The sequence below is a fragment of the Pelecanus crispus genome, chromosome 22, assembly GCF_030463565.1.
Source record: "Pelecanus crispus isolate bPelCri1 chromosome 22, bPelCri1.pri, whole genome shotgun sequence".
In the NCBI taxonomy this organism is placed as follows: domain Eukaryota; kingdom Metazoa; phylum Chordata; class Aves; order Pelecaniformes; family Pelecanidae; genus Pelecanus; species Pelecanus crispus.
In genome coordinates, this window is record NC_134664.1 from 1,927,136 (window position 1) to 2,042,798 (window position 115,663).

General features: G+C 53.0%; 5 protein-coding genes across 10 annotated transcripts; 4 read left to right on the plus strand and 1 right to left on the minus strand.

The window, feature by feature from the left end:
* The first annotated feature begins 797 nt into the window (after positions 1-797).
* Positions 798-37,861, plus strand: POGZ (pogo transposable element derived with ZNF domain). Of its 2 annotated transcripts, none has more exons than XM_009493819.2 (18): positions 798-944; positions 9,969-10,093; positions 22,289-22,464; positions 23,218-23,326; positions 24,858-25,151; positions 25,942-26,148; positions 26,953-27,062; positions 27,453-27,787; positions 28,488-28,642; positions 29,192-29,292; positions 30,184-30,330; positions 31,270-31,404; positions 31,925-32,097; positions 32,664-32,804; positions 33,442-33,501; positions 33,838-33,950; positions 34,725-34,749; positions 34,888-37,861. In XM_009493819.2, the coding sequence occupies exons 2-18, from the start codon at positions 9,970-9,972 to the stop codon at positions 36,464-36,466; spliced, it is 3,984 nt and encodes a 1,327-aa protein (XP_009492094.2). In that variant the 5' UTR covers positions 798-944; position 9,969; the 3' UTR covers positions 36,467-37,861. The 2 variants fall into 2 exon arrangements, with proteins under 2 accessions (XP_009492094.2, XP_075580368.1); XM_075724253.1 differs by having other exon boundaries at positions 24,858-25,037.
* A 1,815-nt stretch (positions 37,862-39,676) lies between these two features.
* Positions 39,677-43,223, minus strand: PSMB4 (proteasome 20S subunit beta 4). The gene is made up of 7 exons (XM_075724327.1): positions 43,093-43,223; positions 42,555-42,761; positions 41,351-41,497; positions 41,089-41,170; positions 40,872-40,988; positions 40,253-40,341; positions 39,677-39,815 (listed from the first exon to the last, which is right to left on the minus strand). Exons 1-7 carry the CDS (start codon positions 43,212-43,214, stop codon positions 39,803-39,805), a joined length of 777 nt encoding a protein of 258 aa, XP_075580442.1. The 5' UTR covers positions 43,215-43,223; the 3' UTR covers positions 39,677-39,802.
* A 6,961-nt stretch (positions 43,224-50,184) lies between these two features.
* CGN (cingulin) lies at positions 50,185-60,106 on the plus strand. The gene is made up of 21 exons (XM_075724591.1): positions 50,185-51,016; positions 51,089-51,186; positions 51,358-51,458; positions 51,695-51,764; positions 51,986-52,081; positions 52,388-52,539; positions 52,880-53,021; positions 53,104-53,316; positions 53,671-53,819; positions 54,098-54,239; positions 54,325-54,525; positions 54,773-54,979; positions 55,063-55,320; positions 55,825-55,995; positions 56,106-56,267; positions 56,805-56,894; positions 58,156-58,239; positions 59,150-59,268; positions 59,360-59,468; positions 59,593-59,756; positions 59,832-60,106. The coding sequence occupies exons 1-21, from the start codon at positions 50,185-50,187 to the stop codon at positions 59,971-59,973; spliced, it is 3,702 nt and encodes a 1,233-aa protein (XP_075580706.1). The 3' UTR covers positions 59,974-60,106.
* A 2,069-nt stretch (positions 60,107-62,175) lies between these two features.
* TUFT1 (tuftelin 1) lies at positions 62,176-76,668 on the plus strand. Its single transcript, XM_075724417.1, has 13 exons — positions 62,176-62,235; positions 66,668-66,742; positions 67,024-67,128; positions 67,562-67,648; positions 69,527-69,607; positions 69,965-70,036; positions 70,717-70,830; positions 72,646-72,774; positions 73,548-73,642; positions 74,282-74,387; positions 74,933-75,016; positions 75,828-75,928; positions 76,279-76,668. Exons 1-13 carry the CDS (start codon positions 62,176-62,178, stop codon positions 76,331-76,333), a joined length of 1,164 nt encoding a protein of 387 aa, XP_075580532.1. The 3' UTR covers positions 76,334-76,668.
* A 1,615-nt stretch (positions 76,669-78,283) lies between these two features.
* Positions 78,284-112,060, plus strand: SNX27 (sorting nexin 27). 5 transcript variants are annotated; one of them, XM_075724233.1, is made up of 14 exons: positions 87,949-88,073; positions 88,181-88,373; positions 91,278-91,509; positions 94,653-94,845; positions 96,158-96,222; positions 97,060-97,164; positions 98,284-98,362; positions 100,449-100,612; positions 101,964-102,053; positions 104,329-104,478; positions 104,963-105,091; positions 105,349-105,408; positions 107,327-107,389; positions 111,995-112,060. In XM_075724233.1, exons 2-14 carry the CDS (start codon positions 88,360-88,362, stop codon positions 112,040-112,042), a joined length of 1,392 nt encoding a protein of 463 aa, XP_075580348.1. In that variant the 5' UTR covers positions 87,949-88,073; positions 88,181-88,359; the 3' UTR covers positions 112,043-112,060. The 5 variants fall into 5 exon arrangements, with proteins under 5 accessions (XP_075580346.1, XP_075580347.1, XP_075580349.1 ...); XM_075724231.1 differs by lacking the exons at positions 87,949-88,073; positions 88,181-88,373 and adding an exon at positions 78,284-78,567; XM_075724232.1 differs by lacking the exons at positions 87,949-88,073; positions 88,181-88,373; positions 107,327-107,389 and adding an exon at positions 78,284-78,567.
* The last annotated feature ends 3,603 nt before the right edge of the window (positions 112,061-115,663 follow it).

Genomic DNA, 115,663 nt, shown 5'->3' on the forward strand with positions numbered 1-115,663 from the left:
CGCTGGGTCAGGAGTTCAGTTTAGCGGGTTCTTCTGGACAAGGACTGGGCTCGCTGAAAATCTTATGCAGAATACCCCATGGCTGATTCTTCTGGCTACAGATAGGGGAAAAATGAGATGTTTGGTATCATCAATATGTTTGCCCGGCCCTCACTGTGGTCCTGCTCTTCTGAGTATCTGGGGAACCCAGGCTGCTGCATTAGGGCATCCTCACTCTCTGCTTCTTCCCTTTGGCCGGGATGCGACATAAAGCATGTGTGGAGATGATGGAGAGGCATGAAGCCTGCTGCCCAACACCCTTGCAGAAAACACGCAACACATGACAACACACACAGCTTTATTTTTATTAACTTGGCAGCAGTTGCAGCTGTCACCAAGACGTACCAAATGGGGCAGGAGTGAGTGATCGGAAGTGGGGGTAGAGGATAGGGGGTATCTGTTGCTTCTTTTAGGAAATACTTTGCAAGGATATACAAATTACACATCATCCCTACTCTGGTTCTCCGCGTATATTGTCTCATAGCTTCAGGTTGCTGCAGTTGTTAATTTTTATCCTCAAACGTGAAGCCAAGCTTACTGCACGCACATCTCTTTTTTTTTTTTTTTTTTCAGTCATATAATTATTAGCATGCATAAGGCTGTCCTACAGGGCTGCCTGCCCAGAGAGCTTGCTTTCCGTTGCCGCTTTAAGCTCTCCCTGGGTGTGGGGTTCTGCAAATGTTACTTACAGTTGGCCTTGTGTTTGTGGATATATACAGTTACGTTGTTTGTGTGCACCATCCCCACAGCTGCTTAGATACTGTCGGAGAACTTCCAACGGTCTTCGTGCAAGTAGACCTGCATCCACATTGACATGAGTGGAGTGCTCCATACTGTCTCCTCACAAAAGAGCCCGTTGCAGAAACACAGCTACAGGCGCGCTCTTGGACTCTAGAAGCTTCAAGGTAGTCCCACACTCACAAAATACACCAAAAGTGTTAAGCCAGTCTGTCAAGACAACTAATCAGAAAGCGGTTTGTTTTCATCACTCTGCAGTTCACACTTTAAGGTAGATAACAATCATTATAATTGAGTGTGTAATAATAGATTTTAATTAGTAGGCATCATACACTTCAAAGCCTTTAATAAAACATATAGGACTTTAAATGATAGCATTCATAGGAAATGTAATAGGGCTTTTGAAATTATTACAGTACCCAGCAAAGTCAAGTTGGCCACATCAGTCAACAAAAAGTAAATTTACCTCGGCCTGAAGGATGTAACTGTTGAACTCTGGCATTCAACTTGCGCGGTGCCTTTCACCTCCCCTCTTCTTTCAGAGGTGTTGCTCATGATGAATAGCCACATAAACAGTAATGAAAACATGATCCGATATGCATTTTCATTGCTTAGATTGTATCAGTTTTAGGTTGTGCCAGTTAGTCATTAAAAGCCACTGAAGAGCATTATCTTTTTTTCAGGGCAGGAATTGCAGCATGTCTTGACAGCAGAAACCTTTATTGTAGGATTCATTTGCATTTAATGTAACCTCGTCAGGTTTCTAGGTTCTTAAAAAGTTAGGATACGTTCCTTGCTGTTAAGTGCACGTTATCGAAAGTAAGTGAGAAAATAAGTAACAAGACAGCAATTCTGTTGAGGCTGCATGTTCACCGAGGGAAGACGCAATGGAGAGAAGAAGTGGCCATTCAGAAGGAGAACTTGGACAAGAGAAGTTAATTTATGCATTAATTTCTGTCCTAAAGCGTCCATTGTATCATCTCCTCAAGCTTATTTGTAGGTCTCTTAAAGACAGACCCTCAATCTTATATTTTAGATTTTCTTTTAGGACTGATGGGGCGGGCGGAGGGTTTTTTTTAATAGTTGGGAGAAAGGTGTGGGGTATTGATGGCATTATAACCATGCTGCACTTAAATCTTCAGTGGCAAATCTAGACTGGCATGAAAGCTGATGAACCTTTGGCAAGAAGGATGAAGAAAGTTTATACACTCGGTGCTAAAAAAATGTAATCTTCTGCGATGTAGTTTGTGCACAGCCTGCCTCGACCTTTCGTTGCAGCGTAGAGCAGCTGCATTCCTCGTTTCGGTGGAGTCAGTAGGATGCAGTTTGCCCTGGGTGCGTTTCCTTCTTCCCCATAAGCCTGATTGCCAGCCCACAATGTCTTCTCTCTGGGAGCAGTTGCAGAAATTCCCTGTGCAGACACATTGCGGGGATGGACTCTTTGTTCTGAGGCCTCTTTGTGCCAGCTCTGTCCCAAACTGCTGTGCTGCTGGGTGTAGCATCGGTGAATAAGGTGGAAGCTCTGTGCAAGAACTTGCAGAAGTCACCTTTGTGCTAAAATTTGTTAGTCATAGACTTTTTGGAAGATGCAAGGCGCATCTTTAAAGTTCATAAACTATTTCCTCATCATTCCCTCAACTTTATTCAGTCCTTCATCACTAGTAGTCAACTGTGAGTGTGGGTTCACCACTGGAGTCAGTTGGGACTTTTTCTTTGAAAAAGAAAAAAAAAAAATACGGGTACCTTAATGCTATGTGCTAATACTTGGATTGATTCTCACTGCATATTCACTTGGGTTTTTTGCGTTGTAAATTCACATGAAGGTGCGTATTCTCGTTTGAAAATGTGAATAAAGCTTTAAATAGGATTTGTGCAGACTTGGTGATATCTTTTAAGATTAGGGTATCTTTTACTTGAAATTACTGAATTTGCTACCTGTTTTGTGCTGGTCGGAGCATAAATGTATTTGCTTCTGGAGTTCATTCCTGCCTAGAGAAAGGCAATGCAAGCAGCTGAGGTCCAGGCCGGGGAGTGAGAGGTAGGAGCAGAGGTTCCTGGGTTCTTCACTGCTCTGTCAAAACTTTCCGCATTTGAGCCATGCAAGGCTGATGAATTCTTCCTTGTTTTTCCGTCGGTGAAGTAGGTGGCTATATTCATACCTCTGTAGGTGACATCGTGTTGGAGGGAGGACATTGTGAAATTCTGGGTAATAGTCTCCATCCCTCTGGGATAATAGTCTCTGTCCCTCCTCTTTGTTCCATCTTCAAACAAAATTCGGCTTTTTGCTTTACCAAGTCACCTGTATCATGGAGTGTGTATTTATTTCTGACCTGCTAGTATGCCCTTAAGACTGAATGTGTTGCAGATGACTTCACCCAGTAGGCAGAAATTGGGCCACCAGCAGTGCCCTGACAAGTACTGATTTATTTATACTTTTTTTTTAATTAAAAGCCTTTGAAAGTGAAGCTTATATAGCAAGAGTAGCGCGTCCCATCATCTGAATTTTGCCGAACGCTGTGAACGAGTCATTAATTTGAAGCCCTTTTTTAAAAAGAAGAGTGTGTGTGTGTATATACACAACATATGTATGTCATAACTTGTTTGCTTTGTGTCAAATAATATCAAGCTGTGAATGAAACTGTAAATATATAACCACACATCTTTTAGAGATCACTTCAATGAGACACAGCTGCCTTATTCTGCAGCTGTCATGTAAAACCTGCTATCCACAGGTGCTTTAGATAATAGAAAACACTTGGGACCTGATTCTCTCCGCTTGCATCACTCTAAGGCAGTGAATTTACTGAGTTAAAACTTGCATTGTGGTAGCCGAGTCCTTTGTTTGTCACCTCATTTAGGTGGAGAAACTGGGCTAAGTGTTTATTTTGTTTATTGAGATGGTTTTGGAGACTGAAAGTGCCAGCGATCTTTTAAACCAGAGTACACTGTTTTGTCCTTTCTACCTGTTCGGTCATTTTTCTTTTGAGAAAATAATGACAGTCTGTAGGGATTATATCTGATATCTTTCTAACTATGTGAAAGTGGTTCATTGATAAATAAATGCAATTGGATCTTAGATTCCAAGTTTCAGCTGAAATTGCAAGGGAGAATATTTTTTTCTTTTTTTTCCAGTGAGGCATAGGAGAAAAGAAAAGGATTTCTGCTTTTCTCATAACAGGGTAATCTGTCTAGTTGTATGCAAATAAATCTTTATTGTTGGATTTCCCCTGGTAATGGTGATCATGTTGATCAGAGAATGTAATCAGGTGGCCTTTTAATACAAGAGTTTAATGGCTGTTGGCTTTTTTCCCCTGTATGGCAACAATGAGTATGAACCACATCAGCTGACAAAAAATGAAGGGTCTATGTCTTGCAGTCATGCCCGTTATTTGTGTAAGGCTAATATATATTGGCTCTTCCCCTGAAGGTCTTCTACCATTTTCCAGCTAAAGGCAAGAGAAAATACCTTTCAGTCTGAAAGGCTTTATTTCTTGCAGTGTGTCTAGAACACTCTTGTAATTTTTTTTTTTTGTAAATTTTTTTGGCATCCATATTTTTCAAGCAAGCATCTGCCAACTATGTGCTGAAAAGCTAAATGTAGAGTATTTATCATTGGGATTAATCATTTTATTGAGCAAAGGCTTCTTACATACAAAAATATTCAAGATCAAAGCTTTGAAAAACAAAGCTGTTACATTATAGATAGAGAGGAGACATTTTCTTAGTTCAGTTGATATGAACAGATGAAATACTATGCGCATAATGTAAGTTAGTGTCAAAAGAAGCTTGTAACTACAGTCTCTTTAGCATTTTGTCTTTGCATCTTTTGAATAATTATGAGGTGTTGAATAATTTTTTTTTATTTTTATTTTTTTTTTTACAATGTGTGCAAAGACTTCCTCTGTAGTTCTAACCTTCCTGGGTAGACATATGTGCATTCTTTAATTAATAGAGCAGGTTATTTATCCTGACTATTTATAGACTGCCCATCACTATAGCATTAAGGCACTGTTACTTGTCTGGCATGGAGTAATATGATTCCAGACAAATAGTTACTGTTGTAAGCGTCACCGGTTTTGCCAGCGAAGAGAAGCTTTGTCCTACAAGCCTCACAGAGGATTTTTTTCTAGATGTTTCTGTGAAGGATGAATATTGAAAATCATAAATATGTAGTTATTGATCAGTGGTAATGGCTATCCATTCAAGATCTTGGTGTATCTCTTGTATGAGATTTTGCTTGTTTTTACTAAGATCTTGTAATTATAAAAAAGTTTATGTTAACAGGCAGAGAAAATAATATTTAAGGCTCTCTGATTCTTGCTTTCCCCTGCTATGCAGATCTCTAGCATAAACCTGTACTTCAGAGCTTCATTTCTTGGAATCAATTTTCTTGCCAGAAATTATTTTTGTCTTTTTACAGAACAGGAGGAAGTTTGAGTTTGTGTTCAATGATGTGAACAAGGGCTGGGTGTCTTGAGTTTTATTTCTAAGCCACTCACTGCTAGTAGAATCTTTGGCAAGTCGCTTAATTTCACTGAACTCTGTTTCCCACCTTTGAGATAAGGTTAATAAAATTTTTTACACACTGCAGGTTTTATGTAAATGAAGAAGCTAGTAATGTCTTTGAAGCATGCAGGTAATGGGTGCTGTGGAGAATGTGAGCTTTTTCATGCTTAATGTAATACACTTGGTTAATTGTATATTAGGATGATTACAATGCTGTTTGATTTCTTTTTTTAAAATATACTAATGTAATTTTATTTGACAAGTAGGAGGCTTGATTTTTTTTTAATCAGTTGACTATTATCTCATTGATCACAAATATTTTACTAAGACTAGTTTTAGGCATATGTTTCTGTGAAAAGTTTAATGGACGCATTTGAAAAACTACTACTGCTTTATACAGTATTTATGAGCAGGAATTTGGATGTGTTAAGTTGGGTTAATTTGGTTTACGTGCTCTATTTATTAGTAATGTTTTGTGTATTTAGCAAGATGAAAAGAGTTAACTGTTACAGGAGTATTTAATTGCTTCCTGTAGCAAAAGCCGTGGCGTCAACAGCTAAGGTATACTTGCTGTTTTGTAGTAATGCAGAAATACCTGGTAATACATGTTTAGTTCCTGCATTACACAATACTGTAGAAAAATGGAGCCTCAAATGTCCCCAGCACGACATTTAATACACCTTGCCTCCCTTATAGTATATATACCTTTTCTTACAGATCTGTCTATTCCCAGGGGCATCCGGAACTGGAAATTTCACAAGTTCCCCAGGCAGCCTGTTGCAGTGCTTCATCTTTATTCCTAGAAGGTTTTTTGGTGTCTAAGTTGGAATCTTCTGTTCTTCAGTTTGAGCCCTTCGTTTCTTGTTTCCATCACGGACGTGGAGAACAGAGCTCTTCCTTCCACTTTGCAATAGCCTTGTACATATCTGAAGAGTATTGTGCTTCAGTAATCTCTATAGATGGAACAAGTCCAGGTCATTCCATTTTTCTCCTGAAGATCACATTTTATAGCTCTGTTCTGGACTCCCTAGTTGGTTTACGTGAATCTCGGCGTTGGGCTCCAGGCAGCCTTACAGCATGCAAAGCGCAGCCTCGTCGTTTTGCACGAGGAACAGTTAAACGTCCCTTTGCTTGCTGATAACTTGCTGGTGGAGCCGCTGGCCCACTTGGCAAGCCTGAGTTGTTACTCAACTCAAAGCGCATGCTGGGAAGGTGTGATAAGAGCAAGGAGAAAACGGCTGTGGAGATGTGCTTGCATCTCTGGACAGAATACTGGAGCAGAGCACTTGGGGGACAGCTGGAAGAGGCAAGGTCATTTAAAGTTCCTGAAAGTGTACTTTTTAGGCGAAAAGTTGACCGAGAAGGACACGAAACAGTGAGAAAATAAATTCTCTTGTTCTACCTGTGCTCAGAGAAACAGGATTCTTTATACTTCCCTTGTAAAATCCCAATACTAGATAATGTTTCTCTGCCAAGAGTTTTTCCTGATAGCTGAACGAGCCCGTGAACACCCTCAATTTGAGCAATCTATTTAAGTCCCCCCACCCCCCCCTTAAAAGACTAAAAGAGATAGTCTTGGTAGGAGTGAGTTATTTGTGAGGTGGGTTGGACTTGGGGGGCTCTTCATCTTTTAAAGGCCTTCATAAAGGAAGGGCAAATCCGATTTTATAGAGATCAGAAGTGAGATTACGCAGAAATGTTTCATTTAATGTATTATTTAAGATTCTGCGCTGTAAATACACAAAATTGTGAGGCATTGGGATAGCTATATTAACTAAATATTTCAAGTTGGCAGTATGTGTGCATAGGCATAGACCAGTTTAGTTAAAAGTGCTACTGCTCTGTATCCTCATAGGAGTAATGGCAGGACTAGCCCTTCGGAGTTGTGTGCAGGATAAGGGGAATGACTTCTGCTCCTTTATCAATACGAAGGTGGCGGAAGTGGGGAACAAAAGGAGATCAGCTACTGAACATGAGTGGTGCGATGGGCTTCCTTTAAATATCGTTCTTTATGTTATTCTTAAAATGAATGTTACTGTGCTTCAAAAGCATAATTGGGAAGTGAGAATTACATGTATTAGTATAACCAAGCGTAAAGCTAAAATGAGTATTTCTTAGTAAAACACCATCATGTGACTACAGCATCGCAGTATGAGCTCTGCAAATGCTTTTTAGACAAATACAAGACAGAAAAATTGGAGTCTGAGGGGCTGTCTGTATCTAGGGGAAAGCAGTGCTCTGCATTGCTTCAAAAAAAGTGCTGGCAATTTGAATTTGGCAAACAGTAAAAGTTTTTAGGATTTTTGTTTGTTTGTTTCTTTGTTTTTGTTGAGGCTTACCAGGTTAAGACAGTTACTTCAGATCAGTGTTTGTTGAAATTCTGTTTTGGCTTCATGTTGTACTGCAGGAAATTCCTGATGATCGTGCTTTTGTGTTTTACAGCTCGCGTGGCACCACACAAATAAAATTATAGACTGTGTTTGCACAAGGTGGTTGCAGCCACTCCTGTAAATCCTAGCTTTAGACCAGTTTACAAACTGAAGTTTATAGTAGATTGAGCATTGTTTGGCCAGAATTATGACTGTGTTAGGATAAGAAGGGTAGATGTAGCTTAATAATATAAGACTTGTAATTTAATTGCTCGTGGTTACTTAATCCAGCTTCTATTTTAAAGCTACGTCTCTTCTAGTTTTTCAACAGTGAGCTAATAAATCTTACTCTGTTTAAGCCTTCTGGTCATCACTGTTTTCTGTGGCTGTTGAAAACACAGATTGTCTGCAGATGAGTTGGATTATTTTCTTGCTTGTCCCCTATTATAAGCTGTTTATTTTGGCCAGTTTGTCTCGGAACATTTCTCATCAGATTTTTATGGCTGTCAAATGGTAGTAGAGATGACAAAATGCAATCATAACGGCCTTTTTTGCCACCAAAATGTAATCAAGAGCAGCAAAATCCCTTCTAGACATCTTGATTCCCATTCACTTACAGTACAGAACTGCCACTTGTTCTGCTCGCCAGCCTTTCTAGTGGTTGTCAGTAGAGGGAAAGAATCGATTCTTTTTTACTGTAACCCAGATGGGAAATAAGGAAATTCAGTTTTTTGTTGTGTCTTATTTCCTATAATAATCCCTATTTCCTTTAAAAATGTAATTGAGCTTCTGGAATTAGTCATATTGGTTAAAGACTCCTAAATGTATTATTAAGGAGAATTAAAATTTTGCATAAGCATCATTTATAAAAGTGAAGTTTAGAAACAGCCAAATCCGGAAACAATGCAAAACTAGGTCTGGGAGAAAGCTCCTTTCAGCAGCTTGGCTTAATGGCTTGTACGTTGTCAAAAGTGTGATTGCAAATGTGTGTCTATTGATTAGATCTCAGCTAATAGTAGTGGAAATCAGCTTTTTGGAGACCTTTGGTGGCAACTCTCCCACCTTCTGAGAAGAGCTCTCCTGTAGGACACTTGAGAATGTTGATAATTGTGAATCATCTTGGGTTTAATTCTGGCTTGATGGTCTGAATGTTTAATTGACCTCTTAACTTTAAACACATACAGATTTATACATCATTGAGGTCTAGATTAGATGCGGTCCCAGGAGAAAATACTTGACTTTCACTGTAGGCAGATCCATAAAAACTTGTGTTCTGTGTGCAGTGGCACTCAGAAAAGCGAACAAAGTGGGAAGATACGTAAATAGTGGAGTAAAAACTAACACTGCGAATTACAGTGTTACAGCGACATTATATTAGCAGTGATACACCCCCTGCTTATGTAATTGCCTTTGTTTCTGCTTCCCTATCTCACAAAGATGTAGCCAAAATAGAAGGTTTAGAGATTAGTGGCAAGAAGGAGAGAGACTTACTCATGAGGAGAGACAAAACAGGCTGGAATTGTCTGTTGTGCCTTTTCTCTAAATAAATACGGTAATGGTTATACCCAGTAATGAGTAGCGCAGAAAAGGTAAATTGGGTACTTTATTCCGGAGATCAGGAGAACTCTGGGATCGTTTGTTTGAGTTGAAAGACAGTAACTATAGATCTAATTGTAGAAAATCCCTTTTTCTTCTTTTTTTTTTTTTTTTTTTTTTTTTCTTTGAACTAGTTCATCATTGTCTGTCATATTCCCAGCTATGAGGAAGATTAGGAGCCGGGGCTGGGGGAGCGTGCAGCGGTTTGGGTACATGTGGGTTTGATTGCAGGGGTCGGCTGAGGTTAGCTGAGGACTGTTTGCACACTTGTGTATGCATTTTTTACTCATTTAAGCTTGGATATTCAATTTCTGTCACGTGTGTTGGCAGTAATCCTAGAATATTCAAAACCACAAACAGAACAAAAAATGTAAGTCTTCTTTAACTTCACAGTTATTAATTTATTTAAAGGTACTGGGGTTTTGGGGCAGTGACTTCTGATTTCAAAGCTGTTACTTTGGCTTGCTTATGCAGGAGAGGCAGAACCAGTGCAATTTAAGTCAAAACCAAGGGTTTTCAGCACCAGCTTCACAGACTTATCTGAAAAGGAAACACAGCCTATTAAAGTAGGATATAGAGTCAAATTTTTTTTCTTTGGAATACTAGGAAATAAAAACATTGTTCATATTTCTGGCCTTAGAATTTTTCTTATAATGAGACTTCTGCTGCCCAACAAAACACAGTTTTCCAATAAAGGTTTCTCTTCTTTTGCCTTTGCAGGATGGCGGACACGGACCTTTTTATGGAATGTGAGGAGGAGGAGCTGGAACCATGGCAGAAAATCAGTGATGTGATTGAAGATTCTGTTGTTGAGGATTATAATTCAGTTGATAAAACTGCTACGGGTAATTAACTATTTTAGTCTAGAATTATTCCTGTTATTGGTGTTAAAATTAAAGGGAAGTGGCAGTGATTGCTTACATCCTATCCAGTAAGTAGTCTTACTTGATAGCTAAAAAAACCTGCTAATGAGTCATGTAACCAATTTCAATTTCTCTATTTGTGAACAGAGCTTTGAGTGCTGGGTAGAGCTGACATGATGGCAGTGCAGCATGAGGCCAGGTGTCCTGTGAATGAGTAGTTCAGGAGGCAGGAAACAGCTTTTTTCTCTGTGCAAGAGAAGTAAGGTTTTTGCAGGTGTTGGAAAGGGTGGCCTGTTTAAAAAATGATAAGGGAACTTTGGTTAAGTTATTTGTGTTCCACAGCCAAAGTAGTAGTTTCTTAAAAGTGGAGAACTGATAATTTACATAGAAGATAATGCTTTTTCTTTTACAGAGTGCTTTAGTGTGTGTTATCATACAGTGGTGAGTAACTTTTGATCCTTCTAGCAGTCTTGAAAAGAGTAAGGAAGGCAGGTATTCGATTGGTGAATTGTATTTCCTGTGACATAACTTAGATAGTCAAACTAGTGAGATTAAAACTAGTTTATTCTTACTTATTTAACCCATGATTTGATACAATCCATTTCAGTTACGTTTTTTTTGGGGGGGGGGGGGGGGGGAGGTTGCCTGTTTTCTGCAAATGGAAAGATGCATAACTTTGTTCAGAGTTGGCATTTAATGTGTAGGTCAGAGTATGTCCTTATCCGCTAGTTGTCTCAAATCATGAGAAATTTGGACTCAGAAAGGGCATTAATTGCCAGATGGGAGGCTTTATGTTTTTCAGATGGTATATAATCATTCAGTTTGTAATGGAATGCTAACTAAGTAAAGATACAAGGATGGTACTTTCTGATTGTTGAGTTCTGTTGGTATCAACACAGTGAGTTGGGCCATTGTGCATATACCCATCTTATACAGATTAAACCTTGATGGTGAGCATTTCACAATTTGGGAGTAAATGAAACGTGACTGTAATAAGAAAAGACAAACTTCTATTCATTGCCCCTTTGGTTCTTGCCACACGCTTGAGTCTGGTGCGTGGAAAAAAGAATTCTTACCCCAGTTATGTGTGTGGGTGAAGTAGACTGGCATGTTTAATAAGTTAAGCTTTTGTTCAGCCATTTCAATTACCTTTTTCTTGGTCAAGATCAAGCAAAGCATCAGCTTAATGTCTGGAATAGAGGTGGGTCTGCATCTTCTCGTAGGCCAGGAATAACTAACAATGGTGATTCAATATCTCACGTTTCTGAGTGCTGCGATCCTAAACTCTGATCCTAGTGTAAAGTGCTGTGGGAGCATTCTTGGTAGTCAGTGCTGCTAACTCCTTGGCAGTAGCTGTTCCACTCTACTCGTGGCTGTACACAGGGTGTTTGTGGAAGTATTCAACACTCAGGGCTTTGGAAGGCTTGTTGCTAATTGGAGGCGAGTAGAATGAGGCTGTCTGCTTAGGGAAGGGTGTGCTTCTGCTGCTGACTGCTGTCACCTGCTTCCTCTGGCCTTCCTACCAGGGAAGGTTTAGAAGGAGCTTACTTTGAATAGTATCTAGAGATGTCAAGGTAGGAGGGTGTTTGGAAGGACAAAGTGATTCAGCCATAAATGGGTTAGAACAGACATAAAACTAACAGTGGTCTTGAGTAAGCTGAATTTCTCTTGCTTGTGCTGTTTGATAGAAAATACAGAACTAAAGAAGCTGGAAGTGGTATGGACTATTGTACAAAGCTAAAAATTTTACTTAGTGTGATAGTATGGCTGTACAGCCAAGGAGCGTGCTAGTATGGTGTCTCTACAGACACATTGTGCTTTCTGTATTTTTTCTAAATACAATTATGCCATTCCTTTCTAGCAGTTTCAGTGAGTCTGCAGCCTGTTTCTGCCCCTCTGCCAGCTGTTGCCCATACATCTGTAGGTGCTAATCTCTCTGCAGCCATGTCAGTCAGTAGCAGCGGGGCTCAGAATAGTGACAGTGCTAAGAAGATGCTAGTGACAATATTTGTGAACAGCAATGGTAAGCAGAAATGCCTTCAGGATTTAGAACGGTTTGGGGTGCAGAGGGGAAAGGTGAGGCTCGCTTGCAGTCACGCTGTCATGTGCTGTGAGCACGTGAGATTTCTCAGGCTGAATAGGGAGGTGCCAGGGCAGAGTTTGGATGGGAGTTGTTCTAAAACTTGCAGGGACTACAAGGACTAGCAGCGGGTTTTCCTCAGCTCAAGAGTGAATCCAGTGTCCTTGCACGTTAGTGGAAATTACCATTGGTAGTATTACCCTCCAGGTAAGATGTACAGTGAAGGTCCTGGACTACTCGGGCTCACCCTGGTGCATCATGATGTGTTTTGCAAGAGTAGATGTGTAAAACTGGTGTGTTGGCCAATTCCAGGGCGAATAATTCTAGGGTTTTTTTTGCTATTAAAGGCTTGTAGTGCTTCATTTCAGAGATAGCTTAAGCAATTTCTCTGTGTAACTGAATATACTGAAATATAAAGTGGGTTTAGGATTCTTTGGGATTAAGGAGCTGTAAAAATATGTTTGTCAAACTCACTTAAAAGTCGTTACATCGTTTTTAGTAAAATTTGATCAGACCCATAAGTAATGAGGAAGATTCTATACGTTATTTGAAACTGATACCTTTGGGAGTGTCTTAAAAGTGTCTTGAACTCCAAAGGTATTAGATATCACTACGTAATACAGTTGTGATGAATATTTCATAGCTTTACTAATAAAAGTAAATTGAGACAGATGTTTTGAATCAATTACAAGAAATTAATAAAGGCTTGGTGAGATTGGTGTGCTATAATTAGAGTAGTGGTAAAAAAAATTAGTGTGGCTACTGAAAAAAGTAATCTGCTAATAGCAGTATATTTATCAGTAAAATATTTGTTTATTCTTCTGGCAGGTTCAAATATGCCTCTGTAGAATCTGATATCCAAATGATTCCCAGATCCCATAAAACCAGTGGGATTTGTACAAGAATCTATTTTGGATAGGCCTTTGTCACATCTTAAGTTTGAAAGGATTGTGCAGAATCACAACAGTCTGAGAAACTTTCTTCTTTGTTCCTTTTATTTGTTTGTCTTTTTTTTTTCTCAAAAATAAGGGTCATGATAAGCTCTGGAAACTAACCCAGAGCTCCATCATCTGACTTGAAGATGTAGTGAGGAAGATTGAAAAAGAAAACAAATCATGATGGTTTTGTCTTCCTTTCTCAGTCCCTTATTGCGTAGTCTGATGATGGCCAGCATCCTCTCTGGGCTGCAAGAGCATTAGAGATTTAGGGGGATTGCTGTGTACTGCTGCCGTAGGCTAGCTAGAAATACTTTTTAGTGTGTGTGGTACAGTTCAGAGGTACACGGAGCGGTTTTCCTGATGGCTTAGCTCCTTGCAGGCTTTGGAGAAACCTTTCCCTGAAAAGCCGGTATTATGTTTCTAGATATGAAATCACTCTAATCTGTACTAGAGGAATGAAGTCATAGGCATAGCTACCTGTGATTGTCGTCTTTTATATGCTTATTCTTTTATTCTGGTTTGCAAACAGAATTAGTAGTAGCTATTGGGGAACTAACACCTTCAGGTTTTACTCCATACATTAAAAACTGAAGTCAGGTAGGGATGTTACTTGCTGTGACTCCATCTATCACTTTCCATAGTCCTTTTTCTGTTGTGTCTCTCTTGTGGTATGTCATCTGATCGCAAATTACCGCTGTGGAAGTGACTTGAGCGGTGAGCGCCGTTTCCTGGGCTGCCTGCTCACGCAGGAGTTGCCCTGCCAGATGTGCCACTGACATCTCGCACCACTGCAGGAACCGCGTTGGATTTGCCCTCTTCTCATGCTGTGGTATTACGTGTTGGGATCTCCTTCTGCCCCACAGTGCAAGCCTGCGTGTTAAGGAGGGCTTGTAGAATTTCTTAAGTAATGTTCTTGGACTGCTGAAAAAATCTGAAAATCTCCAAGGTGTGCATTGGTCTGCTTTGGAAGAGAGGAGGGAGGGAAATGACCTTCACAGCCGCAAGACACAGTTACTTTCCAAATAGGCAGAATTTATGACTTGGCAGCTGGGTCAGCTCTGTTAGCGTTGTTGAAACATCATCAAAGTATTGAACATAGCAGTTGGGGCTGTATGTTTCAGGGTAAGCTTGATGATGTGGGTTATATTTGTGTTTTTGTGATCTGCTGGGATGGAAATAAACTCTGTATGGGCGTGAGGAACATGCTGTTGGTAGTGCTGTGTGTTCCTGGTCACCATCACGTGGCCTTTCTCCTTCATTAAGTGGTAGACTTTTAAATGCTTTGGGACAGATGCTGTTCGGTGGGAAAAAAAAAAAAAAAAAATACGGAAACAGGCTTGGTGTTGCCTATCTCTGGAGCACTTCAGTTTTTATGGTGGAGTAAATTCTCCTCTTGATTGCATTGATGCAGCAGAGGATAGCTTGGCCTGTTAACTTCAGAGCCAATACAAACAAAATTCTTCAGCCTACAGCATGGCCTTTTCTTTCCTGAGTATTGTATTCGTTGAGTCACTACCAGCTCGTATGGCACGACTTTGACTTGCAGGGGAATCCTTTTTGGCTTGATGCCAGCGAGGATTTTGAGTGGCAAAGTGCCACAGGGACATCTGTCACCTCTTCAGTCCCTGCAGTCTCTGCTGGCCCAGTAACTAAGGGTCACATCCCAGTTAAAGTTGTGACTATGTGGAACGCTCACTAAATGAGCCATGTCTGGAGTCATCCCAGCTTTCAGCAATCTGGTTTTTACGCTCATGGCTGTCGTCTTACATTTTGTTTTACATTAATTAAAAAGACTTACAAGCTAGGGCTGAAAAAGATCCATTAAATCTATCCATTCTCCAGTGTAAGGTTTTGTTGGATTTTATTTTGGCTTTTTTTCCCCTCTAGGATGTAATTCACTTATGAGCAAGCCTGGAGACCTAAAATTTATTCTTTTTTTAAATAACAGCGTCCATGTTGGTAATATCTAACTTTCAAGATCATATGTTAACAAACATGTGCTTGAATTTCTTGTGAGGTGTATTGTACCTCTTCACACTGATGTGTACAAACCACAAGTTCTCCTTTGAATGAACAGAGCAGAAATGTGTGCTGGACTGGATAGAAATGACCCCATGTCCAAAAATCAAGAAACAGGATTTCCAAACTAAAGATGGAAATATCTTTTAGCTTCTAGTTTTCCATCTTTCTGCTGGATCCAGTTTTTTCCCTGCAGATTAGTTTTAAAATGTCTCAAATTATAGAGACATAAAAGGAAAAATTACTGAAAGCTAAATATATTTTAAGTGACGTTCGGCCTAATTTTTTCTTTCCTAAATTTCCTTTGATTGCTTTTAGCTATACCTGTATCCCACTCAAACCAGTTCTCTCTTATATTATGTGTGCATGCATAGCTAGCTGGTATAACATATAAGTCTGTCCGTTTCCACAAAGTCCTTGTATCCAAAAAAGCATTGTTGTTGTTGACAAGAAAATGAGATGGATGCCATGCGGCACATCAGCCTGACAGCTTGAGTTCTTTTTAATAATTCCACCATCAGATAAAAATCTAATTTACATTCCTATAATACTTTTCACAAGAATTGCAAAGTGCTTTTTGTCCTGAAAATATAAGTTCTATAGTTTCTATATTTTTATACACAGCAAATCTGTAACACTATAGGTTAAGTCAGGTTAGGATGGGAAGTGAGAAAACTTAGTCTAGTTTAAATTACTGTCTGCATCAGTGTGACAGGACGCTTGCAGTGCATGCTTACTCTGCATGCTGCCCTGTGATCCCTCTCTCCCCTAAATTGTATGTAGCGTTTAGTATAATTTTTCTCTCTTTTGACATAAATTATATGTTTGTTTACATCAAGCTCAGCTAGCCTGTCATCTAGGGAGTGGTGTTACGGCAGAAGCTTCTCTTAGCTTTGTTCCCTGTGCTTCCCATGTCTTGAAGAATATGTCTTGGAGCAGTGCTCGACCTGCTGTACTTTCTGGAAATGGATTCAGAGAGCACAGGAGCCACGTGAAGTTGCTTCTCCGAAGAATGATGGAAGGCTCCTCAAGTAGTTACAAGTGGCTGTCCCCAGGCCCCAGTAATCCCTTATTTCTCAGGGAGTGCCCTGGTGAGCTGACTCCACTCGATGCCCAAATCACCTGCCATTAAAGCCTTAATGGTGTGTCTCTGTGTTGCTCCTTTTTGCCCCTCAGCTGTCAGTGCTGGCTGCTGAGGGCCATTCATTGGAGAACAAAGTCATCAAGGAATTGAGTCATCCCAGGCTTATTAGTCTACCCTTCTGTCGTGGTTCAGCCCCAGCCAGCAGCTCAGCACCATGCAGCCGCTCGCTCACTGCCCCTGCCCCACTGGGATGGGGGAGAGAATTGGAGGAGTAAGAGTAAGAAACACCCCTGGGCTGAGATAAGAACAGTTTAATAATTGAAATAAAGTAAAATAGTAATGATAATAATAACAATATAATAATATCCAAAGCAAGTGATGCACAATGCAATTGCTCACCACCTGCCGACCGATGCCCAGCCAGTTCCCGAGCAGCGATCGCTGCTCCCCGGCCAACCCCCACAGTTTCTATACTGCCCATGACGCCGTATGGTATGAAACAGCCCTTTGGTCAGTTTGGATCAACTATTCTGGCTGTGCCCCCTCCCAGCTTCTTGTGCACTTGGCAGAGCATGGGAAGCTGAAAAGTCCTTGACTGGCATAAGCAGTACTGAGCAACAACTAAAAACATCAGCGTGTTATCAACATTCTTCTCCTACTAAATCCAAAACACAGCACTGTGCCTGCTACTAGGAAGAAAATTAACTCTATCCCAGCTGAAACCAGGACACCTTCATAAACCTGAGAGGACGTTTATTGATGCCCAGCTGTTGAATTGAAAGTCTGCATGTATGGTAACCTCTAAATCATGATGTACTGACACCGGTCCTAACCATTTATTATGATTTTGATGTGGATTGTGTCAGTGGTAGGAGCCTTGGCACTGATGGCCTCCTTAGCAATGGCGTGGTGTGCTCTACCTTTGAGGTCCCTATCTCTGCACTTCGCTTGTTCACAGTGCAGAGTAACTTATTGATGGGCTCAGCACTAGCATTCTTTTCTAGGAGGGTCGTGCTGTCGTGAAGTGCAGATCATCCGTATGGGGTTTCTGGAGCATCAGATTAAAGAGGCTTTGTCAGTCCAGCCTCTCCTGTGAACACACAGGGCACATCCGACAAGAGTGGCTTCTCCTTTAGAGGAGAGTGTCTCTGCTGTGCTTAGTTGAGAGAGAGGATAAAGAAACTCCTACATGTCTACATTCTGTCTTCTGGTAGCATACTGGAAGTCAAGGAGGGGTTCAAGAAGTGTAGGAAGAGGCCTAGGATTCGCAAGGATCACTGGACTAAATGGGCTGTTCAGGAGGCTGGCTTCATCAACTGGCATTTAGGTCTAAATCGCCCTCCTCCAAGAAGCCAATTAAGCCATTTCCAGCGAGCTACTTGGAAAACCATACACTTGAGAGACGGGAGGAGAAGAGAGAAGAACGTAGTTTGTTCTTTCCCAGCAGCTGATTTCTGCCATGGTCTCCTCATTCTCCCTAGATGAAGTAGTGAATCTGTGCACATCTGTCTTGGCTGGTGAGTTTAAAGTGCTCCAGGACCTGTGGAAACCTTACAAACCTCCTTGGAAACAATCTAAGAGAAGTACTGCACGCTCTTGGACATGCCGCTGCAGAAGGCTTGTTCTCACTTGTGAAAGTCTACCAAAGCGGGGGGGTGGGGGGGTGGGAATTGGACATACAACTGTGTCCATCCTGGCCACATTGAAAAGAACCTGCAGATTCCGGTAAGGAATTGGAGTATTTATATATGCTTCTGCTATTGTTTTGTGTAGTAATGATAGCATTTTAGGAGAGAGCGACGTGGCAGGGACCTGCCAAGTCCACAGTGAGAGAAAAGTCAAAATCATTAGACTGATTTGACCAGAAGATCTTTGTCAGCTGGTCTCTACTTTAAAATGGACTTAAACCCAAAGTCATCTTTTGTTTGTTAAACTAATACAAGTCTTCCCAGATAATTTGTAAACTCCAAAGGAGTTGCAGAAGGAGTTGGAAACCTGACTGTCACACTCTGCTTGAGGTTGTGCAGTGGCCTCTGTACTAACCACAAGGTCACCGTAGCTTCAGTCTTCAGGATTTCTTACGGAAGTTTGAGTGGACTTTCAGCATTTGGCAAGGTCTTCACTCCCTGAAAGATTTGGGGATGACTGTGTGCTCCTTGTCAGCCAAGTGAGATCCTTGAGATGCTGAGGAGGACAAAATGATCTGCTGATGTTCTGGATTTGGGCATTCATCAGATACTAGGTGGGATGTAAATGTTCAGAACCTGATAGAACTATCCAAAGAATCTTTTTTTTTTTCTTTTTTCCTCAACTGCTCTGTCACTTCTCTTTGATAATCACCTTATTTTCAGGAGTATTGTGAAGGGATTACCTCTCTGAATTTTTTTAAAGATTGAAAATCCAGTCTATTTGTCTCTAGTTTTCATTCACGCCTTCCATCTTTTTCCTATCCCTCTTCAGAGACCTTGCTTTATAAAACAGCAAAGGCTAGAAGCATGTCCTCTTTTTCATTTGGGACTGGAGACAGCATGCACAGAGTTCAGACGGTAGCAGGTTCATGCTCATTGGTTTTGATCCTAATGAAGAAAATGGTCAAAGATAGGCTGTCAACCTTCATGACACCTCAGCATCTCCATCCTCTGTCTCGGCTTGAGGTGATGTTTGCTGATTGATGCTGCTTTTTTTTTTTTTTTTTTTTTTTTTTTTTTAAATCTCTCCATGCTCTGGAAGTGGGAACTGGTGTCTCTTTTCCAGCAGTCCCCCCTGCTAGTTAAGGCGCTTGAAAAGGTGAGGCAAGACGCAATGTGGGCCGGGCAGTTGTGCGGATCTGAACCTTCTGATGTAGTCTTCCATTACGCTACTGTTTCTGCCTAGAATAATCTTCATGGAAAACATTTGGATCGTATACCCTGAGGACTGTCAGCCAGGCAGCATCCAGACTGTCAGTGTAAAGCATCTTCCATTAAAAGAAGCTGTTTTGGCTGTGGGTCAGAACATTTTGGCATGCAGCAGGTCTTTTCCTGGATTTGCACAGTTACATAGGAAACATTTGCTGTTTGGGTACAGCAACCCTTTCCTCTAACATCAGCAGCTTTGGTAATGTTGGACCATCTTGTAGCCCTGAAACAGTGTGGATAATCTGTCAGTCTCATGTCATACTGTGCTGCAAATCTACGGTGGGAAGATTCCTGTGGGGCTTCCTGTATCACACCTCCCTCTGCTGATCTGGAAGCCCTTTGTCCTCAAGACATGGATTATAGTAATAGCGGGATTGAGTAGTGCATAAACACAAATCCATGAATGAGCTAAACTTTGTGAGGAAGAATGGTGCAGAGGAAGAAGGAATTGAAGCCCAAATAAGTATCCTGCTCATTTTCTGGAGTTGAGTTTGAAATGTTTGCAGCCTGATACTTTTTTTAAAATTTTTTAATGTTTTCCCCTCCCCCATGATATTTAGAAAAGGTAATGCATTTCATACGTGCAGATCACTTGCTGTTGTAAGCTCCTTGCTGTCTTTAGACCTGGCCACATGTCACCTGTAATAGGCATTTGGGAGATGAAGGTGTAGTGATCACCAGAGTATAAAAAGTAAATTTTTTGCTAAACTGCTTAGTGGGGTAAGATTCAGTTTCTTCCAGATGATAGTCAACAGCCTTAGGTACCAAAACGCCCCTCTCTTCGATGGTCCCTTGCTCCCATCATATTTCCATCATTTACAGTGCAAGAATCAGGCAGAAACAGACGTCGCCTTGTTTCCTGCATAGCTTTGATTTGTTCCCTGACCATCATCCACGCTGCACGCAAAGTGAGGTGGATCTCTGTGGGAAAGACAATGTCTGGCCGTGAGTTAAAGTTGGTGTCGTCAGAGGGTGTATGAAAACTACAGTAGCTGACCTTTACGGTTCTTACTTAGCTTGATCCACAGCATGGGCTTGAGCTAATGCGGTGTGTGGGAGCAGAGAATTGTGTCCATCCTCCAGTAAACTGGCCACTGAAGGGGAACAACATCAAAAGTGTTCTGCTGAGCATCGTTTGTGTCTGTCGGTAGCGAAGGTTTGTTCTGGGTTCTCTGAACCAGTACCTTGGTGGTTGTAGACCATTTCATCCCATCTTTCACTAGCATGTTTCTTCACAGCCTCCTCCCTCATCCGTTCTTCTCTTCCTTTTAATTCCTTCTTTGTCTCTCGTGTGCTAGCAAACATTGGCAGTAGATGGGGACTCTTCTGATCTTTGTTTTGGTGCGACATCGGCCCCCCAGTTGCCAGAAGCAATTGGGCAATATTCCTGGGTTTGAATTTCCTCATTCTGTGCAAATATTGCAAGTCTGCTCTGGTTGGCAAGAGTGAGCTTGTGGAACTGAGAGCACATGTGGGACAAATGGGATCTTGCCTGAAGGACACAGCCAATTGCTAGGAAGTGTGTGCTGGGCTGGTGCAAGCTGAGATGGCCAGGAGCTGATTAATGTTACCTAGCCCTGTGGATTTTCTGGGGGTAGTCGAAGATCACAGATGGCCCTTGGGCAACTGTGCAGAGGAAAATGTTACAAGAAAAAGGCACCAGAAGAAGCAAAGTTTGCTGTTCTTTAATGACTGAAGAATTCTACTGGTTGCAGCCTACCACCAAAAAAAAAAATCATTAAGGCAGACCTCCATTGTAGAAACCTTGATCTGCGCGGTTAGCGGTTCACAAAGCAATAGGATACCTTTTTCATCTGCGGGTAATGGAAAGCATTAGGCAACTCTAACAGTGGTCAGGGGATGTTAGCAGTCAAAACTTCACATGGTGGTGTGCGTTTGAGGACAGAACCTCGTGGCGGAGTTATTAGGCAGCTGTATCTATAAGCAGCGAGTTCGTAGTAGACCTATACAGTGAAAATCCATGAGGGAAATCCCTCTGGGCTTGATGGTTGGTAGCACCGGTGTTAGAGCTCCCTGACAGGTACATCAGCACAATTGCAAGGAATCAAGTTACTGCTGCTTAATGTAAAGTGCAAGTTATTGTCAAACAAGCAAATACTAAATAAAATCCATTAGTATAAAACACTGTGAAGATGTTTTAAGCTGAGTGGTTTTACTTCCAAATGAAGCTGGCTAGGAGCACCTGCACAGTGGGCCTCAGCTGAGGTGTGGCATCTTGCTAAGCTGCGGTAACCTGGTTGGTTGTAATTATATGAATGTACTCTCATACTAAAGAACTTGTGTGAAATATTTCACGTATTGTGTGATATTAAGGATGTTGAGTTTAGCGGATAAAACTACTGTCTCTTCCCCATCTTAACTTTTTCTCAAGCAGGATGTTTCACTCTTGAATCAAGAGAATAAGCACTTTGAACCCTTATAAAATACTCTCATGACACAGACTGCATGCACATCATGACTTCATTGTGATCCAGATGTTTTCAATATCTTTTCTTTTTTTCCCCTTCTTTTGTTAAAGTTGAGGTTTGTCTGCCACTTTGTGAAGGTTCAGTCCCATAGTCCTCTTTCTACCTGAGGATGCTGAAGATAACTTTAGGTTACTTCAGAATTCTTGTGACCTCCTGGTCCTGGTTAATTGAAGCCCTCGGCAGACTACGGTGCCCCTGACAGCCTGTGATTGTCGATGCTGTTCAGAAACTTTCAGTGTAGCTTTACCTCTGGTACACGTCCTACGCCAGGGGTTGTAATGGTTCAGCATAAGTTTTCCCAGTATCTGCCAGCAGGTGAATTTTTACTTAATAGTTAATGAGACTTAGAAAAAATATTTTCTTTAGCTGCTGTGGCTGTGTTCAAAGGGCACGTAGGAGACGGAATAATCAGTCTCTGAGGTTGCTCAAGGCTAAGGGATTTGAACACCTAGTTCTTAGGCAGCTTGGAAAATCCTAGTCTAAATATAAATATTAAAACAACATATAGACACGTTGGATAGTTTCACAAGTTTACTTTTAAAGCATGCTCTGCTCACTTGAAGCTCATTCAAATTCTGAAGACTAAAATTGCCAACTGAGTGTGTGTGAGAAGCAGCAGCCTTTTTACCTGACAAATGTGACTTTTGCTATGTTTCTGGTTTTCTTCCAGCTGGCAATCCTCTTGTTCAGCAAAGTGGACAGCCATTAATACTTACCCAGAACCCGGCTTCGGGTCTGGGCACAATGGTAACTCAGCCAGTATTGCGACCTGTACAGATCATGCAGAATGCCAATCATGTCACAAATTCTCCTGTGACCAGTCAGCCCATCTTCATAACCACCCAGGTGAGTGCCCTTCCAGCCAGGATGGCTGAGTCAGGAGATCTGGTGCACTCATCTGTGGAAGCCTGTTCTCTCTTAAGAAATAATCAGATGCCTGCTTCAGTTTTTCTTGTGCACTTTAGTGGATGTTACACTTGAGCTGAAATCTGTTGGGTTTTTGGTTTTTAATTTATGTAGATTTAGAAATAGCTTGTTTGGAAATACCTTGTGTTCCTAGTCATTTTGCAGTTGAGGCTCACTTGAGAAAACTGGCCACGTTCCACACCTCAGCAGGTCCCAGTACAGGTCTGCTGGGACCTCATGCTGCTCTTGCTCGTAGCCTTAGCAGTAGGGCCTGACTCCCTGCTGTAGGTGGGTCTGTCCACCCTGTGTGAATTTGACCTTGCTGAATGCTTACCTACTTTGTTTTATTTTCCTGGGAAATGTGCAGGTAAATTTTTTTTTAAATGTCCATTGGCTTATTTGAGCATTTGCTAGGACCTGAGAGAAGATTTCTGTAGGTGCTTGGGGAAGGAGAGATTGAGAGTGGAGGCTGTATATCAGAACGTTGTAGAGTGTCGGGAAGGTGGCCCTACTGTTGGGTAAGGCGCTGGCTGAGAACAGTACGGCCTCATAGTTCAGTTGATGTATAGGTGATAGTACTGGGGGGTGGGGAGCGGGGTATTTGTTTATTTGATTTCTAGGGTAGAAAGCTCATATTGAAAGTGCTTCAAGTATGCTCGGTATGTTAATGGCAATGGTACTGTTTGACTGTAGGGATTTCCCGTGAGGAATGTGCGGCCTGTACAAAACACAATGAACCAAGTTGGAATTGTTCTGAATGTACAGCAAGGTCAAACAGTTAGACCCATTACCCTCGTCCCAGGTAAGGACTGAAACAAGCCAAAGCCACTGTCGTGTTCCTTTTTAGAGTACCAAGGGTTTAAAAAAAAAAAAAAAAAAAGAGTATTTGAAATCTGTATTTCACCTTGTGGTGGTTTGACCTGGCAGGTAGCTAAACACCACACAGCCCTTCTCTCACTCCCCCTGCAGTGGGATGGGGGAGGGAATCGGAAAAAAGGTAAAACCTGTCAGTTGAGATAAAGACAATTTAATAGGACAGAAAAGGAAGGGAAAATAATAATAATGATGATAAAAGAACATACAAAACAAGTGATGCACAGTGCACTTCTCACCACTCACTGACCAATGCCCAGCCAGTTCCTGAGCAGCAGCTGCACCCCCGCGGCCAATGCCCCCGGTTTTTGTTTGTTTGTTCAGTGCGACATGTGGTGTGGAATATCCCTCTGGATGGTTTGGGTCGGCTGTCCTGGTTGTGTCCCCTCCGAGCTTCTTTGTGCACCCCCAGCCTCCTTGCTGGCAGGGCAGTATGAGAAGCTGAGAAGTCCTTGACTTAGTGTAAGCACTGCTCAGCAACAACTAAAACATCCCTGTGTTATCAATGTTACTCTTATCCTAAATCCAAAACACAGCACTATACCAGCTACTAGGAAGAAAATGAACTCCTATCCCAGCCGAAACCAGGACACACCTGCATATCTAGTTGCTCTAAAGAGGGTGGGGTTCAGTTCTGTAGTAGGTGAGATTTGTCTGTATTTGTGGCTGTAATTCTGCTAGTCATTTTGCAACAGAGAGTAGACCCTTTGATCATAGTAACAAACTACTTTGTAGAGTAGGGGACTTCCAGCTGGAAGGAATGTCTGCCTCTCAGAGCTCCATATAATTCAGACTCTTCAAAAAAACCTCCTCAGTTAACTTAATTCCAAAGTTCCAGCCCATGAGCACCCCTCTTCCTTCCTTTCAAAATCTTCCCATGCCATACGAGTGCTGGGAGACTGCCTGGAAACCAAGCCTCACCCTGAGGATGATTTTTCTAACGCTAATTTCTGCTGCCAGATCCTGTCATGCACCATCGGAAAGACCAAGAACTCGTGTGTCACTGGACACCTGCCTTAGAACAAAGCAACCATGCTAGCGATGAGTCACTTTTCACTCTCCCCAGAACAAATCTACAAAGCCTTGTATCGCAAACTAATTTGCAACTGTAGGATCGCCCTTGTCCTGCCCTAAGAAGCCTTCCATGAGTTTCCATTGGGCCTATGACTAGGACTGCGAGCCCCGTGAAAGTCAGCAGGATTTATGGTTGTAAGCTACTTAGGCCTTTTGGAAAATTCCACCTAAAAGAAGTTGTAAACACAATTTTGACTCTGCATCCATGTTCAGTTTTAGTCTGCTTGGGAAGTGAAATTAGGGTGCTGAACTCTTAAAACTTCCACTGAAATTTTGGGAATTTTGGGAGCTCGGCAGTGTTGGAAAATAGGTTGCACTCAGTTATTACTGTGAAAGGAATGGAATCGGTTACTTGAGCTACCTTGTTTGTTCGTTTGTTTTTGAAGCCCCAGGTACCCAGTTTGTTAAACCAACAGTTGGAGTTCCTCAGGTGTTCTCTCAAATGGCCCAGGTGAGACCAGGTACAACCATGCCGGTCCGACCCACCACCAACACTTTCACTACGGTCATTCCGGCCACGCTTACCATCAGGAGCACTGTACCACAGTCCCAGGCACAACAGCAAAGTAAGTCCACTCCCAGCACCTCCACAACTCCTACTGCAACGCAGCCAACAACACTTGGACAGTTAACTGTGCAGCAGCCAGGGCAGTCCAGTCAAGCTACTAACCCCAAATTAGGTAAGACTTGCCATGGAAAAGCGAGGGGACTCAAGTGTATAACACTGTCTATAATTTGATCTTCAAACATACGGCTTAGCAGCTAAAAGACAGAAGTTGAGTCAGAACTCCTGGGTTCTATTTTTGCCTCTCACTGACTCATGCTTCATCTCTCTTACCAACCTGGAAAATGAGGGTAATCCTGCCATCATGTCCAGTTTGGTTTGAGAACCAGTTAAGTTTTGTTTTGTAGAATGTTCTGAGACCATCAATTAGAAGTCCCCAAAAGTGAAAAACAGCATTTGTTAATCACTTGTATTTTTTGAAAGGTGAAGTTAAATAGATGATGAACATAAGCAGAAACTAACCATGTTGCTTTTTTTTTTTTAATGTTGGCTGAACTCATGAGTGAAATGATTGCTCAAGAATAGTGACAAACAATTTGAAAAGGAAAAAAAGACTTCTTCACACAGCAAGTAGTCAGGTTATTTTTAGCTTTAAGTGGCCATAATCATATACAGCTTTATTTAGAAAAGAAATACAAATAATTTTTGTGACCATCAGTATCCTGTTTAGTTCATCGTGGGACTTGGCTCATATCTTGGAGTGTGATCTGGAGGGTTAGGGAAATTTACTTTCCCAGTCTTGCCAGCCTTCGCATTACTGGACAGGATAATTGATGGCTTAGTCATCTTGGGTGAAGACTCAAGGTAGAAGAGCAAGAGGCAAGGCATGCTAGATGGGGGCGGGATTCACACAGTGGATCAGATCTTACTGATTCCTTATTAGTGTTCTTGTATTCCCTTGGCAGTGAGTATTGCAAGCTTTGTGACTGTGAAGAGACCTGGAGTGACTGGTGAGAACAGCAATGAGGTTGCTAAACTGGTGAATACCCTGAACACCGTTCCTTCGTTAGGACAGAGCCCTGGTCCGCTGGTGGTTTCCAACAGCAGCCCTGTGCACGGTTCCCAGAGATCTAGTGTTTCAGAGTCGTCATCATCGTCGTCATCATTAAAAGGTATGGTCTATAGCAGCTATCTGAACTCGATTGATTCTGCTGAGAATTCAGAAGCTTATTTTCTGGAGTAAAAAAACATTAACATGTAACTACTGAGATTTCGTAATAGGGATAAACACTTGAAAAGCTTTGCTATTGATTTCTTCATCTTTATCTGTACATTTTTATCCAGTGATTATATTTTGTTTGTTAATATTTGCTTACATACATTATTTTGCATTCAAAATTATTGGTGTGCATGCTGCCGTCTTGAGAGTACACACACCTGAAATACTCTCCACAAGGAGGCAAAAGGATAAAATCTTTGCTTCTCTTCCAAAAAAGCACCTTCCAAAGGTGTTTGGGAGTCCAAAAGTTGATTTAAGGTACACTTGACGTTTTCTGTATTCTGAGTTTTTTACTACAGCTAGAGGTGAAGATGAGGCATTTTAATCTGATGGAAAACCAAAGCAATCAAATGATTATAGAAACCAAACAAATGATTAAAGAAAAAGGGGAGCTGAGTTGAGCTGATCTTTTTTCCTTCTTTCTTTCTCTCTCTTTTTATTTATTTACTTATTTATTTAGCCTAATTTTATGACACTCCTATTCTTACACTAGCTACTGGGGGGTATCTTTTGCAATACAGATTGTCAGAAGTTTGCATACTTTTGCCTTTTTCATGCCTCCTCCAGTCTAGTTAGTAGTTAAAAGTACAGCTCTTGAAACTAAAGTATTTTGGTATGCCAGAAAGATTGCCTAGATTTAAGATGAAGTGTAAGGATTCTGTTTTTCTCGTTTTGTTTTGTGTTTTTCCTGTTACAGTCAGTTCATCTCCTATTCCCACGTTTGATTTGCAAGATGGTGGCAGGAAGGTCTGCCCAAGATGTGATGCTCAGTTTCGAGTCACTGAAGCTTTAAGAGGACATATGTGTGTAAGTAACCATTCTAAGATGAGCAGTTAATGGGTAATTTGCTCATGACTGTGGAGTGCAAAGAACAGTTCTTCTCCCTAGATCAGGGACTTCTGTGAAAGGAAGTATATGACTAGGAGAAAGTGAGAGGCAAAGGAGAGGCCTCTGGAAGACCTTCCTTGGTGCTCAGAGATGCATTTATTTTCTAATCTTACATATCAGTAAATAATCAAATCAGAAAATCGGGTATTAACTCTGCATTACTCTTTCCTCAAGAGTTTCCTAGCGTTCCTCTGTCTTTTCTTAGTACTGGTTAGTCTTTGTCTGTTTAATAGCATATATAGTTCTTTCTAGATACAGTTTAACTTGTGGGTTTTTTTGTGGGTTGTGCGGTTTTTTTCTTCCTTTTAGTACTGCTGCCCTGAAATGGTTGAATTCCTCAAGAAAAGAAAATCTCTAGAATCTGAACCAAATATTCAATCTGCAAAGCCTCCATCTCCAGAAAAAACTACAGCTGTTGCTTCACCACCCTCTTCTACTCCTATCCCTGCACTATCCCCACCTGCTAAAGCTCCAGAGCCAAGTGAAAATGTAGTTGACTCATCCCAAAGTAAGCTCATTATGTTAGTAGACGATTTCTACTATGGCAGAGATGGTGGCAAAGTGAGCCAGCTACTGAACTTCCCCAAGGTTCCAACTTCCTTCAGGTGTCCACACTGCACCAAGAGGCTAAAGAACAACATACGGTAAGATGAATGCGATGTGCTACAAAAACAGTCTGTGGTGTTCTGAATACCTCTGATCTGCAGAAGTAAAAACGAGTTGTAAGCATCAGTCTCTCAGGCCCTACAGCTTTCCCATATTGTAGCTTAAGACCGGAACTGAAGTACAAAAGGGGGAGACTTGCCCATCGTCACACTGTTCAGTCAGGGCAAAAGTTGCAAGAAGATTGCGTGGCTAGAATAATTGCATTTATATTGTTCGGCAGAGAAGTCTTATTTGCTCGTCACTAGTCTTACTAGGTAATAGGAAATAATTACTCTTGAAGAACTGCTCATCTCATCTTTATTTCAATGCTTTTTCAACAGAGGGAGAAAATATTTTTATGGAGTAATGTATTCGTCTGAGCCAGCCACTATGTTCTATTGTGATAAGTTGAAGTGTTTTGTTATCATCAGTGGAATGCCAGGTTGGGGTCAGAAGTGCTCAAAAGCGAGTAGTACAGCCTCTGTACTGCAAAATCTGTTCTCTTGCTTCCCCTAGGCTTAGGGGGCAGGAGGTTGCTGGATAGAAGGGAGATTTTGCTTGCTTTTGATGGGAAGAGCAAGAAGGAAACATCTTAATGCTGCTAAAAAAACTCCTGGTGTAGTGTTCATAATGCTTTCAGGGTTACAGGTGCAAAACGTTTGGAGTTCTGTTCACACACTTTCCCTTCACCTCCATAAGGTTTATGAATCACATGAAGCACCATGTTGAACTGGATCAGCAGAATGGAGAGGTGGATGTCCACACCATCTGTCAGCATTGTTACAGACAGTTCTCCACTCCATTTCAGCTGCAGTGTCACTTAGAGAATGTCCACAGTCCCTATGAGTCAACAAGTAAGTTGATTTTGCTGTTGTCATTTGTTTAGGTTTAAGAAGGTTTCTGTCTTTTATTAACTGCAAATCTGTTGAGCAAGGAGTGTCTGTTCTGCCTTGCCCCTTGGTGCATTGGTTTTGTAGGCCAGCAGAAAAATCCATCTAAATTATGTTTCTGCACACTTAGTGTCAAGAGTATTTTAAAGATCAAGTTCAATAACAGTGTCATGGTAGAATTTAATTTTTACCAGTAGGTTGACATCTGATTTAAAATCACTTGCAGTTTCCTTGTTAGGACATCTTCCTACTTTTGTTGTACCCACCATTTCATTTAAGAGAATTTTTGCTGCCTTTTGGAAACCTCTCAGAATATATTTTGTCGTCTATACAATTTGGAGAGTTGAGAGCTAGGCTTTTGGGTGGGTTTTGGGTTTGTTTGGGTTTTTTTTGGTTGGTTGGTTTTCTTTTGGTTTAAGTTGTTACACTGCCAGTTACAAGTCTCTCTGGTACATTTTAACAGGGTTTTTTTTTTGTCCCCCAGTTGCTACCTGCTTTTCCTTTCTTTTGCAGCAAAGTGCAAGATTTGCGAATGGGCATTTGAGAGTGAGCCAATGTTCCTACAGCACATGAAGGACACTCACAAGCCTGGGGAGATGCCCTATGTTTGTCAGGTATTAAAAGTGGTTTAGGGGCTGGGCTTTATAAATGCGTACTAGAGAATAAGAGGAAATCTGGCACTTTTCAGCAAAGTGTATGGCTCGTAGGGGTCCAAAACAGACTTGGGCCATGGAACGGTGCTGTGGAGCCCATTGCATTCTTTTCCAGGTGTGGACTTACTCTAAGTCCATTGGCTATTAGGGCAGCACGAGTAGCTGAATGTTTGCCACCGGTTCCCAGCACTCTGAAGCTGGATCAGCTTGATAGACGCTTGTTTAGTCCCAGTGGCATTCAGAGCCTAATTTTTTTTTTCCTCCCAGGGCCTGCAGGCAAATTGCTGTGCCATAAAGAGAAGTTGTCACTCTGGAGCAGATGAGATTATGTTGCTTGTGTGATACCTTTTCTTGACACTCTGTTGCCATGAGATTTGTGCTTGCATCGATTCTGAACGTGTCATCTCCGCCCAGAGGTCCTAACACTGTCCCTCCAAAAAGAAAAAAACAGAGAAGAAACTTCTAAAATATGTTATGTTAAAACAGATTATGTTCCAAATTCTGCGTTTTACATAGACCCTGAAGAAACTGCTCTTTAATCTGTTCCAACTGCTTTGCATCGACTGTCTCTCCCTTTTTTTTTTCTTTTTTTCTTGGATCTGGAGCTTGAATTCTCAGTACTTTCTTTTTATACAAGTAGTTCAAATCTGTTTCTCCAAACTACTCTGAATATACACTGCTTGATTTAGTATCTTACAGTTGGAATAAGCTTTAGGACCTGGTTCCTAAACTCCACTGATAAGTATCTTTGGGGATCTGGGCATTGCTGTTAAGATCTCCATGTTGCAGTGGTGGATGTCAGATAGATTGCTCTGTTATTTCACTGTTAATTGTTTCCGTCCGCTCCTATAGGTCTGTCAGTATCGTTCCTCCCTCTATTCTGAAGTGGATAGCCATTTCCGAATGATCCACGAAGACACGCGGCACCTGCTCTGTCCGTACTGTCTCAAAGTCTTTAAGAATGGCAATGCTTTCCAACAGCACTTCATGAGGCATCAGGTACTGTCAGGGCTGTAGTCTCTCTTTGTTTAAGGCGGTTCCCTCTCCACAGAGATTCGGTGGATAGTAAGCATGTGATTAGTTGAGCATTTGCTTGGAATAAAAACAGAAAGAAAGAAAACTTGGTTGAAAGAGGGGTTTTAGTAGATGCTGTATTCTCTCCGTAACAAATGCGATTTGCATGCTGTCATTCCAGACCTTTCATAGGGATTGTGCTGAAGAGAAGAGGCATTGCTCCTTTGGGAGTAGCACAGATTGTTGTTACTTAGCAGAAAAAAGCATGTTTTGCTGGACTGTGTTTTGCTTCATGTGATGATTAACCAACAGTGGGCTCTATGTTCATTTGGCTTTTAATTTTTTTTTTTATCTCCAGGTAATAAATAAGTAAATAATACTGTATGCACACAAATGAATGTAATTTTTGTAGCTCAGTGTTCTGTTTCCATATATGTTGGCTGTATTGACAACATATTTTGTGTGGGTGTAGCTGAAGTGTACTTTCAGAATATAGAAATGTAGCACTCTTACCGAGTGCCTGAATTGATTTGCCCCTGAAGTCCTTTGCTGACTCCCGTAAGAGGCAGAGGCAAGGCAACTTTTGAAGGAATGTTGCCCCATGCACTGCTCTGCTAGTGTGCCTTATTTTGGCTTCAACAAGCTGGGTAAGACTTGTTCTATGGCACTTCCATCTGCAGAGCCTGATGATTTTAATTAAAAAAACAAAACAAAACAAACAAAAAAACCTTAAAACCGAAACACCCAAGATATGGGAGTTGGTGGGGAGGGACTTTCAGATGCTAAAGAAAAATAGGGCTGCCTTTGGTTTCAAAGAGGGTAAAAGTATGGGGGTTTTTTCTTCTTTTTTTAAACAAAAAACACTGCTGTGTTGTGACTTCTGTTTCTCTAAAATGAAATCTATTTCATTTGCATTTGCTTTAGAAGAAGAGTGTTTATCATTGCAACAAGTGTAGACTCCAGTTCCTATTTGCCAAGGATAAAATTGAACACAAGCTGCAGCACCACAAAACTTTCCGAAAGCCCAAACAATTAGAAGGATTGAAACCTGGAACCAAGGTAAGAAATCCAAGTTAACAGCAGGCGCCTGTCCTCTGTTTCCTCGGGAAACACCTGTAGCGTCTGTATCGGTGTGTATTTATTAAGTGCTGTAGAACTGACATTTGCTTCATCTGCATCACTTAAACCACACTCACTGGGACAGAAGAACACTTTGTATTCTGTCTGTGTCGTGTGTTTAGTTAATTAGACACTTTGTAGAAACAATAAGCAAGAGGGAGAGGAGGTGAAAGTGGCACACCAGAGGTTAAACTCTCCTAACTAAGGTATCTGCAAGTGAAGGTATCTGAGCTGTCTGGACGTCCTCTGTAGTCATTAGGAACACCAGGCACTTCTGGAGCGCAAGTCGTGTGTCCGCTTTTAGGCTACTGCTGCCCTGGGTGGGATGAGTTGTGTCCTAGGAGCACCTCTTTATTCTCTGCTAGGAGTCTGAAAGACTGCTCTAAATGAGGAGTCTGAATTTGGATAGATCGCTTCTGCCCTTGTGTTTAGGAGGTATGGGTGTGTCTGTTTTCTGCAGGTTACAATCAGGGCATCTAGAGGACAGCCACGGACAGTGCCAATATCTTCAAACGACATGCCGCAGGGCGCCGGACAGGAAACCACTCCGCTGTCATCTTCTACCGATCCCCAGCCCATCTTCCTGTACCCGCCTGTCCAGAGGAACGTCCAGAAGAGAGCGGTCAAAAAAATGTCAGAACGTTTTGCTGAATTTCAAATTTAAAAAAATATTTTCTTTAAAGGAAATGCAGTTAGCTTTTTAATACCACAGTGATGGGTAATATGATCCTCGGCACTGGACAGCTCTGTCTTAACTACTTGCCAAGGAAACTTTATGCCAGGAGAATCTAGCCTCCCACAAAACTAGGATTAAGTCACGTTATGAAAGCCTTTAAGGTGAAACTGCAAAATACAGAATCAGCTAGGCGCTTTTATAGAAACAGTGGAATTTCATCAGCATAAGGGCTTTCTGCCCATCCTGTGTCATGCTGCCTTGTTGTCTTTTTTTTTTTTTTTTTTTTTTTTTTTTTTTTTTAATTTATTATCCACTCTTAAATTGTATACTCCTGACTACAGTAAGCAGGAAACGTTTAGCCTGGCACCGAGGCATGCTAGGAAGCTAGGGTGCAAGATGAGACTAGTTTGACTACAGACTTCTGAAAGATTACATGTCATTAAATTCTTCTCTGTCCTGACGATTGTTGTAACTCCAGAGACACCTGTTCAGACACTAATGAAAGTATCCCTCCTCTCTTCAGGAGTGTCTTGGGGAGGCAGACTTGTCTGGAGTGCAGCTTCGAAATCCCCGACTTCCCAAACCACTTTCCCACCTACGTGCACTGTTCGCTATGTCGCTACAGCACTTGCTGCTCCAGAGCTTACGCCAACCACATGATCAAGTATGTGTGATTCCTTGAATGCTGGAGTAGAAATTCCTCCTGCCTGAATGCAGTAGTACCTCTGTGTCTGTCTGTCTGCACTGTGAGAAAGGGGTATCGTAAAATTGCAGTTCACTGCAGTGGTGACGCTGGACATGTATTCTGTATCGGCACAGACATGGCTGGTGGCTTTCAAATGGATGAGAAAACTCAGCGCAAGAGCTGAGACTCATTCCAGACTATCAGTTTTCTGCAGCAACATGCAGTACACATGTCATTAGCTACAAAACTGTTATTTTTCAGTGCTCCTAGGATTTCTTGCAAAATCCTCAGATTTAATAATTTAAAAAATTTTAAAAAGGAAAAAAAAAATTATGCCATGCTTCTACAAGCCTGTGGTCTGTACAGGACCGTGGATAGACCACAGAACAGGATGGCAGAACAGTTACTCCAAAATCTGGGCATTTTTAAATGTTATTGTACAGGGTTTTTTATTTAGACACAGGGTTTTCATTTCCTTGAATACAAGACTGGCAAACAATATTATTAAACCCAGCATTGGGTCTGTCTTTGTAAATGTGCTGTATGTTGTATGGTTTTATAGCTCTTTAAATACCTAGAATAATTCTGACACTTAATAAACTCTCTTGTCTTACAGCAACCACGTTCCTCGGAAGAGTCCAAAATACTTGGCTTTGTTTAAAAACTATACTGCCTGGTAATGGAAAACTTGTCATCTTATTTTAATCACCTGGGAATGTAATGAGCATTCACTTTCTGATCTTCCAGTTCTGTTCTTTCATGATCTGCTTCTGAAGAAGCTCTGTTTATTTTTTGCAAAACAGGAAAATACATTGAATTAAGGGCAATATGTTGAGACTCCCATTGCCTTCCAGTGGGAGTTAATGTTTTGGGGTGGGGACATTGCCTGTATGTACTGGAGGGTGACCATTTTTTTCCTAATTGTTAGTGAGGGAATGTACATATTTTCATATCTGATACTAAGCTCACTTCTCTTTTTTCCTTTTTTCTTTTTTTTTTTTTCCCCTTCCAGTGGTGTAAAGCTGTCCTGTTCCTCTTGTCTCTTTGTAACATCTGAGGGTGATGCAATGGCCAAACATCTGGTCTTCAATCCATCACATGAGTTTAGTAACATTATCTTCCGAGGTAAGAGTTTGAAAAGGAGCAGAAACGTTGCAAAAGATGAATGCAGGACATAATACATTAGTTCAGAGACTCCAGGTCAAATACTAAGTGCTCAGCCCAATGCTAAACAAAATGCGAGCCCTGAGTTCTAATGAAACCTAGTGTTGGGGACCTTCTGTAGCTGCCTGAATGAGTTGTCATTGTTATGGAGATTGGAGAGTTAAGCTTTAAGTGAGGCTGCTCTGCCTGGAGCTCAGCTGTGTCACTGGTAACGCTGTTCTCAGGAGATCTTCCCAGGGAGAGACAATGAGGGCTTCGGGAGTTCCTCTGAGACATCATTGTACCTCCATGACACCAGGAGGCCTTACGCAGCTGCTGATGCTGGGGTTTGAATAGAGCCTAAAAGTGGCATTCCAGCCTTTTGCTGTGAATTACCACAACTTGCAAAACTTGTGGCCATTGCCTGCAGGGATCTGGCCAAAGCTGAGCTTCCCTAACCAAACTCCTTTTGTTATTTCAAATGGACGTGGGGTTTTTGCTGCTTGTCTGTAACAACTGCTGATGAGCGCAGCCTTCACTTGTTAGTTTGGATGTGACTTACTTGGGTATGGGAGGAGGTTGGGGTTTGAACGGCTGGATGAGTATTAGCTGTTCCTACAGCATATTGGGATGCTTTGGAGTAACAGACAACAGAGGGACACTGATCCTCTTCTCTGTAAGAGAACTTGTTTGCACTGACTCTAGTGTTTGTTTGCTAAGCTACAAATGGTTTTGTTGTTTTGTTTTTCTTAACAGGGCCTACTTGGATATCACATTCCAGGTAAACTGTTTGTAAACTCTTATCTGCCATCATCTGTTTCAGTTTGTGGGGTTGGTTTTTGTTTGGTTGGTTTGTTTGTTTTCCCTCAACAGCTTTATTTTCTGGTTTTAAGAAGGTCCTGTGTTCTCTCCCTTCAAGGCACATTCAGCCCCAGGACAAAAGCATGAAGAATACATGCCCTTCCTATTCCCCAAGTAAAGCTGCTACTGTGAAAACAAAGTCTCTGTTACCTGCGAAAGATGACCTGGAGCCTGAACTGGCACCAGCAGCCTACAACAGACCTCTGGTCTGCCAGGAAGAAGAGTGCTTAAATATTGATGCTCAAGAAGACGAGCAGCCAACAAAGGAGCCTGAGCCTGCAAGCAAAAAGGAGCAGCTGTCGGTAAAAAAGCTGCGAGTTGTACTGTTTGCTTTGTGCTGCAACACTGAACAGGCTGCAGAGCACTTCCGAAATCCTCAGAGGCGGATCAAGCGCTGGCTACGAAGGTTTCAAGCTTTCCAAGAAGAGAACTTGGCGTCCCTGTCAGAGGGCAAGTACCTCAGCTTAGAGGCTGAAGAGAAACTAGCGGAATGGGTTCTCACGCAGCGAGAGCAGCAGCTGCCTGTGAACGAGGAGACTCTCTTCCAGAAAGCCACCAAGATTGGCCGATCCCTCGAAGGTGGCTTCAAGATCTCCTATGAGTGGGCGGTGAGGTTCATGCTACGGCACAACCTCAGCACGCATACTCGAAGGGCAGTGGCTCACCCTCTCCCCAAAGACGTAGAGGACAACGCCAGTTGCTTCATCGAGTTTGTGCAGCGGCAAATCCACACTCAAGACCTGCCTCTCTCCATGATTGCGGCCATTGACGAAATCTCTCTCTTCCTCGACGTGGAGGTGCTGAGCAGTGATGACAGGAAGGAGAACGCTTTGCAGACAGTGGGAACCGGGGAGCCCTGGTGCGACGTTGTCCTCACGATCCTCGCCGACGGCACCGTTCTCCCAACGCTGGTCTTCTACAGGGGTCGTGTGCAGCAGCCCGCCAACGTGCCGGAATCTATCATGCTGGAAGCAAAGGAGAATGGATACAGCGACGACGAAGTCATGGAGTTGTGGTCGTCCAGAGTGTGGCAGAAGCACACGGAGTGTCAGAACAGCAAGGGCATGCTCGTGCTGGATTGCCACCGAACGCACCTATCGGAAGAAGTACTTTCCTTGCTGAGTGCGTCCAGCACTCTGCCGGCTGTTGTCCCTGCTGGCTGCAGCTCCAAAATCCAACCTCTAGATGTTTGTATAAAAAGGACTGTGAAAAATTTCTTGCATAAAAAGTGGAAAGAGCAAGCCAAGGAAATGGCGGACTCCACGTGCGACTCGGACATTCTTCTCCAGCTGGTTTTATGCTGGCTGGCAGAGGTCCTGGAGGTCATTAGTGACTCTCCTGAACTGGTGCAGCAGTCCTTCCTGGTGGCCAGCGTGCTGCCCGGTCCGGACGGCACGGCCAACTCGCCCACGCGCAACGCCGACATGCAGGAGGAGCTGATCGCCTCTCTGGAGGAGCAGCTGAAGCTGAACGATGAGCAGCAGGAGGAGGCGGCGGCGGCAGCCGAGGCCCAGGATCGGACCCAGGCTGAGGAATCTGCAGACCCAGAAATCCTCCATCAGCTCTTCGAAGGGGAAAGCGAGACTGAATCATTTTATGGCTTTGAGGATGCTGATTTGGATCTGATGGAAATCTGAGCACTGATCTTGCGAATCGTGATCCGGAAAGGGTTATTTTTTAAATAAATGTTGGATGAGACCATTACACTTCCCTGTGGATTTGTGGGTTTAGGAAATTCGTAGGCGATCACTCAGATAAATAGCCATTTATGCTGTTCATTTCTAAGTTTTGTGCTTTTTTAAAAGAAAAATCACTGTGTTGGTATTTTCTGAAAATATATTGTGGGTGAATATTTTTGCGTTTTCTTTACCTCACTGTATCATAGTTTTCTGTTTTTATTGTGCAGAAATGTTTTGAATTATACATTGTCAATGTGACCATTTCTAAAGAAAGGAAAAAAATATGTAGCTAATGAACCAGTATATAAATCTTTTTGGTTGTCTTAACACAGATTTTTTTTTTTTTTTTTTTTTTTAACACTTGACCCAGAGATTTAGGTTTCTGTGGAAATTTAGATGCGAGTTACTGCTTTAATGTGTGAACCTTCTATAATTGGCCATTAAGATTTGGGTTTGGTTTGGTTTTTTGTTTGGTTCTTTTTCCTTTTTTTTTTTTTTTAAGAGTAATTATTTTGCTTGTGAATTTGGACGTGGAGTAGAAACACAAGCGAAAGCATTTTGCCTGTTCAATGCCAGCAACACTTCTTGGGAGCCACGACACTTTGAACTGGGGTTGAACTGAGATCCACAGTCAGGGAGTTAGGGGCAGTGCTGACCCAAACCTCTCGGTTTCCCGTTGACTTTCTGACACGGTGCGGTGGTTCCTCTCCTCCACCCGGGACACCACCCGGCACCCACCTTGCTCCAAAGAATTACTGACAGAGGGTACATGGTGGAAGAGGAAAGTCAAGTCTGTCTTGATCTTCCTGTACAGTAGATGGGAGTTAAGACTGTACGGACCATTAAACGTTGACCTTTTAACTACTAGTAGTTGATAAACCTGCTTTAACCAGTGGCATCAGACACTACGTTCCTTAGAATTAGAAATCTGATTTAATGAAACAAACTGTGACGTGCACAAAAAGAAGACGTTTGTTTTTATTTTTCACTGCCAGCTTAAATTTTTCTACAATTTGCATGTTTGAGGGTTTTTTAATTGTATGTATTATGGTATAAACGGAAAGCATTTTGACATACAGAATTCAGAAGCACCTGCACCTTTCTGTTTCCATAGAGGTTTTGTGAACCTTCCCTATTACCGAAGGAAAGCAGGAGGCAGCATGTGCAGACCTGTAAATGGTTCATCTTTAAAATGTACATAAGTGGAACATTTAATAAAACCAGGGAAATGGATTTATAAACATGTGTTTTTATTATGAAGAACTATTTAACTCTTGTGATATCGTAATGCTTAATATGAAGTGCATCAGGAACTCCTCCGCAGCGTGCGAGAGCGAGCCTGACGCAAGCTGCGTCTCGGAGCCGTGCCCGGGTAGCAGGCTGGGTTCCCTCTCTGTACCCAGAGTCATTTAGCATGTCCTGAAGAAAGCCAGAGATGGGATAGTAATTAAATGTGTTTACATGTCGTTAACACTTGAGGCGGAGTTCTGTCCGATTTGCATTTCTGCAACCCCTCCCTGCCCTTCAACTATACGGTAGGTTCAGTGGAACAACCTACTCTCCCCAGTGAGATTTTCTTTTTTTTTTTTTTTTTTTTAAAATAAAAGTCTGAAAAATCATTAATAAAATAGTCTCCTGAATAAATACTTTTACTGTTGTTTATTGCGGGTAGTAAATACCATTCTTTGACATGATTTATGAATTTATTTCATATATGGCTAAGAAGTACCCCCTGCTGAAGTGTGTGTGACCCCGTTCTGCTGCTCTCCTCCTGCAGCCAGCTGGGGTTGTGAGGGAGGCGCAGCACCTCGCAGGGAGCTGCAGGATGGTTGGCTTTGATTTCGGAGCCCGTGTATCCCGGTGTATCTGCTGTCAGTAGGCAGAGCACTAGGAATTTAAATAGAGATTCTAACCTTGGTGGTTAGAGAAAAGTGAAGAAACTGAAATCATGACACCCCCCCTTCCATTTTTCCCCTCTGTGCTTTCAGCTGGAGCATTTAAAAGCTGCTGAGAGCTGGAGGATGAGCGGAACGTGGATGTCTGTGAGAATACGTTACTAGGCTGACCCAGCGCGCAGCCCCTTCGCGGTGATGCTGTTGCATGTCCTAGAGCTGCTCCAGCAGTGAGCGCTGGGGCTGGAGGAGCCGGTGCAGCAGGCGAACGTGCAGGAACCAGCAGCTGGATGAATTCGAAATCTCTGTCTGCAAACCCTGCTTTACCCTCCCGGTTTCACCACCTTCCTGTCCAGCCCCTCACGATGCCCCATGCCCGCACTCACCCGTTTCAGCCCCAGGGACTGAGGCGGCACCGGGGTACCCCTGTTCCCGAGGGACCCATCACGCGCTCAGCCGATGCACCCATCTGATTCTTCCGTTAAACACTACTGGTCACAAATTATTTTTTAAACAAAACATCTCAAAGATGGGTTTTCCTTCTGTCCACAGGTGGCTTTAAAGGTTGACTGAGGCTTTTTACCTGTCTCGCTCAAAATTGCCTGGATTACAAGCGCTTGCAGGAGAAACGTACCTATCGCGCTAAGCCTAGGGTGCTGAAACACCCCCGGGATTACAGTGTGCTCCCGATTACAGAGGTCACAGTTCAGTAGGTTTTTTTTTTTTTTTTTTTTCCCCATTCGTTAGGATAAATCTTAAGGTGCCTCATGTATTTAACTTAAGATTTAGGAAACAGGTGCCAGCCACGACCAGTGCTAATCCCTCAGCCCCACAGGTAAACATTCCAGCTGCTGCTCTTGAGCTGTCCCATCAAGCGATACAAACCTGCAGCTCAGAATCCTGTACTGAAATGGAGACGCAGAGAAAGCAGCATTGTCAGGGCTGTCTCCGGCAGAGAGATCACGGGTGCTAACTAGAGGCAGGGAGCACCTTGACCCAGTTCACACACACACGCTCTCGATCCCTAGCTGATAAAGGCACTGCCGACTCAGGTACAGGAGGAGGCCGGTGTATTTGCATGTTTAACGCAGTACAACACCTACCGGAACCCCGGTCAAGAAAACAAAAGCACTTTTTTTTTTTTTTTTGCTGCCCTTCTCCAGCAAAAATAAGGCCTCGCAGCTGTTTCACCACTTGAAACCAGGCGGCTTCCTGAAGTCAGTATTTCTGGAGCATCCCACAAGCTCAATCCCAACGCTAGCGCAAACACACAGGCTTGTCTTAACAGGTTTATTCCGTTTCCAAAACAAGTCAGATCAGAGCTTCAAAAGGAGTAACGGATTTACAGCATGTATAAAGGGTGATAACGCAGACACAACAGCCTGGAGCAGCTCTTCGGAGATCATTCGAAGCCACTGCAAGAAGATAATTTGGTAAGGTCAAGCTACTACACAACCTGGATGCAGTCAACATCTGCACTAACAAACAGCGTTTTCGCTTTTATCAGGTGCTGCCTGTCAGTGACATCTGTTCTGTTCCGCGGAAGTGCAAAGGCAGCGAAGCAGACCAGACACCAACAAAAAGCTTTCGCCTTCAGGCCTCGACTGTAAAGGAGAGAGCAGGCAGGCGGAGAAGGGAGCCGGTGCTTCCTCCTGCTGGCCACACTCCCCCAAATTCAAGAATTTGGTTGCAGCGGGGGATCAAGGAGACTCCTACCGAAGCATGCGGCAGGGATGTTACCCTGCAGTGGCTGCGTGTCACTCAGCCTTTATTAACCCCTTTATTTTGTGCCTTCGGGCTTCGCCGGACTGCCGACTAAGAGCTCAAAGTGTGTGTAATCCGTGGGCGTTACCTGACAAGGTGTGCTATGTCCCAGTTGGCTTCCAGGGTCAGGGGTCCTTCCACCTCCACGCCTTTCTCTGTCGCAATAGCTACTTCATACTGAGGAGAGAAAACATTGACGGTTCTCAATAAAGCCCGATTTCCACGCTTGAAATTAAGACAGCCCTGTGAAAGCTCTATCAGTAAGAGTCGGTAACAACAGCTGTCCTTTAAACAAATTTGTTTTAACGTGGCTTTGCATTCAGTAATGTTTTCACTTTTTCCTTGGTGGACAAGTTGAGACAGTAGTAGTAAACAGAAACACTTCCAAAGCTAAAAGACTGCAGCCTCTGGATGCTACAGCTGCAGTGATGGGAGAATTATCATCAGCTCTACCACCAGAGACGAGCATCACTCGGACTCAATCAGCTCTTCTGAGGCTGAGGACACAAGGGGAGACTGGCTCGGGAGGACAGCTTTGCTAGCAGGATCTCTTCGTACGCCCCACCTCCACCAGCTCTGGAGTTACTGCAAGCTCTCCCGAGACCAGGGACAGAGGATGGCCTGGGGCGAAGGCTGGAGCATCGGCCTGAGGCGCGCAGCAGGCACCCCAGCTCTCCAGCCAGGGCACACCAAAGCCGGGCGCTTACCCTGTTGAACGATCGAGCATCTCTGTAATACAAAATTTTCATGCAGCGCTCAATCAAGTCACGGGCCTCCTCCTTCGTTAGGCTGGGTTTCTTCTCCAAGACTTCTCTCATCAACGGCTGGGGAAAAAAATAATATCCAATAGCTCGACAGCTCAGCCACCCAGCGCTGAGGTCGCTTTAGCAGTTGAGCAAGAGCGTACTCTACGCGAACGCTTACCTGAGCTAGGTATGCTCCGTAACCCGTAGCAAGCATAGGGGCTTCGTAGGCCACGCCGAGCATGTCCACGTAACCTAGGAAGCTGAGGGGACAGATCTGTGAGCTCGGCGGCCGCACAGGCGGGGCTGCAGCGGGGAGGGACTCGGCTTTTGAGCGGCTGCACCCAGCCAGAGACCTCTCCAAATCCTGTGCCATGAGAAGCAGCCCCAGGGAGGGACACGCAGCAACCGTCACACGCTCCACGTCGCTCGTCCTCGCTCACCTCTCGCCATTGTAGTAGCCTCCGATGACAACGGTGTTCCACAGCGGATTTATCTTGGACCTCCGGTTGTACATGACTCTTGTCAGCCAGGAATGGATGGCTTTCGGGCTGTAACTGTGACCATCTCCCAACAGCTCCTCGTCGATTCTAATTTGGGTAGAAATTTCACCCAACTAAGAGAAGCTGGCAAGCGCACGGATAAGAAGGCAACAGCCCACCTCCAGCTGCACCAGCAGGACAGAGCACCCTCCCGCAACGCCCCCGCAGGCTGTTTTGAAACAAGACCTTACAAGAGGTGAACCAGCCAAAGGCCACGAAGAATAACTGAAACTGGCTCTCCACAGCGCTCAGCAGAGAATTTGCGAAAAACACTTGTACCATAGAATCATCGAATCGTTTAGGTTGGAAAAGACCTTTAAGATCATCCAGTCCAACCATTAACCTAACATTACCAAGTCCACACTAAACCAATTAAGGGTAGAGTAGCAATTTCATGTTTCCTGGTTTGGTGGCTGGATTATTTATAATGACAGTAAAAACTGGGAAACATTAAGATTGGAAAGGATCTCTAAGACCATCAGTCCAATCATCAACCCAACACCACCATGTCCACTGAACCATGTCCCAAAGCCCCTCCAGGGCTGGGGACTCCCCCACCTCTCTGGACAGCCTGGTCCAATGCTTGACCACTCTTTCCATGAAGAAATTTCTCCCAATATCCAACCTAAACCTCCCCTGGCACAGCTTGAGCCCGTTTCCTCTCGTCCTATCACTAACTATGTGGGAGAAGAGACCAACCCCCACCTCCCTGCCCCCTCCTGTCAGGAGCTGCAGAGCGATCAGGTCTCCCCTCACCTCCTCTTCTCCAGGCTGAACACCCCCAGCTCCCTCAGCTGCTCCCCACCAGCCCTGTGCTCCAGACCCTTCCCCAGCTCCGTTGCCCTTCTCTGGCCACGCCCCAGCACCTCAATGTCCCTCTTGTAGTGAGGGGCCCAAAACTGGACACCAAAGGGACTGTCAAAGGATGAGGGGGATTTCAACTCAGTTTTGGCCCTGCTCAGTGAAGGCATTGAATTACATTTCAGTCCTTTCATGACTGGGAAAAAGAGAGCAGCACAGCACAAACCGCAGCACGGTCAGGGCTCGCGCGGCCTGAGCCAGAGCCACAAGGGTCGCAGCCGCGGCAGCCCAGGACAGAACTTACACCATCTGGTCAATGATCTGCTTGAGGTACTGGAAGTCGGCGTAGTCGCCGGATGCCCCCAGCATGGTGGTGTCGTTCACCTTCAGGAGCCTGGAGATGCTGCGGAAGCGGGCGAGGGAGCCGTAGGAGCCCATCATGTCTGCAGCGATGATCACCCCGCCGTCGAACTTCACTCCCAGCACCGAGGTGCCCGTCACCATCGGGGTCCTGACGACCCAAACGTCAGCGCTGCCCCGGTGTACCAGCCAGGCCCGGGCTCCCCCAAGGCCTCCAACGCCCCCGGCCCCTGCCATCCCCAGCCCCATTTCTTCCACCCCAGCCCTCTCCCCGCTCCCCATCGCAGCTCCCCGCAGCCAGCCCCTCCCTGCTCCCCCCAGCTCCCCCGTTTCTCCAGCCGCCCCAGTCCTCCCACCCCAGACCCCAGGACCTCTCCCCTGCATCCCCAGCCCCTCCGCTCCCTTCCAGCTCCCCGGCCCCCGCTTCGGGCCCTCCCCCAGCCCCCCACGCCCCCGCTCCCCTCAGCCCCTGCCGCGCTCACAGCGTCCGGGTGAAGGGCAGGAGGCCGGCGGCGGGGCCGGGCCCACCGGGAATGTACGTCTCCCCCGGGGCCGGGCCCCCGGCCCAGAACGGCGGCGGCGCCCGCGCTCCCCCGACCTCCATCTTAGTCACGGTGCGGCCCGCGCTGCGCAGGCGCGACGGAAGCGCGGCCGCTCCCGGCCGCCGTAGGCCGAGGCCAGGCCGCACGGCGCCACCTTGGGTGTGGCCGGAGCCAGCCGGGAGCGGAGGGCGGGCCCGGGCGCCATCTTGTGCGTGGCGGAACTCCCCTGCGGGGGCTGCAGATGGCCGGGGGGGACCGGCGGCCTCGACCGCGCCCCGCGCCCCGCCCCGGGCCCGGGGGCCCCTCCGCTGCCGCAGAGGCCCTTCGGGGGCAGCGTGTCCTGCGGGGCAGGTTCAGGAGCGCGAAGCTGCCGCTGCCAGCGACGCGGCGCCCTCCCCAAGATGGCGGCGCGCTGCTGGCGGCGGCGGCCGCGTCACGTGACCGCCCTCCCGGGGCGGGCCGCGAGTCGAAGGGGCGGGGCTGGGGGCGGGGCCTGGCGCGGCGCGGTCCAACGGGCGGCCCCGGGGGCGGGGCCTGGGCCAAGGTAACAGGTTGCGGTGGGCAGCGGCGGGAGCGGAGCGGCGGCGGGCGGTGAGTGCGGGGGGTCTGCCCCACGGCAGCGCCTATGGGGGCCGGGGTGTAGGGGCTGCTGGCCCGGGAGGGTGTCCCGCCCCATGGCAGCGCCTATAGGGTTGGGGGCTATGGGGGCTGCTGTCCCGGGAGGGTGTCCCGCCCCATGGCAGCGCCTATAGGGTTGGGGGCTATGGGGGCTGCTGTCCCGGGAGGGTGTCCCGCCCCACGGCAGCGCCTATAGGGTTGGGGGCTATGGGGGCTGCTGTCCCGGGAGGGTGTCCCGCCCCATGGCAGCGCCTATAGGGGCCGGGGCCATGGGGGCTGCTGTGCTGGGAGTGTCCCGCCCTATGGCAGTGCCTACAGGGTTGGGGGCTATAGGGGCTGCTGTCCCGGGAAGGTGTCCCGCCCCATGGCAGCGCCTATAGGGGCTGGGTCTGCAGATACTGTCCTTCCTGGGGTGTGCCCAGCCCTATGGCAGCGCCTATAGGGGCTGGGTCTGCAGTTACTGTCCTTCCTGGGGTGTGCCCTGCTCTATGGCAGCGCCTATAGGGGCTCGGTCTGCAGATACTGTCCTTCCTGGGGTGTGCCCTGCTCTATGGCAGCGCCTATAGGGGCTCGGTCTGCAGATACTGTCCTTCCTGGGGTGTGCCCTGCTCTATGGCAGTGCCTATAGGGGCTCGGTCTGTAGGTGTTGTCCTTCCTGGGGTGTGCCCAGCCCTATGGCAGCGCCTATAGGGGCTGGGTCTGCAGTTACTGTCCTTCCTGGGGTGTGCCCTGCTCTATGGCAGCGCCTATAGGGGCTCGGTCTGCAGATACTGTCCTTCCTGGGGTGTGCCCTGCTCTATGGCAGCGCCTATAGGGGCTCGGTCTGCAGATACTGTCCTTCCTGGGGTGTGCCCTGCTCTATGGCAGTGCCTATAGGGGCTCGGTCTGTAGGTGTTGTCCTTCCTGGGGTGTGCCCAGCCCTATGGCAGCGCCTATAGGGGCTGGGTCTGCAGTTACTGTCCTTCCTGGGGTGTGCCCTGCTCTATGGCAGTGCCTACAGGAGCTGGGGCCATAGGGGCTGTCCTTCCTGGGGCGTGCCCTGCCCTATGGTGGAACCTATAGGGGCTGGGCCTGGAGGGGCTTTCCTTTGCGGTGTGAACCTTGCGCTATAGAAGATCCTATAGGGGCTGGCTCCATGGGGGCCCTTGTCCTTGGTGTGTGCTGTGCCCTATAGCAGTGCCCATAGGGGTTCTTCTCCCCAGGGTGTGACCTGCCCTATAGCAGATCCTATAGGGACCCCCCAGGCTGCTCGCCCAGTGGGGGACCTGGGTTGTCCCTGTTCCACCGCTCTCCTCCATCAGGGATCTGCCGTCCCCTATAGCCCCTACAGGAACCGCCTTTACCTGCCCCCTTATTCCATAAGGGATCTGCATTTCCCTATGGAAGTGGTATCTGCGGGTGCTCTTGCCCTTTGAGGAGGGGTCGCATACAGGCACCCTATAGCATCCCTCCATAGGGCCCTCTATAGGGGCGGCAGCGGCCGTCGCCGCGTCTCCTCGTTAGCACTGAGATAATCAACCCCTGCCCTGTCTCTTTGCAGGAGGGCGAGGGGGGGAAAAGCCTTCCGGACCCGGCGGGTTCACGGGAAATTTCCCGCCGGTGCGGGCGCGATGCGGCTGCTGCCGGCCGCGGCCCTGCCCCTCCGTAACGCGGCGCCTCCTGAAACTTCAATGCGTGGAGCTGCCCTACTTCCCGGGCTCCCGGGGCCGTATTTTTAGCAGCTTGTTTAAATAAGAGAGAAAAATCTAGGGCTTGGGTGTCGTCCCTGCTGCCATCTGACTTATTCGCTCCTCGAGACTTGCTTGCTTGTCGAGGGCCCCGACGTGCGGGGCTCGCTAACCCCGTCCTCTGCCCGCTGTCGCAAGCTTTTGTTTGCGAGGGTGTTTGCGGCTTGCTCTGGGCTGGCTTTCCTCTCCCGCCACCCCGACCCGTCGAGCTGGTTTGGAGTCGGGCTGGGTTTCCATCTCCGTCCCCGGAGATAAGGTGCCGTTTGCCAACGGAGCCCCTCGCCCGCCGCGTCCTGGCTGCGGTACACGCGGCGTCTCCCCTCAGCATCTTCGTTTTTGGGGGTGGGAGCTGCAGCGTCGCCTCCGAGGGCGCTGCCCTGGGGATGGAGGTTTTGCCATAGCCGGGGTTAGCGTGATGTCTGCGTGTTTGCTTGCCGGGTCTCGTGTCCGTGCTGCCCAGCCTGCCCTGGGGATCGCAACGACGCGGCGGGGGCAGACGGGGCTTCCCGGTTTGGGGTGAAACCGGAGCATCCGCACCCTGCAGCACCGGAGACCCCTTGGCTTGTGCGGATCCACGTTATGCCCCTGGAGCTCTTCCTCATTCCCTGCCGGTGTCCCCTGGGGAATATTTATCCCCACGAGCGTGTGGATCAAAATAATTCTGGTTTCAAAGGCACGACTTGCTTACAAACCAGTAAACCGATCCGGTTGGTGCCACAGTAAATGCCTTACGGCGTGGCCTGTGCCGTGCCGGTGGTCTCGGGGCGCTGCGGCGGAGCGCTGCCCTCGGCGTGACGATGGAGAGCTCGGTTCGGTTACGGGTCCGACCTTACGGCACTGGGGTGCAGGGTCCTGCGGGAGGGGACAGGGCTTTCGGTTTCCGAAACAGGGCCCTGGGAGAGGCAGGGAACGGGATTTTCCAGTATCTGGGTTGATGATTAACCTGAGGGCTCTGCCCGCGGCTGGGTTGGGATGCGAAGGAATTCGGTTCTTATCAGCTCCCCTGGGAGCCCCAGGAGACATTGCCCACAGGGCGACCCTTGGCCCCCATGGACATCCCTCTCCCAGCCCCCGGCGCGATGCCAGCCGGCTCGTCAGGAGCCCATCCCTGTTGCGTGACGCAGCCTCAGGTGCCCTGGTTTCGGGTTCCTCCGACCTGGCTGGTGGCACACGGTTCATGTGCTTGGCCGAGGATTTATCGGGGTTTCGGGCTCCGGAGTTTGCGGGAGAGCAGGAATAGCCGGTCTCCGCTGGTGTCGGCGCGGGCTGGCCCGGTGACGGGCAGGGCGCAGGCACGGCGTGTGCTGCCTGCACCTGGAATCAGCCCCGGACTTTGGCCCCGAGCAAAACCAGGGCTGTGTACAAACACGGTTGAGCAAGCAGCCTTGCAGGTGAGCAAAGCTTTGGGGGAAACCCTCGGTGGAAATAGCCTAAGCCGTGCCGGGAGCCAAAAAACGGGTGATGGGGGAGAAATGCCGGGTTTGTGCATCTCTGCTAGCCCCTTCCCCACGATGTCGGTCTGGACGTGAAGCGCTTTGGGATAATCCGACAGCGTTTGCTCGCCGTGCTCGTGGGGTGCAGCAGCCGCACGACCTGACCTGCTCGGTTCGGACCGGGGTGGCTCGGAGGTGGGCGCTGGCTTCGCCGCAAATCGGTGCCGGCTCCTTGCTGCGGTCTTGGCGTGCTACTGCCTGCGGTCGAATTACCCGGCTGACCTTGACAGAGGAGGATCAGCCTGACCTGGCAGCCATCGCCTTTCCCACCTGGGTGTTTTTGGTGCTGGAAGGGAGCAGGGAGCCGGGGCGAGCCGCAGCGGCACAGAGCCCTGCTCGTAGGAGCCTTTTCCAGCACCGCCTGCAAATTGCAAAACAACTTTCTGGGTTAATGTCGTCGGCACAAAGGGCTTATTGTGCGACCGATCCGGGTGAGCGGAGCTGGCCACCCGCCATCCCCGGCGCTGCCGGCCAGCAGCGTGATGCTGGAGGTGCGTGACCACCGGCAAGAGACCTCTCCTGCCGGTTCACCGCCTGCCTGCTCCTGCCAGCTCCGCTCTCGCCTCGGCCAGGCGCGGGACCCCCGCTGCTCAGCGCCGCCGTCGCTGCCAGCCCAACGTGGGGCAGGGTTAAGGTGCGTTGGAGCACAACGCACGCCCTGGGGACAATAACGAGCCTATTTTTAGCCCTGATTCTCCATCCCTCCTGCTTCCAGGCTCCTTCCCTGTGGTTTCCAGTGAAATCTCCTCCTGGGGCTGTGTTTCCAGCCTGGGGCTGGGTGTTGCTCTCCCACACAGGAATGCAATCCAGCTCCAGCCCCTTATCTGTGAGCTGGAGCCCTTCCAGGAGGAGGGAGGCATTCCTGGGAGATTACCAGCCGGGCCTGGCTCACCTGCTTCCTCCCGGCTCCCCAAATGCCCGGCTCGTGCCACCGGAGCCCCCCAAAGCCAGGAGCGAAGCCATGCATCTCAAGAGCTGGTGCTCCCTTGGAAAGAGCAAATGCTTCTTTCCCCAGTCCAGTCCTGTGCCAGCTGGGTTTGAGCCCAGCGACATCCCCAGCCGCATCCGACCCTGCGGTTATCCGCCACCTGGTTCCCGCTTGTGCGGGGGCGGGCGGTGGGGCAGAGCCGCATCCTTTGCCGGTGGCGGTGATGCTGGCACAGCCGGAGCGTTGCTCTACAAGCTCCTGCCCCGCTGGCAACGCTGCGGGATGGTGCCGTGCTGCCACGATGCCGCACCGCTCCTTGCCACCCATCCAAAGGTCTGCCCAAGGCGGGTGCTGCGCCCGGGATTTGCGCTTCCCACCCTGACAGCAGTCGGGGCCGAGCCCTCTCCCTGCCCGGGCTGTGCCTCGTCACCGGCTGCACTTTGGACGCTGGCAGCCGTGGAAAACTCGCTGAATTTTGCTGCCGAAGCTGGTTCCCCCTCCTCGGTTCGCCACTGCAGGTTGGTGGCTGTGCTCCCCCTCCCAGAGCCCCCGTCCCCACAGCTTGGAGGGGACGCTGCTGCGCCCGGCGGGACGGGACTGATGGGATTTGCTTGAGGGGCTCTGGCTGCAGGCTCCGGGCTCGGGGAGCGTTTATGGAGGCTGGTGTCTGTTGCTGATCTCGTTAGCTCTATGCCATGCAGGGATAACGAGATCATGAGACGGGGGCTCTTCTCCCATCGCCTGTGCCGGCTCCTGTGCTCCTTTGCCTGCAGAATAAGTAGCCGATCCCTTGCCTCCTGCTGCCTGTGGCTCCTGGTTGCTGCCCTCGCTGCTGGCTCTGGGGAGGGATGCAGGAGACCCGAAGGGCTCCTCGTGACTCCAGCAAAACAAAACGTGACTCCAGAGGAGCCACAGGAGCCGCCCCTGCCGGGTTTGGCCGGGGGACGGGAGCAGACGGCGGCGGTGGGGAGCTGGCAGGGCCAGGGAAGCAAACGGCTTGGTCCTTCCTGGCGCTGCCCGGCGGGGTCTGCGCAGCACCTGCTGCTGCCTCCGGCCCACGCTGCTGCTCCAGGCCCGGATCTTCGGTGCCTTTCGTCTCTGTAGAAAGCTGGGTCCCACGGCAGCGGGGTTCTGGCTCCGGCTCCTTCCCCGGGGAGGGCACGGGAGATGTGTGAGCTCGGGGTTCATGCGAGGACGTAGGAGAGCCCCGCTGCGCCGGGCATCCCGCTGTACTGGGCATCCCACTGTGCCGGGCATCCCGCTGCGCCATCCGCATCCGTGCTCCATCCCTGCCTGCTGCCCGCTCCGGGCTGGGGCAGCATTGGGGGCGATGGGTGGACCTGAGCTGAAAGCATGGGGTTTTGGATTTGCTTTTTTGTTTTTCTCCACGTGCAGGATGTGTTTAAGCATCCCCCTGCCTGGCTCAGGGTCCCCTTGTGTTCCGGGGTCTCCCGGGGACGCGGGTGCAAGCTGAGCGCTCGGCACCTTGCATCGCTCCCAGCATCCAGTTTATGTACAGCGGAGGAAGGAGCTGCTGCTCCCGGTGCTCTGGGGGGGTGTGAACACGATGCTGTGGGGCTCAGGGGCTGATTTGGGGCTTTTCCATCACTTAAACCCCCCAGGTGCCTATAGGGGAGCTCAGCCCCCGCCGTGTCCTCCGCTCCTGCCAGCCGGCATCGCCCGGGGTGCCGCCCCGACCGAGGGGGAGGGTTGCATCACGCTGTTCCCAATATGTCACTGCTCATATCTGTCCCCTCCCCACAGGACCCGGGCGGCTGCCCCGGCCACGGGGACAGCGGGCGCTGGGGGTGATGCTGAGGGACGCCGGAGCTCTGGCTGCAGCAAGGCTGCGGCGTTCCGCAGGCGTCTGGGAGGCAGCGGGAGCAGAGCCCAGCTGCGGAGCCCGGCCGGGATCTCTGCCTCCCCTCCGCATCCCCGGGGTCCTGCCGCCAAGGGCAAGCGGCAGGAGGCGCGGTGAGGGTCCGGCTGCCGATGCTGCGCCGCTTTGCTCTCCCTGCCCTCCCCAGCATCCCCCCAGGAGCAGCCGGGTGATGCTGGTGCCGGCGTAGCAAGTCTCGTCCCCGTCCTGTCCTGGGGACGCTGCAGTGCTGGCGCTGGGTGTCCTCTGCTCCCTTCCTCACGGAAAAGCGCTGCCGGACCCTCGCCGCGCATCGTCTCCGATCTGAGGATGACTCTGCCCCCTCTTTTCCCTCCCCCAGGACCGCGGTGCTGAGCCCCGGGGATGGAGTGGCCAGCGAGCGCGGCGATGGCAGAGAAGCAGAACCCCGTGGACTACGGTGTCCAGATCCGCTTCATCAACGACCTGCAGGAGCCCCGGAGACCCCCCAAGGCGCGGGGCAAGCCCGGCTCCTACGGGGTGGCCGTGCGGGTGCAGGGCATCGCCGGGCAGCCCTTCGTCGTCCTCAACAGCGGCGAGAAGGGCGGCGACTCCTTCGGGGTGCAGATCAAGAGCGAGGGCTCCTACCCGACCCCCCCAGCTGGCCCCCGGCCCTCTGACTCCGTCAGCTCTGACTCGGACCTGCCGGAAAACCCCTACACTGGGCGGCAGCCCCGGCACGGCTCGTCCCACAGCACCTCAGACGAGGAGGCGAGTGGGGTTTCGGAGACCTCCCGGCACGAGCCCAAACCTCTGGCGGGCAAGCAGCCGCTCAGAGAGGAGCTGCGGAGGGCACAGTCCCATGGGGATCTGCTCGGTGCCGCTGCGGATGAGCCCTTTGCCGCTGGCGCTCCCTGGGCCAGCGGCAGCCGGCAGCACCGGGCTCTGGCCGGCGGCAAAAGCAGCAGCATGCTGAACATCGCGCCGGAGCGGAGCAAAGCCTCCAGCTTGAGGGCCAGGGCCAAGGACCCCTGCTCGGACACGGAGGCCACGGTGGATGCCGGCGGCAGCGACGTGGACACCAAACCCCTCTCCTCGGTGGATTCGCTCATCAGCAAATTCGACGGCAAGCTGCAGCAGCGAGGCCGGGCAGCCAGGAGGGGCCGGATCCCCTCGGAGGAGAGGAAACGCTCACAGAGCCTGGACGGCCGCGTCTCCCACCGCGACGTGCCGGATGCTGGGGAGTTGAGCAGTGCCCAGCGTCGGGCCGGCAGTGTTCGCCCCCAGCCCTCAGGGCCCGCCAGCGGTCTGAGCCGCCCGAGCGGAGCCGGAGGGATGGAGGACGGGGGGACGAGGAGCCAACGGACAAACCGGGGCGGGGAAGAGCCCGTGACCGAGCGGCTGCAGAGCAAAGCCCGGGCAGAGCTGCAGGTACCGGGGGACCGGATCCTGCTGGGACTACAGGGGTCAAAACCCCCTTAACCGAGGGGGCACCGGCACCAGGGCGAGCAGTGGCATCCTCTGGAGCAGCGGGACCTGGAGGGTGGTGGCGGTGGGACTCGTGTCCTTGCCAGAGCTGAGCTTTTTTATCCCTCACAGCAGCTCAAATCCACCCCGGACCTGCTGCGTGACCAGCGGGAGGTTGCCCAGCCCGGCAGCAGCGAGCACCCCAGGGAGCTCATCTACGGCATCCTGAAGGAGGGGTGAGCCCCCCAAAGCCCTCCCCAGTGCCCCCATCGCTCCCTGCCCCTTTCCTGAAGCACCGGTGGCTGTGGCTGGGATGCTGCGGGGTGGTTTGGGAGCGGGGATGCCCCTGTAGCCAGCGGGTGCTCAGGATTTGGGGGACCGAGCGGCAAAGTGCTGGGGGTGTTCCCGCTCGGCCGTCCCTCCCCTCTGTTCCCCCTGTCCCCAAACACTTCCCCCACTCTGACACCCTCAGGAGCAGTGAGAGCGAAATCTCCCTAAAGAGGAAAACTGCCCGGCTGCTTGAGAAGATGCAGGAGCTGGCGGTGAGTCGTGGCCGTCCCGGTGCTGCTCCTCCCTGCTTGGCGGGGAGACCGGTCCCCAAGCCCCCCCAGGAGCTCCTGTCTTCCTGGCACCGTGTCCCGGCATGCCGGGGAGGGGATTCCGGCAGCACGCGGCTGACAGGCGGTGGCTGGGGACCAAGCCGTGGCCCCAGGGGGGTTGCGGTGCCCCAGAGCCATCGAGTGAGCCCAGGGAATCTCTCCAGGTGCCTGCCAAGGACACGGCGTGTTCCCAGCCCCAGCACAGAGAGCTGGCCAGGAAGGTGGAGGAGCTGCAGGAGAAGCTCGATGAGGAGGCCAAGGTGAAGGCAGGCAGAAGGTTAGGGGGTCTGGGGGGCACGTGGGATGGCAGGTTATATCCCTGGAGGGGGGGAAGCGCAATGGGTCCCTGCTCTGAGCCCCCTTCGCTGGGGCTTGGGTGCCCAGGCAAGACCAAATTTTCTCCTGGTCTGTTTTACGCCCTTGCTGGGGTGTCTCAGGGATGCCGGGGGTGCAGATGGCCTTGCTGTCCCCTCTGGAGCCGGGGGGATGCTGGGGAGGGGGCTGGGGAGCGCCGCTGCCCGCTCTGCCCCCGGGAGGGGATGGAACCGGTGCCACCTCCCCTGCAGCTCCGCCAGAAGCTGGAGCTGACCAGGGAGCCGGGGAGGAGCGGCTCTGCTCGGGCCCTGGAAGCCCAGCTGCGGGAGGCCGAGGGGGAGAGCCAGCGTCTGCGGGCGGCCCTGGAGAAGAAAACCCAGGAGCTGCAGAGAAGTTTGCAAGAGTAAGAGCTGCTCCTGGGGGCTCTGGCCGCGCTGCTGAACGCGCCGGGGCTGGGGACGTTCGTCTGTCCCCGGTGTGGGGATGCTGACGGAGGGTGGTGGGAGGGCGGTGGGGGCATTTGGAGATGCGGAGAGGGCTGGGGGAGCGTGGGGTGGGCAGCGGTCGCCCCTGCTGTCCCTGTCCCCTTTGCCGTGCCGGAATGAGGTGCCCGCTGGCGTAGATGCTTGCGGGCGGGTGCTGCAGCCCCAGCCCTTCAGGGTGCAGATGTCTGGGGTCTGCTGGGGTCTCGAGGGACGAGCAGGTCCCTGCCAGGCTTTGAAGGGCCCCGCGCTGCTCTCCAGGCTGAGCGAGGCAAAAACAGCCAAGGAGCAGGCGGAGACCCGGCTGGGCAACAGCAAGGAGCAGCTGCTGGCGATGCAACGCAAGCTCGACCGCCTGCGCAAGGGCTCTGGCGCGTCCCCGGATGGCGAAGCCTTGTACAAGGTACGGTGAGGGTTGCACCGCGTCGTGAGCGTCCCCCTGTCCCGCTTCGCCGCCACTGAGCCAGGCTCTCCCCTTCGCCCAGGAGCTGCTGGAGACCAGGGAGGAGCTGGAGGAAGCCCTGAGCTCCAAACAGCGGCAGGAGGAGCAGCTGCGGCTGCGGGAGCGGGAGCTGACGGCGCTGAAAGGAGCCCTCAAGGAGGAGGTGGCCAGCCACGACAAGGAGCTCGACCGCGTCCGGCAGCAGTGCCAGAGCGACATGGACCAGCTGCGGCGCAGCATGGAGGACGTCTCGCAGGTCCGGCTGTGAGGAGGGCTGCTGGGGAGGGACGGGGTCTCACTGGCTGTGGCTGGGGAGGGCCTTTGCTTGGAGTTGGTGCCCTTGAATTCCCCCTTTAAATGGTCCTGAGCTGGAAATGGGGTTTGTGTCCTGCCCCAAACTCGCCCCACTGGAGCATCTCTCTGCCCTGGCTCTCGCTGCCCCAGGGTGGAGATGCCGGGGGGTGAGTGGAGCTGGTTTGCAGAGGTGCGGGGGCTCCCCAGGTCCCTGCGTGGGGTTCCCTGGGCTGGCTCGGGGGGCATTAACTCCAAATCGTCGGGGCATCCCGTGAGGATGCCGCTCTGCGGGCGAGTGCTCAATGCTTCGATCCAGGATCGGGCCAACCTGGAGTCGGAGAAGCAGAAGATCAATGCCGTGGTGAGGAACCTGCAGAGGGAGCTGGAAGAGAGCGCGGAGGAGACGGGGCACTGGCGGGACATGTTCCAGAAGAACAAGGACGAGCTCCGCAACACCAAGCAGGAGTAAGTGCCGGGACTGCAGCTGAGCTGGAGGTGCGAGCAGCTTTCGGGGAGGTCCAGCTGCTTGTGACCATCCAGCATCTTTACTCCAAACCCTGTTAAAATGGGTCGGGAGCTGGGATAGGGCTGGTTCTCCTCCTCCTCCTCCCCTGGGCACAAAGGGAGGAAGGTGATGGCCAAGCTGGGTGCCGGTCTTTGGGCACGCTGGCACCTGGGAAGGGGGGTGTGAGACACAGGGGCACAGGGACGGGTTTGGGTGGCCTCATCCTGCCCCTCTCCAGGCTGCTGCAGGTGAAGCTGGAGCGGGAGGAGTTTGAGGAGGAGCTGCGGGAGCTGCGGGAGCGCTTCGCGGCCGCCCGGGAGGAGGCGGACCAGGCACGGAGCAGCGCGCTGGACCCCGCCGAGCTGGAGGCCCTCAGGAAGGTGGGTGACGAGGGAGGAGGCACTCGCGGCGCCGGGGACCACGTCCAGCACCGAGGGTCCCCGACCACCGTCCCCTGCACCCCAGGAGCTGCGGCAGGCACGGGAGGCGCAGCGGGAGCTGGCGGCGGAGAAGCAGAGCCAGGAGGAGCTGCTGCGGCAGCGGGAGCGGGAGCTGGCAGCACTGAAGGGCACCATGCGGGAGGAGGCATCCAGCCGCGACGGGGAGCTGGAGCAGTACCGCAGAGACCTGCAGCAGCTCCAGGCGGAGCGGGATGAGGCCACCAAGGTGAGCGCTGGAGAAAGGGGTTTGCCCCCACCCAGCCACAAGCCAAGGAGCAGTCCCCGCTGTGGGCTGCCCTCGCACCTTCCCACGAGCCCCAAATCTCACAGCCGTGGGGCAATGTGGCAAATCTGCAGCCCCAGATTCACCCACCGTGGGCTCCTCCCAATGGGTGCAAGCCCAAATTGTCCCCCAAGGCCCCCTGGCTCAGTGGCTGGCCCCAGGTCCACCCCGTGCTGTGGCTGCGTTGCAGGCAAAGGCATCCCTGGAGAGCGCACGGGAGGCATCGGAGCAGGCAAGGAAGATGGTGGAATCCAGCCTGCAGGAGCTGCAGGAGCAGAACGACGACCTGAGGAGGAAGGTCCTTGGGATGGAGACGCAGCTACAGGAGTACGAGCGCTTGGGCGAGAACTGGGAGGGCTCGCAGGCACGGCTCAAGGAGAAAGTCACCAAACTGGAGGTAGCGGGGCTGTGGCCGTTCCTGAGCTGCCCCGAGGTGTTCCCCTGCCACGGGAAGGAGTTTGAAGAGTCCCCTCCTTGCAGGCAGAGCGCAGGCAGATGGAGGAGTCGCTGGGCGAAGCCACGGAGCGGGAGCAGGAACTGCTGATGGCCAAGCGGTCGCTGGAGACCCGCCTGGAGGAGGCACAGCGGAGCCTGGCCCGGCTGACGCAGGACCACCAGGAGCTGAGCACGTCCTACCAGGACGAGCAGCGGCAGAAGGAGCAGCTCAAGCGCGCCAAGAGCGAGCTGGAGGAGCAGAAGCGCCTGCTCGATCGCACCACGGAGAAGCTGAACAGAGAGGTTGGGGCGCCCGGGTGCCTCCGGGGCTGCTTGCACACCCAGGACCCCCGTCCCATGGGGCATCGTGTGCCGCGACACCCAGTCTCTGTGCCACGGGATGGAGATCTCCCCTCGCTGGGTTAGGGGAGGGATCCGGGACTTTGGGCATGCATCCGGTTTCCCTGCGGAGGCAGTTGGGACTGATCCTCCCTGATGTCCCGGGAGACTCCATAAAACCACGCTCTCCCCAGGGATCGGCATCCCCTGCTGTCCCAGGGCCATGTTGTCCCTGCCCTTCCCCAAGCGGCTCCTGCAAGAGCCCGGTGCCTGCTCAGAGTCTGGGGTCATCCAGGCTGCGCTGGCAGGGCTCACGCCCCTCGCTGGGATCGTCCTGAGCCCGCAGGGCAGAAACGTCCCCCCGAGCCCCATGCCCGTGGGTATCTTCTCCTACCTCGAGTCCCATCAGCTCAGGACAGGGTGCGTAGGCTGGTCCCCAGCTCCTAAGCTGTCCCTGCTCTGCCGCAGCTGGAGAAGATGACGGAGGAGTCGCACAGCTCGCTGGCCGTGCTGAAGTCACAGCTGGAGGAGTTCAAGGAGAAGTCGCGGAAGGAGATCACGGACTCCCAAAAACAAGCCAAGGATCGGGGCGCTGAGGTGGAAAAGATGCAGCTCAGCATGGGACGGCTGCAGGACGAGGTACGGCAAGGGCTGGCGGGTTGTGGGTCCCCTCGCCGTCCTCTCCATCCCTCCACGGGGAGCCTGGGGACACGTCTCACGCGGGGACACCTTTTTCCTCGGCGCCGCAGGTCACCCGGCTGAAGCAAGCGCTGCAGGACAGCCAGGCGGAGCGGGAGAGTGCGGTGCTGGATAAGGAGGTGCTGCTCCAGCGCCTGCACAACCTCGAGCAGGAGATGGAGACCAAGAAGCGCTCCCAGGACGATCGCTCGCGGCACGTCAAGGCACTGGAGGTGGGGAGCACTGCGCGGCACCCCGAAACCACCCGCCCTGTTCCTGCAGTGCTGTATGCTAACAGCAAGGGGCAGAGCTCACCCAGCCATCCTCCATCCCGCAGCCGCTGCGAAAGAGAAGTTACGCAGCCTGGCAGCACCAGGGGGGCGTGCTATTGCCAATATTAATATTTATTAAATGCCAGCACAGCCGCCTTTGTTTCGGCTCTGTCCGGCATCGCCCCGCGGCTCGGCTTGCCGCAGGCTGTTGTTTTGCGGGTTATTCTCCCCCGATGGGGTGGTGGGTGCACGGGGGTCTGCAAAGCATTAAGCTGCCACGTCTCGTATCCGAGCGTCTCCCTTCTGCCTCCTGGGCTGCGTCGGAGCCTGCCAGGCCAGTTGGGTTTTGCTGGGCTGGAAGCGTCGTCAGAGTGAACCCCCTTCCTCCGGCATCCAAGCTCGCTGGCCCTGGCTGGCCTGAGCCCCTCCTGCCGCCTGTCCCCTGCCCGGGGGGACCCCCAGGCCCGTGCTGACCCTTCTGGTCCCATCTCCTCGCAGGAAAAGTCCAAGCGCCTGGAGGTAGAGCTGGACGAGGAGAGGACCACAGTGGAGCTGCTGACGGAGAGGGTCAACCGGAGCAGAGACCAGGTAGGGCAGGCGGTGCTGCCCCGAACCCGGCGGGTGCCGCGGCAGAGCCCCCCCAGGTCCGGCAAAATAGCACGGGATAACTCGGGTCTTTGGCTACAACCGGTCACCGCAGTTAAAACCCCATTAATGAGTCGTTAGCGAGCAGCCCGGAGCCCCTCCATCACTCTAAATACAATCAAGATGACGGTGTCTGAAAAGCTGGTTCGGGCGCAAACGGAAATTATACGAGCTTGACGCAAAAAAAAAAAAAAAATCCCCTGAAATTACAGGGTGAGGCTTGTGTTTGTGGAGGAAGTTAGGGCTTAAATTACGCTGGTCTCCGGGCTCTTCCCTCCCTCTTAATCCACCTGCTTATTACCTTCAAAGCTGGAGCCGGTGTTTGAGCTCTGCGAGCGGGCGGAAGCTGCCTGCCAAGCCTCCTGGGATCCAGCGGCGCTGGGTTTTACAGGGATCCCGGGATGGGCAGCTCCTCCGCTTATAGCCCGTCTCCCTCCTGCCCCACCGGCATCCAGCCTGGGGCTTGGAAAGGGGATTCGCACCCCTCAGGCTACGGCGAGACAGTAAAATAGGTGGTTTTCCCTTTTTTTTTCCATCTGGGAAATGGGCACATCCAGGGGAGACTTTTCCCATGAATCCTGGACATGTCTGAAGCACGGGAGGTGCAGAGCAGGGATGCACATGAAATCACGGCTGGGTTCCGCTCAGAAGCGGCCCTACTGGCTTTTGGGGCTGCTTGAATACAATTCAAGCAATTTTTTTATATAAACTCCAATTTCCTTCACTTTAAAATAATGCACAAAGCTGTGTGTTTTGCCTCGGTCAGCCTGAAAGAGGCCCCTGGGGCGGTTCTGGTTTTGCTCCATCAGTGGATGAAACCCATTCCCGCCCCCGGCACGGCCGTGCCACCGTGCCCCGCGGTGCCGGGCAGAGCCGGGAGCACAGCCGGGTCCCCGAATCCCAGTCCGACCAGTTTAAATCCTCCAGTGGCAAATTGCAGCCCTCGTCTCTGGGCCGCTCGCCAGAACGGCGGTAACTAATTTAGGAGGGAACCAAAATCCTCTCGTCGGGGGTTTTTGGTGTCGCCGATGCTGGCTGTGCGCCGCGGGGCAGCCACCGTGCAGCTGTTGGGCGCACTGAGTCCCCCCGCGCTCTGCGGCACCGGTGTCGTGGGAGGAAATGGCGGCGGCCCTGATCTCCCGCCGAGCGAACGCGGCGGCAAAGGACGCGGCAAAACCAACCCGTGCCATGTCCCTGTCCCTAGATCGACCAGCTGCGGGCAGAGCTGCTGCAGGAACGCTCCAGCCGGCAGGACCTGGAGTGTGACAAGGTCTCGCTGGAGAGGCAGGTAAGGCTGAGCCGCGGAGGGGCCGGATCCAGCCCACGGCCGTGGGGGCAGCTGGACCCTTGTGCCATGACGGACGCTGGGCAGAGCACCGCGGTGCGGCCCCCTCCTCTCCAGGGCATCCCTGGGAGAGGGACCATGTTCCCAAGGAGCTTTCCCTGCTGTAAAACCCTTCCCCCTCCTCCTCCCTGCTCTGGATACGGCCCGGCCCGTCCTCCCCATGCCCCATCCCTGGCCGGAGTATCCTCGGAGCATCCTCGGAGCCGTCTGGCGTCTCCCCAGGATGGCATTCCTGCAGGATCCCCCCCCTTTCCTCGCGGCTCCCCACCCGCCTGCCCGGGCTTGCACCCTTCGTTACCTAACCCCGAGCTGGCTCTTAACGAGACGGATCGATGGGAACGCAGCTCCCCGAGCTGTTCTTGTTCCCAGCGTGGAATTGCTGCTGCCAAGAAAAACACGGGGCTCCGACTGCTGACGCCGCGGGGCCCAGCCCGGCCCGGAGGCAGCCGCCATTGTTAACCGCTGCCCGGCTGAGGAGGCTGGGGCGATGCCGCTCCGCGGGATGGGGAGAGGAGCTGGGTTTTGGCGTGCTTTTGGGGATTTTTTTTTTGGCCAAGGAGCGTGTTTTAAGAGCAGAAATTGGGGATCTGAGGGTGGTGGGCTCTCGCACCCGGTGGTCCCCAGTACGTCGCTGTCCCCTCCGGTCTCGCCTCGTGCCCCAGCTGGTGCCAGCGTGGTTAATTGCCATTATATAACCCGGCTCGTTACGTCTCCTCCTTGGGAAAGGGTTTCTGGGCCCTGACTCACCGCCGGGATTTACATAAGCGAGGCTCTGAGCCTTTCCCACCCAGGCTGGGAGCCCCGCAGGGGGTGACGGGGATGGCTTTGGGTTTTTTTTTTTTCCTCCCGGTAGAACAAGGAGCTGAAGAGCCGCCTGGCCAGCTCGGAGGGGCTGCAGAAACCCAGCAGCAACGTCTCGCAGCTGGAGGCGCGGGTGGAGGAGCTGCAGGACAAGCTGCAGGCGGAGGAGAGGTACCGGCCATGGAGACCTCCGCCTTGGGGGGTGCCTTTGCCCTCGCCGGGTGCCAGCCTGGCTTGTCCACGACCCGTTGCTTCTCCGTAGGGAGAAGAGCATCCTGCTGTCCTCCAACCGCAAGCTGGAGAGGAAGGTGAAGGAGCTGACCATCCAGATCGATGACGAGCGGCAGCACGTCAGCGACCAGAAGGACCAGGTGGGTGGCGAACGGGAGCCCTCGGAGATGCCGATCGGCTTCGGGACCCACCTAAGGGACCCTTGGGTGCTTGCCCCGCACTGGCCCTCCTAATCCTGTGGGAATTGCCCTGTCTCCCCCCCAGCTGAGCCTGCGGGTGAAGGCCCTGAAGCGTCAAGTGGATGAGGCGGAGGAGGAGATCGAGCGGCTGGAGGGTGCCCGCAAGAAGGCGCAGCGGGAGCTGGAGGAGCAGCACGAGCTCAATGAGCAGCTGCAGAACCGCATCAAGACGCTGGAGAAGGAGGCTTGGTAGGACACGCCGGGCTGGCGGTGGGTCCCAGCCCCCTCCGCGGGCGAGGGCTGACCCCTCTTCTCCATCCCCAGGCGCAAAGCTGCCCGCTCGGCTGCCGATTCTTCCCTGCAAGATGACCAGCTCAGCTCGGACGAGGAGTTCGACAGTGCCTATGGGCCCTCCTCCATCGCCTCGCTGCTCAACGAGGCCAACCTCCAGGCCAGCTCCTGCTGACGCCTGCTCTATCCTGGAGCGGAGCTGTATCCCGAGAGCTGGGCGAGGGCCTGGCCATGGATGCAGCCACTCGATGCAAAAACTCTTCTACTACCACCAACATGAAGGAAGGTGCCGCTCAAAGAGTGGTGGGATGGGGAACGCCCCCGGATGCTGTCTCTTGTCTCCCCTCTTCGTCTTCATACGGGTCTCAGGGTGCCTTTGCACCGTGGCTTTTTGCAGGAGGGGAGCTGCTCCCCACGGCCAGCGTCCCCCTTGGTGACTGGGTCCTGCTGGACACCGTGGCCCTGGAGTCCAGGACTCGGCCCCAGGGGCTCAGGCTCCCATGGGGGGGGGCCGGAGGGGCTGGGGGCTCCCGTGGCTCTGGCCACCCTGGTTTATTTTTATATGCAACTTCCCTTCGTTCCCCCGGTGCCCTTTTCCCTCTCTAAATGCTATTTTAAATAAAATTGAGCGTTTTAATGCCTGCAGCTCATCATCCATCCAGGGCCAGAGGGATGGTGCAGGCTCTGGCACATCGGGCTCTGTGGCACCAGGCTCCTGCGCGGCGTGGGGAATGCAGCTCCTTCCCTGCTCCGCCGGATCTGGCCTGGAGATAAATCCTTGTTATCGCTAATTAACGAGGATGGGAGTCTTGCCAACTGCTAATTAGCACCATTGCGTTGATTGGCAGGTGGTTACTGCCGTTCCCCTCTGTGGCCTCGAGCAGGGCCGAGCTGGCTCCGTCCCCGAGCCAGCGCGGGGCTGGGACGGCGCTTGGGGACCCAGCCAGCCCTGTCCCTGCTGCCTCAGTTTCCCCTCTTGCACCCTGGTGACATTTAACTGGGATGGAGCCAGCAGGGATGGACATGGTGACGACACCAGGGCCGTCCCTGTCCCCTCTCCGGTCAGCGCTGGCCGCGTCTCTGTGTCACCGCTGCCCAGGGCTGTGCGAGGCTCAGCGTGCCCAGCACCTGGCCCCGCACCCACGGCGTCCCTGCTGCGGCTGGACCGGGCTGGCACAACCGGTTCTGCCCTCAGCTCCTCCCGGACACGCGTGTCGGAGCTGAGGTTAACCACCGTCCCCACCCTGTGCCTCGGTTTCCCCTGCAGGCACTGCAGCGGTCGGTGGGGGGCTCGGGGGCCGTGGGGCGCACAGGGGGAGGAGGTGCCAGCTCCCGCAGCTGAGCGTGACCCAAGTGTGCCAGCCCCCGGCTCTGCCACTGGCAGCCAGCCCCCGGAGAGCGATGCCCGCACAAAATCCCGCTGCCCCAACCCCCCCGGGATGAGGTGGCCCCGGCTCGGCCCCGGTGACCGCACGGGGCTGGAGCGTGTCCCCAGCCGGCAGGGCTGAGGCCAGCTGTGCTCATCACACTGGTATGTGGCAATTAGCGCCCGGCAGAGAGGAGGCAGCCGGCACGCCCAGGCCGCCCGGCGTGGCACAGGGACACCCACCCCGCCAGCGCGGGCGAGGGGGCCGTGGCACCCACCGGGCTTGACCCCGCTGTGCACCCGCTGACCCTGCCGCTCTGCATGGGGGCACCGCCGGCACCTCCCGCCGGGCTGGGCCGGCACCCCGGGGCCAAACATCCCCCAGGTGTTGGGGGGCACCAGCCTGGCACGGTTCGGGGCACCACGGCACGGTTTGGCATGGCTCGGCGCGGCAGCCTGCCGCTCGGCGCTGCCGGGCAGGCCCTGGCTTGGCTCGGCGGGGCTTGGCGAGGGCTCAGCAGAGCTCGGGTGGGGCTCGGCAGGGCTTGTTGTGGCTTGGCAGGGCCTTGGCACGGCCTGGGCACGGCTTTGGCACGGCCTGGGCACGGCTCGCCAAGGGGGCCGGGGGCGTGGTGATGGCGGAGGAGGCGTGGTCCCCGCGGAGGGAGGCGTGGTTATGGCGAGGGAGGCGTGGTTACCGCGGAGGGAGGCGTGGTTATAGCGGAGGAGGCGTGGTTACCGCGGAGGGAGGTGTGGTGATGGCGGAGGGAGGCGTGGTTACCGCGGAGGGAGGCGTGGTTACCGCGGAGGGAGGCGTGGTTATGGCGGAGGGGGCGTGGTTATCGCGGAGGGAGGTGTGGATGTGGGGAGGGGGGCGTGGTCCCCGCGGAGGGGGCGTGGTCCCCGCGGAGGCGCCGCTGGCGGGAGTGGGCGTGGCGGGGGCGTGGCCCGCGGGGGCGTGGCCCTATAGAAGGCGCGGCGGCGGCGCGGCGCGGCAGTCGCGGCGGGGCCATGAACGGGCTGCAGGGCTGGTGCGCGGTGCTGGACGTGCGGCCCCACGGCGAGAGCCCGGTGAGCCGCGGCCCCCGGGGCCCTCTGACCGCCCCCGGCCCCTTCCTTCTCCCGGTGCTTTTGGGGGGGGGGGCGGCTGGTGCCCGCGGGGCGCCCCGGTGGGGCGGGGGGGGGTCCCGGGACGCGCCATCGGTGGAGTGGGGCTGTGCCCACCTGGCATCGCTGTCCCAGCCCGTCCCGCTGTGCCCGGGCTCGCCCGGCAGCCGTGGGGCGGTTCGGGGGTCTGTGGGGGCCCTGCAGCCCCTCTCGGGCCCGGGGGTCCCTCTGCCGCCGGGGTCCATGGCCATCCCGTCCCCGGGACCGTCGCTGGGCCAGTTCCCCGGGGGCTGGGATGAACCCCGAGTGAGGACGGCGGAGCCCAGCGATGGACGCCCCGGTGCCGGGGTTGGGGTCCCATGGGCCCCCTTTGCGCTCGGGAGGGGCTTCCGGGAATACCGGCTGGCACGCGGTCCCGTGCGGTCGTCGAGCTGTCCCCAAATAATGCGATTTTTTTAGGTAACGCGCCCCTCAAGCGGCCCCCGGGGGCTGCGGGGCCATGGCGGCAGGCGCAGCCGGCAGCCGAGTCTGTTTTGGCCTTTGCCTCCCTCGGCTGCAGCAGGGCCTCGCGTTTTTCCCTTCCTTATCGTTGGGTTTTCCCCATCGCCGTCAGCAGCCGGGCCATCGCCGCGAGGACGGGCCCTGGGTGGGGCTGGCAGCACCTCAACGCCGGCGCGGCGCCCCGATTTCCCCGCGAAGGGGGCGAAGCTGGCAGTGTTGCTCGGTGATTTGGCGTTTTGCTCAGGTTTTGGCAAACGGATGGATCCCCCGAAGGCGCCGGCGGCGGCAGAAGAACCGTGCCAGTGCTCAGCCGTCTTCCCCCGTGCCGGCGGCCGCCCGGCTCCCCGGCCCGAGCCGGGGTGACTCAGCTCTGAGTCTCCTTAGGAACCCTAATTCCCCGCAGCTTTCCCGGCCTTATAAGGAGCGATTGCAGAGTTGGGCTCGTTTGGCTAATGGGTTATTACGGTGATAAGCGCCTCTGTAACGCCGGCGATCTTCAAACACCGGAGCTGTTTTGCTGCTGATCCTTGGCGATACCCTCTGGGTCAGGTCAGGCCTGTTCTTATTTAACAGTCGGGACAGACGGATGGACGGAGCGCCTTCCCCGTGGTTGCAAAATGCCGGCGTCGGGATCGCCGGCTGTGGGTCCTCGGATGGTGCCGCCTCTCCTCCGCCTGGGATGTGGTTGGGATTTGCGTGGTTCCCTCTTCCCCGGTAGCCTCTCCGGTGCCTCTCCCTCCAGCCAAGGTTTTCCCAAGTGGGGTTTTTTGGGCTGGATGATGAAAAACAGACCAAAAGATTTAAAATTGGCTTCAGTGTCCCTGAAAGCCTGCCCCTAGTCATCCTGGCCAATACTGCTTGCCCTCATTTCGACGGGACCCGGCTGTTGCTGGGTAGTTGGACCCAAGGGGAAATCACCGGGATTTTGGGAACGCCTTCTCGAAGGGTGCTGGATGGGAGCGCGGCCGTCCTGCTGAAAAGCTTCCAACTGCTGGTGCTTTGCTGCAGCCATCACCCAAACCTGGCCAAGCTCTCCTGGTCATGGTTAACTCCCAAGGCTGGTAGTAAAAGCCATAAACACGCAGTGCCAGGCTGGGGTAACCCTTGGGGTGCATGGTTGGGGCGTTAAGGAAGCGTTTTATCTATGAGGTGGGGTTTTTTCCAAGCAGGAGACGAGCGCGAGGCACTCTGTCGTCCTCCCAGCACTGGCCACGTTGCAAAACCCTCCTGCCTTCCCTGGCATAACGGAGGGGGCCCAAAACCCACTGCCCCCTCCGCTCTGGGGTTGTAAACAGGAGGCAGAGTGGATTTAACGCGTGCTAGGAGGTAAAGGAGTGGGGTAGGGGCGTCTCCGTGGCTCCGCTCTTCCTGCCCCGGCTGAATTTGGCACCTCGGAGGGGCAGGTTTCCGTGTGCCGGCCGTGGCGTCCCTCTGGGTTGCTCCAGCTTTACATCGGAGGAGCTGCTTCTCCTGGAAACTGCCTGGGCACCGGCAAGGAGCTGATGAAACTTTGGCTGCGGGACGGTAAGAGCCAAGCCCAAAAATAACCGTGCGGGAGCATCGCTGGGGACTGGCGTGCCGGCAGCGCGTGAGACGAGAGCCGAATGAAGTGCCTCTTCTCCTCTCCTCCGTCTGCCCGGCCCCGACCAGGCGCAGCTCACCGCAGCCGAGGCTGCTGCAGACAAACAAGCTGGGCAGGGAGGGGTTTGCTTTAACCTGGCTGCGCCTTCCGCCTCCTGCACCTGCCCTGGCCTCCTTAAAAGCATTCACCGCACTGAAAAAGCTGGTTTTTTCTCCCCTGGTGGTCCAGAGAGCTTCACTCAAAGGTCCATGTTGCGTCTTGCCATCCCTCCGTCTCCTCCGTGCTTCTCAGCGTGGAGGAGGATGGAGGCGGCAGAGCCTTCCCCCGCTGGCATTTGCATGGGTGGTTTCCTGGTTGTTTGACCCGAGGTTTGGTAGCGCCGGTGCCGGTTGGGAAGGCACCGGCTGCTCTCTGCTTCCTGCCGCAGGCAGTTTGCATCGGCTTGATGGTGGGTTTATCCAGGAGCAGGTTTTTTTGGGGTCTGCTGGGACGGGAAGCGCCCGCGTGCCGACTCTGGGTAGTTTTGGCTGCGGGGATGGAAATGGGCTGGTGCTTGTTTCTTATCGCAGCGGATCTTCCCCGGGTGAGCGATTTCCTTGGCAGCGTCCCACCCTTGCGCGGGCTTGACGGGATGGGGATGGCAAATGCAAGATCCTGACGCTTGTAAACAAAGCTGCGAGTAAGGGTGTGTGAAGGGACTGACATGCTGCTGGTGGCTCTGCTGGGCTCGCGCCGTGCCGAGGCTGCCGTCCTGCCATCGCCAGCCGCTCCGTGCTCTTACCCCCGGCTTTTCCCTGCATCCCGTTTGCTTTAGGCAGCACGAAGATGACGGGCAATGCTTTGCGTGCAGGCACGGCTGTGAGCCATTTTCCCTGCTGTAAAACCCTGAGTGCTTCTTGCATCTTCCCAAAACCACAGAGCACGCTGCATCCAGCTGCTCTTATGTTTTTTCTGACTGAAGTTTCCAACTTCTTGGGTCTTGCAGAGGAAAACATTCCCTGGAGTAAAAGTTGCAGACAATTATCTGGTTAAATGATCAGTGCTGCTGAGTGCTAGCAGAGCCCAAGTGAAGCTTCTCTTGGATAATTGTCTTAACGGGGGAACGAAGGGGTCTGGCCACATGTTTGAGATCTGTAGGAGGGCTCATAGTTTCCCAGGGAGCTGGAGTTTGTGCGAGCAGCGTATACAAAATATTTTGGAAACAAACAGATGGCTTGTCGAGACTTGGATGGCGAGGAAAGCGCTTGGAAGCAGGGAGGCAGAAATACCTTGATGTTGCTTTTGGAGAGCAGGAGGCTGACGTGGCCGAGGTGTGGCGAGGGGCGGGCGCCTGGCACTGCGCGGGCACCTACCCCGGCTCTGTGGTGCTGCTGCCCGAGAGCCCGCTGCCGTGGCCATCGCGCGCAGAGCAGCTCCCGCTTTCGGGGTTGCTTTTAATAAGGACCATGAGCGACGGCTGCCTGGGTGCCAGTGAGGTCTGTCTGGGATGGGGGTTGTGCTGTGCCGTGGGTGCCTGGTGCCAGTGTTGAGCTGCAGACAGAGTGGGCAACCCCATGGAGCATTTCAGGTGTCCGTGCGCTGCTTTAGGGCTCTTTATGTACTCTGGGCATCTCCTCGAAAGCTTGCTGAGCTTTGCACGGTGCTGGCCATGGCTGAAATGCCTCTTTGGTGGGCGGCACTGGTAGGAAGGCTTTGGGTGAGGAGTTAAGCGGTGAAGGCAAGCCAGGTCCTGGCTGGAGCCTCTGTGCATGCTTGTGGCCACGAGCCAGGGAGTGCCTTGCCGCCGGTCTCGCTGGCTGCTGCCGAAATGGGCTCCGCTCGGCCGGGGCTGTGCTGGCAGAGGATGGGCAGAGCCGTGTGGGCGTGTGGCCATTGCGGTAGGGCAGGGAAGAGGATGAATCTGGCAATGTCCCGGCGCGTGAGCTGGGAACGGCTGCTTTCGCCCTTTGGGGCTGCTGCCGAATGCCATGCAGCGGCCCCACTGTAGTCGATGAGGGCCCTGACTCCTGGCAGAGGAGGGCATGCATGAAAATGAGCCCAGCAATCGCTTCTCCAGACCGTCTGCACTACCTCAGCCTTGGCTGGGCCATGGCTCCTGCAAGCCTTGATGGGTTTGATAAATGTAGTTGTCGTGCGCTCACTATTACTCATTTTAATCCCAGCATTACTTCGCAGGCTGCAGCTCAAACCGAGGGGGAAGGCAGCTTGTCCGCACGTCTGCAGTGATGCTGACCTGGCTCTCGGCTCCTGCTGGAGTGGGATGTAAAAAAGCTTTCAGGGAGTTACAAAACTAAAAGCTGCCTCTTGTTTTAGGAGAGCGTGAAGGTGCTGCGGCTGACTCTGCCGAATGACCTCCCAGGCGACAGGCGCGAGCAGGCAAAGCAGAAGGTAGGTCTCCCCCGTGGCTCGGTTTGGCGTTGAAAATACAAGTTTGTGAGTTAACTTAGGGAGGGGGGAATGAGCATTTGGTGGAGGATCGGTCGCTTTATGCTTCGTGAACTAGAAAATTCACCTCCTGGTTTGTTAAATGTTTCGGTGCCGGTTCCCGAGGCTGTGCTCGGCACTGCGTTCCTCTGCGAAAGTGCATGATGCTCATTTGACTGGAGCCGGGCGAACTGTTCCAGCCAGTCTCGCTTCTCTGAAAGCCCTGCTGCTTCTGTCTCTTGCAGCCAGTGGGAAAAGCCTTCGCCATGGTGGCCAACAGATCCAGCAACAGTCACTCCCTGGCCTCCGAATGCATCAAGTCCAACGATGGCGATGAGGAGATCATCAAGGTACGGCCCCTGGCCCCCCAGCTTTGTTGCAAAGCGATCTTGTGTAACAGTTGGGGCTGGAAAAAAGGTTTTGTCTGAAGCTACGCCAGCAAAAAGCTCCCCAGTGTAGCTCCTGATGGGGTGGGCAGGAGGCTTGGAGCAGTGCTGCTGGCTGGCAGCACCAGCTCGGTGGCCTTCCCCAGCGTTTGGGGGATGCAGCGTAAACCTGGGGCAGCTGCGGTGGGTCTGTGGGGTGGGGGTCACACAGGAGGAGGAGCAGCTTCAAAAAATGCCAGGGAAGGTTAACTGCAAAGGGGAAACCTGCAGACAGTGTGTCTCGGGAAGCGGTGAGATCCGGTGTCCCAGTCCCTGCGGAGCTGGGCTTGCTGCTGGCATTACTGGGCTAGCGGGAGCGGGGACGGTCTGACCTGCTGCCGCCATCTCTCCTGGGCAGGTTTATCTTAAGGCGCGGGCCGAGGGCAGCATGAACCACGAGGAGCACATCAACCAGCTGAAAAGTGAAGTTCGTTACATTCAAGAGGTAGTTAACGTCCGCGGGGGGCTCTGGCTTGCGTGCCGCTGCCTGAACCGCGGGGGCTTGCAGCGAGGTCCCGGGCGCTCTGCTTCCCCCGGGATGTCCCGCGGGGTTTCACGCAAGCGGGCAGCGACGCCCGCGCCGGCTGCGGCACTTGAGCCCCGGCTGAGCCCCAGCTACTCTGGCAAACTGGCAGCTGAGCTGAACTCTGCAGTTTGTTGACTTGCCCGTACAGGGCAGTAGTCTAATCAAGCGCCATAAATTAATTCAGCCTGACTAATTGCTCTGCTATATGGACTGAATTTGAAGAGAATTGCGTGATGACTTTCCCCCAAGGCTGTCCCCTGCATGCCTGGGTGCGGCAAAACCGGAGCCTCTTGTTAAAAGGCAGTTTCTTTGGTATGTCTCATCTCCCAAAGTAAACTGGATGATGAGGCTCTTGGAAGATTAACCCTTTCCTCTGCTCCTGGTGGGGATGTTATTTCTGGAGAGCTGGTTGCAAGGCGTGGAAGTGGTTGCGTGCATGTTTTGGTCTGGGCAGCTTGGCCTAAAGAAAAAAAGAGAAAAAGGGGGGAAAAAAAAAAAAATTGGGGTTTGCTCTCACGTGGGAGTTTCTGTGCTGGGTGCTGGCCCCAGGGAGCAGCGAGGGGCAGATCTGGTACGGCGGCCTCCAGATCTTTTACGTCATCCTTCTGACTCCTCTGCCAAAACGCATGTTTCCCCCGCTCCCTGCCGAAAGAAAACAGCCTGTTCCCGCTGCCTCCCGCCTGCAACCCAGACCTGCCTGGCTCCCGCCTGCCCAGGGCTGCAGCGCTCCGGGGGTGTTGCTCACCCAGACCTTATCTCGCAGCCACCTGGATGCTGCAGATTTTGTGCATGATCCTTCCCACTCCTGGGGCTTCGACTTCAGCTCTTCTGATCTGAGCTTTCCCATGGCTCCTCACAGCTCGGATGGAAACAGGAGTCAGGTTTTAAAAGGGCCTCTTAGCAACAGTTGAGCGGGACTTAGACCTCGTCTGGCCACAAAGGCTGTACGTAGCCCTATCAGAATAGCTGAAGCGGCATAACCGTGCAGTACAACTTAATCCTGCATGTGAAAACCAGAGAATAAGCTAAACCAGTAAGTCACGGTGGCGGTACCAGTCTGTCCGCATCCAAGAGAAGTGCCCTGCGCTGGGTCGTGGTGTCAAAACCCTGGGGGTGCCTTGATCCGGCTGGATCAAAGTCATGGATCGTTGTCCCCGGGTTAAGGGCTCGATTGCTGACCCGAGAGCCGTACATCGTGCTCTCGCCTTGTCCCTTGTTCTGCTGCTGCCCGGTCTCCAGCAAACTGCTTCGCCCCAGCGCCTCGGGCATCTAAAATCAAGGGGTAGGGACGAAGCCACGCTGTTAATGCTTTGAGAAAGCTTTTCTTTGAAAAGCATTGGGGCAGCGTTTGCTGTAAAAGCCTGTAAATCATTCCTCTGGCTCACTTGCTCTGACTAATTCAAGTAGCTGCAAGTCAAGACTGTACTTGTCGGCGTCCTGCAGCGTGGCAGAGAGGGAGCTGGGGAACAGCAAGGGTCTTCTCAGCACTTCAAAGGTGAACTCGATGAGTAATGCATGAAAAATCAGTAGCGTCTCCAGATTGTTGCTTTTTTTTTAATTTTTTTTTTTTCTTCCCATGAGCGTGTGGGACAGCTGCCTCGCAAGGATCATATCTGCCAGAGATGGTGCTGCTTGCAGGCAGGGCTGTAGTAAAACCAGAGGGTCAGGCTGGCAGAGAAGCCATCGATTGCGTATCGGCGCAGGGCATCGTGGCAGCCGCCGCGCCTTCGTTTGATTTCTGTTAGGCTGAGTGACACTGTCCATGCAGATCAAGCTAAATTGACTTGCCTTTGCCAGGCTAGAAGTTCTTTGAAGAAGCTGCGGGAAGACTTAAGTAGTAAACTTGAGAACAGACAAGGAGATAAACAGCATGCACAGGTAACGGGAGCATTTCTCGGGCGTTAAATGACATTGACTTATTAAAAAGATGTCATCTTTGGGTCCGGAAAATGATAGAAGGGGCCTTAAAGATCGAGGCGCTCGTGGCGCATGAAAGCCACGTTGGCACCGTTTGCAGGCGAAATTCGAAGCCCACACAAGCACGTAATGAGGAGTCAGTAAGCAAAACGCATTGGCTGGCCAAATGCACTATTGCATGTTCGTTTGCAGAAAAAGCCTCGGTCTCGAGTTGCTGCGGTGCCCCAGAGCTAGCTGTCTGCATGCGACTGCGCTCTCGCGCGAGTGGCTTTGCCGGCCGGTGTTACATCCCTGTCCGTCTGTCCTTTGCTTACGTAGGTCATGCTGGAAAAGCAGAACGGGAGCTGGCTCTACCCCGAGAGGCTGCGTGCCGGTTCCTGGGAGGACCAGGTATGGGGCTAAAGAGAGCGATTTCAGCGCTATGGAAAGAAATATCGGTTTTAGTTTGATATCTTCCTCCCAGCAGGTAACTTTGAACCAGTTCAGCACGCGATCAGGTGCTTCTGCAGCAAACTCTGGTCTTTTTATCAGGGTCGGATCAGCAATGGAATGCAGCTCTATTAGAGCAATAAAAATGTGCATAATGGGTTTTTAAACCTCTGCACACGAGCGCTCTTTAGCAGAAGGGATAACAGGAATCTTAAGCTGGTAAATATTTCATAGAATCATAGAATTGTTTAGGTTGGAAAAGACCTTTAAGATCATCCAGTCCAACCATTTCTCCAGCTCTTCATCTTTCCCCTGGCTGGGCAGATGCTCTGGGCTGGGGTTTCGGGCTGGGTTGCTGTGGCCCTGGTTTACGTTGCAGGGTTTCAGGTTGCCCAAGCGCGGATCAGGATAGCATCCTGCAAACAGGGCTTGGAAGGCAACCAAAGGATACTGTGCGCTTTGTCTTGAGGGCTGGAAGCTGTCGCTCAAGTGTGGGAGGCGAGGACAGGAGCGCCTTTCATTTTTTCAAGCTGAGAAGCGATGTTAGCAGGCTTTGTCACCAACAGCGCTGCCCACATTGGGGCGGAGGGCTCCTTTGATAACGCCTGACTGCTCATCCTCTCCTGTTACCGTCTCCACAGGAGGAGGACTGCTCAGGTGAAGACGTGGAAAAGATCCGACAGACGGCAAAGAGGCTGTTCACAAAGCTGCAGGAGGCTGAAAAGCGCCATCAGTTGGAAAAACAAGCCTTTGAGGTGACTACACTGTGCGCTTCTCTGCTGGGAAAGCGTGATTTTTGTTTTATTTTGGTATTTTTTTTCTTTTTGGAAGTCTGAGGAGCTGCATGGGCACACGAGTTTGGGCTGCTGAGGTGTCTGGCTTCTCCTTGCAGAGCAGCGGGCTCGGTGCACACGGTTATGATACGCGGGGGGAGTCCAGACCTGGCCAAACCCCAGCAAACTGCCTTCCTGCTTGCCCAGACGAGTCTGAAGACATAAATGCTGTCCCAGTTAAAAATCACATAAAATAAAAGCAGCAGCCAGGTTGGAAGGCAGTCCCCCCAAACTCTGCCGAGCCTTTCCAACCATAGCCAGGCTCGGTGCGTGAGAGGGGTGTTTTGTGGGCAGCGGGGACCTCCGGGGTGTCCCAGTGGGTCGACCTGAGACCAAGTCCGTGGTTCTCAGACACGGTGCTGGGCTGGTGCTGGCTGTTGTGGTCTCTCTTGGAGCTCAGCCTCTTCATAGAATCATCGAATCGTTTAGGTTGGAAAAGACCTTTAAGATCATCCAGTCCAACCATTAACCTACACTGCCAAGTCCACACTAAACCAGTCAAGGGTAGACTAGACTAAACCATGTCCCAGAGTGCCACGTCTACCCGTTTTTTGAATGTTTCCAGGGATGGGGACTCCCCCACCTCTCTGGGCAGCCTGTTCCAATGCTTGACTACCCTTTCCGTGAAGAAATTTTTCCTAATATCCAATCTAAACCTCCCCTGATGTAGCCTGAGCCCATTTCCTCTCGTCCTATTGCTAACTACATGCCTCTGCGGGGCTGTTTGCTGTAGAGAAGGGCGAGCTGACCGGGAGGCACCTGGACGCATCGCGCGGGTCTCCTTGCCTGCCGAGTGGTGCTGACGAAGCTGCCACATTCGCTTTCCTCCCTTCCCCAGCCCTGGTGATTAATGGTCCCCTTCGGTGTGTTTTCTAGTGACTGCTCATGTCCCGGATGGGCTGGGCCTGACCACGTCACCCTGTAGCTCTGAGCGCTGGTGGCAGCGGTGACGTCCCGCTTCGCATCCTGTCCCGCAGACCAAACTGGTCCCAGGAACCCTGGGGGGTTCCCCGCAGCAGGGCAGGGGACAGCATCTGCTGGGGAAGTGGGTTTGAGCGGTGACCGCTTCCTCTGGCACCGGGACGTCCGGCCGCACGCAGTGGTGGCACATGCCCCGAGGATGCCTGTCCTTGCACGTGGGAAGTCGTGTGGTTTGGTGGCATTTTGGGGTCTTTGGTCAGCTGTGATGCTGACTGTGGGCTCTTAGCCTGGATGGAGATCCCGGGGATGGCAGGGGTGGGTGTTTTGGCAGTTGTTGATCCTGCCAGTACTGCCCAGATATTCTCGCTGTGCCTGCGCCTGCTCTCCAGCTGTCGTGGCGACCCACAGGGACACCTTTGTCCCCTCTCAGCTTCTGAGCCGTTGATGCAGGCGTGGGGCTGGCTGCCAAGGTCGGTTCCTTGGGCAGGTGGCCTGAGAGGAGCCTGCAAACAGCCCCAGCGTGCGTGTGGCTGAGAACGAACATGTCTCTTGCATTTGAGGAGCCTTTATTGCTACAGCATTTAAGCGCTCGCTCCTTTGAAGTGCTTTGAAGCGGGGAGCTTTCTGAAGAAGCTCTTCTCTCTGAAGCACGTCGGGCTGTTTGCTGAGACGCCCGGCTGCCTTCAGCAAAATCTGCCTGCCAAGGCTTCGAGCACCGGTGTGGCTTCAAAACATTGCTTGGGAGAAGGGCTCCGGTGGCTTGGGCGTCCGGGCACGTGAGGGCCAGGGGTAAAGGCATCTCCATCTTGTTTGCAGAGGACGGTCTCGCAGTACCAGGAGGAAGCAGAGCAGACAAGCTCTGCCCTGCGGAAAGCGGAGAAGAGCGTGGTGGAGAAGGAGGTGCAGGTGGATGAGCTGCAGAGACTCCTGGCAGGGATGGAGAAGGTACCGGCCCTGAAGCTGTGGTGGGACTGATGGGATTAGCGGAGCTGCCTGGTCCCGCTCTGCTGCGGGGGGAATGGGAAAGCCTGGTGGTGATGAGTTTGGCAGCGCTCAGCGCAGAACCCCCGCAGCGGGTCTTGGACCAGCTGCAGGGTACCCGACACACGGAGGGTTTGACTTCCCAAGCAGGTTTAACCCAAAAGCATCGGGGCAAAGGCAGCTGCTGGGAACGGCTGAAAATCAACTGTTGCTGATTTAGACTTGCATTTCTCAGGTCTAGAAGATCTGGTTGGTCTGTGCAAACTCTTCCAGGTATCCTGGAAATAAGCGCACAGTCTAGACAGCCACCCGGTTCTTCTTCTCATGGGGGCATTAACGCAACCTCCAGCCTTGATTATTTTTTTTTTTCAGCTGTGGTCTGTTCATAATAACATTAAAGTCATAAATCTAACAGTGCAGTATGAGCATGAAGTGACCTGGGACTGCCTTCCCTGGCCTGACAGCAGGGAAGGAGATGGGTTGGTACCTTGCCTGTAACCTAGGGGTAAAGGAGTGGGACGTCTGCTGTCGGTCATCTCTGCGGCTGCTCCTGTCTGTCTGTCTCTCGCATGTAAATTTAATGCTCATGAAAACAACCTGCAGATTGAGCGGGGAGGCTGAGCTGAGCCTGCCTGGCTCCCTGGGTGTTTGTAGTTCGCCGCTGTGCAGCGGAGGCCAAGGAGCATGTGTTGCGACTTGTTTCCGTGCGTGTAACTCGGCCTCTCGCTCTGCCGCAGGAGCACAGGAGTTTGCTGCTGAAGATGAAAGAAGGCGAAGCAGAGCTGGCGAGGCTGAGAAGCGTGGAAGGTGACAAGCTCGCCGAACAAGACCGGTGAGGCTTGGCCTCCGGCGTGGCTGCCAACTCCAGAGCAAGCCCACGCCGCTGGGTCGGGGTGTCAGCTCGCTGGGGCATGACTGCACATTCCTGCGAAGGGCGTGCTTGCTCTCTGGCTTGCAAAACAGCACCCTACTCCCAAGAGCTGACTAATCTCCAAATACCTCCTGCAGTTTTGCCCTGCTCGGAGAGATCCGGAGCTCCAGAGCTGGGCTGCCCAGAGACCTCTAGCGGCCCCGCTGCAGGCTGGGAGCTCAGGGCAGGTCCTGCCCTGCTTAGGGAGCCTCCGGAGCAGCCAATTCTCCCCGTAACGTTGGATTCATTCCACCCAGCCGGTATCCTTGTGCTCCAGGGGCTAATTGGCAATGGCTTGTTTCTGGAAGGCCTTGTTTGTGGCCTGACTCTTCCTGATGTTCCTGTGTCCCTGCAGTCTGTGGTTGCTAGTCTTTGTGGCTCCTGCTTGAATAGGTTTTGTCTCTGCCTCTCCTTACCTTGTCTAGTCAAAATATTTCAAGACCTATGTGGCTGTAGAGGAGCCCTGGCTGATAAAAGCTGCTCTAGGCATAGCTGGGTGGGTGCTCCCTTTCTGGGAAGCCATCTGAGGGCTCCTGGACTCTTATACTCTCCTTTTCCCAGGTCAGCCCAGCTGGAGAAGGAGGTGGCCACGCTGCGGGAGAAGATACACCACCTGGACGACATGCTGAAAAGCCAGCAACGCAAAGTCCGCCAGATGATCGAGCAGGTGAGAGGAGCAGGAGCAGGGCTGGGAGGATGGATCAGGGAGAGCCTGGGAGGACTCAGCGGGGACTTAAAGAGAAAGGAGGGGAAAAAAAAAATTCTTGAGCTGCTTGGAAGCAAAGAATTGCTGGTTTGTGGGGCTGAGTCCCTTTGCCAACCAAAGGGACACAAGTTCAAAGGCAGCCCAGAGCCCTGTCCTGCAGCGGGGAGTGACCCCGGGGCGACAGCCCAAAGGGCTGCGGCGCGAGCTGCCCTGGGCTGGGGAAGGTCATAAAAGGAGTGTAAAAGCAGTGCTGGGCACCCAGCTTGGCCTGCTGAAAGAGTTAAATCTCAAGCTGTGTGAGCGGAGGCTCCTTCACCTGGGGCTTAATTCTCAGACTTCATTTGAGGCTTTTTTTTTGATTGTTTTTTGTGCAGACCTTGGAGTTAATGTTGTGGGTGTTAACAGGCAGAAGGGTGGCTGGCTAAGCTGTCCTCCTTCCTAGATGTTTCTCCAGCCCAGCCATACACGAGAGGGATTTTCAGCCACTGTGAACTTTCCTTTTACAGCTCCAGAACTCCAAAACGGTGATTCAGGCCAAAGATGCCGTGATCCAGGAGCTCAAGGAGAGAGTCGCATACTTGGAGGCTGAGGTGCGTCTTAGCAGGGCCGTTTCGGGGCGTGCACGGGGTCCGCTCCAAGCTCAGACCCTCTGGTTGAAACCCTACGGTGTGACTGGCTTTGCAGGCCTGCGGGTCGTGGCTGGGCTCCCTCATGGTGATGAACTCCGCTTTGAGCAGAGCGGCTGGCAGCAAAGCCCTTCCCTTGCACTCAACCTCCTTCGCGTAGGAAAATATGCCCTCCGCAGCCCCGAGGGCTTTGCTGGCTCTCTGAGCTGGTGTGATGGTTTCCAATGCAGCCGGAGTTGCTGGAGCATCTGTGAACTCGAGCAGAGTCCAAAATAATCTCATCAAGCACATTTCTCTAGCAGCAAAGCCCTTCTTGCTTACAAAGCTGCAGCTGAGTGCGTGCATGTCAGAAATGAAAATTGCATTCCAGCCTCTAGGATTGTAACAAGTGTCAAACCTGTCTCCTTTTTTGGATAAAAACTGAGCCTGCATTGGCACTTCTAGTGTTTTCTTCCCTCCTTGGTGACTGACTTTGCTAATTTCTGCATGGGGATGGTGCGTGTGAGCACAGCCAGCCGTGAACCCAAGGGGAAAACATCCAGCGAGAGAGATTGTGTGCTGGTGGGTTTCTGTTGGGCATTCAGCAGGTCTTGCAAACCATCCCAGCTCTCCTTTGGTGAACAGTCCCTATGTAGGGCTGGGTTTCATTTCCTTCAAGAAAAAGCTGCCCCAATGCAAGAGACTGTACTGGAGCATTCCTTGGCAAGAGACCCTGGTGCCCACAGCCTGCCGGTTCCCAGCTGCCCATTGCTAACCGTGGCTACATCTCTTGCAGAACCTGGAGATGCACGACCGCATAGAGCACTTGATCGAGAAGCAAGTCAGTCGAGGCGGCCACAGCTCCAGAGTGCGCTCGAAGTCGGAGTATGTGAGCAGGTACGTGGGGAGCCCGTAACCCCCAGCAACAGGGGGAGCCTGCCTGGCTGTTCAGCGGCTTCATCTGCAGGGCCATGTCTTAGCTGGGGCAGCAGGAGCTGCAGTCTGGGAGATGACGCTGGACTCGGGGATGCTCTTCTGGAAGTGTGCTGCATTTTTTTTCTGTTTGCAGAGAGGTCTCCATTCCTGCATTCTTCCTTCAGGGGAGTATGGGGGAGCAGAGGTCCCTCCTGTGGGCAGTTTTGGGAGGAGCCATCACTGACCAGGGCTGGGGCAGGATCTCTCCCGCAGGTTTTCCCCTCAAACCCCATCCAGTTTGTCTGCCTGAACAAATCCTTTCTCTCTTGCAGCAAAAGGCTGACGGGCCCCAAGCCGCTGCCTCTCATTCGAGTAGTGGAAACATGAGTTTTGAGGGCCGGTCTGAGCTGAAGACTCTCCCCTTGTTATCATTGACTGGATTTCCCTGCTTGACTGCCGTCCTCTGGCCTCTGTGCTCCCGGTGTCTCCCCGGAGCTGTCGGTGGAGGGCTGTGCCCTGGAGAACTGTGGCAGCCGAGGACAGACGTAGCCGGGGCGGTCCTGGCAGAGGAAGGAGGTTTGTGAAGCGTCCACATTGCTGTCCCCACTGGGTCCCAAGGTCACACGGATGCCAGTTTGGAGGCTGGGACCAGCCAGCCCCAGCATGGACACGGTGGCTCTCTGGCTGGAGAGCCAGGCTCGCTTTCCCTGGTCAGTCCTGGGTTTGCCGGGGTTGCTCTCGCAGAGCAGCCTTTGCTTCTGAAGGGCCTCATCCAAACAGAGCCCCCCCTTCAGCTTGCAGCTTGCCAACGTGGACTTGGGGTTTAACCTTTTTTGGTTTTAAAAAAAAAAAAAAAGAAGAAAAAAAAAAAAGATTCACTCTTACAAAGAAGAAAGAAATCCTCCTGAAACCAGACTCCTTCCTACAACGAAGCCCAATGCGTGACAAGTTGGGAGCCTCCACCTCCAATCTCCAGCACATATCTGGCTGCTCCAGACTTGGCAAAGGCTCATGTGGCCAAAAATCGGTGTATCACCATGCTTTTCCCGAGAGCGTAGAGAAATTGTACCTGATGTATGTGTAGTGTTTAAACCCAGAGGCTGTTTGGTTTGTTACCTGTATTTATTTCAATAAATTATTGGTGTCTTCCAATGATGTGGTGACAGGCACGATTGCTGCTGTCCACCTCCACGGGAGCACAGTTGAGGACTGCCTGTCCCATGTTTGAACTGGAAAATACCAACCGGCTTCCTCTGGGCTTGCCAGTCTTGTCTGTCTTGTGTGCGCCCGTCAACAGGAAAGGAGCTTGGGTACATCTAGAGGGAAGTTGCTGGCATTTGTACTGACCGTGTTAATACAAAAATACACATGCCTTAATCCCTTCAACTGTAGTTGACTGAATAGATGTGAACAGTGGAAATGTACTGGGATGGGGTGTGGATTTGGCGTTTTGGGCTGCACTGGCTGGGCTCCCTGCTTCTCCAGGTGGCTGTGTGTGCCTTCTTTTTCTCTTCTTTTTTTTTTTTTTTCCTCTTGCTGGTGTGCCAAACTCCTGTGCTCCTCAGGAGCGAGCTGATGCTGTGTCCCATGCCTTCTGTGGTGGTGAATGCCGTGGGCTCAGCTGGCTGCTTCTGTATTGGAATTAAACCCTCCCCTATGGCTGCCCTCTCCACGCAGCCTGTCCCCAGCAGCTGGGGGGAAGGCGGCCGGGCTCAGGTTGAGCTGTGGCTCCCTGATCCGCAACCAGCGCTCCTCCACCTCTGCCATCCCTGCAGCGCATCTCCCAGGGCTTCGGCGAGCAGCCTTGGAGCCGGCCCCCTCCTGGGGCCAGAGCTGGGCTCCGGCCTCCGCTCCGGGCTGGCTCTGGGCCGGAGCCTGCGGCGTTTCGGTGCCTCCTTGGTGCTCCCGCTCCATGGCGGCCTGCGCCACGCGCCTCCATGGCGGCCTGCGCCCCCGCTGCGGCGCAGCTCCTCCCCTGCGCTCCCTCAGGGCCGGGGTGCGGAGAGGCCTGCGGGCCCCCGGCCCTGTGCTCAGGCCTCTCTGCCACCTGCTGCCTCATGCGGCTGCGTGACGTCACAGCAGTGACATCACGGCGCGGCGGGGCCGCCGGGCGCCACGCCCCCCCTCCGTTGCCACGGCGACGGCGGAGGCGCGGCAGTACACCGCCCACAGGGCCGCGCCGGACTACATTTCCCGGCGTCCTCCGCGCCCGCGGCGGGTGGTGCTGGGGGGCGGGACTACATTTCCCGGCGTCCCCCGCGGCCGGGGGGGCGGTGCCCTACGGTGGCCGGCGCGGCGGCGGTCGCGTGACGGGCCGGCCGGGCGCTGCTGGCCAAGATGGCGGACGAGGAGGGCGAAGGGCTGCCGCGCTCGGCGGCCGCGCCGCACCGGAACGGCGGCGGGGAGGGGGCCCCGGCGGGGCCGGGCGGCCCCCGCGTAGTCCGCATCGTCAAGTCAGAGTCCGGCTACGGCTTCAACGTACGCGGTCAAGTGAGCGAGGGCGGCCAGCTACGGAGCATCAACGGCGAGCTCTACGCCCCGCTGCAGCATGTCAGCGCCGTGCTGGGCGGCGGGGCGGCCGACCGCGCCGGGGTGCGCAAGGGGGACCGCATCCTGGAGGTGTGAGTACGGGGGGGCCGCCGCTCCGCTGCCGCCCACCCCGCCCCGCCCCGCCCTGCCCTGCCCTGCCCGGCGTGGGGGGCTGCCCGCCCCCGCCCCGCCGCCGCCGCCCCCTCCGCTGCGGGAGGGCTGAGCCCGGGGGGGGGCTTCGCTGGGGGCTTGGGGGAGCCCGGGGGGGGCTGAGCCTGGCTGGGGGATCGGGGCGTCCTGGGGGTGGGGGGCTGAGCCTGGCTGGGGGATCGGGAGGAGGGGCTGAGCCTGGCTGGGGCTGCGGGGGGGGAGGCCTGGGGGAGCCTGTAGCGGGGGGCTAGGCCGGCTTCCCCTCCTTGGGGGCCTGGGGGGTGGCTGGACCTCGCTGGAGGCGCGGCGGGTTGGTTTGTTCTCCTCTCATCAGGGGCTTTGGGGGGACCCCTACGGGGGGTGCCGCGGGGGAGGCAGGAGCCTGCGTTCGCCGGCCCAGATGCTTTGGGGGGCCCTGATCAGGGGCCTGGTCTGGTTGTCTCTCACTGGGAGCTTTGGGGAGCCCTTACTGGGGGGCCGGGACAGGTTCTCTCACTGGGAGCCCTTAGAGGGGTCTGGCCTCCCTCGCTGGGAGCTTTCGGGGACCCCTCATGAGAGGGCTGGGCCAGCCTCTCATCCCTGGGGACCCCTTTATACAGAGAGGGGTGTGGGCTGGCTTCGCGGTCTTATTGAGGGTTTTAGGGTGCTTCTTAACAGGGAGTTGTGGGCCAGCATCTTCCTCCCTGAGGGATTTGGGGGACCTCTTTGAGGCTGGAGGGACACAGTCCCCATGTCTTTGAAGGCGAGGCACTCATTTTTTTTAGGGAGCTCTTCAGAGGATCCCCTTCTTGGTGGGGTGCATGGAGGGATTGAGGGTTGCAGCCTCAGGAAAGAGCCCCTCTGGGGGCGGGAGCCCCTCCCTTGGAGGGCGAATCTGGGGTCCCCTTCACCAGCTCATCCCTGGGGAGATTCTCCCCCCACCTTCGTTTTTGGGGGCGTCCCTTGGATTGCACAGCAGGAAGGGCTCATAGGCAGCAGAAACATCCGTAGGAGCCACGTCCATGGATCTGCCTCCCCGCTGGGAAGGGGCTGGTAGAAGGGGGTGGCCACAGTGGGGAATTTGCCTGCGGAGGCACTGAGCTCCTGGAGAAAAGCTGTTCCCGGGAGAGATCCCTGGGAAGGAGGGGAAGTAGGTTAGGAGATGTGAAAGGAGGTGGCTGGAAGGAAGGGGGAGCTCACCCTGAGAAAGTCTGCAGGGGGAGAGCAGGGGGAAGGGCCCGTGGCTGGCAGAAACTGGTACTGGGCTGGGTGAGCTGACGGGTGCCCTCGCAGAGACCTGGCGTGGGCTGGGACGGGGCGTGCGAGGGTGCAAACCCTCCTCTGGTGAGTGGGAGCCTCGGTCTTCCATGTGGAGACCCTCCTGGGGAGGGCAGGGGGATACTTGCGGAGGGAGGAGGAGATCGGCACGGCAGGATTGCCGCTGCAGGCATGGCTGGGCAAGGAGCGGGACAAAAATAAACCCTTTTGGGATGAGACGGGTGCTCTCTGGAGCTGGTGGCCTGCCTTCCCGCCCCCCGCAGCCGTGCAGCTTTGCAGGAGGCAGCAGGGATGGAAATGCACGCTCAGGGATGGGACCGGCCGCTTGGTTTTTCTTCCTCTCTGTCACTGGGACCTCGGGTTGTGCAGGGCTGTGCGGTAGCTGTTTCTTGACAGCAAGAACTGTAATGTGAGCCTGAAAACATCTTTCCATGGGAACGCTTCAGCTGTGTTGAAACTGATCTCTGCCCTCCCCCCCCAAAAAAAAAAAGAAACCCTTAAACTTTGAGCCCACATTTGTGGACTGACATTGGTTAAATCTCTTTGAGGGCTCTCTGTAGCCTCAGCCTGTCGAGGTGTATTTTTCTTAGCGTGTTCCACTTCGTCTTGTGGTTCTTGGGGTTGGTTCTGCCCATGCTGAGCTGTGCGATACCTCCTGATCCTTATGTATTTGTACTTCATGCTGAGTTGGTTAAGTTCAATTACTTATTAATTACAGGGATTTCATAGCAGCAGGAATGCTTTGCTGCCAGTCTTTGCAGGCTGCAGTGTGTGAAGGACAACAGCATGTGTTTGGGCCCAGCAGAGAAGAGCTGTTCTGACTAGCCCGTGGCTAGAGAGCTGGCCATGCCCTGCAGAAAGCTTGCTGTTGGGATTTGGCGCTCTCCCGTATGACCCAAATACTCTATGCTTTGATTTTTCTGTGCAGAAGAACCATTTTGGGGGGGGTGAATTCTGCACCTGGAGGATCGACTTGAGAGAACAGCATTTATTGACCAAGGGGAAATATTTTGTATGTGTTGCAAGGTGCTGAGCTGAAATTCTCCCTTGTGCCTGCTGTGGGGAAACACTTAAAATGCTGTGTTTGAAATCAGAGGTAGGTTTGGAGGCCAGCGCTGGAATCGGGGTTTGGTCCCCGTTGTCTCAGCCGGCATGAGGTGAGGAACCGACCTTTAGTCTGTCACCAAACCAAGAAGCGGTGTTTGAGAGAATTAAGACCTGCAGATAACGATGGTTAATGAGGGGTGTTTGCTCGAGGCTCTCTGGACCTCTGGCTTCCCCCTCCACGGGGCAGGGAGCAACTACAGCTGGAAGGGTGGGGGGGTTCCTCTTGCTTTGTCTGCCACTTCTCATCTCCCGGGAGGAATCACTTTTAATTTGCCCGTGTATCTTCTTGTAGTGCTGCCAGATTGGCTCTCGCCCTATTCCAGTATCGCCTATCGCTTTTGTTAACCTGGCTGCATAAATCAGCCCTGAAAATACTACGCGGTACCAGCCACGTTTTGGCGACGTGAAGACCCCGTGTCTCTGCACGCTCTGCCAAGAGGACGCTGATTCTCCCTGGGTCTATTCAAATCCAACTCCTGCAAGTAAATCTTAGCACGGTTGCGAGTTGGAGTAGAAAACAATAAAACAAGACTCCAAAAATAGCTCCGATTTCCCTTCCTTTCCACAGCAGCACCCTGCGCACAATGGTGGGGGTGGGGTTCCCCGGGAGGCACGGGGCCCATCCGCCACCGCTGCCGCCTGCCCGGCGCAGCGATGCCGGTGCCCGGTTCGTCTGCCCGCAGGACCCGCGGTGGGTTTGGCGGTCACCGAAAGCTGGACTGCGGGTCTGGAGCTGGGCGGTGGGGTGCGGACCTGGCGCTTCGGTCGGAGTTGCTGGCTGCTCGGCATCTTTACACATCTCATGTCGTGTGTGAGTGCCGAAAGCACGTGCAGGTTAAGGTGTTCTCTGAAAGGGCTGTTTATTTCCCAGCGGGGCTTTGTTTCCACCTCTTGCAACTCCGAGCAAACTGACCGGGGAGAGAGTTTTTTGGAGCAAGAGCCTGAGGGATGAGATTCTTCCATGGCATGGCCTTGATGGAATTACTGTGGCTGTCGCTGCAGAGTAGCGGGGTGTTTAGCACGGGGTAACTTGTCTGTGGGGTCTGTCGCCCCATGTCTCTTCCCCAGCCCGCTCTGGATGCGTGCGGTGCTGGAAGACCCAGAGACCTCCCGTCCCTGCACGGATGAGGGCTCCAGCTGCAGTAGCGGGAGCGAGGTTTTCCTCTGCGAGGCGGAGCGCAGCCTGCTTCCCAGTCCTCAGGCAAAACCAAAGGATGTTTCGGGTGTTGTCTGAAGGGTTGTTTAGAGTCCCGTCCTCGCTACAAAGTCCTTTCTTGCCATCCTTCACTGCCTCCTGCTCCCGTATCTAGCATCTAGCTCAGACCTCTCGCTTTCGAAGGCTGGTTTTGCAACATAGCTATGGCATGCCCTCTAATCTTCTTAGCTGGTTGTGTGTTTGTGGGTGTTGAGGGCATTGGAGACAGACAATGAAAGCTAATTTAGTTCTTGATTATCACCCTGAATGACAATCATAACTAATCTTGACAGCGAAGAAAATCTCACTAGCGTTTGCTCTGTTTGCAGGGAAGCTCGCTCAAAAATAATGGAACAGATAAAGAAGGGATTTGATGTCAGTATTATTGAACTGTGTGCAGCGGAAAACTGGTCCGATCTAGGTGTGATTGCGAGGGTAGGGGGATACCGTACCCCGCCAGACCAGAGAATTGGTCTCCATCACTCATTCCCACATCAGAGAAATGTCCGAAACGGTCGCAGCTCCGGCTGCTTCGAGGGAAGGTGTCGTACCCCTCGGTACAGGTCTTGATGGGATAACCCCCACCAGAGACGGCTTCTGCTTCACCCTCGTGGGGAGAGACCTGTGTCTGGTGCGCGGGGGTAAGAGGGATTTCCCTCAGGAGATTAAACTCTTTATCTCTCCTTGGTCTAAAGTCTTAATTTTGTGTATCGACTTGGGACAGAAAAAGCTGGTTCTGCTTTGGAGCAGTCCGTAACGGTCTGTAAAAAGGAGGCGGCAGCTCCGTGCCCTGCTCGCGCGCAGCATTTTGCTGCTGGCACAAAGGGCGCGTTGCCAGAAAATCGCCTTACGAAGCGGTCAGCGGGCTTTACCTTGGCCAGAGTCTTCAAGGGTGTCTCTTTGCTTGTCCTCAGGCAGTTTAGGAAGCGGGTTGAGTCAGCGTTGGGAGCTTTATCTTACACGATGAGAAAGTGGAAGATGCGCGGGGATGCACGGGCGCCTTGCTGCTTCAGAGGTGGGTTGCTGTTCTGCTGCGGTTGCAGCAGTAGGAACTCATGAAATGTCTTGAGTTTGGCTTGCAGCCTGGCGAACCTTTAGGTTTTAATCCCTCTAACCGCCAGCTGATAGATGTCTGTCCTCCCCCCACCTCTCAAACACACCGTCTTCCCGCTGGCGTTCCTGAATTCACCCCACCCTTCCCAGGCTCCATCTCTCACTTTCCTGCGCACGTTTTCGGAAGGTTTTACCGTGGGTCAGCATCTCTCCCCATCTTATGAACAGGGCTGCTGAAGCGCAGCGGGGGGAGTGGATTTGCCTGGTTAAGGCTATAGATTAGAATTGGGAATAATCTGGGTCTCCTGATTGCGCCTTTCAGCCTGTGCTCAGTATGCTCAATAAGGCTGGCGTTGGCTGTTTGAGTGAAAAACTGCAAATGTATCTTTTCTTTCATGAGAGATAACAGCAGTGGGTAAATGAAGAACCCTCGTGTGCTGGGTTTTCCATTAAGTGTGCAATTAGATAAATGTAAGAGCTTTTTTATCTACCCTGGTTTAACACTTCTGCAGTATATTTGAACAGAGCTCTATATGTGCCTAGAAATGGGTGCGATGACTGAAGCTGGAGAAATTTAAACCCATTTCTGTCGCCTGCGCTCTCTGCTCCTGCTTTGTTCGGCTCGAGATAACGAAGCAAATGGGTCAGTCCCCGTAGGCTCGGCCGAAGCGGCCGCCCCGCTCCTGATGGGGAAGAGCTGCTGGGGATGTGCTGGACATCGGTGCCTGGTGTGTTACAGTGGCTTTTTTTGTACCCATCATTTCCCTTCCTCGTTTACTGGTCTGAGCACTGAGGAAGCAGCGACGGATGAAATATGAGGCAGGGGGAGAGCTTCCTTTTACTAGGGTTCAAACCTGTGCTTGCAAAATGTGAGTTGCAGACTGAAACGTCATCGAGAGGCCTCGCGAACGCCCGTACTCCAGGCTGCTGTTGGACTGGGATGCTGTTTTGAAGAGCTGGAGCACAAGACCCTGCCGGGCTCTTCGCTGACATCTCTGCAGGAGTGTCTCGTGATGGTGGTTTTCAGCGTGTGGTCTGCAGAGTCCTCGGGGGCTCATTGATGTTGCTCGGAGCTCTGCGAAAGAGCACGGCTGGGAAACCAAAGCCACTGTCACAGGCTGGAGCTTGGTCGTCAGCAGCTTGCACTGAGCCAGAGGAGAAACGGGGTCTACAAAAGGAAGAGATAAAAATCATTGCTTTGATGTCGGTCAAAAAGGTTACGCTTAAAAGTCTGGCTCTGTTCTGGCACTGGGGCTTGTGGTGTAGCAGCCCTGTCCATCTCTGGTCTTCTCAGGGTGGTTTTGCTGATGATTCAGGGAAGGAAAACCCAAGTAAGCCTTGACCTAGATCGTGCCTATTGCTGCTGTGGAAGCTGACTGCAATTAACTGCTCCTGAGTTTCGAGGGTGGATTTGATACAGATTTGGTTTCTGAAGTGCCCAAAATGTTGTTCCTTTTTCAGCAAGACTAATAGCTCAGTACTTGTTTGCTTTTCAGTAATACTTAGTTTTTAACCTTCTGAAATGTTAACATTCTTTGTCGTCTTTCAGGGTGTTTCAGAAGTGTTAATTTGCAAGGAATCATTGCTCTCATGATTGGAGCGGGTGAATGGCAGTCACGCTGTTTGCCAGAGCAATGCGTGTAAATATGCACAGGGACATTAAAACTTCCTTAAAACGTAAGAGGCTTCTGTGAAAATGGTAATTATCCCAACCTTCTTCTGGGCTCTCCCACATCAGAGAAATAGGAAAGGTCACGGGAATTGCACTTGTTAGTGTCTTCCTGGGGGTTTTTTAATCTGTTTGGAATAATATTGGACAGGGTCTGGATCACTTAGCTGTAAAAGAGGAAGGCTGGCTTCCCTTCTGTTGGGGGATTAGAAATGGGGAAATACTGCTTCAGCCTCAGCTAACGGCCCTGGGATGGTTCAGTTTGAGGAAGGCTTGCGCCGACAGCCGTCTGGCTTTGGGGGCCGAGCAGCGGGGGGGGGCGACACGCTGCCTTGTCGGGGAAACCATTTAGCTTGAATGGTCTCGGGTGTATCATGCAACTGAGAAACTTAACGCTCCTCTGGGAGAAGCTGCGAGGAGCTGGGTCTGTTAACGCTGCTGTGGATCTGTTGGGCGAATACGTTGCTCTCCCGAGGAGTGGTGGAAGGGAGCCGGCACCGTCGCAGTGGCTGCCCCTTTGCAAACGCACCCCATGAGGCATGGTCAGGGGCGCGGAGCTGTTTCGGTGTTTGGTGTTAGCTGGGTTTGGGAAGGGAGAGGGATGAAGACGACGAAGCGCCTGTTTCTGCGGCTGCTACGGCAAGCCTGGAGAAGCTGTCCCACACCGCTGTGCCCAGTAAGCTCATTAGCTGTTCATCTTTATTTCCAGAGCCTCTCCTGAGGAGGCTGCTGATCCCTGTGGTGACTGCCCTTGGCGCTGGATCTCATCTTCGTCACTCTTCTTCCTTCATCAGCCCTTCTCAGAGCAGAGAGTGATCTGTCACTGCTGCTGTTGTCTCAGCACCACACTTAAAATCTCTCCCACCGCTGAATATTGGTGAGAACTAGTGTGTTACAGAGAAGCAGGAGCTCAGGGAGCTTCTTGGTTGCATATTGAATTTTATGGGCTTAACGTACAGCCCGGGACAGAGCTGGAGCCAGATGTGTTTTGAGCCAAGCGTCGGGAGCTGGAAGATGCAAAGCACTGGCTGGGGGGAGATGGGGACTTGGCAGACCGTCCCCATTAAGAGACAGGCGACACGTGAAGTTGTGGTGTGACCAGCTGCTGCCAGTCTTACTTCTGAGGCCACATCTACACGGCAAGGCTCTTGCCAGCCTGGTTCTGTCACGCTGGGGTGGGAGAGCGGCGCGATGCCAGACGGATACAGCTGTGCTTGTTTTACGCAGGTTTTGCTGGTCTTGCCTTGGCTGCAGAACTGGGCTCCGACTCCTGCTTGGCTGTGGTGGCCCTGCTGATAGTGTGGGACGGCTGAAGGTGCCACCTGCTAAAAAGCAAAGCCTGAAAGATGACTTGAGTAGTTTCTGGGGTGTTTTCCCTTGGATAGTTTGTTGGTTTGGTCAGTACTTTGCCTGAATAAAGCACAAAGGCAGGCTATGGTCTTAATCTCCAGGAAGCTTATTACAGACTTTCTTGCGGTAAATTTCCCTGTCATCTCTTGACAGACAGATAGTTGGGAAATTTTAAGAAGTCTTTGCAGAAAATGAGTCATTTGGTGTACGAATGGGAGAAGTGAAATGTTCTTCTCTGTGTCATGGGGATCTTGCTCGTTAGCATCGGCATGGTGGGGAATTTTGCTTTGTTGAATGCATGCTTCGTCCTCAGGGTCTCCCAGTGTTTGCCAGCAGTTCCTGTTCTTGCTGAGAACACTTGCCGATGGGTGTTCCCAGGTTCAGATGTGGCTGGTGAGTGGGACGTTTTCTGCACCGTGCTGGCAGAGGGAGCAGGTTTGGGGGAGCGAGTGGGGTGCTTCAGCAGCTCATCTTCTTTCCAGCTCGGGGACCGTGCCAGCCTGCAGCCAACTGCTCACCATCTTTGGCCTCGTGCTTTGGAAATTCAGTCCCAAAGAGGCTTTTAAATTCATTACGGTGAATGAACACCCGTCTGCTCTGCCCCCCAGCGTGTATTTTTTTTGTGGCGGGAGCTTGCCGAACCACAGGCTGGAGATCTTTTGTTAAGCTGTAATTCCCGGAGCTTGGCTTCCCCCGTAGCACCAGGCAAGCCCCGACGGGCGAGTGCCGAGGCTGGCAGCGCCTGATCTTGCCCCACGCGTGCCAGGGTTTCTGCCCTTGCAGCGGTGTCAGCGGGCAGCAAAGCATGCCACCGCCTCAGGTCACAGTCCGGAGCCTCAGCCCGGGCCTGCCTTGGCAGGCGTCTTTGCCAGCGTGCTGGACTGTGGACTGCGGCACGGGCGTGTGTTCCCTCTGCCGTGGGGAGACAATTGCCAACAGAAACGTGGTGACGAGTGCTTTGGGGTTATGTTGTCTTCAGCTCAGCCAACGTGAGCCCTTAGTCATGGTGAGTATCGAGCTAGACTGACCTTAACCAGCACCAGGAGGAAAACAGCTTCTTCCCAGCTCCCTGCGGGGATGGTGAGAGCATTTGGGAGCCCCTTTGCAGCCCTCTTTGGGTGGGGATGCTCCTGCCAGAGGGACGGTGTGAGAAGACTCCTCATTGCCCTGTCCCACAGTGAACCGAACAGCTCCAGCATCGCTTCTGCCCACCAACTTCAGAGCTTTTCCTGCGGTAACCTTCCTGCAAGGCAGCTCGCTTCCCCGGCGAGGTAAAGAGGAAGCCAGGCACTGAGGGAAGGAGACTCGCCCACTGTCCTGCAGCAGAAGGTGACAGAACCTCACGCTCCTGGTTTAACCACATCCGTGTTTGGTGGTGGACAGCTGAGAGAAGTTTTGTCAGTGGAAGTTGCTCGGATTGCTGCTGAAGTCTGGCAGACCTGGCCGGGGGCTGCACGTGCCTGGCCGTGGTCTCCACCCTGCAGCGGTTTGCTCCACCATGAGCAGAGCTCTCTTCTATTTCCCGTTCCACACAGAAGAGAACGGTGTGACGTCTGCGGTACCTCCTTCGTGGAGGGAAGGATCTGGTCGTTATCTGCCGCTGTTGTATCTGGACATCTTTTCTGTAAGGTATGAAGGGACCCAGCCCTGCGGTCAGCTCAGCAGCCCTTTCCTGGGACCGTGCGTATCCCCTGGAAGGGTAAAGGTAACGCCTGGAGCTTTTTTCCAACTCCAAATGGAGGCAGAAGCTTGAGGAGCAAAGTACCTCAGTGTCCTGTTGTCTTGGGAAAAGCGCATTTGGCTCTTGGATCCCACAGGTTCGTGGCCATGTAAACAGCGCGTCATTCAGCTGTGCTCCTCTCGCCTTGCCAGCTGCTCCCGATTTGCCTGTGTCGTATGATTTACCGTTCCCTTTCTTCGTCAGTTCGTCAATGATGATTCCAGCCTGAGTTGCTATGGCGACTTTATTGCAAAGGTGCGAGTCCTCCGGCCCCACGCGCCTGTGGTGCTGACTGCTTCTTCCTGCTGCTCGGCACAGTGGAGGGGCGAGCCGGGCTCCTATGAAAGCAGCATCTGATCTTAGAAAGACGCCTGCTGGGAGCGATGGAGAGCCGGCAGTGGGTGTTACCCGTTTTTTGTGAATGAAATGATGCATTGCAGTCTTATTGTTGGGAGTCCCGGGTCCTGTCCTCGCTGCCTCCCAGGGTTTGGTGTCGGCTCGGGGAGGAAGTGGATGGCAGCAGAAGTCACCAGGAGGGTGTGGGAGAGGAAGAGGAGGAAGCTGGCAGCGTGTTTGTTCTCGGTCTGCTGGCAGAAGGAAAAGCACGGTGTCTGAGGTCTTTGCTGATGGGAAGTTAAGCTGAGAGCCTACTTCCAGCCTGGCTGGGGCTGAGTAACTACAAACCAGCCTTGACTTTTGTGGACTGAACAGCGAGTCCTGCAGCCTGGCTCACCCAAAAGCCCCTGCTGCCAGCTGGGGGGGCTCTGCCTGTCGCTGGCTGGCGATGGGCTTGAGGTCGAGGGTGGGACAGTGACTGAACTCCCCTGCCTTCGTCCTTCTCTCCTCAGGGCAGGACTGGGACGCATGGAGGAGAGTCGTCATGGCCTGCCGTCCCTCCTGCTGCGGGCAGCAGCCTTCTCCACGCAGCTGGAGTCTCTGGCTTTTCATCCCCATCCGCCAAAAATCAGACTTGGGCAGCGGCGCTGTAGGACTTCGCGGACGGGGTTTAATTCTAGGCGAGTGGAAGGGATCTGGGATAAGCGAGCAGCGCGTGAGCATCGGTCAGGTGCAACAAAGCGAATGTCACTTTAATGCGACGATGTTGGTGGCAACCGGCTCGACTCTGTAACGAAGAGGGCGACTGAATTTGCTGCTTTGGAGGCCACGCCTCTGCCCTGTGGAAGAGCTGACCGGTGAGGAGGGGATTTTCCCTCTGCCCTGTGGAAGAGCTGACCGGTGAGGAGGGGATTTTCCCTCTGCCCTGTGGAAGAGCTGGCCGGTGAGGAGGGGATTTTCCCTCTTCCTGACCTTAACGGCCTCATTGCTGTAAAAGCTGTGTACAGCTCTTTGAGCACTCCTGTCGCGCCCAGGGGCTGCATCCGAGGGCTGCTCCGTTATCCCTTCCCTGAAATGGTGCGGGAGCTGTAAGATAACCACGGGTAGTGTCTGAGCTGGGGGAAGCTTTCTTGTCCAACTCCTGGCAAAGTGCAAGCGCCGTCTCTGGCTCACAAGCACTGCTTGGGGGCTTTTTTAGACTTGGTTCAGAGCCTGGGATCCATCACCCAGATTTGTAAGTCGAGATCGGATCTTTCCAGGGCAATTCTTCTAAGTAAAAGTTCGATAAAAAATGATCGATGTGAGGCAGTGAGAGCTGTTCTCTTTCATTTGAGAGCTGGGGATTGAAAGCTAAATCCCGTGCTTGATTTAAGGCAAGCTGGGATGGTTCTGTGACCAGCACTACGTCTTCAGCGGTGAGGTGATGACGGTCTGTTCCCAGGCTCCGGGAAGGAGTAGCCGATTGCCAGAGGGGGTATTTGAGAGCCCTTTCTCTCCCTGCATGGTCAGGATTCGTGGCTGGGACAGTGCAGGCTGCTTTCCTCTTGCGTGCCTCTGAAGCACGGGTAGTGGCCAGAGTCAGCAGCACAGAGTAAGGGCAGCGCTGGGCTTTCTGGTGGAGAAATTCCTGGGTGCGAGCGAAGGCAAATTGGGGTTGTGGTGTGGTTGCCAGTGTTGCTTCAGCAGCGGTGAGGAACTCCTTGGCTGGTTTGTTCCAGGCTCAGCCCAAGCAGCTGCTCGGAGAGCAGGGGTGAAAGGGACCTGTCGTCTCCGACGCTCGACGGGCTCTCTGCCAGCCTTGTGAGAGTGCGGCCAGGCTGACTGGTGGGGATGCAGCGGGAGAAGCTCTGCCTGTTCCTGTTTACACAGGGAATGTTTCTGATACCACACTCTTCACAGAGACACTTGTGATGACTGCGAGTTTATGGAGGCTCGCTACTAAATCTAGCTCTTATCAGGAGGAAAACCAGGCTTGTCCTTTTCCAGATTTGGAAGAGAACCTAACAGCTCTCTTTGCTTTGAAGTCAAGTCACAGGTCCAGCATCTTTCCAGGCTGGCCAAGGTACGGTCCGTATCTTTTGGGCAAAGCGAGACCCAAATGATGGTTAACTGAGCTCACAGGGAGAGCAGGAACGTCAGGAATGCTTTAGAGGTGGCTTGGGTATGTCTTGGGTCTTCAGAGCTTTCGTGGGGCTCCTGGAGGGCTTGGGGCATAATTGTGATGAGCTCTTGCGATCGGGTTGGAGCAATTTAGGAAGCAGAAACCTGTCACTCACTGTAGCAGTGCTCCTGGGCTGTTTGGGGCAAGGCAGAGCAGTTTGCCTGGAAGTAACTGAAGCGAACGTGCATCTCCTTTGTGTTGCACCGAAGCAGGCGTGCTCGTGGGTGCCGTGTCTGGTGGATGGGAGCAGCAGCTTCTGAAATCACTTACCGCTGCTCTCTGAGCCTCCTTGCCTGCGCTCTCATTCTTGTTCACCTGAAAGCTTCAAATCGTGTTTTGGAGCTGTAGAGGATCAGGGGATGGGCTTTGCCCTAGCAGAGTAGGATGTGTTAGGCATTCAGTGTTTTCTTCCCCAATTCTGTGGTCTCCTTGCATTTGCCTTTAGCTGAGGGGAAGAGGCTCGCTTTCTGGGTACAAACATGCCGTGTTGTACCATTGGGAAATGGTAAAAACTGTAAAACTTGTTTTAAATATTCAAGGGGGTGCCTGAGCCTTAAAGAAGTTTTAGTTGTGTCTGAAGTCTTTAAACGTAATTCAGTAGCTAATAACATGAGAAACCATCAATAGAAAAGATTAGCAAAGTTTAGACCAGAGTGAAACTGGAGCAACCAGAGCAGTTGAGGCTGGAGGGATTTTTCAAGGGAAGCAGATACGCGATGGATCTCTGGGCTGCTCCTGGCATGGTTTGAAGGCTCTGCCATCACCTCTGCCTTGCTTATGGCTTTTCTGCTTTCTCTTTCGCAGGAATGGGGTGAATGTCGAAGGAGCGACACACAAGCAGGTGGTGGACCTGATTCGCGCAGGAGAGAAGGAGTTAATTCTGACGGTGTTGTCCGTGCCTCCCCACGAGGCAGATAATCTCGATCCGAGTGATGACTCTTTGGGGCAGTCATTCTACGACTACACAGAAAAACAGGCTGTGCCCATCTCCATCCCCACGTACAAGCACGTGGAGCAAAACGGCGAGAAGTTTGTGGTTAGTATCGGCTCGGATGGCGTTTTCTGGAGATAGGATGCGTTTGCGCTCCGAGCTGGCGTGCTCCTTGCTGCTGGTGACAATTGGTGGCAACGCTCTCTGTCTTCAGGATGGAGGGACATTAATTTATTATTGACTGGTGTTGACACTGTCTTATTTAGGCTTGCCCATCTTCACTCTTACTGTGCTTGGTTATTCTTTGCAGCTACTTCCTATGAGCTGGGAAGGTTTTTTATTAATGTATCTGGAATAGCTTGATCTCTTGCGAAGATTAAGTAGGAAGTTATTATTTTGTTCATTTAAGCTTTCATATTTGTATCTGCTGTTTTACACCAAGTGTTAAGGACATCTGTGATAGATGAAAAAGCAAAGGGAGCAGATGTCTTGAAGCATAGCTTCCCATCTCCTGAATTTCTTTTCCCTTTAGGGAATGTCGGGGGAAATAGCTGTAAAAAGTCTTTTTCCTGTGGGTTCCCTGCCTCTTCTGTTGCATTTATTGGGGAGGCTGGCAGGCATTTTCCTAGATAACGTGATCTGTCATCTAAGTACCTGACATGGGTGCATCCTCTGAGGCTTAAGGTTGATTCTGGCTCATCAGGGATTCTGGCTGTGGCTGGTAAGGAAATGTTTGGAGAGGGGCTCAAAGTGGGTTGGGCAAAGACACTCATCTGCAGAACTGTTTCTTCTTGCAACTTGGGGTGTATTTAACCTCCTCAGTCGGCCTGGCCTTGCTTAGCTCTTCCGCTTCCTTGCCTGGCTGTGTAGTTTGCAAGCCGAGCATCTGTGAACGCTGTCTCGATCGGCCCGTCCCCCAGCACCCTGTGCCTCACTGCCGGCCGCCGCTCTGAGCGTGCCTCGGGTCTGAGCCGCACCGAGGGTCAGCAGAGCCTGCAGCCGGACCCCAGCTGGCTCCGAGTTTCAGTCTGCAACTGGTAGAGACGGGATCGTGTCACAAGGGTGGTATTCTTCCCCCTCCAAATAGCTGCTTATTGTTAGGAGCGCAGTCCTACCCGTGTCCAGACCATGTTTTTCTTCTGCTCTGCGTGCTGTCTTCATTTTTCCAGAGCCAGAGAACTGTGCGGCCATCAGTGGGGGTGGCTGATGAGGTGGAGACACTTGGGATGAGATGGCAAGTATCGGGTGTTTTAATTACGCTGCTGCTTTGACTTGTGGCTGGAAGATTTGTGCCGTACGCTGGCTCCCTTCACTCTCCCAGACTGGGAGGTAGGTTTGGCTGGAGCAGTTGCCCTCGGGACGCGATTGCGTTGCAATACGAAGTGCTGGGAGGCAGATGACAAACCGGCTCATCGCTTTTTTCTGTCCCGGCTGAGGATGGAGGCATTTTCCCAAGGAAGACACAAACCAGCGTCAGTGTTGCAGAAAGAGTGTGTGTGTGTGTGTGTGTGTGTGAGAGGAAGGGTGGAGAGGGTTCGGGAGCGCTCGGCTCGCCAGAAGAGTCAGGCCGCTGTGCAAAGCCTGTCGCTTCAACGTGTCACGCTGGCGTGCGTGTCTCTGAAGGGGACAGGTGGGGTCCTTGCGGATCCCCAGCCTCGCGGGGAGCGTGTGCTATCCCTGCGCCGGCTGTCCCAGCCCCAGCGGGATGCTGTCGGATCAGGTGTGCCGCATGGGGCAGGAGAAAACGGGTCCTAGAAAGCAGAGGTTCTTAAAGAAGCTCTGCGCAGGGGGGTCAAATGGAGCCTCTTCACTGGGCTGACGACAGCTGCTGCTGTTTGGATCTAGCCCCATCCTGACACCTCCCGAGGTGATGCTGGAAGGGCTGAACACATGCTTCTCTTTAAGGAAGAAGCTGTGGTTTTGTTGGAGCACTTTCCCCTTGTGAAGGTTGCCAGGCAGCTATCTGGGGCGCAGGTGTGGAGGGCGAGCGACTGGGACCACTCCGGGCCCTCATCTGGGGAGCAGGTCGGGGTTTTGAGTCTTTTGAACGCTGCTGCAGCCGCCCTTGGTGCATCTTCGGCACGTGCCTCTTGCCAGACTCCGCCTCTGTGCTCTGCTCGCCCTTTGACTTCGGGAGGACGGTGGCGGGGGACGCTCCTCTCCTCAAGAGGAAAGGTTGCGGTTGCAAACGCTTCCCTTGTGCGACGTGAAAAAGCGTGAACCTGCTCTCTTCCCCACTGCATCCCTTTCCTCGTGTGAAGCTAATTAAAGTAACGCTGCTGTTTGGGACCTCCTTATCTCTGAGGGCATATTAGCAATGCCTCGATAAGAGCTTGTTTAACTTGCCTGCCAGACTGAGCAGATTGGCTTTAAAAATGGAGGCGGCTGGTTAATGAACAGGAAGGGAATTCCCTGAAGAGCATCGCAGTGCTGAGAAATGTCCTGCAACCGTAGCTCTGCTCCGGGTTTCCCCTGTTTGGGACCAGAGTCCTGTTTCCTTAATGGTGTCCAGAATGAAACTGGAAGAGCGCACACATAGCTAAGAAACTAGTTAACATGGGGTGCTCCTAAAAGATATATAATGCTGCTTCTCCCTTGGGATTTGCCCAACAGTTGGTGCCTGACTGCTGCCAGGGGCTGTGTCCCAACACAAACCAAGCCTCCTGCTCGATTTGGGACCTCTCTGTGTCTCGGGGAAAGTAGCCATGACCCTGAATCCAAAGCTCTGGGGCTTTGGCTGCAACATGAGGCTCAATTCTGCAACAAGCTGGAAATTCAGCAATAGCCTCAAGCGCACCTGGAAGGCAACGAGGCTCTTGTTGCCAAAAAACAACTGATGCGCTCAGCACGGCATTGCTGTGGCATCTGTCCAGTGGTGGCTTGGTGCACCTCGGGGCCCCTCCTGTGTGCAGCTAGTGCGGGAGATGATCCGGGTGAACGCCCTGACGGCTGCATCGGGGCTCAGGGCCTTTCGTGAAGGGTTGGGTGGTTTTATTCTCTTCTTGGAGTACAAAGGTGCCTTGAACTCGTGGTGATCCTGCTGCTGTCAGATGGAGGTGGTAGTTGGGACATTCCCCAGCTCCAGGGATCGGCAGTGGCATATTTAACTATTCATACCAGTTTCTCATTCTAGCTCAAACCCTCCTAATTTAGTCTGGCACTACCTGTGGGTGCAGGAAGGCAGAGCTGTGCCAATTTGGATCTGGGAAACTTTTCTCACCCCAGTCAGCCTCTTCTCCTCCCTGCAGGTCTACAATGTTTACATGGCAGGCCGCCAGCTCTGCTCAAAGCGGTACCGGGAATTTGCCATCCTGCACCAGAACCTGAAACGGGAATTTGCCAACTTCACTTTTCCACGTCTCCCAGGGAAGTGGCCGTTCTCTTTGTCGGAGCAGCAGCTGGACGCCCGGCGGCGAGGGCTGGAGGAGTACCTGGAGAAAGGTACTGAGCTGGGAGGAGAGCCCAGGCAGCCGTATGACGCCTTCCTCACAAGCGGGGAAACAAATCCTTAGGGTACATCCTTCCACGGGTGGTCCAGAACTTCATGGGTATTTGTTTTACCTGTGAGGGAAGGAAGCTCATTTGTAGCTGGATTGGATTTTACAGCTGAAGTGTTGAGAGGGAGCTCAGACTTTCCACGGCTTAATGATTCACGTGTTACTGGCTTGCAGCGCACTTCCAATGACAAATTGTATAATTAGTTTTTCAACGCATAATGAGCTTTTATTTATAGTGTCATGTTGCTCACCAATAATCTTGGAGATGAGGGAGCGCAGGGAGGAGGAAGAGGAGGGAAGCTTTGGAGCAGGGAGAAAGTCATGTTCGAGGCTGTTCTCATCAGGGAAGCTCAGCTCAACCTGAGCTTGCTCATGGCTGAACGCTTTGGTCCTTTTCAATGAGAGTTGTAACACCTGCAGCAGAAGTTTCCTTCAGGTTGAGTTCAGATGGTGGGAAAGTGGGTACAAAACCTTATCTCTGTGTCAGAGTGCCCGGATAAAAGACCTGACCCCACATTTTGCAGTGAAGAGATTGTAGATGGGATTTGGGGAGCAATGACCCCTCGTTCCTATGATGCTGTATTATTTTCCGAGTTGTCTGGAAGCAGCTCAATTAATTTGTGTGAGTTAACAGCCTCTTTCCTTCCCCAGCACCTGGCAGAGAAGCCCCCCCTTCCCATAAGATGGATGTGGGTCAGGTTTTCCCCACCCCGCTGATATCTCAGCCCTGCCCTGCCCAGCTCGTTCGTCTTCATGCTCGGTCACCAGCTGGCTGGAGGAAGGGGCAGACTGGTTGCATTTTAGAGGCAGTTTGGGTCCAAATTATTTGTTGAACTTGGCCTAAATTCCCAAATAGTTTCAGTCCTGCTGGAATAACTTTTTTTTTTTTTAAGAGGCAAAAGTATTATTTATGAAATTCTTGCCCACTTTTAAGTATAGTCTAAACCTCCTGTTGGCTGTGTGCCTGGGGCCTGGATTTCACCCATGGGGAATATCTCAGTGAGTTACTCAACACCTCTTGTCGCTTGCTATTGTGGGGGATTCAGGCTGGATCAGTCTTGGTGCCGGGACACCTGATACAGCCCAGAAAGCACTTGTTTTGAGAAGACTTTCCCAGGCTGCAGATACCACCCTTGTTTCACGCTGCCCGCAGAACAGGCACTTGTGCTTTCCATGTCGGTTTTGGGCCGGTCCCGGGAGGGGAGGGCTCCCCCTTTCCCCAGGCACCCCACTAACCTCTGCTCTCTGTCCTGCAGTGTGTTCGATACGTGTCATTGGGGAGAGCGACATCATGCAGGAGTTCCTGTCGGAGTCGGACGAGGTAGGCACATAGGCGACGGCGCTGCGGCTCTGCCGTGCCCTTCCCTGTTACAGAGGCCGTAAATGCTTGGTAAAACTGGATCAGAGAGCAAAGACATTCCCTGCCAAAGCCTCGGTTGGTTGAATAGAAAACCATGGCAAAAAATCAAGGCTGCAGTTTGCTGTCTGTCATTGCACATAGGAAACCTTTTCTCCATAGCAGCAGCTAAGAGCAGCTTCGTGCCGCTCTCGGAGGTGCGCGCAGAGCAGAACCAGCCGCGAGGCCTCATTGCGTACCCGGGGCTCTCTGGCAAGGGGAGGCCCGGCAAAAAACTGCACTCGCTGACTTTCCTGCTGGTTTCTGTGCCGGCGGCAGCCCAGGTGACTTTGCATTTGTGAGCTGTTTGTATTCGTCAGCCTTTAGCCAGAAAGGTGGCAGGCACTCTGCATACCAGTCTGTCTGACTTGCTCCTCCTGAGATTGGAGTTGCAGGCAGCAGCAGCGAGTTGCTTTTTGCCCTTCAAGTGTTGCTCTTTCTCCAACATTTCCATGGTGCGTTAAGTTGGCGTGTCCCAAAGCTTTCTCACACCCTTCACTGGCAAACCCGTGAATGGAAAATCCTACCCCATCGTGGCGTGAAGTGGTTTGCTCAGCTTCCTGTCTCGGAGCAGAGCTCACATCTTCCTTCTTTCAGAATTTCTCTGGTGCGGACTGGAATGGGATTCTTGAGGCTTGCAGAGTAGCTGGTTGTTAGAAGCAATCATTTTAGTTAGCCAGTGAGAGGCAGTAAACAGCCCGTAGAGCTTGGGGCTCAGTTTGTGTGATGCTGATTTCTGTCCTCTCTTCTTCCCTCCTTCAGAATTACAACGGTGTCTCGGACGTGGAGCTCCGAGTAGCGTTACCAGACATAACAACAGTGACAGTCAGAGTCAAAAAGAACAGCACTACAGACCAGGTGTACCAGGTGAGCTACTTTTTGGTTTTTTTACATTGACTGGAAGATTAACACGATTTGGACATTAACCAAAACCCCGTGGGCACCCGCTCGCTCCTCTTCGAGTGCAGGTGGGCATCAGCGACGCTGCTTTGCTGTAGCAGAGAGGATAGGGACACCAGGGAACTCAAACCTTACACTGAGCTGAAGCAGCGTTTTCACTGGCAGGCTTGGCTGCAAGGACAGAGTCATCGCTGAATTAATTTTCACTGATAGTATCTTAAAGCTGGTGGCTGGCTCTAAGCACTAGACAGATTGTGCATTACGGCTTGCAGTGGCTGCGGTGGAGGAGCTGGGTCCAAGCGCTGCCGGCAGCCAACACACGAGTCTCACTGTGGCTGTGTGGCAGGACAGCAAGTGGAATGTTAAGGGTAGTGACCTTTTTGGGGAATCCTCTGGCCAGATTACAGGTTTACAAGTGGCCAGAGGCCCAGTGCTTTCAGTGGAAAACTAAGGACAACCGACTTCAACCAGCACTGCTGGAGGAAAAGTGGAAGCTGTGAATGGATTAGAGGGAATAAGATGATGCGGGGGAGAGCCTTTTTGAAAGGGGAATGAAAAGCGTTGCTGCGAGCAAGGGAGCCAGAGGGCTGCGAAAGAGCAGGCTCTCAGGGTCTGCCGATCTGCACGGCAGAGCCCTGCAGATGGGACTCGCAGTACGCTCGCGCGTTTGGAACGCAGCCTGTTGAATTTCACGTTGCCTCTGCTGAGGTCTGTGAGTTTTGGCTGTGGTACTAGCGTGCAGGACTGAAGTGTTGTTGGAGAAAACTCCTGGGGGAGGTGTGCACGCCTCTTCCATTAGGAACTGAAGTGGGAGGCATCAGAAGAAAAGGTGACCTAATTGTCAGCCACGGTGGCACTTAAAATCTAGAGCAGTTTACAGGAAGGTGAAAGCAGGAGACTGTAAGCTTAAGAAAACATCTGGTTTTACTGGAAGAGTAAAATTTGGGTTTTCCATGGTGACTAGCGCCTCAGGCTAGGGAATACTTGGGAGTAAACCTGTATGAAGCCAGCCTTGCCCCGGAGGGGGACAGGCAGCTGCTGGCTCCTGTTTGCTCACCCTGTTTTCCCCGTTCGGTTGCTCTTCAGGCCGTGGCTGCGAAAGTCGGAATGGACAGTATTACCGCAAACTACTTCGCCTTGTTTGAAGTGATCAATCACTCCTTTGGTAAGTCTTTTAATCCCCTCGGTGCTGACGAGCAACTGAGGAGAAAGCTCTGCAGTGCTAGCAGAGCCCGGTGGCACTCTCATTTAGGTCTTATCTCTGCTCGCAAAATCAGCAGCCCCCGGGAGGAACGGGCAGGCTCAGTAGGCTCTGATAATGAGGAGCCCTCAAAGTTTGATGGCTTTTTTTGCTGTCGCTTGACTTTTCCTTTCTTAAGCAGTTCAAGGAGACGAGCTTTTTGCTAAACTGAGAGACGCATTTTACTTTAGCTCAAAGGGTCTGGCGAGCTTAGAAAAAGTGGGCAGCGTCACTGCAAGACAGCCGTCGCTGGAGAGGGGGGCACCAGCAGCGGCTTGGGATGGATTTTTTCCTTTTCTGGAAGGGGAAGTGGATCGAGGGCACGCTTGGTCTCTACACATGTAGGCGTGGGTCAGTGTCCAGGTCCTGGAGGGGATGTGCTGCAAGCTGCATCTTAGCTTCTCATCTCTCCTTCCGCGGTTAAATCCTGATGGTATTTGAGGCTTGACTGTGGGGTTCTGGGTGATCGTTTTGGCACTTAAGTAATTGCCATCCTTCCAGCTTAGCACGTGCTGAAGTCTGGCTGCTGTTCAGATCCCTGGCCGCAGCAATCTCTGTTTTCGCCCAGCTTCACGTTGGGTTCGCTGAAGCTGTAGAGAGGCCAAAATGTCGTGGTCACACCACAAAATGGGTGTAGTGGTTGGTTTGTGTTTTATTTTTTTCCTGGTGCTGGGTTTTAAGCCAAGTGTATTGCTCATTCCCAGCTGGGTACCTTCATTTCTGGATTGTCATCTCTATATGCCTCAAACTCATCCTGTTGTTACAGCAAACTGTGCCTTCTAGGAAGAGATTCCTAGGGCTGTTCCTCATGCTCACAAGATTCTGGCTGAATGGCCGGGGCGATTTTTAGCTACTTAAAGCCCTCCTAAAATGACTCATCTCACAGAACAGGCTAGGTTTGCATTCAGATGCTGACCCTGGGGCAGCCAAGATCACCAGTCTCCTGTAAAACTGTTGGCATCGCAGAACTGCCTCTGCCCACTGGGATCGTGGTCACTTTTTGAGGGTTACTGGGTGCTGGTGTGTCAGAGCAGGGCACGGACGTAGTGAGGGAAGACCGGGGCTGGAGGGTCGACATGCTTCGAGATTGCCAGAGCCGGGCAGGGCTGTGCGGGGAGCCTCGAGCGGGAATACCTGCTCCTGGGAGATGGGATGCTGCAGCGCGCTGGCGCTGTCTCATGCAGGAAGCTTTTATGGTGCCAGACTCTAACTGGAGCTATTAATTCCTTGTTCCTGTGAGTGCTGCGCTTCTCAAACTGCGCTGGAAAGTAAAACCTCCAGTTAACCTTTATGGCCAGTGCTTTCTGGACGCTCGCTGTGAACATTCACATTTATTCCTGTCTGGATACGCTCCATTTAATTTCTCTGGAAACCCTAAGCTCCATCTGCAGTAAGATAGTGACCGTATCCCTGCCTGATGGAGGAGACGTACTGGCACTCGCCTTTTTTTGTCCATCATAGCTGGGTAAAGCAGATTTGAACACAGTAAATGCCTCGACGGGCGGCCCAGCTGCTCCAGCTTGGTTGAGCAATGCAGCAGGTTTTGTCTGGGCTCTGGTGGCAGCCTGCCAGGATGGGGGGGGGGCCTTCTGTAGTCCCCCCGCGCTGTGGGGACAGCGCATAAGGTCCAGGGCACCGTGATCCTAAGGCTTAGGCAGGGTGGACCTCCCTGTGCGCAGCAGGGGATGAAGTCAGGCCGTTGTGCTGATGCTTGAGAGCCACGCGGAGCTCTCCGACGGCCAAGAGGAGTTCAGTCTCGTGCAGATTCCTGCCTGTGCACTAGAGGACCAGTGTGGTCCGACACTATGGAAGCAGGCATTGAAAAAAGCTGGATTTGGTTAGGGAGAAGGAGAAGGGGCCTTGGAGCAGAGCTGGGGTCCTGATCCCAGCTGGCTCAGCTAAAGGGCATCGCTGATGTTGATTTGTACGGCAGCCAGGCTGTGGTCACAGGTGACGCTGCTGATGCTGTGTGGGGCTGCGTGCTTACCTCGATGTCTTGTGCATTTTCCAGTGCGCAAACTGGCGCCCAACGAATTCCCCCACAAACTCTACGTGCAGAACTACACCTCGGCGGTGCCGGGAACATGCCTGACCATCCGAAAATGGCTCTTCACTACAGAGGAGGAGGTTCTTCTCAATGACAATGACCTGGCAGTCACCTACTTCTTCCATCAGGTAGGTGCCCGAGAGCTGTAATTTTTTACTGGAGGTAAGGCAGCACAAGTGCCTGGCTCCCAGAACTGCTCCAAACACCACTGTCCTTTGGCATACTGGCAACGGAGTGTGAAACTGAGGGGTAGACTTGCTTGGGTAACTGAGAATCATAGAATCGTTTAGGTTGGAAAAGACCTTTAAGATCATCCAGTCCAACCGTTAACCTAACATTACCAAGTCCACACTAAACCAATTAAGAGTAGACTAAACCATGTCCCAAAGTGCCACGTCTGCCCGTTTTTTGAACACTTCCAGGGATGGTGACTCCACCACCTCTCTGGGCAGCCTGTAGAAGTCCATGGTTGGGTGAATTGGCAGTGCTGTGGTGAGCTTGTGGCCAAGGCGCAATCAGACCGGGAGGCAGGACTTCTGCCGCTCTCACTGCGGGGAATTTGCCTTCCCAGAGTGAGCTGAAAGGATCCTGGAGGCTGCTCTCCTTGGGTCAGATATGTTGTCCTCAATTCTGTGTGTTGTCAGTGAAGATGGCTGTGACCAGCCGGGGAACAGACTTCTCCCTGTTCATCTCAAGGAAAGGGAACGTTTCTGCCTGTGACTTCACTTTATGCAGATTCTCTGGGCTGAAGTGAGTCCAAGAAGAGCCGTGTTCTCCCGTTGCCTGTATAAAGCCAGTCTAGGATGACCAGCTCAGTGTGTCCCAACACTCTGAACTGGGCCTGTACCAGCCTCTGGTACAAATTGAAATAAAAATAGTAGCTGTCAAATTCTTTGATCTCCTAGACTGGCTCTTTACTGGCTAGTGCTTTTACAAGCTGCTTTGTGACAGGGGCAGGAGTCCTCGCTGGAGTGCGCAGCTGAGGAGCGAAAGTAAGGGGCCGTGTACCTGCCCAGTCTTGAAGGAAAAGTACATTTTCATGCCAACACTCCAGCAGCATGGTGGGTAAAAGCCAGCACTGCTCTGCTGGTGACGGCTGTGTCTGGAGTGGAAGGGTTGTACCAGCCTGTCCTTGCCTGTGGCTGAAGGCAAAAGCAGGATACCAGGTACCAGCATTTCCAGATCCATCCTCTCTTGCCAGGGCACGTTCTTCCAAAGTCCTCCTAGACGCCTAGGCATCTGTACGCTCCCCAAGGCAGCCAGAGGCTCGTGGCAGGAGTCAGCGAGTGCGAAGAACAACCCCTCTGAGCCTGGCCATCCCTCTGCCTCTCTGGGTACACTGGTCACCTTCTGGGGCTGTGAATTTGGGTGGCTGTTTGGAGCAGCCTCGGGGCCAGCCAGGGAGGGCAAAGCATTGTGACTCAGTGAAGAGATCCTCTAGTCTGACCTCCTGGGTTTCCTTTCCCTTTTTCTGTTTAGGCTGTTGATGATGTCAAGAAAGGCTACATCAAAGCAGAGGAGAAGTCCTACCAGTTACAGAAGCTGTGTGAGCAGAGAAAGATGGTCATGGTGAGTTATCCTGCCTGTCCTGTTTGCTTTCCTTCCTGTCTGCAATGCTGTGTCTGGAAAGGAGACACTGGAAGGGATTGCCCAGAGAAGTTGTGGATGCCCCACATCCACTGGAAGCATTCAAGGGGGCTTTGAGCGACCTGATGTAGTGAAACATGTCCATGCCCATGGCAGCGGGGTTGGACTAGATGATCTTCAAAGGTCTCTTCCGGCCCAAACCATGCTACCCACACAGCCTTGAAAAACACATCTTTCTTGGAAAGCAATAACCGTGGAGAGCTGTAGGGGTGTGGGCTTAGCACAGGAGGGATTGGCAGGGCGTGCAGACACGCAGGAATGCCAGGTGCAGGGCTGGGCTGTGCCCGAGGGTCGACCGCTGCACGAACCAAAACCGCCCGTCGTGCCTGGCGCGTTTGAACAGCGGCTTGTCCTTGGCAAGATCACCCATTGACTCGGCTCCAAACAAGGCAGCGATAAAACCTTGTGGGTTATTGCCAGTGTTGAAAGGTGAGGTGCTTAACGTGTGGTGTAGCAATCCTTCACCTGCAGCCCTTCAGGGACGGCTGTTTCTTCCTAGTAATTGAGAGGCAAAGGTCCCTTTCTCAGACTGCCGCTGAGATGGTGCTGCTGGGCTGGCCAAGGGAGGGGTAGGTCCTGGCCTGCTCACAGTGCAAGTTGCTAGCCCCTCTGTGCCTTAGTTTCTTTTTTTTTTGTCTGGCAGAAGTCTTCCCAGATTGCAAATCCTCTGTCAGAGCTCACTGTCTGGTCAGGGATTTTCTGCCTCTTATCACTTTGCCCAGCAAACGCTTCGGGGCTTGGTATGACTCAATGAGCCTGCCTGGCTTGGACGTGGGGGAGTGGAGGGGATGCCCTGAGCTCATCTGCCAGACGCAAGCTTGGCTTGAAGATAAAACAGCAGAAGAATCTGACTTGTAAATAACTTCCTGGGTTGCTCCGGGCTGCTGGTACCGAATGAACGACGGCTGCCCTTTCCTTGACTTGCTGCACCCCGCCTGCCTTCTCGTGGCCAGCATGGCTGCTCTCAAAGAGCAATGGCCTTGGGAATACCCTTCTCCAGCTTGGCTGGTCTTGGTGGGCCTCTCCTCAAAGCCCGTTCGACTGCGGTAGTTCTTAGAGGTCCCTGCTGGGGGACTGCCTTGGGGTGGACCCTGGAAGGGTCACCTGAAATGCTAAGCCAAGAAGGTTAATTATTAACTAATGGTAAGGATCAGTAAATAGACCCTTCCTGTCGGTTGTCTCATGGCTCTTGTTCCTGCTTGTCTTGCTGGCTTTCTAATGACCAAGGAAAGATCTGAATCTACACACAGACATACACCCAGCTGCAGTAGGGCCCTGGTCCAGCAGAAGGTCAAGAAGACAACGTCTGTGTCCCAGAGAGCCTATGAAGTCAAAGTACTTCATCCTCTACCTCCCCCCATGTTATTAAAGGTCCTGCCTGGAGCACAATGCTTGAGAATTTGGCCCCTTCCTCCAGTCTGGATGCAGCTTGTTCCTTGGTTAAAAAGTCACTTCAGACTTTGTTGTAGTTCTGCCCTGCGTAAACCTTTCTCATGCAACGAGAGGCTGCAGGGCTCTGGAGCACCAGCCCCTGGAGGAACTCCTGGCTTCTCCCGCGTCCCGAGCTGTGACTCTGAGCTCCCAGTGCTTCTCCGGTGTCTCTGGGCTGTCTCAGAAAGAAAGAAATAGCCAAAATACCTCTTTGGACCTTTTCATGAGTTACAGCATTTGCATCGAAGGACTCTGAGAAACCCAAATCCCACATCTGCCCGGCAGCCTCTTTTCCTGGTCTCATCTTCAGCCTGTAATGATCAGGAGGGTGGCTGTAGCGAGAGCGGCGCTTTCGGTCCCGGGGCTGCTTGGCTGTTTGCTCGGATCCATACCCTTCCCAAGGGAGCACAGTCACACTGATTGGCAACTCCAGCTGCACCGGCTCTCCTGGAAAGGGGTTTTGGCGTTGGAGGCCACAAGGAGCTCTGTGCACATCTGTACCTGGATGGATCCACGTTTTGGGAAGGGGAATTGAGCAGCTGGAGGGGTCTCCTTCCTTCCCCTAGCACAGCCCTGCTCCCTGTGGGTTTTTAGTTTCCTTTGGAGGGGATCCAGTGTCCCTGGGCTGGGGTAAAGCCAGGGATTTCCACGGGGGTGGTTAGCACTAGGCTGCGTGAGAGGCGGTGGCGATGTGAGAAGCGGGAGGATGCAGGGGTCCCCCTCCCTTCATCCCAGCAAGCTAACACCTGCGGCTTTCTCTCCGCAGTATTTAAACATGTTACGGACGTGCGAGGGTTACAACGAGATCATCTTCCCCCACTGCTCCTGTGACTCTCGGCGGAAGGGACATGTGATCACAGCCATCAGCATTAAGCACTTTAAACTCCATGCCTGCACAGAGGAGGGCCAGCTGGAGGTAAGGGGCTTCTTACCTCCTCAGGGGGTTGAAATTAATTATTACTACCCTTAATTGGTTTAGTGGTGGACTTGGTAGTGTTAGGTGATTGACTTGATGATCTTAAAGGTCTTTTCCAACCTCAGTGAGTCGATGATTCTGCCGTGAGGTCCTGGGGAGCTGGGCTCAGCCCCTGGCCTCCACCTCAGCTTTGCACCAGCACCATGTCCCCAAAGCTCTGGGGCTCAGGACCGCTGCTGAGAGGCCTCCAGAGGGATTTTGGCAGTGGCTGGGAGCGCAGGGGTTTATCTGGCTGCTCTGTGGGTGTTAGCGTGTGTTTCCACTGCTGCTTCCTCAGCTCATACCTGTCTCTGCAGCAAGGCTGTCTGAGGCATTCTCATTCCCCCTTAGTGTGGCTTCGCTTTTGCCACCTGATCTGCCTTAAAGCTCCCCTTCCTCGCAGTCTGCTGGGCTCTGGCCTCACCTGGGTTTTGTCTTCCTTCAGAACCAGGTAATAGCATTTGAATGGGATGAAATGCAGCGGTGGGACACAGATGAAGAGGGAATGGCGTTTTGTTTTGAATACGCACGAGGAGAGAAGAAACCCCGATGGGTTAAAATCTTCACCCCCTATGTAAGTACCCCTGTTCTTTGCAGATCTGCTAGAGGAAAAGCCCAGAGCCTGCTTGTTTTCCCTCTAGAAGCTGGAGGAGCACCCTGTGCTCCAGTTTTTGGGGTGGGAAGAGACACAGGGGCCGGTGGCCACCAGGAGGAGCCCGCAGCACGGGGAGCTCTGGGCAGCAACCGGTGCCAGGCTCGCTCGGGCTGGGAGCCAGGGTGGCTGGCTGGGGCTGCCTGCTGCTCTGAGAGACGCCTCCTTTTTCTTTGCAGTTCAACTACATGCACGAGTGCTTCGAACGAGTTTTCTGCGAGCTCAAGTGGAGGAAGGAGGTAAGAACCCCTAACTGCAGGGAAACGGCTTCCCCTTTTACAGGAGGCTTTTAGTGGCCAGTGTTTCTGCCTGGTCCTCAACAGCAGCTTGTACGGGGAGTAATGGGACGCTTAGAGGAATGATACCGGCTCTCTGGGGAGCGTGGGGGTAGACTGGCTGGCTTTCGAAGGCCTGGGCTCTGTAGGTGGAGGGTGTTTCATGTTGCAGCTGGAGCAAGGAGCTCCTGGCGCTGGCAAAGCCTCGTGCAGGTGTGGCTGACCAGGAAACCAGTAGCCAGGCCCTGCGACTGTGACCGGCTGCTCCCCAGCGTCTGCAGTCGAATGCAGATGGCAAAACATCCGTCCTCCGGAGAGATTGTGCAGGTTGCTGAATTATTCAGAAAGGGTTGTGAGGGCCTCCAGTGAAAAGCTGCTGAGAAGTACAGAGAGGTTTGGGGGTTGTTTTTTTTTCTGAATCCCAGCCTGAGGTGCCTGCTCAGCCTTCTCCCGTCAAAGCCGTGCTTAGACCTTGCTGTGAGCCCCGGGCGGGCAGATGCACACGAGCCAGCCCGCCCTGCTGCCTTCATCCCCGCTGCTGTGCTTCCCCTGTCCTCTCCTCCCACTTGAGGGAGACATTTTATCACCTTGCATCCATCTGCTGCTCCTCCTTGGGGTTGCCCCACATCTGCCATTCCCTAGGGACTGCTCCTATCGGCTTTGCTTGCGGGGAGGAGGCAGAGAGCAGCCAGGAAAGCCGCGTGCAGTCAGCTTGCTTGGCCGGCCCCGGGGTGCTCTGGCCCGGGTTCGCCTTGTGTGCGGCTGCCGAATCGCCGTCCCGTGTCTCTGCTGTCCCAGAGATGTTGCTCTCCCTTGCGGGATTAGAGATAAGCAACTGCTGGAGGTTGGATCCTCTCTTGTTGCCCTTGATCTGATCAGTGCTGTTGGCATCAGCCCTCCAGTTTCCGCTGCTGGCTTGTTTCTGCCAGGTGATGGATTTGGGTACTGAAAACAAGGCTTAAATGTGGCAAGTCTGAAACGGTGATCCAAGAAAATCTGCCCTGCAGCTGCCTGCTCCTAAATGGGAACGATGCCTCCCTCTTTCCTTACCTGGAAGTTTCCTGCCTGCTGGGCATCGGCCCGCGGCAGGGGTGTTGGTGCTCATCCTCGGCGTGGCTGGGATCCAGGGTTGGCACCGTGCTGGGCGTGGGAGGCGTGCTGGAGACGTGCAGAGAGCGCGGGGTCTGGACCAAGGCAGCCGTGCTCGCTGGAGGCTGTGACAGCGGGATGGAGGAGTATAAACTTGAAAGAGTTTTTTCCAGGAAATAAGAAAATGGGATTCTTGGCTTGCCTTAGCTTGAGGAGTGGAAGCTGAACCTCCCACGAGCGACCAGAGACCTGCAGGCAGGCAGGGGCGAGGAGACCTCCTCGTGCGGGGCTGTGCTCCAGAGTCTGCGGAGTCCCAGATCAGCCCTTTTATCTGGTGGACGACCGCAGGAGCAGCGGTCAGGAGCCCCCCCGGAGCCCGGACCCACTTTGTCCCAGCCCTCAGCCTTGTAGGAGGGAGGCTGAGAGGCTGGGTAGCGTGTGGTTACGCACTTCGGCTTTGTAGAGCACCCAGCGCTCCCCGGACACCATGTGCAGAGCCACTTGGCTCTGGGGTTTGTCTCTCAGCTGGAGGTGACATCTCTGTCCCTCGTAGGAACAAACCTTTGTGGCTCGCATTTTGTTTCATGAAGTAGAAGCTGCCCGAGTGGGTTGCCTGGCTTATTCTCCGAATCCCAGCTCCTCTGTAGCTCCCTGTGCCTGACGTCCGTGGAACACCCTGGATCCCGTCCCGATGCTCTCCCAGCTGCTCCAACACCAGCTGTTCAGTCTCCACCCGTCCCCCCCGGCTCTGCGTTTTTATTTACACCTTTTTTTATTTTTTTCCCTTGTAAAGGTGGAGGAGGAAGCAACAGACAAGGATAACAAGAACTGCAGTAAAGACAATATGTGCAGCAAGGTAATTGGGCTGAAAACAAACAGCATCTGTGCTCTCTGAGCCAGTCTGGCTGCTCTGCTGCGGATGTAGTGTCTCTCCTGCTTCTCCGCTCCAGTTCCTGGTAGCGTAGTGTCCTTTCATAGTGGCTTCTCCTTGGAGGGAACCTGCAACGTAAAATTCCCTACTGCTGCTTTTCACGGGATAGAGATGGCTTTGCACTTAAAGGCCTCTTTCCTGATGGTAGAAACACGTGGTCCCGACTTGCCCGTCTCCTGGACTCTGACAATCTTTGGATGACCCGGAATATGACGCTGCAGCTGATGGCTGAGAGCCGAGCCGCGGCTCCCTTCCTCTCCCTGGAGGAGAGGGAAAGGGCGCAGTTGTAAAGGGGACAAATGCTTTGGCTCTGCGCTGCTTTTAAAGGACCAAAGACTTGATCCTGCAAGCCGCAGGCTAGTGGCACGTGGTTTTTCTCTTTTGTTCTGCAGTGGTGGAGCAAAGACCTTTAGGGATTGACAAATGCCGTTCACAGTGCCGCTTTAATAGCGGGGAGCAAAACCACTTGTGTTGTAGCACCTTCTAAATGCACCTCTCTCCTCCTGCTGCTCTCTGCCTGGCCATTTTCACATTCAGCCTGGACAGCATTTAAAGCTAAACACTAAATTGCTTCAAGACGTACCGGGAAGCATCCGTGGATGTTGCCTGCCTGTCTCTAGGATATCCCCTTGTAGACTTTTATCCCAGCACCTCTGCCATAGCGTAGGCACGGGCAAGGCTTGCAGGGAGTCGTCTGACGCTGTAATGCCCTGGCGCGGTGGTCTGTGCCAGGAGCTGCAGCCTCTGCAGATGCCTCTCTGCAAGCCGGAGGCTCGTAGCATCCTGCACGGGGATGCAGACGTGCCGTTCTGCCACCGTGGACCCAGCGCTTTGCTGTACTCCCACTTCACATTTTTACTTCTTTGCTCAGGCGTCGGAAATAGCTGCAGGTTATTTAACTTGTAAGAGAGAAAGCGCGGTTGTGTGTAGTGAGGCTGAAAGTTGTTAACCCCAGCGGTACTGGTAGGTGCTTGTCTCGGGTAGGAGTTGTGTTGTGTTGGCTAGAAAGTGTTGGACATCAAAGAGGGCAAGAGCCCCTGTCTGACTGAACAGAAAGCTGTAGTAGACGGTGTGGGATGTGTCACCCGTTCAGGAAAGAGCCGTGAAACGCGGGGGTGTGGGAGCCTCCCGCCCTGTGTAATACTTCCTCTGCCAAACAGATCCTGTGCGATAACGCTCCCCGCGATCACGCTGGGGTAAACCCTCTAGTCCCAAAACACCGAGGGTGTGCTGCATGGGGCGTACCTGAGGAAGCGCAGGCAAAGGTTCTGTGTGCAGTCACGCGTGTGTTCCTGTATCGCCCCTTCAAACGTAAAAGCAGGTGTTTGATGTCTTCTCTACAAAGCCTGGAGCCACAAAGAGGGATTCGCTCGTGCTGCTCGCAGGTGAACGGGATGCCGCTGCGGAAACAGCCGCAGCTCGCCTCAGCCGTGCTGGGGCTCTGCTCCCCTTCTCGTCGCTCAGGGCGAGCCCCCAGGAAGGGACCGAGGATTGTCTGGCTCTAGAAATTAAACGGCCTTGCTGAGCAGGGGAGCTGGTGGGTGCGTCAGGAGAGCTGGGGGCAGTGGAAGAGCTGTGCCCGGAGCTGCCGGCTCCCAAGGACTGCTTAAAACTTGTCCCTTGCTTATCCCCAGCAGCAAGTGACCAGTTTACCTCCAGGGAGGAGGAGGAGGTGGCGGTGGCAGACCTCCCTGGGAGGATTTATTGCAGTCGGCGCAGCCGTGCCAAGGAGCGAGCTGCGAACCGGGCACTGGGTTTCACGCTGCAGCCTTTGAACGCAGCAAAAGCTGCGAGGAACGGCCTCTGCCCCCGCGTCTCCCCTCCCCAGGCCCCGCACCTCACTGCAGCCCCAGCACCCAGCGAGCCACGGGGAGCGATGGGAGCCGAGCGGCCGCGGCTCGTGTGCCAGCCCGGCTCGTGCGGGCTCAGGAACCGGCTGTGGGTTGTGCTGGGCTCAGTTCTGCTTCCTGCCGGGGCCGCTGCTCGAGGGCTCATCAAGGAGCGGCTCGCAATGCTTGCTGAGCGTCGCCTCTTCCCCGCAGCCCGTGACGTCTCTTCCTGGGGCCACGATAATGGAATCTGGAAATGGAAACCAGGGGAATTGTTTTTCCTTCCCTCTTAAATCAGTTGTTCCTCAGTACTAAATATCCCATTACTTCCCTGCCAGGGAAATAGATTTTTCTCCCATTCAATTTATCCGCGTCTGCACGATTTCACTTGTTACAATGAGAGAAGCTCTTGGCTGCAGCTCCTGGGCGGCGGCTCCCCAGGGCCTGCTCCGTGGATCACCTCCGCAGCTCTCACCAGCCCGAAAACTCGCTTCGGGGCACGGTGCATCCCCCCCGCATGCTGCCTATTCCTGCCGATCCCATCGCCAGCATTAGGGGAGGGAAAATGGATTCCAGATCAGGAGCGTTCTGACCAGTCACTTGGTAATTTTCTGTCCCCAGCGTAAAATAAAAAGATTGATGGAATTTGGCAGATACCTTACAGATATATTTAGTGCTCTGTAGACTGCTGAGTTGCCTCCCAAGCCGCAGATGCTGGCTGATAACGCCGGGTGCGCTCAGGAAGAGCAGGTTTGAGGCTTAGCCAATCTGCCATCTTGCTGAGAAATGAAAGCCCAGCTCTTTGTTCGACCCTCATGGTCCCCGCTGCTCCGCACCCGGGTCCTGAGGGGACGCGGTGGCCCTGCTGTGTCCCTTAGGAGGAGGCTGAGGGGTGCACAGCTCCTTGGAGGATGAGGCTGGCTTGCTGCGGGTGACAGGTTCCGTTTGGGGACGTCGGGGTGGCTCGCACCTTGTAGGTGAGGTCGTGGGGCAGAGAGCGTGCCGTGGGGCAGAGGGCAGTCACCGGTGACCCCCGCGACCAAGCCGGGGCAGGGGGGACGCGGGGAAACGGCTCCGTCCTCCTTTTGCGGTGGCTGAGCTGCTGCTCAGCGTGGGTTAACTCTTGCGAGCGTAATTTGGGTTATTTGCAGCCTCTGGCCCTTTTCTAGAGGGAGGGATGCTTGCGGAGCCGGGAGAGAACGGGGCTTCCTGGGGGGATCCGTCCAGTTCCCAGGGCTGCTCCTGGCCTCCTTCCTGCCCTCCTTTAATCTCCTGCTTGAGCTTCAGCCGTCGGGCTGAGCCACTTTCCTGCGGGGCATTACTTGCCTTCGCATCTGGCTGTTGCAGCCCCGCGTGCGCGGGGAGGATTCATTAGTGCTGGAGCGTAGCGGGAACGCGCTGGGTCGAGGGCTCCCAGGCAGCAGACCCCAGGCTCCCGCCCCAGGTCCCTGGCACGTCTGAACCCTGGGCTCGGGGCGCTCCCCAAGCGCAATGGGCATCCTTGCGCACCATGCATCCCCGCAGCATCCCCGCAGCATCCTCGCATCCGCTGGCACCGGGATGAAAGCGTCGGGAAGCCGGAGGATGCGGTGGGGCAGCCGGGAGCACGTCCAGCACTCCGGCGCGATGCCGAGGTGGGCAGAGCAGGCTGGTTAAACCGTCGTGGGCTGCTCAGAGCTGAGATACCGAAGGGTGACACGGGCGAAACCCCGTAGGAGGATGGAAGCGGGGCTGACGGTGGGGATTTCTGCACGGGCAGGGGGTACTTCAGCAGTCCTGAAGTGGAGATGGGGTCCCGAGGACACAGGAGCACGCGGGTTGGATGCAGCACGACCATCCCTTGCCTTCTGGGATCTTCTCCCGTCCCGGGATCAGAGCCAGCCCAGAGAAGGAGGGCAGCAAAATCATCCCAGCTCAGCTTGACCTGGTGGGTGGCTCCCCTGAGCCGCCCTTCCCAAAACGCTGCTCAGTCAGGGCGATGGCAAATCCCATCTAGGAACGGCTGTCGAAATCCCATCTGCTCTCGTAAGACCTGGCTTTCCCAGCTCTCGCCGCCCCGTTGAGTTAAGGCATCCGCGCTGCGGGAGCCCTCGCAGCCGGCCGTGCCGGGTGGATCCTGCCCTGGTTATCGGCCGGGTGCTCGCGGCGAGCCGGCCTGCGGCAGCGGGGAGTTGGAGCCCGAGGCGAGCGCTGGGGACGTCGCTGGGAGCGACGTGCGTCCGTACCGGGAGGGCTCCTCGCTCCCAGGGCATCGCCCCGGGGGGAACTCCAGGAGATCTGGGATGAGGTTTGGCCGCAAGCCCCTCACACCGGTGCGGCGCAGAGGGGCTCGGGGCAGCCGCTTGCAGTCGGCGCAGCTGTGCCAAGGAGCGAGCTGCGAACCAGGCGCTGGGCTTGGCGCTGCAGCCTTTGAACGCAGCAAAAGCTGCGAGGAGCGGCCTCTGCCCCCGCGTCTCCCCTCCCCAGGCCCCCCCGCACCTCGCTGCAGCCCCAGCACCCAGCAAGCGATGGGAACGGTCCCAGCCGCCCCCGGGCTCTCGCGCGTGGGCTGGGGACAGGCAGACCCCCACGGGTCCCCCCCCGGGTCCCCCCTGGCCCCTTCTGCGCTCGCAGGGCTGCGGCTGTAGCGTGGCAGGAGAAGTCGAACGCAGCTCTTCCCGAGCGACCGTGTGCTTTTAATGTCCTTTCTCTTCTCTTTCAGAATATCTTTCAGATGGTCAGGTCACAGCAGAGGGACGCGGCCACTTAGCCCCTCGTCATGGAAGAACGTAACCCCCCCCCGCCCCCCCAATTAACACTTAAAATTCTGTTATTCTATTAAAGCCCTTAAACTAAATATTATTAATAATAATACCATTTGTGAACTTCATGTTTATGGCATTAAGCAACTAGGATAAATGGCAGGCTCGGCCAAGGAAAGAGGGGAAAAGTGTTGGATGGCAGAGAAACCGCCCGAGGGTGTCCTGTCTCTTCCTTCCACGTGGGTCCTGTTCCAGAAGATGGACTGTGCTTTTATTTTTTACAACTGGAACTAGAAACGTCATCCGTTTGCACTGTTCAGACGTATATATGTATGGTTAAAAAAAAAAAAAAAAAAAAAAACCAACCAACCGCCCCTAAAAAGCTATATATACAAATACCGTGCACGTATATACATATATATATTTCTTTTAAAATTTCATATCAGTGGCAGTACCTTTTTTAAGCTTGCGTTTTTACACGCATCTCTCCTCCCAACCCACCATGTTTTTTTTAAAAACTAACTTTAGAGAAAAAAAAAAAACAGAAAAAAAGGAAAAAAAAAAAACAAAAAAAAGAACAAAAAAAAGAACCAGCATTACAGGGAAATACCTCTCCTGGCACAAGGACCTCTACACGTTTACAAGCTCTTGACTTTTTTTTGTTTTTTCTCCTGCGTTTCGGTTCGGTTCTGGGTATTTTCACACAGACTTCGAGCGACCGTAGGGGACGTCCGGCTCCGGGAGCGAGGGGAGCCCCGCAGCCAGGACGGGATCCTGCGGGTTCCGGGCTCTGTCCCCTCGCTCCAGCAGCCGGGGGGGGGTGACCGCCCGCTCCCCTCGCACCCCCGCGGGCTGGCAGCTCCGGGCGGTGGCCCGAGACCCTTGGGCTTTTTGGAGGAGATCGGCGAGCGCTTCCCAAACCCGGCCGGCTTCAGCGCCGGCGGCGAGCGATTTGCCGGCGGCTCGGGTGGCCGAGCAGTGCCGAGGAGGAGAAATGAGGTAGAAAAGCTGCTTTCCCTGCTTTTGGGCAGCGTTGGGGCTGGTTTCTGCGTCGCTCCCTCAAGTAGCCGCAGGTTTGGGGTGGGGGCTTGTGAGATTTGGGAGATGCTGGTCCCGCCGCTTCCCTCCCCCCCCGAGGAACAAGACCCGAAGGTGGGGCGCGGGCGAGCGTGGGCGAGCATCTCGGCAGCGTGGGTGTGGGAGGGAGGCGATGCCGAGAGGAGAAGGCCGCGCGTTGGCTGAGCGCGGCGTTCTCCCCTTTCTGCCCGTGATTTTGGGAAGGGGTTTATCTGCCCCTCGCCGGCTTGGGAGAGGGCCGGGAAAAGCCACGCGGCGAGGACGGGTCTGTGATGCCGGGATGCAGCTGGCAGAGGGGGCTCGGTGGGTCCCCGGTGGGAGCCTTTGGCTGCCGTGACCCCGGCTCCGCTCCCTCTCCGGGGCTGCCTGGGGTGATTAAGGAAAAAAAAAAAAAAAAATCCATTTAAAACCCCAGCGGGGGAGACACCGTCCCACCCCTGCCCCGTGTGCCGTGCCACCCATATTCCCAGCCTCCGGGGGGTTTTGGGTTGAATTCCCAGTCGGTGCGGGGCAGCCTCCCGGTTCCTGGGCTCTCGGGTGGCTTTTGCAGCCGGGGCCGCCTGGAGAGCGCGAGGGCGAGGGCCGGGAGCGGGGAATTAATTAGCCCAGCGCCGGAGTAATTGGATTTGCGCTCGGCCGGGTCTCTCGCCCTCGCCGGGGCCGTTGTCCTCGGGAGCCCTGTGCCGCTGGAGGCCCCGGGGGCGGCGGGAGGGGTGCAGGGACCCCCGGGCCCCGGCCAAGCCCCGGGGCTCATCAGTGGCACGAACGGGGCAAGGTCTCAGCAATAATCCCGCCCGTGACCCTGCTTGCGTTGGAGCCGGTGAACCGTGTGTGCCCCCCCGCCCCCCCGCCCCGATTTCACTGCCATCCACATCCTCTTTAATTTATTTGAGAGAACTCTAATTGTCTTTTCACTGCAGTATCTTGTATTTTTTATTTGTCAGTCAGAAACGTGAAGAAAATGACCAAAAAAACCTGCAAAAAGAAGAAAAAGAAAAAAAAAAAGCCCCCCCCTTTCCCTCCCCCAGCTGCTCCCAGTGTTTCATTCCTCGGTCTAACCACGCCGGTTGTTTGGTAAAGTCACTTAGTGTAATTAATTGTAACATATTCTTTTAAATAAATTGATTTATTGATGAAACTACTGGGAACCGTGGCCGTGCTCCTTCCCCGTGGGTGCGGGGGCTGATCCTGCCCCACTCCCACCCCCCCCAGTACCAGTTGGGGATGCTTTCGAGGCTCCTTTAAGCTTTATGGTTTTTTAACTTATTTTATTTAGACAGAAAAAAAAAAAAAAAAAAGAAAAAAAAAGAGAAAAAAATTAAATTATCCAAAGTAACTGCAATAAATAGCAAATAAGTTAAGCGGCGGCGTCTCAACCGCAGACGTCAACTCCCGGGGGTCTGCGTTTCCCCCACCCCCCCCCGCGCTAACGGCCCCGTGCCCCCCACCCCGTCCCACCCCCTAAATCAACTCAGCAGGTACCAAACCCCCCAAAAGGGGGGGGAAGAGAGAGACCTGGCCCCCGCGCCCCCCAACCACCTTATTTACAGCGGGGAGCGGCGGGTGTAAACGTGGGGCTGGGGGATGCCGGGGGGCACTGTCCCCGTTTGGGGGCTGCCGGGGGGGGGGCACCGCGCCCGTGGGGCGGCTGCGGGGCCGGACGGGGCCGGGCACAGCACCCTTTTGGCTGGTGGGTGCCCGGCACACCCCAGTTTTGGCCGCTGTGGGTCCAGGCAGAGCTGGAGGCATCGAGTCCGCCCGGTGCGTCCCCGTGTCGGTCCGGCTGCTCCGGGTCCCCGTGGCTCCCGGTGTGCCGCTGCCGGCAGTGCTCGACTCCCAAATTTGGCTGGTTTGTGCCCGGCTTCGGCCGCTCCGTGGCCACGCGGCACCCGGCGCGTTGCTGGCTCGGCCACGCCCGCCACGTGCAGCACCAGGCACATCACCGTGCCGGAGCATCCCGGTGCCAGAGCATCCTGCTGCCGGCTGCTCCGTGTCCATCCGGTGCGCCCTGGGTGCCGTGGGGGGTGCAGCCCCCCCACCCCGGTGCCGCTGCAGCTGCCAGTGCCCGTGGGCGAGGGGTGGGGTGGGGGGAAACTGAGGCAGGGTGGGGGGCGAAGCGGGTGGCAGTGTGTGTCGGGGAGGGGGTCCCGCTGCGCCCTGGCACGGCCACCCAGGGGACCTGGGGGGGTTTGGCGGTGCCAGGGCTGGTACCCCCAACCGCGGGCGTGTCCCCCTCCCTCGGTGGGGACCCCCCCTCCCCGGCTTGGAGCTGGTTTTGGTCCTGTTTGGTGAGAAAAAAGCTCCAAGCAGGGCCCCCCCCGGGGGGGGGGGGGGGGGGGGGGCAGGGCCCTGCGGGGAGCAGGGGGGGGTCTTGGGGTGGGGGGGGTGGGTGCCCCGCAGGGCAGATTGGACCCAGATGCTGGGGGGGGTGCTGGCACCCAGGGCCCACCCAGCCCTGCCTGGACTGGGATGGACGAGGGGGGTCCAGCTCAGTCCTGGAGGGGGGGTCCATCCTTCCTGAGCGTGTGGGGGTCTGTGGCCCCCCCCCAGCA

Excerpts from the sequence above, each read along its gene's own strand:
- TUFT1 (XM_075724417.1), top strand. The coding sequence starts at position 62,176 with ATGAACGGGCTGCAGGGCTGGTGCGCGGTGCTGGACGTGCGGCCCCAC. Across the intron at positions 70,831-72,645 it reads TGGAAAAACAAGCCTTTGAG|AGGACGGTCTCGCAGTACCA; the intron begins GTGACTACACTG and ends TCTTGTTTGCAG. Across the intron at positions 72,775-73,547 it reads TCCTGGCAGGGATGGAGAAG|GAGCACAGGAGTTTGCTGCT; the intron begins GTACCGGCCCTG and ends GCTCTGCCGCAG.
- CGN (XM_075724591.1), top strand. The coding sequence starts at position 50,185 with ATGGCAGAGAAGCAGAACCCCGTGGACTACGGTGTCCAGATCCGCTTC. Across the intron at positions 52,540-52,879 it reads CTGCAGAGAAGTTTGCAAGA|GCTGAGCGAGGCAAAAACAG; the intron begins GTAAGAGCTGCT and ends GCTGCTCTCCAG. Across the intron at positions 54,526-54,772 it reads AGCGGGATGAGGCCACCAAG|GCAAAGGCATCCCTGGAGAG; the intron begins GTGAGCGCTGGA and ends GCTGCGTTGCAG.
- SNX27 (XM_075724231.1), top strand. The coding sequence starts at position 78,284 with ATGGCGGACGAGGAGGGCGAAGGGCTGCCGCGCTCGGCGGCCGCGCCG. Across the intron at positions 98,363-100,448 it reads AGTGATCAATCACTCCTTTG|TGCGCAAACTGGCGCCCAAC; the intron begins GTAAGTCTTTTA and ends TGCATTTTCCAG. Across the intron at positions 102,054-104,328 it reads AGCAGAGAAAGATGGTCATG|TATTTAAACATGTTACGGAC; the intron begins GTGAGTTATCCT and ends TTCTCTCCGCAG.
- POGZ (XM_009493819.2), top strand. The coding sequence starts at position 9,970 with ATGGCGGACACGGACCTTTTTATGGAATGTGAGGAGGAGGAGCTGGAA. Across the intron at positions 10,094-22,288 it reads AGTTGATAAAACTGCTACGG|CTGGCAATCCTCTTGTTCAG; the intron begins GTAATTAACTAT and ends GTTTTCTTCCAG. Across the intron at positions 28,643-29,191 it reads CAGTCCCTATGAGTCAACAA|CAAAGTGCAAGATTTGCGAA; the intron begins GTAAGTTGATTT and ends TTTCTTTTGCAG.
- PSMB4 (XM_075724327.1), bottom strand. The coding sequence starts at position 43,214 with ATGGAGGTCGGGGGAGCGCGGGCGCCGCCGCCGTTCTGGGCCGGGGGC. Across the intron at positions 40,989-41,088 it reads ACGGAGCATACCTAGCTCAG|CCGTTGATGAGAGAAGTCTT; the intron begins GTAAGCGTTCGC and ends TTTTTTCCCCAG. Across the intron at positions 40,342-40,871 it reads ATGCTCGATCGTTCAACAGG|TATGAAGTAGCTATTGCGAC; the intron begins GTAAGCGCCCGG and ends TTCTCTCCTCAG.